Source organism: Microcaecilia unicolor, chromosome 11 (assembly GCF_901765095.1).
Source record: "Microcaecilia unicolor chromosome 11, aMicUni1.1, whole genome shotgun sequence".
In the NCBI taxonomy this organism is placed as follows: domain Eukaryota; kingdom Metazoa; phylum Chordata; class Amphibia; order Gymnophiona; family Siphonopidae; genus Microcaecilia; species Microcaecilia unicolor.
The window spans coordinates 116,347,763-116,467,144 of record NC_044041.1 but is presented as its reverse complement, the minus strand read 5'-3'; the positions used below and the strand labels follow the sequence as shown (position 1 = coordinate 116,467,144).

The following is a 119,382-nucleotide window of genomic DNA, read 5'->3' as shown; positions in this document are numbered from 1 at the left end:
GCTGAGCTTGATTTCATTGGAGATGTCAGATCATGTTTGTAGGGGATGTATAGTGTAACGTCATCAGCGTAGATAAATGGGTTAAGGCCTTGGCTAGTGGGACCATCATGAGGTTGAAAAGGAGCGGTGACAGTGGTGATCCTTGTGGTACTCCGCAATCTGGTTTCCAGGGTGACTATATGTTTGTGCTTGATTTCACTTGGTATGTTCTGGTGGTTAAAAAAAAAAAAAAAAACCTTGATCCAATTGAGAGTGTTACCACCGATTCCAAGGTAATCCATCATTAATGGAAGGGAGAAAGGGATCAGGATTAGGGATCCTACTCTAGGTTTTCCACTCTTTCCCTCTTCCCCTTTCTCAGAGCATGGCAGTACAGTTTGTTTAGTTAGTCAGGCTTAGGGCTGTTGACTCCATGTTTCTGTGAGAAATGTTACATTTTGAGGCTAGTGCAGGCCTCTCAGGTTTCTCTCGGTTTCCATGCTAATCCTGCACCCTCTGTGCTGCCCTGGTGACATTTGCTCTGTGTGTACTGTTTACATCAAACTAGTTTTATTCAGGAAGGTGGCTGGCCTTTCAGCCTGAAGGTTCAGGTTCAAGGCTGGTTTTATCCATCCTATTAGAAACTGTGGGCTCAGCTAGGTTTCCAATGGGGCATATTTTATTTCATTCTCTCTTACTGCTTGCCTGGAACAGTTATCAGAACTCTACTGGACTAAAGATTTCCGTTCTCTCTCTCTTTGCACACTAGCCTCAGCTACCCCGGTATCTGCAGCGTACCCAGTACCTCTGATTGCTCCTATGGTATTTTTGGCATCTTTTCATGGTATGGGGTACCTACATTTCATGAGGCGTGGTCCAGGAGCTACTTCAGTGTAGAGGTAGCTTAATAGTTGTTGCAATCAGCTGAGAGTAAGCACAGAGTGTGCTAGGGTGCTATCTGTAGTGCACAATGGTGCAACAGCCATATTCTGCTACGCCATCTGTCTCTGGTTCTCATCTGCACTTGTTAGCTCCAATGCGCAGCAGTTATAGTGCAGAGTCACACCAGCCAATTCTTGTCCCTATCTGCAAGAAGTTAGCATTGGCTTAGACATCAGACCACTGATGTGGCTTCCAAGTCACATTTGGCAACCTGCCTTTTGGAAGTAATCTTGGGACTGGAGAAGATCTAGGGCAGTTGGGTAAAGACCTGAGAGACTTCCATGCAGGGGCGTATCTGCATGGGGCCACAGGGGCCTGGCCCCCCTCCCGCCGCCAACCCTCCCCCGCTGACGTTGTTTACCTTTGCTGGCGGGGGACCCACGTGGTGCGACGTCAGACTCTGCATCAACAGCATACAGCATGGCCACGGACGGAGGATGACGATGAACAAGAACTTTGAAGACCTCGGCGGCTGGCGGGGGTTGGGGTCCCCCGCCAGCTGAAGAATTATTTTTAAAAGCAGGCGGAAGCGGACCTCTGCTGGCCGGGGTTGGGGTCCCCTGCCAGCAAAGGTAAACAACGTCAGCGGGGGGGGGGGACTCGGTGGCAGGGGGGGGGTCGGTGGGGGGGGGGCTAAAATGTGCCCCCCCCCGGCCCCCCCTACTGCCAGAGTCCAGATACGCCCCTGCTTCCAAGTCTCGGAGATTGTCAGGGGATGAGTTTGATTTTTTTTTTTTAAATATTTATTTTTATTAACACAGTACAGCAGTGCTTGCATAGACTTATCCAAAACTTCCAGTTGTGTATACAGTAACTCATAAAGATCACATTTTGAAGCTTACAAAGCATCTAACCATAAATCACCGGCCTGGCTTGAACTACACACTGCATTTTCTGTTTTATTCCCCTTTCCCAGTCGTACTTCACGCTCACCACTTTAACCCACACCATAACTCAACATCTATCCCAAACGCTCCCCTCATACCCTCCAATTCCCTTCCCCCCCTCCCTCATTGCCCTGTAAAGGTAACACTTTTAAACAGGCTGTCCACAGACCATGACAGTGCCTGGTGGTAAGCTTTACAGAGGTGGCATAGATACGGCACTCATTCTCACCCACCATTCTCATTTTATTTTACCACACTTCTACCGGGGGATGTTCTGGGTGTATCCAAAATTGTAAAATGGTCTTTTTGATCAATAAGAGGGATGTATATATAAATCTCCTATGTGACTTAGGAAGGCCCTGGGCAATCAGAAGGTCTTGGTCTCCCAACAGTAAGGTTGCATAATCCCACTCTATCTGCCTGTTTGTGACTTCTTTAATCACCTGAAATGCTTGGTTCCACAGTGAAAGTCGGGCATTCTAAAAAAGAGTGAAAGTCCCCCACCCTTTCTGGCATTTGGTGCATTGACCCTCTCCCCAGAGGCCCATGACTGCCCCCTTAGCCTTTGTAATGTATGCTCGGTGCAATATCCTGTATTGAGTTTCTTGCAGGTCTGCTACTTTAACCATGTCATAGATATTGGAGAAAAGCTTACTAAATTCTTTAATAGTGTAGTTTCTATTCAACTCTATTCCACTAGTCCATCAATCTTTCCATCCTTCCCAGAGGCCTATGCATCTACAAGATTTTATACCATGTGGAGAGGCTGTTCGCCTTGTACGGTGTACGCAATAGAATCTTGTCCATTGGCCCCCACAGCCATCGATCGCCATGTGCCCGTTGTAAAGAAAAATAATAATGCTGTACTTGAAGATATTGTAATAAAATGCTTATTGGGGAAGTCCCACCTCTCCTTCAGCTGATCAAATGATTCTAACTGCTCCTGCCCTTGTGCCATAAGATGGACCACCATCACACATCCCTTCTCCTTCCACTTGTCAAATATAGAGTATCCTAGGCCTGCCGGGAAATCTGCGTTGCTCACCATCCCTAGGAAGGGGGATGCCTCTGGTGCTCAATTCTGATGCCCTCTCCACCAAGCCCACGCCCTTCGCAGAGGCTGCAGAAAGGCCAGTCTTCCTGCTATATCATATATATTACTAGGCCTCGTGTATTAGATTTATGAATGACCATGGGGCACTCCAGTCCTCCGCTCGGCAAAAACCGGTAAGTACCCGTCATTCCCTCAAAAATAAGTCGCATAAGTGCAGCCACATTATATAGGCGTAGTTCAGGCAGTGCCAGGCCTCCCATGGTCTTACTCAGAGAGCTTCTGGTGCCCTATCCGTGCTCCCCTGCCAGATGAAGGAACGTATGATAGATCGGTATAAACGTTCGTCTCTCCGTAACAGCCATATGGGGGCCGCTTGTAAGGGGTATAAGATCTTTGGCAGTAAAACCATTTTAACTAAGGCTATTCTGCCCATCAGCGAAAGCGGCAAGTGCTTCCATCTGTCACACAGCTTCATGATGTTTTCCAATATATCAACTACATTTTTTTTGTATAATATCAATGTATTCACATTAAGAAAGATTCCCAGATATCTCATGGCTCCTCGCGCTAGCGGTATTGGCAACCCTGACCAGCCTGGGTCCGCAAAGCTTCCCGATAACGGGAGGACCTCTGATTTTGAACAGTTGACCCGCAGCCCCGACATTTCCCCGAAATTACCTACTATTGCCAGCACCCGGGGGGAGGTCTCTAGGCCCATTAGCCAGTTATATTAAAATGTCATCTGCAAATAGATTTACTCTAAAGTCCCTTTTGCCCACCCTGATCCCCCGTATGGCCCTAGTTCCCCTAATTTTTATAGCTAACGGTTCTATAGCTAGCAAGAAGAGGAGCGGTGACAAGGGGCATCCTTGCCGGGTTCCCCTTTGTAGGGGGAAGCTCTCTGTAAGTGTGCCATTGAGCAGCAATCTGGCCACAGGGAGGGTATAAAGTGCTTTAATCCAAGATATGTATGCCCCTGTTATGCCATAATGGTTCAGGACCCAGAACAAATACTGCCACGAAATGCTGTCAAACGCTTTTTCCATATCAAGCCCCGCAATAACTTCCAAGCCCCCTCTGCCCCTACATTCCTGTATAGCCAGGAGGGCGCTCATGATATTCATCGAAGCATGCCTTCCCGGGACAAATCCCACTTGGTCCTCATGAACTAAAGAAGAAACCACCCCGTTCATTTGCCGAGCCATTATAGAGGCCAGGATTTTAATATCCTGATTTAGCAGTGAAATGGGGCGGTAAGAGCCCACCTGAGTTAAGTCTTTGCCCGGCTTCGGTATTAGTACTATATGGGCCATATTGTTTTGTATAGGTAATTTGTTATCCACTATCCCATTGAACCAAGCTCCCAGGGGGCCCGCCACCAAGTCCGCCATTTTTCGGTAATATTCTGGGCCATAGCCATCTGGTCCTGGCGCCTTGGTCAGCTTTAAAGACTTGATGGCTTGTCTGATCTCTTGTTCCACTATAGGACCATTAAGAGTTTGTAGTTGATCAGGTGTAAGTGTAGGTATACAAATATCTTGAAAGAAACCCTCGCACCCCGTATAAGGAGCTGTAGTAGGTGACGAATTGCTGTGTAATATGTTTATCTGTGGTGTGTTCTCTCCCTGCCGCATCCCTGATAGCTGTAATGGTTTGCCGTTTATGGTATGGCCTAACCAGTGCTGGCAGTAGTTTCCCAGCTTTATTCCCCCATTTAAATAGTTTAAATCGTTGGAAGTATATATCCCGTTGCGCCCTCTGATTCAAGATTTCGTCTATTTGGTGTCTAACCTCTAATATGCGTGAGCGATCCCTTGCATTCATAGTACCTATATGTGTTCTTCTCAATTGATGGTATTCATTAGACAGTCTCAGCAAGTCTGCCTCTCTTTCCTTCTTTTTCCCCGCAGTGTAGGCTATTATGTGACCCCTCATCACTGCTTTCGATGCTTCCCAGTACATGTCCACATCTACATCCGCTGTTTGGTTATGTGTTTGATAATCTATCCACTTAGTTCGTAGGTATTCCCTGAATTCTTTGTCATGGTACAGTGAAGGATGAAACTTCCACACCCTCTCTCCCCTTCCCCCCGCAAAGGATATCGTCATAGTAACTTCTGAGTGATCGCTAAGGACACAATCCACTATGTGAACATGAGAGGACCTAGAAAGCAAAGATAGTGTTGTGAGCAGATAATCAATCCGGGAGTAGGTGTTATGCGGGTGGGAGTAGAAGGTAAATTCGCTGTCATGTGGGTGCAAAAGCCTCCAAATATCCACAAGCCCTAGCTGGGATGATAAAAAGTTGACTCCTCTGCTCCCCCAGTTCCCTCCCCTTAGCTTCCTGGGTTTACAATCCACCGTCTGGTCAGCTACACAGTTAAAATCTCCCCCCATCACTATGTGACAGTCTGGGAAGGGCACCACTTTGAGAAGAATTTGTGGGAATAAATGTTGGGTCCATAAATGTTACACAGTAGAATACTCTGTCCCCAGAGGTCTCCCAGTACAAGCACATATCTTCCTTCCTTATCGGAGATCACTTTCTGTGTTTTAAAAGGCAGCTGCTTATGATTAAAATAGCCACCCCCCCCCCCCTTTGCCTAGAGTTGTATGAAGCATATTCTACCTCTCCTACCCAGCTCCTCCGGAGTTTTTGGTGTTCTGTTATATTTAAGTGTGTCTCCTGGAGGAAAGCTATGTCAGATCTCTCCCTTTTCAGCCAGCAGAGCACATTGGTTCTCTTAACCGGGGAATGAAGCTCATCTACATTAAGAGTGACCACTTTCAAATTAGCCATTGGCACCAGAGTGGAGAGTACTTGTTATCATTATGTTAGTAATCCATTCACTGGCCTCCCAGCTGAGCCAGTGAATTCCCTCTCGCTGTCCCTTCAGAGACCTTCCAATTCTCTCCCACACTCCTCTCCTTCCCCCTCCCCCTTGGATCCCAGCCTGAGTCTTAATTCCATTTTGTGTTCCCTTTACTCCCCCCCTACCCACCCCCATTCCACTCACTTCCACACACCAATCACACACACACTCATTCCCCTCCCCACCCTCACCCCTCCCTCGCTCCCCCCTGCCCCCCATCTCCTGTCTTCCCCCTCTCCCTCCCAAAGTACCTCCCCACATCCTTCACCTACCCACAATAGCTTAAAGAGAGAACATCCAACCCCCCCCCCCCCCACCCTAACAAGTTTAATCTATAACAGTACAAAACTATGCTTTTTTTTTTTTTTTTTTTTTTTTTTCCTTTTTAACTGTGATTATCTCATAACTGTCCAGCAAACCCCAAAAAGGAAAAACAGAAACATATTCACATAGATGATCTGGTAAACATCTTCTCTCAGGTACTGCATATGGCCCCACTCCGTTTCTCCCAGGGTCTTGAGTATAGGTTGTGCTCTGGCTTCCTGCTATATCAGTAGTCATTGTTCACTTCTTAGCCTCTCGGAGCCAGGCAAAATGTCCACAGTCCCCTTGCCAATATGGAGATAACACTCTCTGCAGCAGGCCTCACCATCCCTGTCCACAGCTCTCTGCTATTCTGGTTCTGGGTGTCCTGCAGCCTTCTCCTGGTTGCATTTCTCCAAAAAAGCCTTCGCTCCAGCCACATCGTTTATCAGCTGAGTCTTTCCATGCACCCAGACCCGCAGCTTGGCCGGATACAGCTGCGCGAATCTGACCCCCTTTTTGTAAAGGGCAGTGCAGATAGGCGCCATTGCCTTCCTCATTAGGGCCACGCGCGTGGAGTAGTCATTAAATAGCATCAAGCGATGCCCCTCGTAGAGGAGCGCCTCCTTAATTCTTGCCGCTTTTAAAATCCTCTCCTGCCAGTTTATGAAGTGGGCTATTGCTGTCCGGGGTCTTGTATTCCCCTCGCCTCGTGCTCCAATGCGGTGTGCTCTATCGCAGCAGAAATAGCCCTCCTGTTCCGCCAGGCCTAGGTGGTTTGGTAGCCATTTTACAAAGAATTCATACAGGCCTTTGTCGGACACGTTCTCAGGCAGTCCAATCACCCGCAAGTTATTTCGTCGAGCCCGATTTTCTTGCTCTTCTACCTTCTCTTGCAACTCCGTGATGTTTTTTTGGAGAGTGGCGACTTGCGCTGCGACGGCCTGCGCCTCCTCTTCTCTGGCGGAGATCCGGTGTTCCACCTCCGCGAGGCGAGTTGTATGCGAGTCAAACTTCTCATTTATCTCGTCTACAGCAGACTGCAATTTGTTTAATTTGTCCTCCAGTGCTGCTGAAACAGAGCGGGAGATTTCCTGCGCCCAGTCTATTGTTGGAATCACCAGGGTTGTCTGTTTGGATGATTCCCCCGCCATTTTGTCCATGCGGCTGTTCGTTGGTTTAGACGATTTTTTCGGGGCTCTGGCAGGGGCATACCTCGCAAGGGACTCCCTCGATCGGCTGCCAAGTTGAGTCCACTTCCCCAACCGCGAATCTCCCCCGAGCCACAACCTGTTAGTCTGGTACTGTTAGCAGATATAGGCAGGTGGATTGCGGAGCCTCTCTTCTTTGCTGCCTTCTAGGTAGCAGGCATCACGTGACCCCGATGATTTTTAATCCACTTGGTTTTGTCGTAGGTTTTGTGGGGCCAGGAAAACCACTTTCAGGGTTTCCACTTCCACAAGCCACCTGACTGCTGGTAGAATGAGCTCTGTTTCAACTCCAGGTCAACCTATGCCTGCTGCATCTTCCAATGATGGAGTCTCAGTTCACTCCTCAGGCAGGACTCCTGTACTGGTTTCAGGAGTGAACCAAGATTACCTCAGCTCAAATGTCTTAGTTTTTCTATTGCACAGTTACAACCTGGACTTCACTACAGATTTTTCTTGGCGTCTACATGCAAGCTCAAACACTGTCAGGCAGTTCTTGCCAACATTTCTTCCTTTAGGCACAGTTGAGTCTGTCCCCAGTTGCAATTGGGGAATGGGAAGTTGTTCCCTTTGCTTTGTAGTTCCAACCAGGGAGCTTCCTTCCAGCTGAGTTTGGACATCATAAGAGTCTAGGGTGTTTACAGTTCAACTTTTCACAATGGGAACCTTGCAGTTTGTAATAGTTCTGTCTGGTGGGGAGAGTTTCTAGCCTCCCTGGACCTCGAGGAAACTTACTTTCATATTCCCAGTGCTCCTTGCTGCAGAGGGATCTTAGCAATTTATGACCATGTCATTCAGCCTTTCCATGTGGCCGAGGACATTTTTGCAAGGTCATGGTGGTAGTGGCAGCTTTCCTAAGTGAGGATGGATTGCAGGTTCATCCATACCTCATGGCTGGCTGATTTGCAGCTCTATCAAGAGACACTGCAAACTTCATCCAAGATACCTACTTGTCTTCAGTCCTTAGGATTGGAAATCAGTGTCACCAAGAGTCAGTTGTTTCCCTTACAAATCTTGGCTTTTCAGGGAGTGCTGTTCCATATAGGCTTGGGAAATCCTCTCTTTTGCTCCTCAGCAACAGATGCCAACCCAAGTCAAGTTTTACTTTTCCTACCAGGTCCAGGATATGGGAATAGGCTCAAGTTATGGGCACAAGGTTCTCTTCCTTCGACATTCCCCCATGGGCCTGAGTCCGTATTAGACCACTTCAGGGGTTCCTTCTCTGCTTTGGTCCCCATCGCTATGGTTCCCTTCAAGCCAACTTAGTCTCAATGCATGATTTCTGCTGGAGTGGAGGAGTGGCCTAGTGGTTAGGGTGGTGGACTTTGGTCCTGGGGAACTGAGGGTTCAATTCCCACTTCAGGCACAGCTCCTTGTGACTCTGGGCAAGTCACTTAACCCTCCATTGCCCCATGTAAGCTGCATTGAGCCTGCCATGAGTGGGAAAGCGCGGCGTACAAATGTAACAAAAATAAAAAATATTTCAGTTCTCTCTCCATGGAGGTGGCTATCTGCAGCTTGTAGGCTGCTAGGATGTGTCATAGCTGGCGGCAACAGATTTCAGATCCCTTCCAGAAGGCAGATGTAGAGTCGAGGCCGGCTTCATTGCCAGTTTTCTTCTATGATTTGTTTCGGGCGTCAAACATATGTTCTGTCATTTGATGTGGTTGCGCTGCTGGGTGGTGAATGCAGCTTCTAACAATGGCTGGTTCAGCTCAATTTTCAGGGCAACTATTGTTTGAGGACTCCATGAACTTGGTGGAAGACCTGGGTGACTTATAGACTGTGTCTTACTGAGTATGTCTACAAGTTCTTTTCAGTCAGGTCAGGCTTGGCCTTATCTTTACGACACCAGGGCTATTGTCCTGGGCAGCCTAGTTTTCTTTAGCAATCCAGTCCAGGCAGGTTCTCAGAACTCCCAAGTTCTTCCGTTTGAGGTCCTCTGGATTTCTACTGGTGACGAGTGCACAATCCTGTCTTTTCTGCATATGGTGGTTTCTGCCTTCCATACCATTCCACCTTTTTCTCTTCCCTATACTATTTGGAAGTGACCAGCGAGTTCCGTTGGTCAACTTTTTGCTTTGCTCAGGACCATAGGAAGGCTCGCCATTTTCAGATTGGAAATGTGGGCATAGCGGTTTTGATGTCAGGAGGAGCAGACCTTTTGTAGAATAGCCGTCATTGTGATACTGAAGAGCTGTTCCACATAAGTGCCATTTTATTCAAAGTCCTTTTAGGGGAGCAGCTACTCCCCTTGCACCCCACCTAGCTACGCCTCTGCATAGTGGGGCAGTGCCTGGGATGACCCACTGAGCAGAAGTGACTTCCTACATAGCCTTATGCACTGCTAAAGACTGTAGCGGTCTTCTAGTGCTCATCATTTTAAGATTAGCAGATGTAGCTGTGGCAGGATCAGAAGCAGACATATTCAGAACCTGGAGAGCCCTAGGTGTATAGGAAGGTGGCGACTCCTTACAAAACGCCCACACTGCGGTAGGATAATCAGATTCCTGACCTGCTGAGCAGAAATGCCTCCCGGCATACCCTCATGTTGTCCTCTGGCTTGTCACAAGAAAGGAGATCTGGTTTCAAGAGCCGCAGTGGCCGTTGGCTGAGAGAGGTAATATCTTCAGCTGGCCTCTGTATGGGACAGTCTCGTTGCGGGTGGCAGCGCTTTCGTCCAGAGCACAGTTGACTTCCTTTTCAGTGTCCCGTCTGGCTTCTGTGGCTGCCCTTTGCAGTTCGGCCACTTGGTCCTCTGTCCTGCCGTGGATGGCTTTTTTGCAGATCACCCACTTGATCTGCTGTCCTTCCCTTGCCAGGCTTGGCATGGCAGCACTAGGCATTCCAGCTTTGACGTGGAAGCGCATGTAACTGCGGCCTGTGGATCATTGCTCCAGTCTGCTGAGGTTATAGTACCCCGCCCTACTTGAGGACTGCTTTGGTACATCCCACAAGTCTCTGGGTTGATCTGTGGGACGCTATGGAAGGTAAAATTAGTTCTTCCCTGATAATTTTCTTTCCATTAGTCCCAACAGATCAATCCAGAGGCCCACCCTTTGTTGTTCTGGGTTGAGTGTTTTCTTCTAGTTGCCTCAGTTTCATCCATGTATAAAAGGGAAAAAAACGGTGATAGGAGTATACTACCGTCCGCCTCGCCAGGATGAGCAGGTAGACACAGAAATGATAAAAGAAATCAGAGACGTGAACAAAATGGGCAATGTGATAATAATGGGTGACTTCAATTATCCAAATATAGACTGGGTAAATGTAACATCGGGACACGCTACAGAGATACAATTCCTTGATGAAATCAAGGACAGCTTTATGGAGCAACTGGAGCAGGAGCCGACGAGAGAAGGAAAAATTCTAGACTTGGTCCTTAGTGGAGCGCATGATCTGGTGAGGGACGTTATGGTACTGGGGCCGCTTGATAACAGTGACCATAATATGATCAGTTTTGATATCGACCTTGAAGTAACTGTACACTGAAAGTCAAATACGTTAGCGTTTAACTTTAAAAAAGGAGACTATGATAAAATGAGAAGAACGGTAAAAAAAAAACTTAGGGGGGCAACTGAGAGAGTAAAAACTGTACAACAGGCGTGGACGCTGTTCAAAAATACCATCCTGGAGGCCCAGGCCATACATATTCCGCGAATTAGAAAAGAAAGACGGAAGTCCAAAAGACAGCCGGCCTGGTTGAAAAGTGAGGTGAAGGAAGCTATTAGGGCTAAAAGAAACGCCTTCAGAAAATGGAAGAAGGAACCGTCTGAAAATAACAAGAAGCAGCATAAGGAGTGTCAAAGCAAATGCAAGGCGCAGATAAAGAAGGCCAAGAGGGATTACGAAAAAAAGATAGCATTAGAGGCAAAAAAACATAGTAAAAACTTTTTTCGGTATATTAAAAGCAGGAAGCCGGCAAAAGAATCGGTTGGGCCGCTGGATGACCGAGGGGTAAAAGGGGCGATCAAGGAAGACAAAGACGTAGCGGAGAGACTGAATGAATTCTTTGCTTCGGTCTTCACCGAGGAAGATTTGGGTGGGATACCAGTGTCGGAAATGGTATTTCAAGCGGACGAGTCGGAGAAACTTACTGACTTCACGGTAAACCTGGAGGACGTAATGGGGCAGTTCGGCAAACTGAAGAGTAGCAAATCTCCTGGACCGGATGGTATTCGTCCTAGAGTACTGATAGAACTGAAAAATGAGCTTGCGGAGCTACTGCTAATGATATGCAACTTATCCTTAAAATCGAGCGTGGTACCGGAAGATTGGAGGGTGGCCAATGTAACGCCCATTTTTAAAAAAGGCTCCAGGGGAGATCCGGGAAATTATAGACTGGTGAGTCTGACGTCGGTGCCGGGGAAAATGGTAGAGGCTATTATTAAAAACAAAATTACAGAGCACATCCGAGGACATGGATTACTGAGACCGAGTCAGCACGGCTTTTGTGTGGGGAAATCTTGCCTGACCAATTTACTTCAATTCTTTGAAGGAGTAAACAAACATGTGGACAAAGGGGAGTCGGTTGATATTGTGTATCTGGATTTTCAAAAGGCGTTTGACAAGGTACCTCATGAAAGGCTACAGAGGAAATTGGAGGGTCATGGGATAGGAGGAAATGTCCTATTGTGGATTAAAAACTGGTTGAAGGATAGGAAACAGAGAGTGGGGTTAAATGGGCAGTATTCACAATGGAGAAGGGTAGTTAGTGGGGTTCCTCAGGGGTCTGTGCTAGGACCGCTGCTTTTTAATATATTTATAAATGATTTAGAGATGGGAGTAACTAGCGACGAGGTAATTAAATTTGCTGATGACACAAAGTTATGCAAAGTCGTTAACTCGCGACAGGATTGTGAAAAATTACAAGAGGACCTTACGAGACTGGGAGACTGGGCGGCTAAATGACAGATGACGTTTAATGTGAGCAAGTGCAAGGTGATGCATGTGGGAAAAAAGAACCCGAATTATAGCTACGTCATGCAAGGTTCCACGTTAGGAGTTACGGACCACGAAAGGGATCTGGGTGTCGTCGTCGATAACACACTGAAACCTTCTGCTCAGTGTGCTGCTGCGGCTAGGAAAGCGAATAGAATGTTGGGTATTATTAGGAAAGGTATGGAAAACAGGTGTGAGGATGTTATAATGTCGTCGTATCGCTCCATGGTGCGACCGCACCTTGAGTATTGTGTTCAATTCTGGTCGCCGCATCTCAAGAAAGATATAGTAGAATTGGAAAATGTGCAGCGAAGGGCGACTAAAATGATAGCGGGGATGGGACGACTTCCCTATGAAGAAAGACTAAGGAGGCTAGGGCTATTCAGCTTGGAGAAGAGACGGCTGAGGGGAGACATGATAGAGGTATATAAAATAATGAGTGGAGTGGAACAGGTGGATGTGAAGCGTCTGTTCACGCTTTCCAAAAATACTAGGACTAGGGGGCATGCGATTAAACTACAGTGTAGTAAATTTAAAACAAATCGGAGAAATTTTTCTTCACTCAACGTGTAATTAAACTCTGGAATTCATTGCCGGAAAATGTGGTGAAGGCAGTTAGCTTAGCAGAGTTTAAAAAGGGGTTGGATGGTTTCCTAAAGGACAAGTCCATAAACCGCTACTAAACGGACTTGGAAAATTCCAAAATCTCAGGAATAACATGTATAGAACGTTTGTACGTTTGGGAAGCTTGCCAGGTGCCCTTGGCCTGGATTGGCCGCTGTTGTGGACAAGATGCTGGGCTCGATGGACCCTTGGTCTTTTCCCAGTATGGCATTACTTATGTACTTATCAGATTCCTTCATTTGATTTTTGGCTAAAAAAAAAAAAAATGCAAAACAAATCAAAACATAAAGGAAACCACCTGTTACCCTCCCGCAGGAGCAGTTGAGGAGGTTACATGGGCTTTATGCAGGCAGGAGAGGACTTCCTCTTTCATCTTCCACTGCTTTGGTATCGACAATACTGAAGTTAAGGTGACTGCACATGACCACATGTAGTAAACCTCTGAAGTTCTCTCTATCTCTACGGGAGAGGGACATAACCCACAAGTCTCTGGATTGATCTGTTGGGACTAATGGAAAGAAAATTATCAGGTAAGAACTAATTTTACCTTATGCAGTAACATTTTCTATAAATCAAGTTGTGCTTTTTTTGTTCTAGAATAACAAGATGCTGTAGGACAGTATGTCAGATTTGCTCTATTCTTATTTTAGAAAGCCCAAAGGGTGGCACCTATTTTCCTTGCACCTGTGGTGCCCAAAAGTCCTGCTTCAATAAAATACAACCAGCCTTTGTGTTCTGTATTGATAGTGTTCTCCCAGCTCAAGTCCAGATAAACCAAAAATAATAATAACTATTAATAAACATCAGGCATAATTCTGAAGAAAGCAATCCACTGGCCATAGTACTACCACCAGTTGTGCAGTTTAAGACATGAATACTGTGCTAATAAATGTCACCACATTAAATATTCCAATATATAGCCACAAGCTAAACACGGAAAAATCAAGACTGTAGTCGGGAATAAAGTCAAAATCAAGGAAATCAGCATATTAATAACAGTACCAAAGGTATAACATATTGCATTAAACAAGTCTGCCTAATTTAGGACCAAGCAATTCAAAAGGAAAAGAAGATTGAACTTTTCCAAGGATGCCAGCCTGACTTGTTAAGTTACTAACTCCAGTTATGTGGTTCAATTCACCAACGTTAGAGCAAACAATTGTTACAAACTTTAGGATACCTCCACTGAATGCAGTAGCTGAAAGTTGAACAAAAAAACATATCTGCAAAAAAGTGGTAATTCATCAAGCTTATATCAGTTGCAAAAACATATTTTCAATCAGGTAGCCAAGGATCTGCCTTCCTCTTGTATTTTTCAGCAGCTCAGACTAGAAGTTCTCTGGTCTTCTTCCACTGGTTAGTGAGAGATCAGCTGTGGTCTCTGCACATACTTCTGAACGCTGCTGTACCTGCCACTAAGGCACTCTGGGATGCCACCCGAACACAATTTGGAATGAAGACTAGCCGGAGGCTTCACTTACATGATTGTAGCTGAATTCTGACCAGGGTAATAGTTGAGACCAGTCACTTGGTTGGCAGATACACAGCTGCACAGAAAGGTCTTTAGGATCTGATTGACTTGTTCAGTAAAGCCATTGGATTGAGGGTGATAACCTGACAAGAAGTCTAAATTAATTTGTAAGGTCCTGCATAAAATCTGCCAGAACATAGAAGTGAACTGAACTCCCTGGTCTGAGACAATGGTTTTGGGTAATCCATGCAGGTGGAAAATTTCTTTGAAAAAAAAGTGTTGGGCCAGGGCAGGTGCAGATGGTAGACCGGGTAAATAAACAAACTAAGCTATCTTGGAAAATTGATTTACAATCACCCTTATGGTGGTGAATCCTTCAGAAGCATAGAGATCTGTCACGAAGTCCAGGGCTATGTGGGCCCACAGGGCCTCTGGTACCAGGAGAGATTGAAGGATCCCCCACAGGTGCGAATGGGTAGGCTTGCGACAGGCGCAGACAAGGCAAGAGGCAACCAAGTCACGCATATCCTTTTTCATCTGCAGCCATCAGCATGTTTGGGATATGACTTCCAGTGTTCTGTGACCTAAAGGATGACCAGCAAGCCTGGAGTCATACCCCCATCTCAGTACAGCATCCTGGAGTCGCTTGGGCAGTACTGCCTGGCCGAGAGGTACAGGAATCAAAGCGGCAACAAAGATCTTGACTGTCCAGAATAGTCTGAAGGTCATAGTTTATCAGTAGTTTCAACCGTGGATGGCAGATAACTTAAGGTCCATTTTAAGGCCCTGATCCGAAATGATATAGTCCATAAAGAGCAATTTGTTCTGTTCAAAGGTGCATTTCTTAAGTTTGGCATAGAGGTGGTTCTTGCAGAGACATTAAAGAACCTGTTTTACTTGGTCCCGGTTTTAGGCAAGCATTTTGGAATAAATCAGGATGTTATCAAGGTATACCAAAACGCAGCTTTGTAGTAGGTACTGGAAGACAGCTGGGGCATTCAAGAGCCTGAAAAGCATAACCAGATGTTTCGTAATGTCCATCTCTCATGTTAAAGCCATCTTGCCTTCATCTTCCTCGCAGATGCAAACCAAGTTATAAGCTCCAGTAGTCCAACTTGGTGAAGATGCGGGCTCCTTTGAGGGGGTGTAGGGTGCCATCTTCCCCAAAAAGAAGCCAGCCCCTGCCAGCGAGGTAGAAGGATGGATGAAGCCTCACTGTAGACTTTCTGCGATGTAGTTTGATATAGCCTTTCAGATACCGAAAGCAGGTAAATTCTTCCCCTAGGTGGTATCTTACTCAGCATGAGATTAATGGGGCAGGAAATGTCGCTGCTTGCCTCTTGGAGACTACATCGACAAAAGCTGCATATTCCCAAATCAAGCCATCAGGCATAATCGTGTCTGCAGTAGCTAGGGCAACGACTGGTGTTAACGGAATCTTAACACAATCGGTGACAAGGGTTACTCTAGGTGGTGATTTTGCCATGACCCCAGTTTATTACCAGATTACGCTGCTGTAGCAATGGTAAACCCAAAATAATTGGGTTTGTGGACATCTGGAGGGACTCCCTGTGGAGGGCCCCTATTCTAAGGCATAGGGATACTGTACTAGTCTTAAGATGCCCTTGAATGTTTCTATACACCAAGGAGACTGGAATGGTTTCAGTGTCGATGATGGCCTTGGTAAACTTCATTTCAGGATCAAGTTAAAGCAAAGTTGTAATTAAAAGTTGGGTGCGGAGAATCCTGGAGGATGGTCCTAGCACTGTTTCTTCAGCCAGGGCTAGACCCGAAAGTTTCCCCGATTTGTTCAGGCACTTGCAGGCATAATATCCTTTCTCACTACAGTCAAGACACAAGTTCTCAGTCTTATGTCTTTGCTTTCCCAACTCAGAAATAGAAGAATGGTCCACCTGCATGGGTTCCTTGGTGTTTGGTGACGAGGAATCCTTGTTGGAAGTATGGCTCGCTGGAAGCTGGGTGCCATATGGACAGCCTTGCAAAGAGATTATTGCTCCCGGAACTGATTATCAACCCAGTTACAGAGGCAGATAAGGTCATCCAGCGCACTGGGGAGGGCCTGACCTGCCAGTTGTAGTGCCAACCCCTCCCAAACTGCCACTAGACTTTCATTATGCCAGTTGAGTTCTGATGCAAGGGTTTATGACCCCTGTGTCAAACTAAGGAATTCAGGCACTGTGGAGGTGGCCTTACCAGGCTCCTTGAAGACCCTCCAAAACTGCCTGAGGAATCAGTCTAGGTTGGTAAGCACTAGGTCATTCTACTCCCAAAGTGGGGAGGCCCAAGCAAGGGCTTGGCCAGACAGTAGGGAAATGATGTAAGCCACACGAGCTGTATCAAAAGAAAAGTCCCTTGCTTGAAGTTAGATAATTATTTAACATTGATTGATTAACCCTCTACAGGCTTTGGTGTTCCCATTGTATCTAGGAGCAGCTAGGCGGATGACTGATAATGCGGAGGCAGCTACTGTGACCGGGTCTGGTGCTGGAGAAGTTGAGACCAAACGTGCTGCTAACATCTGAAGGTGGTTAGGTCCTGAACAGAACCAGAAAGTTTCTGGAGCAGCTGCAAAGTGGTTGACTAGCCCAAGCTCATGGCCTTTGCAATCTGTCACGAACAGGGGAGGGTGAGCCCTTGGTCCGCAGCAGAGTTTATGCTGCCTAACTAACCTGGAGGCTAGGTAGGTCCTGACTGGTGGCAGGCGAGTCACACAGACTAGGGACAGGGTTGGCCAAGACTAGATATTTACCAGGAGGATAAGGAGAATCAGCAGAATGTAAGGGAGGCTAGGAGTAGGAAGTACTGTAATGGAGGACTAGATACCAACAATGGTATTGAAGAGGCCCAAAAAAATCCACTGCCAGGGGAGAGGGCCGGGACTCGCTGCAATCAGGCACAGTCAGGGCAGGCGGTGGCCCAGAGGAGTGAAGGAGATGAGCTGGGAGTCAAAGCCAAGAAGTCAATTCGATGTATGGAGCAGAAACCAGGGTAGGCTGGCTGGAGAGACGGGCTGGAACCAGGGCAGGCTAGTTGGAGACACGGACTGCAACCAGGGCAGGTACAGGATCAGGAAACAATGTACTAGCTCTCACCAAGTGGAAGCTAGGAGACCAGTTGCAAAGGCAGTGCAGAAGAGTCCCGAGATCCTTATAAGGGCTCCTCTCTTGTCATCATCGAGTGTCATAGTTGGTTTCCTGCTGCTGGCCCTTTAAATCCTGACTCTCAGCACGCACGCCTAAGAGAGCCCCTGTTGGCCCACAACTGCGGCACCCATGAGGGAGGGACTCACATGACCAGCAGGGTATTCCGGAGCACCAGAGACAGTGCGGGTGGCCCACCATGCCAGGAAGGCAACCCAGAGCCCCAGGAAGTCATGGAGCCTGGCCCTGACGCTCCCAGATGTCAAAAGGTGAGCCTGAGCGTGGCCACGACAAAAGTATATACTGTGATTAAAGAACTTAGCACTGCCTCATTAGAGTCTTCCACATCCGATTGAAGATCAACCTCCACATATCATTGCAGACGCTATCCTTCCCAACTGTAACCTCCGTATTGTAAATGAAGATCTCAACCTTCCAAATTCTTCCCAGCCTTCTTACCAGAGGCAAAGCCCAAGGAGCAGAAATCACAGTCATTTACCCCTTTCTCCAATACAAAAAACATCCCTAGTTTTTGACAATTAGCCAGTTCCACTTCTCTTATAAATCCCTTCCTCAAACTTCTCCTTGCTTACCCAGGGACCATCCAACTTCTCTGACACCCCAGTCCTTCAAGAAGAAATTCAATCCCTACTCCACATGGATGCAATTCAAGTATCCCCTCATCAGCAGCATCAGGGATTCTATTTCTATTGATTCCAAAAAGATCAGAAGGTCTCCCACCTATTCTAGATTATTATTAGGATTTATTTACCACCCTTTTGAAGGAATTCACTCAAGGTGGTGTACAGTAAGAATTAACCTTTTTGTAAAGAAAGAAAAGCTCAGGGTATACTTACCACAAACTATCCTTCCACTCATATGCTGACACTATTGGGTAGTATCACTGGATCTAAAAGATGCCTATACTCATACTTAGTGGCTCAGCTGTTTGAGGAGGCTAAAGTGAGTGGGACAGGCAGGATCTGAATCCTTAATTGTCTGACATTCAGAAAGGTTCACAGAAGAGTTGCAAACAATAACTTTTATTAAATTTAGAAATTAAGATATGTATCAAATGGCAAAGAAAACGAAATAGTGCAAACTTCGGTAGATACATATAGGTCACTTAGGCGCTTTAAAAAAGTGGCAGTAGATGATGCCTACATCTCTATAGAGGCCTGCAGCTATTCTGCCGCCTCTTATCTCACTTCCACTTGCCAGCAGCCCATGTGTCTCTCTCATATTCCACTTGGTTGTAGCCCATCTGCCCCTCTCTCGCACACATATCTTTTCCTCCCACCCTCACAGAACTTGTTAATTTTGCTGTATCATGAGATTGGGAGCTGCAAGGTCGACAGGTTGAACCTCAAGTTGCTCAAACTATCTGAGAACTCTGTGGCTGCACAGTACAATTGGAAGGCATGGGTGGGGAGGGAGTAAGGAAACTGCTGGGCGTTGGGGGTAGTGGAGGGAAGAAATATGCAGAACCAGAGTGCAGAGATGCCAATGGTGGCCAATCCAAAAAAGCTAAATATACCTGTGTATTACACAATGATGGCTATAGTCACTATGGGCTAGATTGTATAGATAGTGTCTGAAAACTGTGCGGTAAAAAAAAATATGTGTAGGTGTATTCTCTAAAGTGTACCTACATTGTATATTATAAGCTTAAATTTCTGCACAGTATATAGAATGTGCCGCGCGCCTTTCTAAGTAACCAAATTTGGTTGCGCCCATGTAGGTCACGTTTTACTTGGCGTAAATCCTGATGCTTAAATTATGTGAAGAGCAAGTGTAATCTCTAAATCACATAGATTTTAGAAATGCCACGCCCCACCCATGGCCACACCCCCTTTTCAACTATGGAACTTAGAATTTAGGCACACCACGTTACAGAATATGCTTAGCGAGTTGGGTGCATAAATCTTAATGCCAATTAGTGCTAATTGCTTGTTAACATCCAATTAACAGTCCTGACTAAACAAGTTATGCGCATTGTAATAGAATATTCTCCAATTTCTGCACAGAAATTAAGGCATGATATATAGAATTTGGGAATATATTCAAATAAAATACCATCATATCTCTGTTTTAAATAATTAATAGATGGATCCTCAGACAGCCCATGAGTATATAAACTTCAACACTGGCCAAATTCCTCAATCATGTATTTAAATTTTTCAATTTTTACATTCTCCAAAGTGATTTCACAAATTTTTTATCTTATATACTCGATTCAGTTATTATTATTATTTATTGCATTTGTACCCCACATTATCCCACCTTTTTGCAGGCTCAATGTGGCTTACAGAGTGTTGTTATGTTCCAGTGTACGGCCACCTCTCCCACCATGAATTCATGTTTTGATAATCTGCATCAGGGTCGAGGCCCAAAAATTTGGTTAAACTCCTTCAGTGGCAGTCCATCTGTAAATCCAGAAAAAAGTGACATGTACCACCCCGATGAGTAACGTGGTTTTTGCAGTACGTTTAATGTATACATTTGGCATGGTGGTGAAAGGACAATCCTTATTGACAAGTAATGCCTTTACGTGCACATAAAAATGAATTTCTTTCATGGATGACATATTACATATGTTAAACTCATTTCAAGCACTTAACACTAAACCGCACATACATCTGTGGAAACAATTCAATTGTATTTAAAGATCCCTCCAGAGGCAATATCTTACAAAGACAACCACCTCAACACACAACAGGTTCTGCAAATTTTTCTAAAACCCTATCTTGATGTTAAGACAAACTAAAATTTGATTAAAAAGTTTTGATGTCATCTCATTAAGGCTAACACACAATCCATCCACTGCAAAACACTAAGCACAAACTTGTGCAGAAACACACTTGGAACCTTCCCATACCATAGTAGCACTAACGCCCAAGATTCGAGAAATAACCTTATGCATTGAAAGGCAGCACTGTAAATATTACACCATGCCCTAAAACACCAATACACCACCTAGTGTGGAAAAAAAAACCCAAAACAAACATGACTAACAAGATCCCTACATAGGCACTACATGCTAGCAGAATATTACACCTTAGTCACACATGCAAAACACAGACAGACCCTCAACAAATATGAAACAAGGGATCACGCATCAGTAATAAAGATATGACGGCAAAAAACTGTACTGGAAACTTTACAAAGTCAGATTCTGTACACAACAATAATAGAAAAATAGAAACTGAAATGCAAAATAGCAGATATGTGCATTTCCAAAAGCTGACAAATTCCAATTAATAAATTCAGAATAAAATACTTTTTTCTACCTTTGTTGTCCGAACATTTTATTTTTCTATTCACTTTTGTCCCAGAGTTGCTTTTCTTCGAGTTACTTCCAGGGTTTCCTATCCATTTGACATTTCTTGTCTGGCCATGTCCACCATCCCTCTGTCCCTCCCTCCATATTCAGCATCTGCCCTCTCGGTGTCCTTATCCTCCTCTATATTCAGCATTTCTTCTGTGTCATCTTGACCTGCCCTACATTTCTACCCTGTGTTCATATCATTTCTCCTGTGAATAGCACTGCCCCTCACCCCCATGTCCAACACTGTGTCCCTGTTCCTATGCGCCCTCCATCTCTTCTCTGTCTCCTTGCCCCTCCCTTTTCTCTTCCCTTCCTCCCCCACTCCTTACCCTGGGGCCAGTAGCTCGCCTTCTCTCTTCCTTACCCACCCAGGTCCAGTTATCTTTACGTCTTGTCTTTCTTTTCTCCAGTCCAATCTCAATCTCTCCCCCCCCCCCCCTTCCTTCCACTACTCCTCCCCTGCTGGTCCTACTACTACTAATAATAATTTCCATAGCGCTACTAGACGTATGCAGCACTGTACTGTTCCTAGGGGGCTCACAATCTTAAGTTTTTTGTACCTGGGGCAATGGAGGGAAGTGACTTGCCCAAGGCTGCAGTGGGAATCAAACCCAGGTTGCTAGGATCAAAGCCCGCTGCACTAACCATTAGGCTACTCCTCCACTCCATTGTCCTGCATTTATCCATCTTCTGGGGGCAGGCACCTCTTCCTGTCTATCCCTCCCAGGTCCAGCAGGGCTGCACCTCCTGCATTTCTTTCTCCCAGTTCCAGCATCTCTCCCCTTTCTCCCTTGGTGGTCTCTCTAGCCTGAATGGGTCACTGCTAATAGTGACACTGCAACAACTAAAGTACCCTGCCTCAGGGCTTCAGCCTCCCCTGTAACATCCCGCTTCCTCTGATGTAACTTCCTGCTTTCGTAAGGGTGAAACACATCAGAGAAGGCTGAAGCCCCAAGGCAGGCTGCTTTAGTTGTCGTGGTGCTGCTACCGGCAGCAATCCAATCAAGTCAGGTTAGAGAGACCACTGGGAGGGAGAAAAAGGGAAGATGCTAAAACCTGGGGGGGGGGGGGGGGGGAGAAAAGGAGAGGTGCCGGAACTGAGAAAGATGCAGGTACTTGGAATAGCCCTCATGCAGGCACCTTTGCTGGACCCAGAGAGAAATGTAGTCACTTGGAGTGGCCCTCCTGCAGACAACTTGGGGTCTGGAGTAAGAGTAGGGGGCTTGCGGCTGGCGAAGCTTAGCGTCCCCAAGCCTCTTACACTGGGCACCTATGCCTATACTTACATCCCAATCATTGGAAATCTCTCCGATTCCAATTTGGACAGACCTATTATCAATGCAAGGTTCTACCCTTCGGTTTATCATCCACATCCAGGGTTTTCACCAAGTGCCTTGCGGTAGTAGCCGCTCATCTCAGGAAACCTAGAATATTTGTGTTTCTGTACTTGAATGACTGGCTAGTCTCTGCAGTCAAAACAGGTCTTGAAAGAATCCCTTCAAACAATAGTTACAACATTGACTTCTCTTTGCTTTATTATCGACAGAGACAAGTCCAAGCTGAATCCCACTCAGATAATGCAGTCCATTGGTGCACATATAAATACTGCTCAAGGGAGAGCTTTTCTCCCTCACAATCATTTACAAGCCATTCAGCTCCTCTTTCATCAATTCATGTCTGCCCAAAAATGTGTTGCACGGGCATTCCTCAGGCTACTGACATTTCTCAGGTTGGTAGGGCACATGGCAGCTTCAACAGTAGTAGAACCAACAGCAAAACTCCATATGCAACCCATTTAGTGGGAATGAAAGTTCTAATAGAACCAATGGACTCAACCCCTTTCTCAGAAGGTATGGGTCACTCCATCCATAAAACAAGCTCTAATATGGTTGGTGGCAACACCCACATCATCTTCTAACAGGAGCACCATTCCAACCATTCAGTCCAGACCCCATGTTGACAATAGATGCTTCATTAACAGCATATGAAAATGAGAGCCATTGGTCGTCCACAGAAGCCAAATTCCACATAAATCTCTTGGAACATCATGCAATTTGTTATGCAATAACGTTCAAACAGAATATAACAAAACTATTTTGCTCTGAAAAGCCAACACACTAACTGTTGATAATGTAAATAAGAGAAAAGTCCAAAAAAACTGATTTCTTTGAATACATTCTCATGATGTAATTCTTGACCCAAACTAATACAGTACTGTGTGGCTGTATGTTCCCTGGTACAACACAGGGTGGCCCCATCTATACTTCTCTTCAAATAGCTGGATAAAGGAAACAATGTCCCCTACAGGATCTGTAACTTGACCGTGAGGATCAGGATGGCGAAAATGGAGTGCAAACTGAAAGATATTGAGTAGTGTGTAATACATGATGCAGTGGACTTAATGCTAGTAGTCCCTAACTGGCCTCATCAGCCTCAGTACCTGTTTATTTTATTTATTTAGACTTTGCTCACACCTTTTTCAGTAGTAGCTCAAGGTCAGTTACATTCAGGTACACTGGATATTTCTCTGTCCCAGTGGGGGGCTCACAATCTAAGTTTGTACCTGAGGCAATGGAGGGTTAAGTGACTTGCTCAAGATCACAAGCAGCAGCAGTGGGATTTGAACCGGCCACCTCGGGATTGCAAGACCGGTGCTCAAACCACAAGGCCACTCCTGTGGCTTCTTTTTATTGCAATCGATCAACCTATTCATCTAGGAACCCATCCAATTCTTCTCACACAACAGGAAGGTTACCTCCTATATCCCTGCACTAACAGCCTGGAGGATCAAGGGATAAGCATATACCATTTACCTCTTCCATTCAACACATCATCGAAATGTCTAGAAAGTTATCTACGCAGAAGCCTTACCAACTAAAGTAGAAAAAATGGGCAATTGTAAATCTGAGCACACAGACCTATTCCCATGCTCAGTTCCTATAGTTCTTCAATACCTCATGCAACTTTCAGATTTGGGTCTATAAAGTTCCTCAGAGTTCACTTAATAGGGATTTTGGCATCCCACAATTTGGAAAACAATAAACCTATTTCATGTCACCTTCTTGTAGTCCATTTCTTGAAATACCTATGGAATTCTAGACCTTCGATTCAGCCACCGACCCTTTAGTGGAATCTTAACACAATCCTCTCACAACTGATATCCCCACCTTTTGAGCTGTTGGATACTACTTCTCTACAGTTTTTAACCCGGAAAACTCTTTTTCTAGTAGGCATGACAGCCAGATGAAAGAGTGAGCTCCAAGCCCTGGTTCATTATCATCCATTCCTAACATTTTTCCCTACAGTAGTCCTCTGAACCCATCCAAACTTTTTCTCCAAAGTCATACTACCCTTTCATGTCAATCAGTACATCATTCTTCCGGGTTATTTCCCCAAAGCCTCACAACCATCTTTCAGAAGAATCCCTACATATTTTGGACTGCTGTTGCACTCTACTGTATTACCTGCACTGCACAAAAGACTTTTGTCATTCCTCACAACTTTTTCTCTTGTATCGATCACAGTCCCTTGGACCCTCACAGGTCAATATTCAAAGCGATTTAACTGGCCAGAAATTGTTCCTGTCTAGTTAAATCACCTGCCCGGGGCTAACTGCTAATTTTCAGTGGCACTTAACCGGTTAGTGCTGCTGAAGGTAACTGGTTAGCACCATTCATTGTGGGGACATTCGAGAGGTGAAGTAGGCACTTGGCCATATTCAGCACTGCATAAATAGGACCGTATAAAAGTCAGTCGTGTCTTTATGTAGTAATACATAGCTGGTTAAGTGCTGAATATCGCACTTAACTGGCTATGCGTTAGCCTGCTCTACAAACCCAGAAATTCAATGCTAATGCCTGGACATGGCCCAGCATTGAATTTCCATTTTAACGCCAGTGGCAGTCAGTAAAATGCTGATCGGCGCCAGCCGAATATCAGGCCCTCAGGATCTAAGGGAACAATATCTACTACTTATTTTTTTTTTTTTATTGTGTTTATTAACATTTTCATATCAGATAAACAACATTAACATCACATCCTTAGAAACCCCATCAGAGCTATGCAATAGCCCCTTACCCTCCCTCCCCACAGAGTATCTCAAAAGAAATAAACAGTGTCTCAAAACATGGAATCCCCATGAACCATAGATCACACTGATAGCCCCCGCCACCCCATATATGTCGACCAGGTTTTAACAAACCGTACCATACCACCCCTCCTTAAAGCAGTAAGTTTATCCATTAAGCAGCAGTAGTCCACCTTGGCCAGGACCTGATTAACGGTCGGAACCGCTGTTTGTTTCCACAGTCTTGCAATTAAGGTCCTGGCAGCTGTAACAATATGGGCCAAAAGAGAGTGTTGTGAGCCACGGCACACCTGTGATGGGATATTTAGCAGGCATAAGCCCGGGTTAAGCGTGATCGTGGCCCCCAAGCCTCCCTGCAAACGGGCCTGTAGACTCCTCCAAAACTGTTGAATCACAGGACAGTCCCACCATATATGCCAGAAATCACCTGTTGCCCCACATTTACGCCAACATTGCGTCTCACAAGATTTAAAAATTCGTGCTAACCTGCTCGGGGTCATATACCACTGATATAACATCTTATATCCATTTTCCACCAGTGGAGTGGCCACCGAGAAGGACAGCAAACTTTTATAGATCTTTCCCCATCGGGCCTGGTTGTAATTAACTACTAGTATGGCCTCCCACTTATGAACGCAGTGATCTAAAGGACGGGACTTAAGCAATAGTGCTCGATAGATCCTTGAGATCCCCCCTTTCCCTTCTCCATTCCTCATTGCCAATTCTAATTCTGTTACAGATAAGGAAAGTTCCTTTTTTGCTTTCCTATACTCAAAGTCCCTGATCTGCATATAATGAAATCTATCCGTGTCTGATAAGCCAAACTCGTCCTGTAGAGTTTTAAATGAGTGGCACTTCCCCTCTTCCCATATCTGCCCCAACCAACGCAGGGATGCAGCTGACCATCGCCCATATACTCCTTTTACCCTGCCAGGAGTGAAATCCGTCGCATACACAATGGGCGTGGTCACTACTACTTATTTCAAAAAGCTACTAGACCATATGCAGCGCTGTACACTTGAACATGGACAGTCCCTGCTCGACAGAACTTACAATCTAACAGGACAAACAAGAGAAAAGGGAATATTAAAGTGAGGATGATTAAGGGTTATGAACAAGTGAATAAGGGTTAGGAGTTAAAAGCAGCATCAAAAAGGTGGGCTTTTAGCGTAGATTTGAAGACGGCCAGAGATGTAGCTTGACGTACCGGCTCAGGAAGTCTATTCCAGGCATATGTTGCAGCAAGATAAAAGGAACGGAGTCTGGAGTTAGCAGTGGAGGAGAAGGGTGCAGATAAGAGAGATTAACCCAGTGAACAGAGTTCCCGGGGAGGAATGTAGGGAGAGATGAGAGTGGAGAGGTACTGAGGAGCTGCAGAGTGAATGCATTTATAGGTCAATAAGAGGAGTTCGAACTGTATGCGGAAACGGATAGGAAGCCAGTGAAGTGACTTGAGGAGAGGGCTAATATGAGCATAACGACACTGGCGGAATATCAGTCGTGCAGCAGAATTTTGAACACATTGAAGAGGAGAGAGATGGCTAAGTGGGAGACCTGTGAGAAGCAAGTTGCAATAGTCTAAGTGAGAGGTGATAAGAGTGTGAATGAGGGTTCTGGTAGTGTGCTCAGAAAGGAAAGGGCAAATTTTGGTGATATTATAGAGAAAGAAACGACAGGTTTTAGCAGTCTGCTGAATATGTGCAGAGAAGGAGGAGTCGAAGATGACCCCAAGGTTACGAACTGATGAGACAGGAAGGATGAGAGTGTTATCCACAGAAATAGAGAATGGGGAAGGAGGAGAGGTTGGTTTAGGGGGAAAGACAAGAAGCTCAGTCTTGGTCATGTTTAGTTTCAGATGGCGCTGAGACATCCAGGTAGCAATGTCAGACAGGCAGGCTGATACTTTGGCCTGGATTTTGTGGATACATAACTATATGCTGAATGAAATATTAAGTATTTCGGCTGAGATTTCTGGTGTGGAGAGGTAGATCTGGGAGTCATCAGCATAAAGCTGATACTTAAAACCATGGGATGAGATCAGAGTACCAAGGGAAGAAGTATAGATGAAGAAAAGAGGTCCCAGGACAGATCCCTGAGGTACACCAACTGACAGTGGGATAGAAGTAGAGGAGGATCCACTAGAGTATACATTAAAGGTACACTGGGAGAGATAATAAGAAAACCAGGAAAGAACAGAGAGCCCTGAAATCCAAGCAAGGACAGCGTATCAAGGAGTAGGCTGTGATCACGTGTCAAAAGCAGCAGATAGATCAAGAAGGATGAGGATAGAATAGAGACCTTTGGATCTGGCCAGGGACAGATCATTGGACACTTTAGCACGCGCTGTTTCAGTTGAATGAAGGGGACAAAAGCCAGATTGAAGCAGATCAAGAATAGCTTGAGATGAAAGAAAGTCAAGGCAACGGCGGTGAACAGCACGTTCAAGTATCTTGGATAGGAAAGAGAGGAGGGAGATGGGGCAATAGTTGGAAGGACAGGTAGGGTCCAATGAAGGTTTCTTAAGGAGTGGTGTGACTATTGCATGTTTGAAGGCATCAGGAACAGTCGCAGTGGAAAGTGAAAGATTGAGGATATGACAGATAAAAGGGATGACAGTAGGAGAGATAGTGTTAAATAGATGGGTGGGAATAGGATCAGAGGAGCAGGTAGTTAGTTTAGAGGAGAAAAGAAGATGTGTAGTTTCCTCTTCAGTGATTTCAGAAAAAGAAGAAAAGGAGGCAGGGGTTGGAGGGTTGAGAGAATGGACTAAGGGAAGGAGAGGTGGAAGTCACCTGGTTTAGAATTCAAGTTTAATCTTGTGAACCTTATCATGAAAGTACTCAGCCAGAGTCTTGAGGGAAAGTGAAGGGGGAGTTGGAGGTGAAGGCACTTTGAGGAGAGAGTTCAGTGTGGCAAAGAGACGTCAAGGGTTTGAGCCAAGAGAATTTGTTAACTGGATGTAACAGTCCTGTTTGGCAAGTAAAAGAGCAGACTGGAAGGAGGTCAGCAAGAATTTGAAATGTATGAAGTCAGCAAGGGCACGGGATTTCAGCCAAAGGCGTTCGGCAGAGCGAGCACAGGAACATAGGTAGCAGATTCTAGAGGTCAGCCAAGGCTGAGGTTTGGAATGTTTTACAGAACGGGGAATGGGACGAGCGAGAGTATCCAGAACAGAGGAGAGAATAGTATTATAGGAAGAGGCAGCCTCATTGACAGACTTGGATAACATAGTGGTAGAGAAGAGATTTGAAACACTGGAGGACAGAGTAGAAGGGTCAATAGCCTGAAGATTCCTAAATGTATTGGTTAAGATTGGATGGGACTGGGGAGGAGGGTGTTTAAGTGTGAAAGTTATCAGATGATGGTCAGAGAGGGGAAGAGTTGAGGCACAGAAACTGGAGAGTGAGCAGTTTGAGAAGAGGATAAGATCAAGACAGTGGCGATTCTGGTGAGTCGGGGCAGTGAAGCACAGTTGAAGACTGAAAGAGGATGTTAAAGCAAGAAACTGAGAAGCTTAAGAGTCAGGGGGATCATTTGCATGAATGTTAAAATCCCCAAGAATGAGGGAAGGAGATGAAGTTTCAAGAAAGAAGGAAAGCCAGGCATCAAAGTCAGTGAGAAATGAAGAAAGGGACTTATCAGGGGGGTCGATAAATGAGTGCTACTCGGAGAGGCAGAGGAGCAAATAGATGGATAGAGTGAACTTCGAAGGATGAAAAACAGCCAGACTGAGGTGGAAGAAGAGGTTGAAATCTACAAGAGAGTGAAAGTAGTAGCCACACACCACCTCCACGGCCAACCAGGTTTGAAAAGTTTACTTTAATCCAAAAACCAGCATTTTCCCCTCCAGTAACAACTGTTATCATTGTTATGTATCAGCTTTGTCCCCCCCTCCCGCTCTTCCATTTTCTGTATTTCTCAACTTGTCTTACACTTAACCTTCCTTCAGCAACCCCTCCCCCCCACCCCAATGCAGAATCTCTTGCCTCATCTCCCTTAATTTCACAGATATCTCTCGTTTCCCATCACCCCTTAATTAGCCGCATTTCTCTAAACTTCCTTATCCCCTTAACAGTTCGACGTGGATCTATGTATTCCACCCCACACCAGATTTCCGGTATTCCTCCTTCCTTTCGCACACCCTCTCTCATAAATTCAAAATTATGATTCACTCTCCGTGTCCACTTATGTTGGGGGGAGGGGGGAATGGGCACCGAGGTCTAACAGAGCATACATGCACAAAATCTGTATTCAGCAAGAGACAAATCCTAACATTCCGAGTGAAGGAAAGGCCTAGTGGTTACCGTGGTGGACTTTGGTCCTGAGGAACTGAGTTCAATTCCCACTTCAGGCAGAGGCAGCACCTTGTGACTCTGGGCAAGTCACTTAACTCTCCATTGCTCCAGGTACAAATAAGTACCTGTATACAATATGTAAGCTGCATTGAGCCTGCCATGAGTGGGAAAGCGCAGGGTACAAATGTAACAAAAATAAACCAAGAGTGCAGCTACATTTTTTCAAAGGAAAACAGAAATTGGGCTGCTTAATTTTCGGGAGCGCTAATCCGAGTGCACTTCAAGAAAAGGAAGGAAAAATCGGTCTGTTTGGATTACGGGAGCGCTAAGTAGCTGCCCACAGCGCTAACGGCAGACTCACATTCCTGGCCCCCGGGTCACGCTCCAACTCAGACGTTAAGTAATTTTATTTGGAGAAAGTGGTCGCAGGAGCTGCCGTCACAACAAAAGACCGTTCCCGCTACTTAAGGCCGCGAGGATTCGATCCACGTTTTACCCGAACCCCATATAAAGTAGTAGTAGTTGGCTTGGCTTAAATTATTTCAAAGCAGCTTAATTTCATGCTCTATAACCTATGATGGTCCCCACTCTGCCCTTAACTACGCACATTCAAGTCTATGCATACGTTTTATGCATAAAATTGTAGAACCGGCCCCAATTTAAAAAAAAAAAAAATATATATATATATATATATTTTTTTTAAATTGGGGCCGGTTCTATATATATATTTATACAAGTCCTACCAATCCTCGCTTCAATAATTCAGCCCACTCCCACTTGCTTTCTCAGTCTCTACCCAAACTGATAACATGGACCAAAGACGTCAGAAATTATCACCACCTGACCTACCGGTGAGTGGGTGTGGCAACCTCCACGTGTAGCGAACAGGCTGCAAATGGAGATCGCCACACGCATGCGCCAGTAGATCAGGTGACCTCCGATGCCTACAGTGGCACGTTGATGTATATCTTTTTGGTTGCATTAGTCCGGGCGGGGCAGAAAGCTAGTGCCGCTGCGCTAAATTCTTGAAGTGAGGAGGTGGTGGCGGTATCCACTTACCTACCTCCAACCATCGATGCGGGCGTCCCGCTCTCTTCTGACGTAACTTCCTGTTTCCGGGAAGGCGGCCTGCCTGATGATGTCTCAGAGGAGGGTTGTGGACGGGGTACCGGAGAAGAAAGGCTCTGAGATTGTTAGTGGGCGACCACAGGTATGGGTTTGAGGGAGAGGATCCAGATTGCGGACAAGGTGGAGAGTGGAAAATAGAGGAACAGATGACATCATGGTGAGGGATGCTTGGTCCCCCGATCGCGTGTGAGGAGGGGTGCGAGGGCAACCGAATGCGTGTAATTTGGTATCTTTGATGCCATACAAGGACAGATCAAACTTAGTATCCTGTTTCCAACAGTGGTCAGTCCAAACCACAAAGTACCTGGCAAGGTCCCAAAACTGTAAAACAGATTTTAGGCATCTTATCTTACAAATAAGCAATGGATTTTCCCAAGTCATTTTATTATATTTACTGGATGAAATTGGGATTAAGGGTTTGGTTTCGAAACGGTTTAGAAATTATCACACTATGAGAACGTACAGGATGAAAATCATTTTTACCTGCTGGTTATGGGGTGCCTCAGGGTTCCCCTTTATCTCCTGTTATATTCAGGGCTTTTTTTGAGGGGGTACTGAGTACCTGCACCTTTTCTACTGTCTGCTAAACTTGACCCATGGTTCTCATATTTTAATGAAAGAGCTCAGGTTCTACTTACAAATTCTGCCTTGTCATAGATTCAATGACTGGTTGCAGAGGTCCTGGCTATTGTAGGGTGGGTCCCTCAATGATCTCTCCACCTTGAAGGGTGGCCTGGCATTTGAGTACGGGCACCTTTTTTGCTAGACAAAATGCACTGGTTATACTTAACATGGTTATTGTCATCACCACAGGACTGCTTATAAACACAGCTGGGCCCAGGGCAGGACCAACCCCAACACACTCGGGCAGCTGCCCCACCTTACCTTCCTGTGTTTGCGCCTCCCTCGGTCTATCGTCTCCTGTGGGCCAGGACCCAGATTATCACGTTAACGCAGTTATCCAGGTCCTGGCACACAGAAGCAGGTAGGCAGGAAGAAGCTCCTGCTCCCCTGAAACCTTGCTGGTCCTGAGCCCTGGAATATTGCCCCCCCCCCCCCCCCCCCCCCGCATCCCTGAAGAAAATTTTAGGTAAGCTCCCAATTTAAAATGTTATATATATATACACAAGGGATGGGCACCGATTTAAAAAAATATATCAATTATTATTATTAGCATTTGTATAGCGCTACCAGACGCACGCAGCGCTGAACACCTGATACAAAGAGACAGTCCCTGCTCAAAAGAGCTTACAATCTAAATAATACAGACAGACAAGACAGTTACAGGTGAGGGAAGTAATGGGAGCTAAAAAGCAGCTGTGTGATTAAAAATTTTGATTGCAATTACCCATGCAATTAAAAATTTTAATTGCGCGCTTATTTCTGCTTGCATTTTGGACATTTCACCCTTTCCTTCTGGCCATCTCCTTTTGAATGCAGTCATCTCTTTATCTCACTCACCCTCTTTGATTCTTTCTCTCATGCCCCCTTCACCCAGATTCTCTCATGCCCCCTCACCAGCCTTCACCCAGATTCTCTTATGCCCCCTGATTTTTTTTTTTAACACAGACCCATCTCCATTTAATCGCGTTTACTTCAACAGCAGGGCTCAGGCTCCAGATTTTTTCTTCTTCCTCACTGTCTCAAAGTCCTTGGGAAAGTTTCACGGGACTTGAAACACTCCCCCCCCCCCCCCCCAAAGGAATAATCTCAACAGCTGAGGCTCCAGATTTTCTCCTCTTCCTTGCTGTCTCAAAGTTGACTTTCTCCTTTGTAGTTGTTAAAATATGGAATGAATTGGGGAAGGAAGTGACATCACGGTGCTGAATGGCCGCTTGAGCTGAGTGCTCCTGTACCCACCTCCTTTAATCGCTCTTTTCTCCCTCAATAGCGAGCCGTTTGGTCCCGTTGGTTGATCAGCACTGAAGGAAAGTGTACGCTGTTCCCAGCATGAGTAAAATAAAAACTCGATGCAACTGCGTAAGGAACCGGAGCGTCCAGCTTCTAGGCACTCTAGTAGAGGCCCTCCGCGCCATGTGTCTCCAGCAACTTGCTCGCACTCGGAGTCAGATTTGGCGGATTCACATTCGGAAGAGTGTCCTGTGTCGCTATCGAGTGAGATGCCGAAGGAGCTGGTGAAGTCTCTCCAAGTGATACGGGAGGAGATCAGATCTTCAAAGAATGAAATTATTGAATGCATAGAGATAATGGGAGCAGATCTGCGTGAGCTGGGTGGCCGTGTAGAGGATTTGGAGGGAAGAGTGGATGAGCAGGCCAACCAGCTCACGGATATGGTTGCTAAAATAAAAACAATCCTCCTCTCCCTACACTGATCTCCAGTTCAAAGTAGACGACTTGGAGAACCGGGGGAGATGGAGCTACCTTTGATTTCAGGGTGTCCCAGAGAACGGGGACGCTGAAGATGTACTAACAGTTGTCCACACCATTTGTGAAAAACTTTTGGATTCGGATACTGCTACAGAGACAGTGGTGATCGAAAGGGCTCACAGAGCATTTGGGAAGCCTACGGACAATAGACAGAGATATTATTGCAAGATTTGCCTCCTCCATTGTCAGAGAACGTTTGCTGAAAAGTTCTCGTCAGATCCCATTTGTTAATTATAACGAAGCCAGAGTCCAGATTTATCAGGACCTTTCTGCCTTTACACTGACTCAGAGGCGTCTTATGAAACCAGCATTGGAAAGCCTAGATAAGGGAAAAATTTCATACAGGTGGGCCTTTCCTTTTGCTCTGCACTTCATGTTAAATGGGAAAATGCAGCGGGTCCGCCATCTTCACAAAGCGTGGAAGGTGTTGCACGAGGTGGGGATGTCTTCAACGGCTACTCCACCACTAGAGAGAGCACCCGCTACAAAAGAGCGTTTTCAAAAATGGAAGAAGGTCGCGCCTAAGTCAAGAGCTGTGTCTGCTGTTGCTTGACTTTTCATACTGACTGAGAATGGTTTTGGAAGTTTCCCCTTTTTTTTCTAGGAAGGGGGCCATGGGCTCATTTTGTGTAGATAATTGATGTATATCTGGGGGTGCTGGGTGTATTAGGTAGAGGTGGAGGGTAGGTCCAGGTGAGTCTGTTGGGCACTGTGGTATCTTTTCTCTTGATTACACATGGGGTGCTTTTTCTGGTGTAGTGTGGTGTGGTCTGCCGAATGATTTTTATAAGGTGTTTTGAGGGGAGCTTGACCCCATATTAGTTGAGATTCTTAATGACGTTCAAAGTGGTCAGGATTTACCCCCTTCTATGATGGAAGCCTGGATTGCAGTGATCCCAAAACCGGGAAAGGACAAGACAGAGTGTTCTTCTTATCGACCCATATCTATTCTTAATTCAGATGTTAAAATCATAGCCAAGATATTAACCAATCGTTTAGCAAAAGTTTTACTTGATTTAATTCACCCTGACCAGGTAGGCTTCGTTCCTCACAGGCCAAGGATAATATTCGTCGTATGGTTAATTTATTGCATGAAGCCAAAAAGCGTGAAATTCCCATGTGCGTTCACTGGCCTTTTATGATTAGTGTTATGAAGCGCTTTGGTCTTGGGCCGGGATTTCGATGCTGGACTCAAGCTCTTTATAACTCTCCCCAAGCCTGTGTACGTATTAATAGTGGTAATTCTCCTACTTTCCTTTTATCTAGGGGTACAAGTCAAGGATGCCCCTTATCGCCAATGTTATTTGCTTTGGTTATGGAACCTCTTGCTATTGCTATTCGTTCTAATCCTAATGTCTCAGGTATTAAGATAGGTGGCTGCGAATACAAATTAGCTATGTTTGCCGATGATATACTTCTTTCCTTAACCAAGCCATTAATCTCCTTCCCTAATCTAACCCAGCTCTTAGTCGAATATTCTTCTGTTTCGGGGTTTAAACTCAACATGACTAAATCAGAAGCTATGGTTCTTGGAATTCCTCAACCGGTTTTAGATTCCCTACAGGAAGCCTTTCCTTTTCGCTGGGTTACTCAAAGCATTAAGTACCTAGGGATTCATTTAACAAAAAATTTGTCTCATTTATTTTCGGCTAATTACCCTCTCCTGCTGTGGGAATTAGGTAAAGACTTGGAGGCCTGGGATACTTTAGACATATGGTTTGGCAGAATAGCAATGTTGAAAATGAATGTGCTGCCACGTTTGATGTATCTCTTTCAGGTCCTCCCTCTTCGTTTTTCACGCAATTTTCTTTCAGGTGTATAGAATCGCCTTCTCCGTTTTATATGGCCTAATAAAAGGCCTCGACTCCCTAGATCGTTACTTTATAGGGACCAAAAAAAGGAGGTATGGGCATTCCCAATATTTATTGGTATTACAAGGCGGCACAAGCTCGCGCTGCTCTCGAATGGTTTCATGCTACCCCTCAAAAGTTGTGGATAGCTTTAGAGCAGGCTTCGGTTGGTTCTTGGCTCATTAATGTGGCTTCCGTGTCGTTATCGTGCTATGAGCAGGGACGTGTGCCCATCGATTATGGTGACCTTTTACTATTGGGACGGTCTCTTTGCCAAGCCTGATTCAGTTTTTCTAGACTTACACCAATAATATATAACCCACTTTTTCCTCCTGGCCTAGAATTAGGGCATTTTTTTAGATGGTTTACCCGGGGACTTGAGGTCAACGTTTTGATGGTGAAGTCTTCATTCCTTTTGATGCCTTGGCTGAGAAATTTGCAATTTTAACAACTGAATTTTTTGCTTAGGCTCAATTGAAACATTTTCTTTCTGCTGTTGAAATAAAGGCTAAGGTGTTTTGAGAATATCAACGTAGGCAATTGCAGCCCCATGTGCAGCATTGGTTGCGTTGGCTTCAGGAATTAGGGATGATGCTGGGGGAAGATGTTTGGAATTTGCTTGAAAATACTTTGCATAGGATTTCTATCTCTGTTTCTCTTAAAGAAAATGTGGTAAAAGTTATATATAGGTGGTACCTTACTCCAGCTCGCCTTCATCACATGTTCCCTGTGGTTTCACCATTGTGTTGGAGGGCGTGTGGTCAGATAGGAACCATGGGACGTCTGTGGTGGTCATGTACAAAGGTGCGGGTTTACTGGAAGGCAATTCAATATTTATTTATTTATTTTATTTGCTGCATTTGTATCCTACATTTTCCCACCTATTTGCAGGCTCAATGTGGCTTACATTATATAGCAATGGCATCACCATTAACAGAGTAAGAGGTTCAGCATATTGTTACAATTAATGTACAAGAATAACAGGTAGGTAGGGCAAATAAAGTGATAATACATAACATACAAGTGAGAGTAGGAAAAAATGAAATGTTCAATAATGATAATATGATAAAATAAATCAGAAGGTATCAATATTGGTTGGATTTGGTATAGATTAGGAAACAAGTCATTAAGGAGGATTCTTTTTTTAAGTCTCTTTGAACAGGTATGTCTTCAGTAACTTTCGAAGGTTAAAGTCGTGCGTAGTTTTTATAGTATTCGGTAGTTTATTAATTGTGTGCACAGGTAGGCGAAGCTAGATGCATGAATTGATTTGTATTTAAGACCTCTGCAATTGGGGTAGTGGAGGTTTAGGAAAGTACGTGATGAACTTTTGGTGTTTCATGTTGGTAAGTCAGTTAGGTCTGACCTATATGATGGGGCCTCTCCATGAATGATTTTATGAGTTAAGGTGCAGATTTTGAATGCAATTCGATCTTTTAATGGGAGCCAATGTAATTTTTCTCTAAGAGGTTTGGCGCTTTCATATTTCGTCTTTCCGAATATGAGTCTGGCTGCGGTGTTCTGGGCAGTCTGGAGTTTCTTAATGGTTTGCACTTTGCATCCTGCGTAATTGGAATTGCAGTAATCCAGATGGCTCAGTACCAATGATTGCACTAGCTTGTGGAATATCTCCCTTGGGAAAAAAGGTTTCACTCTTTTAAGCTTGCACATTGTATAAAACATTTTCTTTGTAACATTTTTCACATGGCAATCAAAGGTACGAATTCAGTCAATAGTAACACCCAGGAGTTTCAGAGTATCCCCAACAGGAAGAGTGTGGCTTGCTGTATTTATATTGGTGTAATTGGTCTTGTTATACTGGATAAGACATTGCGTCTTTTCTGCATTAAGCTTAAGCTGGAATGCATCCGCCTATGAGTTCATTATTTGGAAGCTGTTATTAATTTTGTCTGCAATTTCTGATACGTTCTTAAACAAAATATATATTGTAATGTCAGCGTAAATATATGGGTTTAGGGTTGATTGATCTGGCCAATGGTAGCGTCATTAAGTTAAAGAGAATCGGTGAAAGCGGCGATCCCTGAGGCACTCCACATCCAGGTCTCCGTGGTGATGATATGATCAACTTAGCTATCACCTGATATGTTCTTGCGGTTAGGAAGCTATGAAACAAATTCAATACATTTCCGCCAATTCCAAAGTATTCTAGGATGTTTAAAAGAACACCATGGTTAACCATGTCAAACGTGCTGGACATATCGAACTGGAGGAGGAGAACATTATTGTAACAAACTCCCCTATATCCAGGACCTCTTTATCTCATGTCACCTCCACTGCTCGCCATAACAGAAACCTGGCTCTGCCCTGATGACTGTGCTTCAGTCGCAGCCCTCTGCCATGGCGGTTATCTTTTTTCACATACTCCTCGCCCTGCTGGTCGCGGGGGCGGTGTTGGACTACTTCTCTCGTCCTCCTCCAGATTTCAACCCCTTCTTCTGATGCAGGAATTACCACTATTGTTAGCAGAATCTATGGTACTTCAGGAGTCAAATACCACACACCAGAATGAGAGAAAAGTCTTCTTTATTTGCCAGCAAACAAAGTAGGACATCAGCGCTAACTCTCTCCTTCTCTTAGCTCTCTCGTCTCTCGGCTCCTTCTCTAACGTAAGCTGCTTCTGTTATCATTTATATATAGTCCTAAACCCCTCTAGCCCCCCTTTCTCACCAGATGGTAAGGAATAGATTGATTACCCTGTCTTGAACTAATTATCTCAACACATTACTTAAAATATCAGTTACATAGGTTTCAGATATTTCCTAAACTGACCTATGACCTAGGGCCTCTCAAACTAGACAATGCGGCACCTATCTCCTGCATTTTATTATTATTAAATTCTCAGATTCTATTATTTTACCAATACTTAAAATGCTAGCTGTGTTCATTAAGGGGCTAGTCTTACACTTAGCTATAATCAATCAAGGAAAATAGTTGACTTTTCCTGACCTCTTTCACCTTTTGCTTCATACACAGAACTAGCTAGGACTGTGGATAATTCAAACCAGATGATGACCTCTTAAACTGTAGAAATCTCACTTGAAAAGTCAAAGATGTAACACTGAATTGAAAAGATATTTTTCAGGAAGAAATAGAACTTGTTAAGTAAACAGAATAAAACATATTTTAAAATAAGCAGAAATCAGAATTCCTTATAAGACAGAATCTAAATTATCAAGAAATTATTTAAATCTAAACTATCTCCTTCTCTCTAAACAGCATTCAGCCTAATCTTCTAAAACTGCCTGCTTGCTGATCCCCTCGAGACTGTCCAGTATGCCTTACTTAGAACGGCATCCAGATGTGGTTTATTATTATGCCTATGAACTAGCCTTAACAATCCATCACTCAAAAAGGGACAAAGAAAGTTTTATTTCTCACTGACCTTTCTAACCTCTAGTCTAGCAAAATCTAGACATTTGAGTAATTAAAACCAGATGGCATTCTACCACTTAAAGGACTGAACCAAAGTTAAACAGAATTAGCAAATTAATATGATTTCTCTGTCCAGGCTGCCTCACTTCCACCTCAATCTCACTGTTTTTCCTCCTTTGAAGTCCACTCTATCCGCCTTTTCTCTCCTCTGCCTCTTCGAATAGTGGTCATTTATTGTCCCCCTGATAAGTCCCTTTCATCCTTTCTCAGTGACTTTGATGCCTGGCTTGCCTTCTTCCATGATCCTTCCTCCCCCTCTCTCATCCTTGGTGACTTTAATATTCCTGCTAATGATCCTTCTAACTCTTATATTTCCAAGTTACTTGCTTTAACATCCTCCTTTAATCTCCAACTATGCTCCTCCTCCCCCACTCATCAAAATGGTCACTGTCTTGATCTTATCTTCTCCTCCAACTGTTCACCCTCTAGTTTCCTTGCCTCTGATCTTCCCCTCTCTGATCACCATCTTATAACTTTCACACTTAAATCTCCTCTCTCCCAGTCCCGTCCTATCTTATCTAATTTATCTAGGAATCTTCATGGTATTGACCCTTCATCTCTATCCTCCCATGTTTCAAACCTCCTCTCGACTGTGGCACCATCCACGTCTGTCAACGAGGCTGTTTCTTCTTACAACAATATTCTATCATCTGCCTTAGACACTCTTGCACCTTTGATGACCTACCCTGTAAGGCGTACAAAACCACAACCTTGGCTGACTTCTAATATCTGCTACCTACATTCCTGTACCCGCTCCACTGAACGCCTCTGGCGGAAATCTCGGGCCCTTGCTGATTTCTTACACTTTAAGTTCATGCTGACCTTCCAATCTGCTCTTTTACGCGCCAAACAGGATTATTATATCCAACTGACCAACTCTCTTGGCTCTAACTCTCGACTTCTCTTCACCACATTGAACTCTCTCCTCAAGGTGCCCCCTCCCCCAACTCCCCCTTCATTATCTCCTCAGACCCTTGCTGAATTCTTTCACGACAAGGTTCAAAAGATAAACCTTGAATTCTGTACCTCGCCACCTCTCCCGCCACTAGTCCGTTCCCCTCTCTCTCCTTCCCCTCATTCCTTTTCCTCCTTTCCTGAAGTTACTATAGAGGAAACTACACTTCTCCTTTCTTCCTCAAAATGTTCCACCTGTTCCTCTGATCCCATTCCCACCCGCCTTCTTAATGCCATCTCACCTGCTCTTATTCCTTTTATCTGTCACATTCTCAACCTCTCACTTTCCACTGCAACTGTCCCTACTGCCTTTAAACATGCTGTGGTCACACCTCTCCTTAAGAAGCCTTCACTCGACCCTACTTGTCCCTCTAATTACTGACCCATCTCCCCCCTCCCTTTTCTCTCCAAATTACTTGAGCGTGCTGTTCACCACCGTTGCCTTGATTTTCTCTCCTCACATGCTATTCTTGACCCACTACAATCTGGTTTTCGCCCTCTCCACTCAACCGAAACTGCGCTTACTAAAGTCTCCAGTGACCTATTACTGGCTAAATCCAGAGGTCTATATTCCATCCTCATTCTTCTTGATCTTTCCGCTGCTTTTGACACTGTTGATCACAGCATACTTCTCGATACCCTGTCCTCACTTGGATTCCAGGGCCTTCTTTTCTGGTTCTCTTCCTACCTCTCCCTCCGCACCTTCAGTGTTCACTCTGGTGGATCCTCTTCTACTTCTATCCCTCTGCCTGTCGGTGTACCTCAGGGTTCTGATCTTGGTCCCCTCCTCTTTTCTATCTACACTTCTTCCCTTGGTTCATTAATCTCATCCCATGGCTTTTCCTACCATCTCTATGCTGATGACTCCCAAATCTACCTTTCTACCCCTGATATCTCACCTTGCATCCAAACCAAAGTTTCAGCGTGCTTGTCTGACATTGCTGTCTGGATGTCTCAATGCCATCTGAAATTAAACATGACCAAAACCGAGCTTCTCATATCCAGCAGATCGCCCTGTCGTTTCTTTCTTTACAACATCCGTAAAATCCGCCCCTTTCTTTCCAAGCACTCTACCAAAACCCTCATCCACACCCTTGTCACCTCTAGTTTAGACTACTGCAATCTGCTTCTTGCTGGCCTCCCACTTAGTTACCTCTCCCCTCTCCAATCGGTTCAAAACTGTGCTGCCCGTCTCGTCTTCTGCCAGGGTCGCTTTACTCATACTACCCCTCTCCTCAAGTCGCTTCATTGGCTCCCTATCCGTTTTCGCATCCTGTTCAAACTTCTTCTACTAACCTATAAATGTACTCACTCTGCTGTTCCCCAGTATCTCTCCACATTCGTCCTTCCCTATACCCCTTCCCGTGCACTCCGCTCCATGGATAAATCCTTCTTATCTGTTCCCTTCTCCACTACTGCCAACTCCAGACTTTGCGCCTTCTGTCTCGCTGCACCCTACGCCTGGAATAAACTTCCTGAGCCCCTACGTCTTTGCCCCATCCTTGGCCACCTTTAAATCTAGACTGAAAGCCCACCTCTTTAATGTTGCTCATGACTCGTAACCACTTGTAACTACTCGCCTCCACCTACCCTCCTCTCCTTCCTGTACACATTAATTGATTTGATTTGCTTACTTTATTTTTTGTCTATTAGATTGTAAGCTCTTTGAGCACAGACTGTCTTTCTTCTATGTTTGTGCAGCGCTGTGTACGCCTTGTAGCGTTATAGAAATACTAAATAGTAGTAGTAGTGTTTCAGTACTATGATTAGCATGGAATCCAGATTGGGATGCATGTAATATAGACTACAGAGTTTATTTATTTTTCCTTGTCATCAAGCAGATGAAGCCATTACGTATGGGTTGTGTCCATGAACCAGCAGGGGGAGATAGAGAGCACTCAACTTTTCACAGTGCCTCATGGCCAGCCAGCTCCACTGCCTCTTCAGTATTCTCTATCTCCCCAAGCAGGGTGGCTGCAGCTTCTTCGAGCTCCAACAAACATCTGCCTGGGGGTTGCTCCTGGCTTGCCAGTTGTTAGCCGGGGTGTTAGAGGCTTTAGCAGCTTCACTTTGAAGGCACATAGCCCTTTCCCTGCCTTACCCATGCCCCCGTGGATGTGGACATATTAGCTTGCTTTTCCCTGTCCTTTCCCACTCAGTGGATGCAGGCACATTGGTTCGCCTTTCCCTGCCTTTCCCACTCATCTGAGCCTCCGGAGTTCTTATTACCTCTGCTTTCCTCACAGCATTAAAAAAAAAAAAAATGGAACAGAGGTTTTCCTTTGATTCTTCTATGGGACTGGAGCTTTGATACTCGGTCCAGTGAGGTAAGAGTGTTTTCTAACACCTCCGGGGTGGGCCCGCGATCGGGGCGTTTTTGGCGCGAAACTGCCATTTTGAATTTTCCCGCCGTTTTCGGCGATGGCTGCAGAGAATGTAAAGCGCTGTTCCCGGTGTGGCAAGCGCAAATCAGCAGCGGGGCTCTGTAAATCATGCTGTACAGGTGTAAGAGCCGGCCCGAGCATGGCGAGCGATGATTCTTCCCGCTCAGAGCTGGCAGCGGACGCCATTTTGAATTCTCCGCATGGCACGGCCTCCGTAGAGACGGAGAGCCCTGAGCCCGGGGCGGGGGACCTCGAATTGAGGCTATTCAGGGAGTGGCTAGCCCGGACGGGATCTGGGTGCCCAGGGCGAGTTTTTCTCCCCTGATTTTGTGTTGTTATTGCATAAAGCATACATGCTGAAAAGAGCTCTCCCTCAAGGGTCGTCTGAGGCCCCTTCTATTGTCTCCCCCCCCCCCCGGTATATTCTGGCCTGGGACTGCCCGCTGAGGCTATTTCCCCTGATAATTGGCATAAAGAAAAGCGTAGAAGGGCTAATTCCCCTTCAGATTGTGGTGCACCTCCTTTTTCCCCCCCCCCCCCCGTGGTCGGGCTGTGAGGATTCGGGGAGTTCTGGCAGGCCTTCGTGGTCTGAGGAGCCAGAGTCAGGTGCAGAATTACCACAGGATCTGGATGATCCCTCCGCGGTAAGGATTTTCCGCCGTGATGAGCTGCCAGCGCTTATTTCAGATGCCCTACAGGTCCTTTCTATTGAAGAGCCTGACAGTGGCACGGCCTCCTCTGTGAATCCTAGGATGGCTAGTACCAAAAAGCCTGCTTGAGCCTTTCCTTTGCGTGACTCCATCCAAGAGCTTATTTCCGCTCAGTGGGCTGACCCCGAGGGACCTTTGAAAGTTTCCAGGGCTATGGGGCAATTATACCCTCTGCGTGAGGAGCATTTGGCTCGCTTTGCAATGCCTAAAGTAGATGCCCTAGTCACTGCGGTGACCAAGAGAACTACCCTCCCTGTGGAAGGAGGAGTTGCCCTGAAGGATATACAAGACCGTAGGCTGGAAGCAGCACTTAAACGGTCCTTTGAAATTGCAGGTCTTACTGTTCGGGCGTCTGCATGCAGTTGTTATGCTGCTAGAGCCTGCCAGGTGTGGTTGCAACAGGCAGTGGAACAGCCCGGAGATGGAGCGGAGCCCTTCTCGGATGAGGCTCCGCGGCTGGAGTCGGCCTTGTCCTTTTTGGCTGATGCCCTTTATGATATTGTCAGAGCTTCGGCTAAACAAATGGCAGTAGCAGTGGCAGCTCGCCGTCTTATTTGACTACGACATTGGGCAGCGGACATGGCCTCTAAGCAAAGGTTTGTGAAGTCGCCCTTTCAAGGCCTTCTCCTATTTGGTAAGGAGTTGGAAAAAAAAATTGTTAAAGGCCTGGGAGATCCTAAACCCCAGCGCTTGCCCGAAGATAGGCCGAGGCCTTCCTCCAAGGGCCAGGCGGTTTTTACTATCAGGTCCTCGCAGAGGGTCTCCAGCGTCTAAAGCCACTATTGCCCGCTGGCTCAAAGAAACTATCTTTTCAGCTTATCTGCTTGCCGGCTGGTCTCCGCCTGTAGCCTTTAAGGCGCATTCTACCAGAGCGATTTCTTCCTCTTGGGCTGAAACTGGAGCACTCTCTCGTCAAGAGTATGCAGTGCAGCAACATGGGCTTCTAAGCTCTCTTTTGCCCGACATTACAGGCTGGATGTGGCTGCTAGGAGGGATGCGCGTTTTGGAGCACAAGTGCTAGCGCGTGGTGTGACCTGTTCCCACCCTATATAGGGATTGCTTTGTTACATCCCATACGTAATGGCTTCATCTGCTTGATGACAAGGAAGGGAAAATTAGGTTCTTACCTTGGTAATTTTCTTTCCTTTAGTCATAGCAGATGAAGCCATGAGCCCTCCCTGTATGATTGTATGCTGTGAATCTGTTTCAGGTTCTGTTCTTGTTTCCTGATGTTCCTTCCTTGGGAGAAAGTTGGAAAACAGTCTTCAGGATTCATGTTCACTTATAGGAGGATGAGTCCATTCCCTCCAGTTTATGTTTTGGAGGACGAGTTTATTCCCTCCAGGAGGATGTGTTCATTCCCTCCTTTTGAGTTCATGCCCTTGTTAAGGAGCCATCGTTCGCTGTGAGGAAAGTTCATGTTATTCCCATTGCGGTTTGCCATACTGCTTTGGAAGCTTCAAATACTGAAGAGGCAGTGGAGCTGGCTGGCCATGAGGCACTGTGAAAAGTTGAGTGCTCTCTATCTCCCCCAGCTGGTTGATGGACACAACCCATACGTAATGGCTTCATCTGCTATGACTAAAGGAAAGAAAATTTCCAGGGTAAGAACCTGATTTCCCTTAATAGCTTCATTGCGTTGCCCACTAGTCTTAGTATTTTTGGAAAGAGTAAACAAGTGATTCAGATGTTCTGTTCCACTCCACTCAGTATCTTAAAGACTTCTATCATATCTCCCCTCAGCCGTCTCTGCTTTAGCCTTTCTCCAATCCCCTTTTGTCCTATTCCCTTTATCATTTTTGTCACCCTTCTCTGTACCCTTTCTAATTGTGCTATAACTTTTTTGAGATGTGGCGAACAGAACTGCACACAACATTCGAGGTGTTATAACGTTCTCATTTTTGTGTTCTATTCCTTTCCTAATAATTCCTAACATTCTGTTTGCTTTCTTAGCCACCACTGCACACTGAGCAGAGGTTTTCAAAGTATCATCAACGATGACACCTAGATCCTTTTCCTGGGTGGTGATTCCAAATGTAAAACGTTGCATCACTTAGCTATAGTTCAGGTTCCTCTTTCCCACATGCATCACTTTGCACTTGCTCACATTAAATGTCAACTGCCATTTGGATGCTCAGTCTTGTAAGGTCCTCTAGCAATTTTTCACAATGATTTTGCGATTTAACAACTTCAAATAACTTTTTGTGCCATTAGCAAATTTACCTCACTAGTTATTCCCATCCTTCTCTAGATCATTTATAAATATGTTTTTAAAAAACAGTGGTCCCAGCACAGACACCTGGAGAAACCCACTCGCTATTCTTCTCCATCGGGAAGACAATATGGCCTATCAAGTCTGCTCATCTATTTGCTTAACTATCCCTTCCTCTCCCTTCATGATCCCACATGCTTGTCCCATGCTTTCTTGAATTCAGATAGTCTGTTCCACCACCTCAATTGAAGGAGACTCACCTCTGTGCACTTATGCCACGGAGGTATTTAAATGTCTGTCATATCTCCCTTCTCCCATCTTTCTTCCAAAGTACACATATTGAGATCTTTAAGTCTCTCCTCATACACTCTATGATAATCATTTGAGTAGCCACCCTCTGAATGGACTCATCCTGTTTATATGTCTTTGAAGGTGTAGTCTCCAGAATTGTATGCAATACTCCAAATTTTAATAGACATATGCAGAGGCACTCTCAGCTTCTGTTTTCCTGCTGGCTGTTCTTCTCCCTATGCAGCCAAGTATCCTTCTGACTTTCTATCATCAATTTTTCTATCTGTTTGATAGATATGATCATGCCCAAGTCCTGCTCCTCTTTCATGCATAGAAGTGCTTCACCCACTGTAGTGTACCTTAGCCTAAGGTTTTTGCAGCTAAAATGCATGACTGCATTTTTTAGAAACAGTCCATCACAGGAGGGACACAGGGAACCTGCAGCTGTTCTGAGCTGCTGCCATGTGGCTGGCACCCTGAGACCTGCCAGTCTGCATAGGCTGACTACAGCTCAGGACTTTGGTGTTCCCATCCGTCCCCCTGCTTGCTCCACCAGGTATGCTGTCTCTAAGGCTTAAAAGGCAGCTTCTGTGATTTTGTTTTTTTACAGCTTCCCTATCAGGGTGGCACAAAACAGCTAGCCACCCACCTGGGATTACCCTGCGGCCACTTAGAGGGTCTATCCCCAGCACAGCTGAGCTCCGCCTGCACCTGCTTCTTTTGCTCTACACTAGCACCCTCCTCCCACCAACTGTTCACAACCGCTTCTGGGCGAGCCTCCCAATCTCAAATTATCCCCAGTGATTTCTAGGTTACTGAGGCCACACTCCCAGTGGTCGCACAGTTCCCAGAAAGCACTCACAGACCCACACACAAACCACCAGGATTCTTTATCAGTCCAGGCAGAGGTGCAATAAACTAAATATTGTTTGTTGTCTTTTTAAAAAAATTGAAAGAGTGGAACAAAATAGTGCAAACAGTAACAGGTACCTGAAATATGGATCAATTATAACACTAACTAAACATTTGTTTATTTGCTAGAAAGTATCTGGGGAGATCAGGGCATATAGCTGTTCACCAGTTATCAAATATAACTTTTTTTTTACAGGGCTTCAGCAAAGAGCTCTCTCTCTCTCTTTTCTCCCGGGCTGAAACCAAAGCAATAGCTAGCAACTGTTGGGTAATTTCAAGCTTCAGGCCAATCGGAGCCCAAAACAACAGCATTTGAAAAAATAAAAACTGGTTACATCACTGTAGTCCTTTATCTGTGATAACTAAGGAAAGAAAGGTTAGTGCTCTGTGACAGCTTTAAGCGTATACACTAACCAGCTACTGTGCAAACCAGAAAAATGCACCTCAAGATTCAATAAAAGCAGTTTACAGGATTAAAACACACTGTTCTGTCACACCTCCCTCCTCAGGAGAGAGACCCCAGACTGCTGGCTCTACAGACTGCTGCTCAGGTCTCGATAGTCCATTGTTAGGGTGGTTTTGGCTCTTCTTTTCTGGAGAGGCTATGTTCACTGCCTTTCCGGTGCTGTATGATGAAGTTGTACACTTGCAGGAATAGGCTCCACCGGAGTAGCTTTCCTATTCTCTCCTGAGACCCTCTTCAGTCAGACAGATTGTGATCTGTGATGAAGGTAAAGTCTCACCCATACAGATATGGTTGACGGCCCACACTAAGGCCAGACACTCCTTTTCAATAGTGGCATAGGCTACCTCTCTGTCAAGGAGCTTGCGACTCTGATACACAATAGGGTACTCCTCCCCTCTGCTATTCACTTGACTGAGTACTGCCCCAGTGCCATATGCCAAGGCACCAGTCTATACCACAAATCTTTGCTGATAATCAGGTGCAGCTAGTACTGGATCGGTAGCTAATGCTGTCTTTAACTTTTGGAAGGCTGCTTCACATTCTGATGACCAGGTAACGATTCGGGGTAGTCTTTCTTTTTAATCAGGTCGGTCAGGGGCTTGGCTGTAGTTCTGTAGTGAGGCACAAACTTCCTGTAATACCCCGCTGTTCCAAGGAAGGCCAATACTTGCTTTTTAGTTTGGGGAGTGGGCCGGTCTTGTATAGCTTCCACCTTAGCTGGTTCAGGCTTCAGCTGTCCACCTCCCACTCTGTGCTCTAAATATTGCACTTCTGCCATCCCTATCTGGCATTTGCTGGGTTTTATAGTTAGGCGGGCCTCCCTGATCCAGTCCAGTACTCCACTCAGATGGATCACGTGGTTATCCCAAGTCTGACTGTATACAGCCATGTCATCAAGATAAGCCTTAGCATGCTCCTGGAGTCCATCTAGCAGACGATTCACCAAGGATTGAAATGTACCAGGGGCAGCTTTCATTCCAAAAGGCATCACAGTAAATTCATACAGACCACTGATAATGGGTAAATGTTAAAGGGGAGCTCGGGGGTGATATTGAGTCTTACCCACCCTTTAGCACGCATCACAAGTTTGACAGTAGTCAGCTATGGCTTGAGATACTCCTGGTCAATAGAAGTTCTCGGTCAATCTAGTGCATGTACATGTCACCCCCTGATGTCCTGCTAGTGGAATGTACTGTGCAATCTGTAGAAATTCTCTGTATGCCCTGGGCACTATAAGCTACTTGCCTGCTGCCCAGGGCCTATTAGGATTAGCAGGATCAGTCTCTCTGTACAACAAGCCCCCTTTCCATAGGCTACAATCTTTACCAGTCTCGTTGGTTGACCAGCCCTCTGCCTCAGGGCTTCCAGGTCAGGGTCTGAGCACTGTGCTTCCTGAAAAGCATGTCTGTCCTATATCAGTATCCATATTTGGAAGGGTCTCTGTGGGTGATTCTGAATAATCAAGGTCATCAGTCTGATCAATAGGTGTGACAGTTAAGTCAGGCTGTTCCATACGGCCTCGGGCACCTCTGGAACTGATGATGCTGGAAGCACTGGAGCGCCTCCTGTCGCTTGGTCAGCTGGTTCCACCTGGACTAGCTCAGGATCTGGAACTAGAGAAGTGATCTCTGCTGCTTCTGCTTGTTGGTCCGCCCTGGCCTTACTACTGGGAGGAACTGAGTTCAATTCCCAGCACAGGCAGCTCCTTGTGACTCTGGGCAAGTCACTTTAACCCTCCATTACCCGCCGCATTGAGCCTGCCATGAGTGGGAAAGCGCGGGGTACAAATGTAACAAAAATAAAAATAGCGGAAATGCTAACTCTGCTATCAAGGGTATATGTTCATTGGACCCATGTTGGTTCCACACAGCATTGGTACCAGAATGTTTTGCATTATGCCTACTTCTCTGTATCCAGGCTTGGTACCCCAATCCAGGAATGCTTGAGCAATGGGTACAGTCTCTCTGGATCCATTGGCTAGCACTATCTCTGCAGTGCGCCCTGGTAGAATAGCATCTTCCTGCACTAGCTCTGGTCGTAACAAAGTCATGCCAGAACCTGTGTCCACAAGCCTAGCTATCTGGGTCTGATTCACAGTTACTGGATTACTGTAGTGTTGAGGAAACCCATGTGCTTCCTTGCTTGATGAATGACCAGTAACTTGTTGTGCTGCGGCAATTATGTGGGTCTCTGTGGGACTGGAGCCACCCACGAAAGCCACCAGCCTTTGTGCAGGAACTGGAATGCTCTTTAGTGCAGGCTTGGGATTATGTGGGCAATCCACTTCAAAATGTCCTGTGTGCCCACACCGGTAACAAGGACGTTCATGCCTAAAGTCTTTAGGTTTTTGGGGAGCACTGGAGGGTTTGATGACAGTCTCTGAGATTTCAGGAATATTTGGCTTTTGGCCCTGGCTGCTCTTAGATCCCGGCTGCTGCAGATAAGGACGGCTTCCCTTTGCCAACCAGGGACAGTTAGTCATAAAGATGTCAGCCAACTCAACCACTTTCTCTGGAGTACGGGGCTGGTGATCTTGAACATGTTCCCTCACTTCTGGATGACAATGCTGAAGAAACTACTCCAGGAACATCGGCTTTTGGCAGTCCTTCGGGGTTTTAACTTCAGTTCCACTGAGCCACCACTGATGCTAGTATCTTAGCTGAATCACAAACTTCCTGTGAGTATCATCTGCCTCCTTTTGCAAAGTCTGGAAATTTAGTCTATAGGTCTTGGCAGTAATGGCATAACTGTTCAACAGAACTTTACGTACCTCTTCAAACTGGGAATATGTCTCAAGTGCTCTACCAGTGAGCTTTCCTCCCAGATAGTGCACCCAATGAATCTCATTGAGGCGGCAAATTTTTTCAAAGGCAGTTAGATATCCATCTATGTCACATCTGGTATCATCAGGCTGCGATAACAAGTTGGGCCCGATCCAAACCTTGAATTCTGCCTCGGGCCTTGGCACAGGGATTGGGCTGGAGCCATTTCCATCTCCAACTTCATTTTCTGCAGCTGGAATTCACATTCTAGTTCCCAATCTTTCTGGTCCCATTCCTCTCGCTGCAGCTGGTCTATCCGTTGTTGCTCTTCCCGTTCACTCCGAAGCTGATCTAGCTGCTGTTGCTCTATCATGTAGATCTGCCGGATCTCAGCTGGTGTGACTTCTGACCCTGCCAATTCACGAGCTATTATCCACAAGGAGACTGGTCTCCCCTCAGGGGAACTCTGCGCAGGCTGGTCCTGTGTCTCCTCCTCGCTGAGATCATCTGGTTGCTCTTGTGTTAGGTCAGGCATCTCCGATGTCTGCTGGCCGCTGCCAGTTGCCATCAGCATACTGCTAATCTCCTAACGTTACTATAATTCACTGTCATTTATGCCAGTCCAAATTGGATATGTTAATGCCAGATCTACAATAAACAAAACACAGAAATCAGAGAATGGCTAGGAGAACAATTAGACCTCCTATTGATTACTGAAACCTGGTTACATGTGCAAGACAATCCAATATTAAATGACCTATGTCCCCCAAGTTACAAAATTCTTCACCAAGCTAGAAAAGGGAAAAAAGAAGGAGGCATTGCAATAATATACAAATCCTTTTTTCAAAGTAGAATTGATATCTCATATTAACTCCCCTGCTCTCGAAACAGTTGCTTGCAAAATCAACAGTGACACTCTTATCTGATCCTATCTGCATCATCCTTTTTTACTGCCCACCAGGGAGGTGGCAATCAACAGAAAATATCTTCACTGAATTTGTATCTAATATATGCACTAAATTTGATAATGTCCTACTAATAGGGGACATCAATTTACACTTAGATAATCAGAATGACAGTAATACAAAAAAATTGCTTGATTTTTTTTTAAAGTTTCTTCAACTCTCACAACCGTTCATCTATACCTCTTACAATAAAGGTCACTTACTTGACCTTTTAGCCTATAAATTTGCAAACAACAACAACTTTCATCTAAATAACCATACTTGGATTCAAACTCCCTGGTCAGATCACAGTAAACTTGAGTTCTCCCTCTATTGGAGGAAAATACAAAATCAATGAAAAATAAAAATACTATGACTCCTCACAAAACTAGAGTAAAAATAAATACCACAACCTTCTGGTCTAATATTTTGAACAATCCTGTTCTTCCTCCAGCAGACAATAACAACTTAATGATTAAATGGGATGACCTATGCGAAAATGTCTTAAATAACATAGCTCCATCAAGTCTACATCCAAACCAACCCAGAAAATGTCACCTTGGTTTAATCTATCTATCCTTCTTTTGAAAAGGAAGTATAGAAAAATGGACCGAAAATGGGCTAAACACAAATCAAACAAAAACAAATTAACTTGGAAAATTGCCATCAAAACATATAAAAATTAGATCAAAATTGCAAAAACGCAATACTATAAACAAATAATCGGTGGTAATTTCCTAAATACCAGTAAATTTCTCAATCTGATAAAAAGCCTATTATCCACAAAAGAAATAGCCTCAACCACAGAGTCCCCAGCAAACAGCAGAGCAACTAGCTACTTTTTTTCAAACAAAAAAAATAGTTAAAATCAGAGAAATACTCAAATTAAAAATCAACCATCAAGATATTTTTGAAAATAGACCCACATACAGGAATAGCCACCAACAGAATCTGGTCTTCCTTCCAGCTACCAACCCATGACTCAGTAAAACATTATCTCCTAAAATACTCAACCTCACAATGCATACTAGATCCTTGTCGTAGTTACATTATGAAGTAAGCTCCTACTATATTCATTAATCTGTTTCAGCAGCATATCTCCTTCCTACTATTCCACGGCACTTTCCCTGATAAATAAAGGTTCTATTATCCTGACACCAATACCAAAAAAACAATTCTATCACCATAACTGATGTAACAGACTACAGACAGGTAGCCTCCATTCCTTTGATAATAAAGGCAATGGAAGGAATAGTAGCAGCACAAACTATAGACTACCTTTCACATTTCTCCCTACTACACAAATCGCAATCTGGTTTCAGACCATGCTATAGCAGCGAGACTGTCCTTATTACCCTAGTGTCAAATCTCAGAAAATAAATTAGCATAGAGTCTAAGATCTTAATAATGCAGTTCGATATGCCTAGCACAGGGGTAGGCAACTCCAGTCCTCGAGAGCCGCAGGCAGGTCAGGTTTTCAGGATATCCACAATGAATATGCAGGAGATAGATTTGCAAGCACTCCTCCATGGTATGCAAATCTATCTCATGCATATTCATTGTGGATATCCTGAAAACCTGACCTGCCTGCGGCTCTTGAGGACTGGAGTTGCCTACCCCTGGCCTAGCACATTCGATGTAGTAGATCATAATATGCTACTAAACATACTAGACAACTGGCATATGTGGTACAGTCCACAAATGGTTTCAAGGATCTCTGAAATCAAGATCTTACAAAATGAAAATGAAAGGAACCTTATCCTCTCCTTGGTCACCAGACTGTGGCATCCCTCAAGGCTCTCCACTATCGCCCATTCTGTTTAATGTAATGATGTCACCACTAGGTAACAGACTAGAAACAGCAGGATTCAAAACATTCATATATGCTGATGTGGAGCTGCCATGGCTGCGGTGCAATGTATTTTTTTCTATTTACTCCTCCCGTCTTTGATGCTTTGTGTGCAGCGGGAGGCCCATTTGTTTCAGGAGGGTGTCGGAGAGTTCCTTTGAATGTAGATTTGCTGCTGTTGTGCAGCGATGTGTGGACTGGCAGCTCAGATAACTGCCTTTGGGACCAGCAAGGAAGTCCTTCTGGAAGCTGATGCTGTACATTGAGGAGAGCTGGGAGTTGTGGCTGGCATGCAGAAGGATCAAGCTAGGGGCATGGTGATCCCAAGCAACAGGAACTGTTGTTTGTTGGACTGGCATAGTTCTCTTGGAGTCCTTGTTGTTTTGCATGTTCTCAGTCTATGATGCTGGCCGGGGAAGGACTGTGATCATTTATTATGGTGAAAGGAGGGGGGCTTCACAATAGGAGTGAGAGGGGGCTATTTGGTGATGGGATTAAATGTGGTACATTGGATGGGTTAGAGGGTTGGAGATGAGCGGGAGAAGGGAGAGGGAGGCTGGGTTTGGGGGCGAGTTGTATATGTGTCTGGATGGGGATGTTTGTAGTTTGCTGTGGAGGAATACTTATGGGAGTGCTCTTGTTTGTGCATTGGAGGGAGGAGATACATGATGGATCCTCTTTTGCTATGTTGAGTCTAGCTGGGGGGGGGGGGGGGGTGCTGACATTCAATGGTGGTTTATTGACATAGGACTGTATACTATTTCTGATAATGACTGACTTGACTAGGGTGCTTTCAAATCTGAAGACGTTGACAGCGGATATTGCATATCTACAGAACACTCATCTTACTAGTGGGGAGCACCTCAAGCTAAAGATAAATTGGGTGGAGGAGCTCTATTTTTCAGCATTTAGTGGGCAGTAGCAGGGGGTGGTCATATTGGTGAATAAACAACTGCCTTTTCATTTGCTTAAGCAGATTCAAGATAGAGAAGGTCGTTTTGTCATTGTTCTGGGAGAGGTTTGGCGTATGAAGGTATTGCTCTGCAGCATATATGCCCCTTATATATATATAATCACAGATTTTTCTCTGCTTTAGTAACACTCTTGGCAGGGTACCCAGAGTACAAGTTGATTCTTGGAGGAGACTTTAATATTACTGCGGACCCTACTATTGATTACAATCCGCCCGAGAGTCCTCTGCTTGACCATAACACTAAGGGGGTTAATTTTCTCACACAGACCTTGGAGTTGTTAGATATTGTACTGCTATGGATTTACAACCTGTCTCACTGACACAGACTACTCAATAATTACTGTGAATTCTTTTGGATTCGTATTAGGTAAATGAGACCTTTATTAGAGGTGCTAAAATCTACAATGATTAAGATATATACAATGTTTAGCTATATACACACAATGATTAGCTATATAAACAATCATTACATCACTGGTTCCTACATCTAAGCAATGCTAAGAGTTCTTAGACCAGGAAAAGAAGCAATTAATACACTATACATACAACATCACTGGTCCTTACATCATCTAGGCTCTTATCAGCTGGGGGCCCCAGTTCACAGCGAGAGCCAGGAGCTTCTTTGACCAGGAACAAGTCCTCTGCGCGTTACGTCTACCCACAGATGAGCTCCCAAACTCTGCTGAAAGAAACTCCCCTTTTTATTAGGCTCAGAACTCATATTCAGAGCTAAGGAAATTTACAGAATGCTTCTCTGTTTAGGTACTGTGGGAACGTGGTCACATGTTTTCCAGGTGGCCAGGCTGAACTCCGAAAACAAGCACCATCCCCCTCTTCACATACCAAATTAATTAGAATTGTGTCTTTATCTTCTGCATTCCAACTTGTTCTCAAACAATCAAACAAGACAGAGTTGAAAAACAATCTTTAAAATTCACTTTTATTACAGATGTCTAGCAGATTCTACATCCGTACAACAGTGATTACACATTTTATTCTAAGGCCCATAATGTCTATGCAAGACTGGATTATATTTTAATTCATAACAGTCTTTTTCCATGGTGCAGGGGAGTGAGATCACCCCTCTGAGGTCTCAGATCGTGCTCCAGTTGAGTGTTATTGTTGAATCTTACCCCTCCTAGAACTGAGTTTTCCTGGCGATTGGCGCCTCACCTCTATAATGATAGAGAGCTCTCAATATTTTTGAGGACCAAATGTATCCACAAGTGGATACATACCTGACATGAAAATCTTTTTTGGGAAGTTCGAACTCCGCCTCAAATCACAAGTCAGGAACCTTGGAATACAGTTAGATTCAACACTACTTGATTCCACAAATCCAAGCAACCTTCCAGAGCTGCTGCTACTATTTGCGGTAGCTACGGTGCCTCTCTCCTTACATCGAGAAGGTAAATGTTATCCCAGCTGTGCATGCCATGATAACTCTAATGCACTCTACAACAGTCTGACTACAAAGGGTCTGCACCATCTTCAATTGATTCAGAATGCTTGCAGCAAGACTAATGAAGGTTGCAAATGACATGACAACATCACACTATTTTTGCAAAAACTTTACTGGCTACCAGTATAATATAGTGCTAAATTTAAAACTCTGACTGATCTTCAAGACCCTTAAAGGAAATGGCCTCGAGTACTTGAAGAACAGGATGATCCTCTGTACATCTCCAAGGACACTAAGGTCCTCTCAAGGACTATCACTGACCACATCCTTTCCAAAAGACATTACACGATGTGACACCCACAAGTGAGCCTTATCCAGAGTAGCCACCACACTCTGGAATGCACTGCCAGAAAGGCTGCGCTTAACACAAGACTATCTGTACTTCAGGAAGCAGGTGAAAGCTTGGCTTTTCAACCAGACCTTTAATGGAAGAAGTAACTAACTTGTTAGTCTCACTCACACACATAAGGAGGGCTGCACATATTGCAGCAAGACATGTTTATCCACTCTTACCCTAGGTCAGATAATATTTAATCATCTCTCTGACCCCTTATATGCACCTTTCTTTAAATTAACCAAGTAAACAAGGCTCTACTTTTAAAGAAATACTGGATTTGTGTAGCAAACACATTCAGGATTTCTGTTACTCTTCACAGACATCCATGAAATCCAGTAAGACAGCACAAATAGATGTGCTGGTTAATGAACCTCAGCAGTAACGCGCTGTATTTATTCTGCTCATACACAGTGTCTTACATACCAGTGAATAGGAAGCTGGAGTTAGAAGCTGACCGTTGGAAGCAGGAGCTGAAGCTGGAAGCAGTTTGCTGAGAGCTGGATGCTGGACACCAAAGCTATACACTGGAACTGGAAGCAGATTGATTGAAGTTCAAGTTGCAAAGCAAGGAATATGTGACAGCAGTTCTAAGATAGCACCCTGTGCGTCTGATGTCATCATGGATGTCTCCCAGAAGTACCACCAGCAATAAGCACAAGAGCAGCCCCGTGCACACGCACAAAAGAAGCAGGCAGAGAACCTCTAGACCCTGTGACCAGCTCCAGGATGCCAAGGACACCCACATTGGCAAGACGAGATGCAGCAGAGACAGGAGGAAGCCCCGGGGAATGCCATAAAATCAGACTCCAGTGCCCAGTGACAGAAGCAGGTGGGTTGCGACACAGAAGGGCACGGCGGAGCCGTGACAGTACCTACTTCCCAACCCCCTCCCTCCTTGGTTTGGGCTTCAGGGGAAACACAGTGAAATCACCAGACAAGCAGAGGAGTGTGGACATAGTTCACTGGTTCCCAACAGTTCTCAGGCAATACTTCTTCCAGGCAATAAGGTACTGGAGCTTATCCCACAGTCATCTGGAGTTTAAAATACACTGGACTTCATACTCATGGTCTGGATCTACTGTCACAGAGAGAGGCATGGGTGAGTTCTTGCCAAACAGGACTATTACACCCAATTGACTAATTCTCTCAGCTCTAACCCTCGTCGTCTCTTCGCCACCCTTAACTCCCTCCTCAAAGTGCCCTCCGCTCCCACCCCCCCGTCACTCTCTCCTCAATCACTGGCTGACTACTTCCGCGACAAGGTGCAAAAGATCAACCTTGAGTTCACTACCAAGCCACCTCCTCCTCTTCACCCTTCAACCCTCTCCCTCAACCAACCAACCCAGACCTCTTTCTCCTCCTTTCCTGATATCTCCGAGGAGGAAACCGCCCGCCTTCTTTCCTCCTCAAAATGCACCACTTGTTCCTCTGATCCCATCCCCACCAACTTACTTAACACCATCTCTCCTACTATCACCCCCTCCATCTGTCATATCCTCAACCTCTCTCTCTCCACTGCAACTGTCCCCGACACCTTCAAGCATGCTGTAGTCACGCCACTCCTCAAAAAACCATCACTAGACCCTACCTGTCCCTCCAACTACCGCCCCATCTCCCTCCTACCCTTCCTCTCCAAGACACTTGAGCGCGCAGTCCACAGCCGCTGCCTTGATTTTCTCTCCTCTCATGCCATCCTTGATCCGCTTCAATCCGGTTTTCGCCCTCTTCACTCGACAGAAACAGCACTTTCTAAAGTCTGTAATGACCTGTTCCTTGCCAAATCCAGAGGCCACTACTCCATCCTCATCCTCCTGGATCTATCCGCTGCTTTTGACACTGTCAATCATGACTTACTTCTTGCCACACTGTCCTCATTTGGGTTCCAGGGCTCTGTCCTCTCCTGGTTCTCCTCCTATCTCTCCCACCGCACCTTCAAAGTTCACTCTCATGGATCTTCCTCCACCCCCATCCCCTTATCTGTTGGTGTTCCCCAGGGATCGGTCCTTGGACCCCTTCTCTTCTCAATCTACACCTCTTCCCTGGGCTCCCTGATCTCATCTCATGGTTTCCAGTATCATCTCTATGCTGATGACACCCAACTGTATCTCTCCACACCAGACATCACCGCGGAGACCCAGGCAAAGGTATCGGCCTGCTTGTCCGACATTGCTGCCTGGATGTCCAACCGCCACCTGAAACTGAACATATCCAAGACCGAGCTTATCGTCTTTCCACCAAAACCCACTTCTCCTCTTCCTCCACTTTCTATCTCAGTTGATAACACCCTCATCCTCCCCGTCTCATCTGCCCGCAACCTCGGAGTCATCTTTGACTCCTCTCTTTCCTTCTCTGCGCATATCCAGCAGATAGCCAAGACCTGTCGCTTCTTCCTCTTTAACATCAGCAAAATTCGCCCTTTCCTCTCTGAACACACCACCCGAACTCTCGTCCACGCTCTCATTACCTCTCGCCTGGACTACTGCAACTTACTCCTCACCGGCCTCCCACTTAGCCATCTATCCCCCCTTCAGTCTGTTCAGAACTCTGCTGCACGTCTCATATTCCGCCAGAACCGATATACTCATATCACCCCTCTCCTCAGGTCACTTCACTGGCTTCCGATCAGATACCGCATTCAATTCAAGCTTCTCCTTCTTACCTACAAATGCACTCAGTCTGCTGCCCCTCACTACCTCTCTACCCTCATCTCCCCTTACGTTCCCGCCCGTAACCTCCGTTCACAGGATAAATCCCTCCTCTCAGTACCCTTCTCCACCACCGCCAACTCCAGGCTCCGCTCATTCTGCCTCGCCTCACCCTATGCTTGGAACAACCTTCCTGAACCCTTACGCCAAGCCCCCTCCCTGCCCATCTTCAAGTCTTTGCTTAAAGCCCACCTCTTCAATGCTGCGTTCGGCACCTAACTCTTACCGTTCAGTAAATCCAGACTGCCCCAATTTGACTGCCCCGATCGGACCGACTGTTCACTTGTCCTTTAGATTGTAAGCTCTTTGAGCAGGGACTGTCTCTCTTTGTTAAATTGTACAGCGCTGCGTAACCCTAGTAGCGCTCTAGAAATGTTAAGTAGTAGTAGTAGTAGTAGTAGTTCTTCCATCTCCCATTCAGGATCAGAGGTTTGAGGAGGGAGACATGAAACGTATTATGGATCTGTAAGGTGGAAGGCAATCTCAGCTGGTAAGCTACAGGTCCCACTCGGCAAGTAAGGGGATATGGCCCGATTGAACCTTGGAGCAAGCGTAATAGATGGTGTCTTGAGGCAAAGGTTCTGGGTAGATAACCAGACCAAATCCCTGGGTCAGAACTGAGGCACAGGCTGTTTGTTCTTATCTGTCTTTTGTATCTCGCAGCATTTTCCATTGCTGATCAAGGGTCATAGCCATAACTGTGACAGCAGGTATGGTGGCAGTTGGGGCTATAGGTAGGGGAACCCGAGGATGCCACCTGAAGAAAATATGGTTCAGAAGGTATTTTTAAAACTCATTGAGATTAAAAGATGTATTGTCTCAATCTATTATTTTTAGAACTATTGTCCAAAGTTTTACTACCCCATTACTAGACTATTGAAACTCATTATAGTTGGGTTTACCAGCTTGTAAATATGTGCCCTGCAGATTGCCCAGAATGCCGCGGCACGTCTCTTGGTGAGAGCCTCCCAATTTGCCCATGTTACTCCTACTTTAAAAGACCTACACCGGTTACCTATTCAATGGAGAGAAAAGTTTAAAATCTTAACATTGATTCACAAAGCCTTTGGCGATTGCCAGTCCTTTTAAGGATTTATAGACCAGCCCACGCATTACACTCAGCTGACAAATTTTTGCTTAATGTTCCCTTCTTCTACCAGATACGATTGAATGAATATCATTTCTCTATATTTTATATTGAAGATGCTAAACCATGGAATGCTCTCCTGATAGGGTTATGTAAGACGACCTCAATTATTCAGTCTAGAAACAGTTAAAAGCACACTTGTTTGCCCAGGCCTTTTCTGCAGTTTAATCTTCTCTGATGTACTGGATTTTGTTCCGCTGCGCATATTTTGCTGCTCTAAATTTCATGTAATTTAGACTTTTTTTTTTTACTTTGTTTCTCTGTTGCATTTGTATATTTTATTGTTAACCACCTAGAATTGTCAGATAGTGCGGTCTGCAAATGTTTTAATTAAATATATAAAAATAAATGAGGAATACATGTTTATTTTTAGGTCCACCTTAGTCCTGCCCAAAACACAGGCAGACTATGCCCCTCTTGTCATATGTACATTTTAGAGTTTTAAACATATATATCCCATCTTTATAAGTGTGGCTTTATACATGCCAAAAACATAGCGAGTGCTTCTAAAATAAGTGCTTGTGCTTAAAAATGTTCTTCCATATCATCATGCTGATCAATCCATAGACTGGTGGGTTGTGTCCATCTACCAGCAGGTGGAGATAGAGAGCAATCCTTTTGCCTCCCTGTATGGTCATGTGCTGCCGGAAACTCCTCAGTATGTTCTCTATCTCAGCAGGTGGTGGTCACACACAGCAGCAGCTCTGGCTAGGTCTCCAAGCCTAATTTTTAGGTTTTGTTGAGTACCTGGGGTTGAGGGCTCTTCTTGAGCAAGTGCAAACCTGGTGGTGCCAGGTCCCTCCTTTTCTCCCCCCTCCCGCTGGCTCTGTTGAAAAAAAAAAAAATTTGGACGTCCTTAAGGGCGTTTATTTCAACGTTTATTGCAGCTGCTCACTCGGACACCAGTTCGTTACAGCTCGGAGCGAGAAGCAGGTAATTTTACCTTTTTATAGCGGGCAGGGGGTTCCCCGTTCGGTCTCCACGTGGCTTATGGCGTCGGAGGGCAAGAGCGCGAGGATTCGCTCCCCGGACCGCGTGGGTGCGTCTAGTGGGGATGCGGGGATTTCAAAGCCTGAATCGCCTTTGTTAAGCATCAGTTTGGAGTCCGGTCAGTGTTCCGGTTCTTCCTCTGGTGCGGCGGTTTTTCCCGCCATAAGCGCCCATCCCCCGCTGCTCCCCCCCCCCCCCCCCCCCCCCCCCCCCCCCCCCCCATTTTGGCCGGCCACTCTACTCGGACGGCTTCTTCTTGGGCCGCCCTCGAGCTGGGAGACGTTAATACTATGGTCGCCCTTGATTCGGGCGACGGTAAGAAAGCGGCCAAAGTTAAGCGCCATTCTTCCCGCGCGGTTCCTTCTCGGAGTTTCGCACCAGACGCCATTTTGGATGCGCAGCACGTTTCTCCCCCGCTCGTGCGTCTAGGGCCGTGGCCCAAGCTGCAGAAGTGCACAGTTCGGGGGGCTTCTCCCCTGAGTTCATTTTGCTGCTGCATTAGGCTTTTCTTATGCAAAACGCTGCCCCTGCCTCCCTGTCTGATAAAGGGGTTGAGGCCTCCGGAAGCAAACGCCCTCGGGTGGATTTCCAGGCCCTAGAGGACTCTGTCTCCTCTGATGTAGATGAGGGCAGCGTATCTGAGTTCTCCCAACGGTCCTTTGGGGATTCCTTGGAGGAGACGGATTCCCGCTCGCATGGAGCGGATGACCCCTCTGCAGCGCGGATCTTTCGCTCAGAGGATTTGCCCAACATGTTAGTGCAGGCCATGAGCATTTTGAAGATTTCCTCTCTGGAGGACGTCTCTCCCTCAGCCTCTGTTGGCTCCGCCATTATGCTGGGGACGAAGCGCCCGCCTAGAACCTTCCACGTGCATGATGCCATGCACACCTTGATTTCGGCTCAATGGGATGTCCCGGAAGTGAGCCTCAAAGTGGCTAGGGCTATGTCCTGCCTCTATCCTCTGCCTGAAAGTGAACGGGAGGCCTTTCTTTGGCCTACCGTGGATTCTTTAATCACTGCGGTGACTAAGAAAACGGCGTTGCCAGTGGAAGGTGGCACGGCCCTAAAGGACGCCCAAGATAGAAGATTGGAGGCGGCTTTAAGGTCGTCCTTCGAGGCGGCTGCTTTAAGTTTGCAGGCCTCAGTTTGCGGCTCCTATGTGGCCAGGGCGTGTCTGACGATTGTACAGCGGGCTTCCCCCTCGAATCGTTCCTTGAGGGCTGATTGGCCGGCCCTGGAATCGGGCTTGGCTTATTTGGCAGACTTGCTGTATGATGTCTTGAGAGCCTCGGCTAAAGGTGTATGGCTCAGACAGTCTCTGCACGGCGTTGGCTTTGGCTGAAGCATTGGTCTGCTGACCACGCCTCTAAGTCTCGCCTGGCTAAGTTGCCTTTTAAAGGCAAGCTGCTCTTTGGAGTCGAGCTGGACAAAATTGTGACCGATCTCGGCACGTCTAAGGGCCAGTGGTGCTCGCCCCGGTTCCTCCAAGGGACGGTTTCAGGAAGCCCGTCGGTATCGCCCGGGCAAGTCGGGCTCCTCTGCCCCCTCTTCCTTCAAGAGGAACTTCTCCCCCAAGCAGCATTCCTTTCGCAGAGACCGCCGTCCCGGAGGTGCACCCTCCGGTCCTCCCACAGGGTCTCGTACCCAATGACGGGGCCCTGGTCCATGGCCCAGTGCAGATTGGAGGACGCCTGTCCTTGTTTCTGGGCGAGTGGACCAGGGTAACTTCAGACGCTTGGTTGCTGGAAGTCATCAGAGACGGCTACAAGCTAGAGTTCTGCCGACCCTTAAGAGACGGGTTTGTGCACTCTCCCTGCAAGTCTCCGGTCAAAGCTGTGGCAGTGCAGCAGACTTTGGACAATCTGATCTGCCTGGATGCGGTCGTTCCGGTGCCTGAAGATCAGCTTGGCAAGGGACGTTACTCCATTTACTTTGTGGTACCAAAGAAAGGAGGTTCTGTACGGCCTATCCTCGACCTCCAAGGGGTCAATCGGGCCTTGAAAGTTTGGCACTTCCAAATGGAGACTCTCCGCTCTGTTATAGCGGCAGTGAAGGCAGGGGAGTTCCTGGCATCCTTGGACATCAAGGAAGCGTACTTGCATATTCCCATCTGGCCTCCTCATCAACGCTTTCTGCGTTTTGCAGTCCTGGGCCGACACTTCCAGTTCAGAGCCCTCCCGTTCGGGTTGGCTACTGCTCCGCGGACCTTCTCCAAAGTAATGGTGGTCATCGCGGCCTTCCTACGAAAGGAAGGAGTACATCCTTATCTGGACGACTGGTTGATCCGAGCCCCCTCTTATGCAGAGTGCGGCAAAGCTGTAGACCGGGTGATTGCTCTTTTGAGCTCCCTGGGGTGGATCATCAACTGGGAGAAAAGCCAGCTGCGCCCGACTCAGTCCCTGGAGTATCTGGGAGTTCGTTTCGACACCCAAGTGGGCAGAGTGTTCCTGCCGGACAATCGGATTGTCAAGCTTCAGGCTCAGGTGGACCAGTTCCTAGTAGCCTCTCCTCTTCGGGCTTGGGACTATGTGCAGCTGTTGGGCTCTATGACGGCCACGATGGAAGTAGTGCCCTGGGCCAGGGCTCATATGAGACCACTACAACACTCTCCTGCAGCGCTGGACTCCAGTGTCGGAGGATTACACTGTGCGCCTTCCCTTGGACCCAGCGGTGCACAAGATGCTGAGCTGGTGGCTGAGGACAGACAAGTTGTCCGCAGGAATGCCTCTTTTGACCCCGGAGTGGATTGTCGTCACGACGGACGCCTCTTTGACGGGCTGGGGAGCCCACTGCTTGGGAAGGACAGCGCAGGGGCTCTGGTCTCCTGCAGAGGCAAAGTGGTCTATCAACCTCCTGGAACTCAGAGCCATTCGGTTGGCGCTTTTGGAGTTTCTCCCGGTACTGGCGTTGAAGCCAGTACGGGTCCTGTCGGACAATGCCACAGCTGTGGCCTATGTCAATCGCCAGGGAGGTACCAAGAGCGCCCCTCTAGCCAAGGAGGCCATGAATCTATGCCAGTGGGCGGAAGTGAACCTGGAACAGCTGTCGGCGGCCCACATTGCCGGAGTCATGAATGTCAAGGCGGACTTTCTCAGTCGCCATACCTTGGATCCCGGAGAGTGGCAGTTATCGGCTCAGGCGTTCTTGGACATCACGAAGCGCTGGGGCCAGCCGAGCCTAGATCTGATGGCGTCATCGGCCAATTGCCAAGTGCCGCGCTTTTTCAGCAGAGGACGGGACCCTCGATCTCTGGGAGTAGATGCTCTTCTCCAACAGTGGCCGACACAGGAGCTTCTCTATGTGTTCCCGCCCTGGCCCATGTTGGGCAGGGTGCTAGACCGGGTGGCAAAGCATCCGGGCCGGGTAATCCTGGTGGGTCCGGACTGGCCCAGACGTCCCTGGTATGCGGACTTGATCAGACTCTCAGTGGACGGCCCTCTGCGGCTGCCAGCGGAGCAGGGCCTGTTGCATCAGGGTCCCTTGGTGATGGAGAATCCCTCCCCCTTTGGTCTTACGGCCTGGCTATTGAGTGGCAGCGTCTGAGGAAGAAGGGCTTCTCAGACAAGGTCATAGCCACTATGCTGAGAGCGAGGAAGCGCTCTACTTCTACTGCTTACGCCAGGGTTTGGCGTACCTTTGCATCGTGGTGTGAGGCAGGCTCCCTTTCTCCCTTCACTGCTCCAATTTCTTCAGTGTTGGCGTTCCTGCAAGAAGGCCTGGAGAAAGGCCTGTCGCTCAGTTCCCTTAAAGTCCAGGTAGCGGCCCTGGCTTGCTTCAGGGGCCGCCTGAAGGGTGCTTCCCTGGCTTCGCAGCCAGATGTGGTGTGCTTTCTCAAGGGAGTTAATCACCTGCGCCCTCCTCTGCACTCAGTGGTACCTGCGTGGAATCTCAATCTGGTGTTAAGAGCCTTGCAGAACCCGCCTTTTGAACCCTTGTCGAGGGCATCTCTGAAAGACCTGACGTTGAAAGCAGTCTTTTTGGTGGCTATCACTTCAGCCAGAAGAGTTTCCGAGCTCCAGGCGCTATCATGTCGAGAGCCCTTTCTGCAGTTCACTGAGGCAGGAGTGTCTATTCGCACAGTGCCTTCCTTCCTGCCCAAGATTGTTTCTCGCTTCCATGTGAATCAGCAGCTCTGTCTCCCATCCTTTCGTAGGGAGGACTACCCAGAGGAGTACTCTGCTCTCAAATATCTAGATGTGAGACGAGTCATCATCAGATACTTAGAAGTGACCAATGATTTCCGGAAGTCGGATCATCTGTTTGTCCTGTTTGCAGGTCCTCGTAAGGGTCTGCAGGCTGCTAAGCCTACAGTGGCAAGGTGGGTCAAGGAAGCCATTGCAGCGGCTTATGTGGCCGCAGGGAAGGTGCCGTCTATCCGGCTGAAGGCTCACTCCACTAGAGCTCAGGCGGCCTCGATGGCGGAGACCGGGTCCGTCTCCTTGGAAGAGATTTGCAAGGCGGCAACTTGGGCATCAGCTCATACCTTCTCTAGGCATTACCGCTTGACTGTGGCTGCTCGGGCGGAGGCCCGGTTTGGAGCTTCAGTGTTGCGGTCAGGGATTTCTATGTCCCGCCCTAGATGAGTACTGCGTCGGTACATCCCACCAGTCTATGGATTGATCAGCATGATGATATGGAAGGTAAATTTATGTATCATACCTGATAATTTTCTTTCCATTAATCATAGCTGATCAATCCATAGCCCCTCCCAGATATCTGTACTGTTTTTATTCTGGTTGCATTTCAGGTTCAAGTTTAGTCTTCAGTTCCTGTTCAGGAGGACTTCGTGTTCAAGTTTTTTCAATTGGATTCTTCAGGAGTTGAGACGATTTTGTGTTACAGTGAGCTGCTGCATTCCTCTCCCCTCCGTTTTACGGGGCTGGATTGAGACCTAAATTCTGCCGGCGCTCCCTCCCGCTTCGTGCGGCTGTAGGGCAGCTTTGTACCCCTCCCGCTTCGGCGGTGTTAGGGTCAGTCAGCTCCTCCCGCGGTTGCGGTTGCAGGATAAGCCAGATCCCCCCGCATCGGCGGGGTGGTGTCCCTCCCCCGCTCCGCGGGGATGAGCTGGACGGATTCCCCTCCCCCACTTGTGTGGGGATGAGCTGGGTTGATTCCCCTCCCCCGTTTCGGCGGTGGTGAGTTGGGCAGAGTGTCCCTTTGTGGGTGTAATTCTCTAAGTGCTGAGTCCTGCGAATGGAGCCTTGATCTCGACATACTGAGGAGTTTCCGGCAGCACATGACCACATATAGGGAGGCAAAAGGATTGCTCTCTATCTCCACCTGCTGGTAGATGGACACAACCCACCAGTCTATGGATTGATCAGCTATGATTAATGGAAAGAAAATTATCAGGTATGATACATAATTTTACCTTTTCTGCAATCTTTTAAGGTTAAACAGCTTTTATTCCGGATGAAAAGAACCAGACAAAGCAACGGTCCAGTACATAATAATAACAAAACAATAAAAAGCATTATACAGTATAAATCAGAAGAAACATGTGATCCCAATTTGTTGTAAACTTCCCATTGCCACCCAACCCCAGAACCCTTACCCTTGGAAAAAATATAACTAAGATGGCCCGATGTCTGGACTCTTATGACTTCAGGCAGTCTGTTGAGATGTGCATGTCTAGTATTTCCTTACCCACGCCTTGCCTCCCCACCCCAACCTAGAAGACCCCGGGACAACCTATCATTCATTGAACAATAACCAAATCATGAGATTCTCTGAAATTTATTCAAAACTGCACTTCTGGCCTTGAGTGAGATATTATGTAAATAACAGTTCCAGACAGTCAAAAAAGCCTTTGTTCTTCTGTGGGAAACCTGGGCAGCTCGTGCCTTCTTTTCTGCAGTCTTTTATAAGTTGAGTTCAAATTTGTGCATTACAAGCCAAGTGCACCTCAGCAAGTATAATGCAAATAACATAGGATTATGTAATTGTTTTAATGAAAGTAATTCTATATTATAAGCAGACCATTTGTTTTTAAATAATTAGAAAACATCAAAGAGTTCAGTTTGTGCTGCTTTATAACACCTAATTAAAATTTGTCATACTATATTTTCTTGTGCGTACTATGTTTTGCCATGGGCACAGGGTTCCTGATCTGTGTGCCACGTACAGCTTAGAGGGAACATACTGCTATAGGGTCATACTTTTTAAACTTGGCCTCTCTGCAGCTCAGCTGTGGTTTTACGCCCGTGATGGATGTTAAAGTGGAGCTGATGCCAGACTGGGTAGCAGTTAGTCTGAAGCATGAAGAAGAAGAGGTCCCCATTGAAACCTGCAGCCGTCCACTGCACCTTTGCTCCACACAATCCATCAAGCAGGAGGAAGCAAATGAGATCACCAAGGAGGCAGGTAGGCCAAACTCAAGGTTTCCTTCTCGCTGCCCTACTGGCAGCAGAGTTTTGAAAAGCAGACATCTTTCTCAAAATGTTGGCCTCTTACGTGCTGCAGCAGAACATAAGGCATGCAGTGTTGCTTTGGTCCATCAAGCCTAAGATCCTGTTTCTGATTAGTGGCCAGTCTGGATCACTTGGAAATATTGTCAGATCCCAAATAGGAAAGGCTATTTTATGCTTCTCGCTCCCAGAAGTGGGAGGTGGAGACACCTAAAAATGTTCGCAGAATAATGGCTGATAGACTTACCTTCTGGAATCTGACTGCTAATTTTCAATTTAATTATGTGTTGATTGAAAACCCTTAAGCCTGTTTTAAATCTGCTACCTGTGTGGTAATCACCTTGTTTGAATTCCACTTGGAAAATGTGGGCTGTTGGTATGTAGCTAAATTCAATTTGTTCCACACCAATAATTTTGTAAGTCTGTGCCCCAGAAATCAGAAGTTCCAGACTAATCAGTGAAAAGTGAGATTGCTCTTTTGACATTGAAAACCTGTTTGCTACTCTCCATCTCACCTTCACCAGTGTTCAATTGACAGCTTAATGAGGCACTGTTTGAAACACTTTCCATTGCTAATAAGCTATTTTACCAGTTTGTCTTCCTGTGGGAATGAAATTCCTGAGCTGACCCAATGTAATTTGTGACTCAGTCTTTTAAACCCTCATTCAGAGATGGCGGAACGTTCCTTGTAGCAACAAAGAACACAACGAAAAGGTCACAGAAAAGAAGGTCTTAGACGATGTGTAAAAAAGTCCACTTTATTGAGCGAGTCCAGAACAATGTGGGAACTCGAGGTGACTCGACATGGCCGTGTTTCGGCCAACCGGTCTGCCTCAGGAGTCTTAATGTTCTTATGGAATAGTCTGTAGAAACAAATTGTGTATCAATCTGCTTCCCAACAGAAACTTCTTGTATGATGCTAAATGCTCCAAGGATAAGTTGTACAGGGTCTGTAGTGATACGTCACGTGTTCAAAATTTGTTCTGGACTCACTCAGTAAAGTGGACTTTTTACACATCGTCTAAGACCTTTTCTGTGTCATCTTCGCTGTGTTCCTTGTTGCTCCTTTGAGTTAGCGAAGATTGTGTTTTTCTATGTTCACATCGGAATGTTCCTTGTGCCAGACTCGCTGAATGTTGGTAATGAATGTTGTCCTATCTCCATCGATTGCCATGCAGTTCTCATGAACTTCTGGCACCTACTCTCCCACTGCCCATCTAAGCACCACTTCTCTTCTTTTATCACCTCTAGTAGGAGAAGCAGCTTGTCCTAAGGCTCCAGAAATCTTAAAGGCAGAAGCTACCTGGGAAGCGTCAGAGCAGAAGCTGGAACAGATAGGCCCTGATACACTGATCCCAACGGGTCCCTGGCTCTGGAAGCAGCAGAATGGGAGCCAGGAGCTCATGTGCAGGATGTGTGGGCAAATGGTGGCAGCTTGCACTCTCGCAGATGTCAGGGAGCACGTGCTGCAGTGTCGCTCACGTGCTTTGTGCTGCAGTGTGGCACAGAAGGGCTGCTATATGGATGCTTCGAAGGAGAGCCTGGTGTTGACAGAAGGGACTGTGGACAAGCCACTGCTTTGCACCCCTACCTCAAGTGGCATTTCCTGCAATGCAGGTACTACTGCAGCTTTTGAACTGGGCATCTGTAGGAAGGGCTAGAACACGGGCGAGGATGGTTTAAACTTTTCACACATGTAGGAACCGTTTTCATGCTTTGATGCTTCTTGAACAGAGACATGCTAGATAAGAAATAGTTGTTGGGTTCTGGGATTTGTTTCTTGTTTTTTTTGTAAGACGTGGGATGTTTACACACAATGCCTCACAGAGCCTAGAGTTTAATTCTTAATGCATTTGATATATGTCAGTTTCCCGGTGCTGTTGGGGGTCTTTCATGCTACTTGGGGGAGGGAGGGTCCTTGTCTGGTGCGCGTTGTAGGCAACCACACAATATTTTGATTTTTTTTTTTTTTTTTTTGCATCTCTCTTTGTTTCCCCTTTTTCCCACGTAGTTCTGGGGTATTATGAGAATCCAGGCACTTCAGCATTTCATGTTTCTTCGTGAGTTGCTGTTGGGGTATGGTTTTACTCTTGTTTTTTATTCTTGGGTTTATTTTTTCTCTCTATTAATATTCTTGGTTTAATATCTGGAATTTTGAGATTCTATATTAGGAAGTGGGTGGGTTTTGGGCACAGGTAGGGGGGGAGGAATAAATTCAGACACCATTCCTTTGTGTTTTCCTCAATCATAACTGTTAAACCATTGTTTGGAGGAAGGAATGGGGGCAGTTGGGTACTTCGCCTTGAAAATAGTATGGTGATTTTCTCATGTTTTGGTGTTGTACTCCTCTCGCAGTTTTCCTGTGCAAATATGTGTATTTGTATTATTCCTTGTCATCAGCAGCAGATGAATCCATTAACTGATGGGTTATGTCCGCCTACCAGCAGGTGGAGATAGAGAACACTGAAAAACCATAGTGCTCTAAGGACGGCTAGCTCCATCTGACTTCAGTATTGCTCTATCTCCCAGCAGGTGTGGACGTAGCTTGATCAGCTCCTGGAAAATTTCTGCCTGGGGTGGCTCCTGTGCTTTTGCCAGTTGAAGCAGGGGTGTTGTGGCTGATGGTGCCCACTTTGAAGGCATATAGGTTCGCCCTTTCTCTGCCTTACCCGTCCCCCTGCCTACCGGAGTACCTCTGTTGCTGCCTGCCTCCAACTTTCCTCACAGCGTTAAAAAAAAAAGAAAAGACGCATTGGTTCTGCGTGGCTATTCTGAGGCTATTTTCCATGTGCAGCTTGACCGGAGCTCATTTGACTTGGTCTTTTGAGGTGAGAGTGGTGCCCAGCTCCTCCGGGGAGGTCCCGCGGACGCTATTCCGATCGGGGTAAGTTTTTGCGCGAAGCCACCATTTTACTTATATAACTCCATCCGGTCAGACGATGGCTGCTGAAGCAGTTAAACGCTGCTCCCATTGTGGTAAACGTAGATCAGCAGCGGGGCTTTGTAAGATGTGCTCTTTAGACGCTAGAGCTGGTATGAGCATGGTGAGTGATGATTCTTCCCGCTCAATGGAACTGGCAGCGGGCGCCATTTTGGAAGCGCCGCACGCCTCGACCCTCGGTGTTCCAGAGGAGTCTGAGTGCAGGGGGATGCCTCGGTTAGAGGCTACCAGAGGAGCTCCCATTCCCATTTCTCCTGATTCGGCGACGGAGGGTCAGGGTGAGTGTTTCTCCCCAGAGTTTGTGCTTTTAATGCATAAAGCTTTCATACTGAAAAGAGCTCTGCCACACGTGTCTGACAGTGTGCTGCTACCAGGTTTCCCCCCGGGTGTTGATGGCCCGGGGCTGGCTGATTCCCCTGAGCGTTGTAAGGACGCAAAACATAGATGGGTAAATTCTCCGTCGGAGAGTGGCACACTTCCCCTTTCCCCCCCCCCGTGGTCGGGCGGTGTGGATTCTGAGGGTTCTGGCAGGGTCTCTTGGTCTGAAGAGCCAGAGGAAAGTGCTGGTTTGCCACTGGATCTGGATGATCCCAGTGCGGTGAGGATTTTCCACCGCAATGAGCTGCCAGCGCTCATTTCGGATGCCTTGCAGGCCCTCTCGATTGATGATCCTGCCAAGGGCGAGGCCTCCTCTGGTAATCCGAGGACGGCGAGTACTAAGAAGCCTGCTCGAGCCTTTCCTGTGCATGACTCCATCCAAGAGCTTATTTTAAATAGTCTGAACCCGAAGGGCCTTTGAAAGTGGCCAGGGCTATGGGTCAGCTTTACCCTCTAAGTGAGGAGCACTTGGCCCCTTTGGGGATGCCTAAAGTGGATGCGTTGGTCACGGCGGTGACTAAAAAGACCACTCTTCCAGTAGAGGGAGGGGTCGCTTTGAAAGACATGCAGGACCCACCGGTTGGAATCCATGCTGAAGCAGTCCTTTGAAATTGCGGACCTTGCCTTAAGGGCGTCTATTTGCCGTTCCTATGCAGCCCGGGCATGTCTTTCCTGGTTACAACAGGCGGTGGAACAGCCCGCGGATGGTGTAGGGCCCCTCTCTGAGGTTGCCCCGCGGATGGAGTCGGCCCTGTCATTTTTGGCTGACTCCCTTTATGATCTGGTCAGAGCTTCGGCTAAACAGATGTCTGTGGCGTTTTCTGCCCGCCGCCTTCTTTGGCTGCGGCATTGGGCGACTGACATGGCCTCTAAGCAAAGGCTGGTGAGGTTACCCTTTCAGGGCCTCCTGTTATTTGGAGAGGAATTGGAGAAGATTGTGAAAGACCTGGGGGACCCTAAGCCCCAGCGCTTACCCGAGGATTGGCCGAGGCCTTCTTCCAAGGGTTCTGTGTGGCCCTACTCTTCCAGACTTCGCTTCCGTGAAGCTCGCAGGTATCGCCCGGGGCGCTCTGCTGGGGTTTCTCAACGTGCCCGTTTTCAACAGAAGAACTCGTTTCGCTCGGACAAGCATTCCGCTGCGGCCAGTTCAAGGCCTGGAGTTCAGGGGCGGCCCCCTCAATGACTGGGCGCCGGTCCTACGATTCGTTCAGTAGGAGGACGTCTATCCCTCTTTCTCGAGGAATGGACCAAGATTACTTCCGATCAGTGGGTCCTGCACCTGAGCAGAGAAGGTTACCGATTGGAATTCAGCGCCCTGGTGAGAGACGTGTTTGTGGAGTCCCGATGTGGTACTGCCGTCAAAGGAGCAGCGGTAGAGGAGACCTTACAAGTCTTGTTGCACCTTGGAGCGGTGATCCCTGTGCCTCCCGCCGAACGCAGTTGCGGTCGCAACTCCATTTACTTTGTGGTGCCTCGAAAAGGGGGTTTTTTCTGACCGATCCTCGACTTAAGGTCAGTAAACGAGGCTCTAAGAGTGCGACATTTTTGCATGGAAACCCTGCACTCCGTCATTGCGGCGGTACAGCCAGGAGAATTTCTCACGTCTCTGGACCTAAAAGAAGCTTACTTGCACATTCCTATTTGGCCCCCGCATCAACGGTTTCTCCGGTTTGTGGTGTTGGGAAAACATTTCCAGTTTCAGGCCTTGCCTTTTGGCCTCGCCACAGCTCCCCGCACCTTTTCCAAGGTTATGGTGGTAGTAGCTGCTTTTCTCAGGTGACAGGGTATCCGGGTTCACCCGTACCTTGACGACTGGCTCATCACAGCGGATTCGGCAGAAGAAAGTCGTCTGGCCACAGCCAGAGTGGTCTCAGTACTGCAATCTCTGGGCTGGGTCGTCAATATACCCAAAAGTCACCTGACCCCCTCTCAATCTCTCGAATATTTGGGGGTCCGGTTCAACACGGCCTCGGGGTTTGTCTTTCTACCCAACCAAAGGCGGTGCAAGCTTCAGAATCAGGTCCGTCTGCTCCTGCGGATGCCTCGCCCGCGAGCTTGGGACTTTGTCCAGCTGCTGGGGTTGATGACAGCCACTTTAGAGGTAGTACCGTGGGCGAGAGTGCACTTGAGACCTCTGCAGATTGCCCTGCTTCAACGATGGTCTCCAATGTCCCAGGATTATCAACGCAGACTCACGTGGTTCCCTGCGGCCCGGTTCAGTATGGAGTGGTGGCTCTCGACAGCATGCTGCGGCGAGGAATGCCACTGGCGCTTCCCTCTTGGTGCCTGGTGATAACCGATGCCAGCCTGGTCGGCTGGGGAGCACATTTCAAGGGAAGCTATGCCCAGGGCCTGTGGACACCGGCGGAATCGGGGTGGTCCATCAATCGCTTGGAACTGAGAGCGATATTCCAGGCTTTTCTGGCCTTTCACAAGACTCTGGAGGGGCTGGCTGTCAGAGTTCGTTCGGACAATATGACAGGGCGGCACTCAGTGCAGAGCACTGGCTGCGGAGGCCGCTCAGATTTGCCACTGGGCCGAGCTACCTCTGCAGCTTCTGTCAGCAGCTCACATAGGTCAGAGCAACGTGCAAGCCGATTTTCTAAGGCATCAAATCGACCCAGCGGAGTGGGAACTGGCAGACGAAGTGTTTCTTCAGATCTGTGCCAAATGGGGAACGCCCATAACGGATCTAATGGCGTCAAGCGCAAATGCCAAAGTCCCGTGCTTTTTCAGCAGACGGAGAGATCCTCGCTCGGCGGGGTTGGATGCCTTGGCTCAACCCTGGCCTCCGGGCCTCCTGTATGTGTTCCCTCCTTGGCCCTTGATAGGGCAAGTCCTCCTGCGAATTCGGCTACATCAAGGAGTGGTGATTCACATTGCCCCGGATTGGCCTAGGCGGCCGTGGTACGCGGACCTCCGGCAGATGCTGGTGGAGGCCCCTCTTCCTTTGCCTGTGGTACCAAGCCTGTTGTTGCAGGGCCCGGTGACCATGGAGAATCCCTGCCGCTTTGGTCTTACGGCATGGCTCTTGAGAGGGTGCAATTGAGAGACAAAGGCTGTTCTAACAAAGTCATCTCCACTCTCTTGCAGGCCCGCAAGCGGTCCACTTCCGTTGCTTATGCTTGGATCTGGCGCCAGTTTGAGGTGTGGTGTGTTTCAAAGGCGATCACACCCACGAGGGCTACAGTCTCACCAATACTGGAGTTTTTGCAGGCTGGTTTACAAAGAGACTTGGCCACAATTCCCTGCGACTGCAAGTGGCAGCATTGGCATGCTTTCAAGGGAAGGTCGCTGGCCATTCCCCGGCCGCTCATCAGGACGTTGCCCGATTTCTAAGAGGGGCGCTCTGGCTTCGCCCACCAGTGCGACTGCCGTGTCCGGCTTGGAACCTGGGGCTGGTGTTGAAGGCGTTTCAATGTTCGCCCTTCGAGCCGTTGAGGCAAGCTTCAGAGAAGGATGTTACTCTAAAGTAGAGAGCTGCACGGCTTCCGTCCCCGCAGGAATCCCGCGGAACCCGCGGGATTCCCGCGGGGACAGAGGCAGTTCCTGCGGGGTTCCCGCGGGGATGGAAGCAGTTCTGCGGGGTTCCCGCGGGGACGGAGGCAGTTCCTGCGGGGTTCCCGCGGGGATGGAACCAGTTCTGTGGGCTTCCCGTGGAAGTGTAAGCTGCACCTGCACCAGCCTCTCATCTACCGAATACCAATTTATTTGAGTGCTGTCTCTTCCTCCTCTTCTTCCTTGCTTTAACAGCATAAATGTGGAAAGTCTTCCATTAAGGAGGTGGTAGAGTCACAAATGATGACGGAATTCAAAAAGGCGTGGGATGAACACAGAGGATCTCTAATTAGAAAATGGAAGTTATATAAAAGCTAACCTTAAATGGCTGCATGTGTGTGGATATGTCAAGTGACACTTATATGGCGACTCTGGCTGTGATGAACTAGAGCTGATACCTGGCAGACTTGTATGGTCTGTGTCTCATACATGGCAATCTGGTGTAGGATGGGCTGGAAAGGGCTTAGACAGCAACTTCAGTGGCTGGAACATAAGGACAGTGTTGGACAGACTTTTACGGTCTGTGTCCCACAAATGAGAACATGAATAGGCTGGAGTGGGCTTCGATGGCAACTCCAGCAGTTGGAACATAAGGATGGGGCCAGATAGACTCCTGTGGTCTTTGTTCCAGAAACACGAAAGAAAGACCATAATCAAGTATATAATATCACACTCGTTGATTTAATGATGAATTGATCATGAGTGTGACTATTGGGCAGAGTGGATGGACCGTTCAGGTTTATTTGCTGTCACTTACTATGTTACTGTTAATCCTCTTTGCTCCCAGGCTGGTGCACAGACCTCAGCTCTGACACAGGCACGAGAATCAGATGTCACTTGACCTACTGGCGCGTGCATGTGGCGTGAATGGACTCATCCTCAGAACACACTGCCAGTGAATCAGAGACAAATCTTACATGTGCGCACCAGAGTGTTCCAAGTTCCAGCTTCTATTCCTTCCTTGCCTACAGTGCTGTGGCTCAAATCCAGAAAGGGAGCTGACTGGAACTTTCTTTTATGTACTATTAAATTCTTACGGGGATGGGTGGGGATGGGTTAAATTCTTGCGGGGACGGGTGGGGACGGGTTGGAATGGTTTTAATTTTTGCGGGGATGGGTGGGGACGGGTAAGATTCCAGCGGGGATGGGTGGGGACGGGTAAGATTCCAGCAGGGACGGGTGGGGATGGGTAGGATTTCTGTCCCCGTGCAACTCTCTACTCTAAAGACAGTCTTTTTGGTGGCCATAACTTCGGCGAGACGTGTGTCTGAACTACAGGCTCTGTCCTGTAGAGATCCCTTTCTGCAATTCTCAGAGTCCAGAGTTACGGTGCGTACTGTGCCTTCCTTCCTGTCTAAGGTGGTTTCAGTGTTTCACCTAAACCAGCCCATTTATCTGCCCTCCTTTTTACTAGGGAGGAGTTTCCGGAATCTTTTGGGCAGTTACATCTTCTGGATGTTCGCAGGGTTCTCTTGCAGTATCTGCAAATGTCAGATGACTTCAGGACCTCTGATCATCTTTTTGTCTTGTTGTCAGGTCCTCGAAGAGGGTCTCCGGCGTCTAAGACCACTATGGCCCGTTGGCTCAAGAAAGTCATTTTTTCTGCATATTTGCTGTCAGGGCGGTCTCCGCCTGACGCATTTAAAGCGCATTCCACGAGAGCGATTTCCTCTTCGTGGAGATCTGTAGTGCGGCTACTTGGGCTTCTAAGCTCTCCTTCGTCCGGCATTACAGGCTGGATATTGCAGCAAAGCGGGACGCGCAGTTTGGAGCAAGTGCTTGCTCGGGGAGTGACAGATTCCCGCCCTAACTAGGGAGTGCTTTTGTACATCCCATCAGTTAATGGATTCATCTGCTGCTGATGACAAGGAAGGGAAAATTAGGTTCTTACCTTGGTAATTTTCTTTCCTTTAGTCACAGCAGAAATCCATGATCCCTCCCTGTCTGTCTATTTGTTCAGTTGTTTCCTGCAGACATGTTCCCTCATTGAGAGAAGTTGGAAAACAGTCTTCAGATTTCTGTTCTGTTACAGGAGGTTGAGATCGTCCCTCCTTTGTGTGATTATTGCTCCGGTTCTGGGGCATTCGTTCGCTGTGAAGAAAGTTCATGTTATTCAAGAAAGTTCATGTTATTCTACTTTGAGGATACACTCTGGTTTGGAAGTTTCGAATACTGAAGGCAGATGGAGCTAGCCGTCCTTAGAGCACTATGGTTTTTCAGTGTTCTCTATCTCCACCTGCTGGTAGGCGGACATAACCCATCAGTTAATGGATTCATCTGCTGTGACTAAAGGAAAGAAAATTACCAAGGTAATTTTATCACCAATAAAAAAAAAACATTTAACCTTAAAACTTTTCACACATATACATGCGCGCGCGCTCTCAGTCCCAGCGCAGGCAACAATGCAGGCTTTCCTCATGGGTATTTGAATCTGTTTCTTGTCATACGGTGGTTTAGCTCTCCCTTCTTTCATTTGGTTTGTCTTATTTTGAGCAGTACATTTAGGGCTAGATTTATATATAGTGCCTAAAAAAATAGGCATTAAAAAATACCCATTTAAATGGTATTCTGTAAGCTACACTGGTTTATAGAAAACATGCTCAAGTGGAGAGCAGTGGCGTAGCTACTTGGGGCCATGGGGATATTGGGGCCCCGTAGATTTGGCCCTGGACCCCCCTGCCGAGGATCCTCTCGACCCCGCTGCCAACCCTCCCCCGCCATCGCCTACCTTTGCTGGCGGGGGAACCCAACCCCCGCCAGGCGAGGTCCTTTTCTTCCTTCATTCTGTTTGTGAGTCTGACGTCCTGCTCGTACAGCGGGCAGGACGTCAGACTCGCAGAAACAGACTGAAGCCTTGCAGATCAGCTGATCTGCAAGGCTTCGTTCTGTTTCTGTGAGTCTGACGTCCTGCATTATATAACGTGCAGGATGTCAGACTCACAAACAGAACGAAGGAAGAAGAGGACCTCAGATGGCGGAGGTTGGGGTCCCCCGCCAGCAAAGGTAGGCGACGGCGGGGGAGGGTTGGTGGCGGGAGGGGGGGTCAAAGTTGGTGCCGGCAGGGGGGGAGGCTAAAATGTGCCCCCTCACCTCAGGCTCTGGACCCCCCTCCCGCCGAAGTCTGGCTCCGCCCCGGTGGAGAGTCGTGCTTAAATTTAGGTGCGGCTATTTTCGCCAACAAAAACATGGTTCGAATGCCTGTGCCTACGCGCGGAGCACCATTATTCTATAATTACGCCCCTAACTCAAAGCCAAACCCGTGTTCTGCCCTAAAATACCCGTGACCCTCCCATTTCCGTGTCCCCTTTTTTTGGACCGTGCGTAAATTTTAGGCACATTGGTCCCAATGAAATCTTACTAGTGCCAGTAATTGCTTGTTAAAAGCCAATAATTTGCACTGATTGCTTTGTCCAATTAAATTGCGCATGCAAATTGGGAACGCACCTAAGATTGCACATGCAATTTTTGGCGACCTTTATAGAATCAAGGGATTAATAACTGATGTCGCATTCTACCCCCATTGCTCTCTCCCAGCTGATAGCTATGAACTCCTTGGTTGGTTCTGATTGATAGATCTGTTTTCCCTGTCTCTTTCCTTTACCATTCCCTCCAAATCCTGTAATGTGGGAAAACAAGGTATTAGTGGTAATTTCTAACATTCCTTCACTAGGCAACTCTGCACCTGCTGAAATTGAGGTATCCATTGACCCAGAGGAGCAGCCAACAAACAGCAAGCACATGCAAGCCAGAGGGAAAGTGCCAAAGCGCTCGGGTGAGTGCTGCCTCCTTACCTGCTCCCGAACCAGCTGAGGGCTCTTCCCAGTAGTAGCTCAAGATGAGTTATGTTCAGGTTTAGTAGGCATTTCCCCGACCCCAGAGGGCTTGCAGTCAAAGCTTGTACCTGAAACAATGGAGGGTTAAGTGATGTCCAGGGTGACCAGGAGCAGCCGTGGGATTTGAACCCTGGCTTCCTTGGCTCTCAGCCTGCAGCTCTAACCACTGAGCTGTACGCTGTCTCGCTGGCCTTATTTATCACTTTCAGGTCTCATACAACAAACCCATTCCCAGCTTCTCATGTTACAGTGATGATTTTGCTGTATAGTTGTCTGTAAGTCGCAGGACCTGGGAAGTTTCATACGTGTGGATGTCTTGAATTTCGTAAGCGTAATAGCGCAGGTGTCTGTTGCAATAAGCCAATGCTTATACTATACATTTATTTTTTGTCCTTTGGTCACACCCTGTCCGACACCTCTGACTCCACACGTGCCCCCGAGTATAATATGCTTCTGAGTACCCGCTGTTTGTTCCCATTGGAGACAGGATGCTGGGTGAAAGGGACCCGTGGTCTGATGTAGTTTGGCAGTTCACTGTCAGATCAGGTCCCTGACCTGTCTACTTGGAAGCTTTTATTTGTTCTGCTTGTTCGTAGCTTGCACTCGACTAGCCAGCTGAAGAATAGCTGTGCATTTTCATTGCAGGACCAAAAAAAAGCAAGGGGACAGCAGCAAAGAGGCCAAGACAGCCTAAAGAGAAGGGGAAGAAGAATCCACGGCCAAGCACAGTCCAGACATACCCCTGTTATCAGGGCCAAGGTAGACAGAATTGCCTCATGCTCCCCCCTGGACACATGAAACAGGTTCTTGGGCCTCTGAAAGCCTGTCACCAGGAGAGGAGGGCCACATTTAGCTACCAACAGGGTGAATGCAGAGGTAGTTAGTCATCCCTGTCTCTTTTCCTTGCGTGTATCCAGTGATTTTAGAGTTAAGAATCAAGATACTGATTCTGTGTTTTCAAATTAGAGGTGGTGGTGACAAGAAGTCTGCATGCATCAGAAATGACTTGGGGTAGAGAGGTGGCGCACACACCCTCACATTACTCCCTTTCACCCCACAGGTATAAAGTATGCCCCCATAAACCTGGCACCTGCTGAGATTCGAGTATTCACAGATGGCAGCTTCCCCAAGGGATTCATCCTTCGACTGTACTCCAGAGGCAAGGCAGGTGTGTGTAGCGGGTAAGGAGGAGGTTTAGTGCAGTAAAGGCCCAAAGTTTATATCTTATGTAGCTCTCTTTGAGCCATACAACACCCCCACATCACCTCTTTGCTTAAGTTTCTTGTGTCAGTTTCATACCATCGGTGGCAAAGACTTTCTCATTTCAGAGCCGAGCAAGAACCAGAAGAAGAGAGGGCTGTCAGTTTGCGTCAAGCATCCACCAGAGAAAATGCAGGAACTAGGTAAGTTACAGCTACCGAGTGTTGGTCACCGTGTTTGTGTGTCAAGTTCATACCATCTGTGGCAAAGATTTTCTCATTACAGAGCCAAGCAAGAACCAGAAGAAGAGGGGGCTGTCAGTTCGCGTTAAGCATCCAGCAGAGAAAATGAGGAGACTAGGTAAGTTACAGCTACAGAGTGTCGGTCACTGTGTGTGTGTCAAACTGATACCATCAGTGGCAAAGACTTTCTCATTACAGAGCCGAGCAAGAACCAGAAGAGGGGGCTGTCAGTTCACGTTAAGCATCCATCAGAGAAAATGGGGAAACAAGGTAAGTTACAGCTACCGAGTGTCGGTCACCATGTGTGTATGTGTGTGTGTGTAAGTTACAGCTACAGAGTGTCGGTCACTGTGTGGGTGTCAAACTCATACCATCAGTGGCAAAGACTTTTTCATTACAGAGCCGAGCAAGAACCAGAAGAGGGGGCTGTCAGTTCACGTTAAGCATCCATCAGAGAAAATGGGGAAACAAGGTAAGTTACAGCTACCGAGTGTCGGTCACCATGTGTGTGTGTGTGAGCACAGCTGCCAGTGACTGCAAGTGGGACTTTGCTGTGGACAGATGACATCGCCAGCCATTTAGAAGAGAACCACCTCCAGTCTGTGTCCCTGACCACTCTAATTCTACAGCTGCAGATGCTGCTTTAAAAAGTGTTTGCAGTTCAAAAGCCAGTGTGAGTGTAAAAAAAAAAAGGACCCAAATTCCTGATACCTCAGTTTTCTCTGGTTAATAACATGTTCCCCAGAAAGTGTAAAGCTCACAGGTCTGAGGGAGAAGTATAGACCTGGGGAGGAGGGGTGAGAATAATCTGGGTGAATAGGCTACTTCCCACCTTTCCTACTGCATAAATCACCTCCTCTTTCTTTGAGTTTGAGTTTTGGGACCCATAGTCTTGCTTTGGCACCACCATACCCACCCCCAAAAGAAATGCTGCCCTAGGAGAATGCCTAATATTTCTTATGATTGGGCTGGCTGTGTCTGTACCAACCTGGATTGAGAACAGGGAATGATAGTGTCTGATCTCCAGGATAATGAAAAGGTGCTGGTAATTTTGAAATTCAGAGGTATAGCTAGTAGAAAAAGAGGTGATAATGCTTCTGTCCACATCACGTACAATGAAGCAATCAGTTTTGAGTGCTGTACTTCAGAAAGGATATAGATAGGCTTGGTGATTTAGAGAGTGACATGCACCAAAAGCTGTATGAAGAACCTAAAAATAGATGTCTCTAGAGGAGAGGGGAGGTAGAAAGTGATTAAGGATACCTAGAATACTGAGCAGTACTAATAATGCACAATTAATAAACCTTTTACAGTGAGAAGTGGGCTGATGAACTATGGGGTCATGAGATGAAACTACAGGGGCGTAGACTCGGAAAATTAGTTTCTCTCCCTCTTTTGTGAAAACCTGGAATGCTTTCTCATGATGGGCAATGACTTCAAAAGTTTTGGGATAAACTGAGTGGAAGGGATTACAGAAGTGGAACCTACTGGTACCACAGGCCATGGGGGCAACCAAGGGGTAACTGCACAAGTGAGTGGTTTTAATGCTAACAGCAGTAGCAAGAATGTGCCAGATATTTAAGAAGGCAGTTGGTGTAGGGGCAGCCTAATGATTATAGCATCGTTCTTTGAATCTGGGGATCCAAGATCAGTTCCTACTGTGGCTTATTGTGATGTAGAAGTACAAACAAACCACAAGTGGGGAAAGAACACCTGAATCCCACGGGAAAGCGCAAAGCAGGGAAAAGGAGTAAGAAACGGATCCAGGCACTTAAAACAGAAACCAAAGGACACCAAATATGAAATTCAAACTTTAATTGATGACTCGACATGGTACTGTTTCAGGAGTCTCTTAAAGATATTGTGAAAATGACAGTCACAAATAAATATGTCTTCTGTTGTAAAAATAGCAGTAACGTAGAGCTGATCTTTGAGACTTATCTACTTTCTTCATGAACAGTGTTTTTCAAGACCTCTATCAGCAACTGAGTCTTTAAAGATAAGCTCATTTTTGACTGCTATTTTTACAACAGAAGACTTATTTATTTGTGACTGTCATTTTCACAGTACCTTCAAGAGACTCCTGAAACGTGGTACCATGTCAAGTCATCATCTAAAGTCATCAATTAAAGTTTGAATTTCATATTCGGTGTCCCCTAGTTTTTGTTTGAAGCGCCTGGATTCGTTTCCCACTCCTGTTCTCTGCTTCATTGTGACTTAGCACATGTCATTGACTCTCCTGGGCCCAATGTAGCCAGACGATTGTGAAAGCATTCCTTGTCACTTGCAGCAGATGAATCCAGAAACTAGTGGGTTAAGTCCACCTACCAGCAGGTGGAGATAGAGATAAACAAACTAAAGGCAAGTGATGCCAGATGGCCAGCTCCTTCCTCAGTTAGTATCTATCTCAGCAGTTGGTGGATGGCTTTTTCTCCAGCTCCTGGGCCCAAGGCCTCTGAGGGTGCTCCTGGGCCGGTAGCCAGTTTGAGCCGGGGGGTGGCAGACTGGTGTTGTCCCCTTTGGCAGCATATGCAGTTGCTGGGTCCCTGCTGCACCTCAAATTCCCTCTGAACAGGCTTTTGCTGTTCCTTTCCTTCCCTGTTTGTTTCTGCCTCCTCACTAAAAAAAAAAAAAAAAAAAGAGAACCATAGAATTCATTTAAAAGAGAAACAGAAGCACAGGGAAGTGTGTTTTTGCTGAGAGCAGGTTTGTGTTACTGCTGTCCGAGTCCTGTTTTCTGTTGCCTGCTTGTCTGAGCCTGCCTTGAAGTGGAATCGGAGAGTTTTTTTTTCTTCGGCTCAGCTGTCAGTTCCCACGCTTTCCCGGTCCGGAGTAAGTCCTGCTGGGTTCCTGTTTGGATATGTGTGATGGCAGCGGAGGCGGTAAAACGCTATTCCCGATGCGGGAAACAGCGTTCGGCGGGGGGGGGGGGGGGGCCTTTGCAGCGCAGGGTGCGCTGATTTGGTGGGACTCGACGGAGCGGTGGCCCCCTTCCCGCCCAAAGCCTGGTGATTCTTTGGGGTCTGAGGAGGGATCCTGTGGCCTGCAGCTTCCTCTGTGGTGGCTCTCTCGGAGCAGATGGGGGAAGAGGACGTGGAGGACGGTGTCCTCACTGACCAACCGGAAGACTCTTCCACTGTGAGAATTTTCCATAAGGAGGTTGTCCTCCTTTATCTCTCAGGCGCTGGAAGCCCTGAATGTAGAGGACCCTGAGGTTGCGGCTTCTCAGGCGGTCAACTCCGAGATGGCTAGTACCAGACGACCTTCTAAGGCCTTTCCGGTACATGAAGCTATTGAAGAGTTGATTTCGGCCCAGTGGGCAGATCCGGATGGGGGGCTGAAAGTAGCCAGGGCTATGGCCAGGCTGTATCCGGTTTCAGCGGACCTTTTAGAGCAGTTTGCTCTACCTAGGGTGGATGCCCTGGTAACGGCAGTCACTAAGAAGACTACTCTTCCAGTGGAAGATGGTGTGGCACTTAAGGATATGCAAGACAGACGGCTAGAGGCCTCTTTAAAACGTGCCTTTGAAGTGGCCGCTTTGACACTTCAAGCATCTGTTTGTAGTTTTTATGCAGCTAGATCTTGTCTCAGTTGGCTACATTCTGTCATGGATTCAATTTCGGAGTCTGATATTCCGGGAACTCCTCAGATGTCACTGATGGATATTGGGCTGGCGTACTTGGCGGATGCCTTGTATGATTTGGTCCGTGCTTCGGCCAAACTCATGGCCTTGACCGTTTCCTCTCGGCGTCTTCTGTGGCTCCGTCATTGGGCCGCAGATATGGCCTCTAAGCAACGGCTCATTAAATTGCCTTTCCGAGGGAAATTGCTTTTTGAGGAAGACCTAGAAAAGATTGTTAAAGATTTGGGGGATTCCAAATCTCAGCATCTTCCGGAGGATAGACCCAAGTCTACTTCCAGGCAGGGAGCCTCGAGGTCACTCTTCAGAGAGACACAACGGTATCGCCCGGGGCAGTCCAACGCAGCCTTTCAGCGTGCTCGTTTTGGGCAGCGTTCTTCCTTTTGCAATGAGAAGCGTCCGGCTGGATCCCCCTCTCGTCAGGGGGCTCCTTCTCGGGCCTCCCAATGATGGGGCACAGGGCCACTCGGGATGAGAGCAGATCGGTGGTCGGCTTTCTCTGTTTCTTCCAGAGTGGGCCAGAATTACTTCAGACCAGTGGGTCCTCGATGTGGTGCGAGAAGGTTACAAGCTAGAATTCTTCTCTCCCGTCACAGATTTTTTTCTGGAGTCCCGCAGTGTATCGCAGGCCAAGAGGACAGCGGTTCTGCAGCGTTAGCCTCTATCCTTAGCAGGTCTCACAATCGTGCCTGTTCCTCCTCTCGAAAGGCGCACAGGTTCGTACTCCATCTTCTTTGTGGTTCCAAAGAAGGGAGGGGCTTTTCAGCCTATTCTTGATCTCAGAAAAGTAAACCAGTTTTTGCGGGTTCGTCACTTCCGCATGGAGACATTAAGGGCAGTTATTGCGGCTGTTCAACCAGGCGAGTTTTTGACGGCTCTCGATTTGAGGGAAGCTTATCTGCACATTCCCATTTGGCAGCCCCATCAGAGATTTCTCAGATTTGCGGTGCTGGGTCAGCACTTCCAGTTTCTGGCCCTTCCTTTCGGAACGGCCACTACCCCATGCACTTTTTCCAAGGTCATGGTGGTGGTGGCGGCAGCGTTCCTGCGGAAGGAGGGGATATGAGTGCATCCATATCTCGACGACTGGCTGATTCGGGCGGTGACAGCAGAGGAGAGTTGAATGGTCACCGACCGAGTGATTGCGGTGTTGCAATCCTTAGGTTGGGTGGTCAATATGGACAAGAGTCATCTGGTTCCTACTCAAGAGTCTGGAGTATCTTGGAGTGCAATTCGATACGAAGCGGGGGAAGATGTTTCTCCCCGAGGGGTGAAGGATCAAATTGCTTTCTCAGGTACGGACCTTATTGAGTCATCGCGCTTCCCGAGTGTGGGACTATGTTCAGCTCCTCTGTTCCATGACAGCAACCTTGGAGGTCATTCCATGGGCAAAGGCTCACATGCGGCCTCTTCAGAATTTCCTTTTGAGCAAATGGTCGCTGACGTCGCTGGATTATCAACGATGCCTTCATTGGTCGAGCCGGGCCAGGGACAGTCTCACGTGGTGGCTCCGGTCAGCCAATTGAAGCAATGGTGACAAGCCAGGTTGATGTATCGTCTAACCTGGCGTGTCACCATTGCTTCAATGTTCCGTGGTATGGTTCCCTGAGGAAGGATTGCGAAACGGGACCGTCGGAATCTACACGCAGGAACAGGCTGTGTCCCAGGCCATAAAGATAAAGATAAGTAACGCTGTGGCTGTGGACACTAGATATGAGTGATTTACACGCAATTTGAAAGGACAGTCATGCACAGGTTCTATTTTTGAACTAGCACAATAAAATTTTCAAAAAATTTGTTTTTTCAACGGGGGTTTTTTAGTCTATGATGACTTGTTGTGCGTGCAAATATATTTGAATGCAAATGAACTTCTTAATTGCCGCACTAGTTGAGATTTTTCCCCCTTTTTTGATTTTTGAAATTTTGATATAGACAGTATCACTCTGCTATTGTGGTTTTTTGTCTTGAGAAGACACCTTATGGAAGTTTTAAAATTCACACCAGAGAATATACTGCCTGTAAATAGAATTTACTTTTTACCTTCCAAGACTCCAGAAAAGAATGAACAAGGCAAGAAACTCGGAATAAAAACTATGCACAATTAAATATATCTGAGATATTGGGTTCATCTTTATCTGATGATATCGGTAGAGCTATGTTAATAATTTCATTTGTATTTGGGCAGGATTTAAATGCAGTAATGAAACTTTTTTTTTTTCGTAACTCCAAAGTGCTGTTTTATGTTTGTAAAATATGTATGTACCCTGATGTTGCTACACAACTCAGGTTTGTTGAAAAATGTTCTTAGCTATGAAACACAAAGTTCTATTATTGGGAACTGCGCTTGCAGTTGATTAAATATCTAGGGATACATATGTGTTCTGTGTTCCTGATCAGTTAAGAGCCTTCCTTGATTTAAAGAAAATAACTAAATAATAGCATTATTAAGTATGATTTGTTGATCCCCTCCAAAGTTCCTGAAGCTCAAAGATTAAAAGGCTTTCTATTTTGGACTGCTGTTAGGAAGACTTGGATTTCTTCATGTTATAAATTATACCTTTTGGCATTATTTCCTTTGGTGGAGCTCCTTATCCTTATTTAGGTCACTCCCCCATAGTTGTGGTCCGAGGAGGATTTGTGGTTTTTCATCTTCTGTTTTGCTTGTTTAAGAGTTATGCTTGTAAAATGTTCATGAAAGTTATAAAAAAAATTTTTTTCAAAAAATCAAACAATTCAGTACCATCATGCAAAATATTTTAAATAATTGTTGATCAGATCCTCAGATGGCCCATGAGTATATAATTTCTTTGAACTCAACACTGGCCAAATTCCTCATTGATCCAATCTTATCTGTTTTTTATATTTTCTTATATTCACTTTCCCAGTTGAAATATTCCACAAAACTTATTTCCACTTACAAGATTTCAACTGGGAAAGTGAATATAAGAAAATATAAAAAATTGATAAGATTGGATCAATGAGGAATTTGGCCAGTGTTGAGTTCAAAGAAATTATATACTCATGGGCCATCTGAGGATCTGATCAACAATTATTTAAAATATTTTGTATGATTTTCTTAATTGTTTGGTACATATATTGAGATAGACTTGGAGAAAGGCACTGCTTGTCCCTGGGCTAACTTGCATGGGTGACCATGATTAAAACCCAAACTTCAGTGAGCATGGGGAGACCAGATCAATTGGTAATGGTGTAGATTATTAAAAAATAATAATAATTAGACATGAAAGGGTGGCTGGATGTTACCTTGTATAAAATCATAGAGGAAGATGGAGAAGCTTGAAATGGACATCCATCAGCAGTGGCAGAGGCCAGTACTTAAGCAGACTTCAGGGATACTTGGGACTGATATGGAGGGCATTTGGAAAAAAGGATTGAAAATTCAGGTAAAGAAACATAGTGGTGGTGAGAACCTATACATTTATCTCCCAAACTGAAATAATTACAATTACAACTGGTCAGGCTAAATGGAGCAATGTTGTCATCTTCTGCTGTTATATGTATATGTGGGTGGCTTTTTTTTTGGGGGGGGGGGGGGATTTGGGGCTCTGTTTATTACCTGCAGTTCTTATTTGACTTTTGGTTTGTTTGTTTTTTGTTAACATCAACAGATAGTCTGATGGTGTCGTGAGCAGGGAGAGAGAGAGAGACAAAATACAGCTTGCAAAGTTATTCCCTCTCTGCTGTGATGCAGAGCGTTCTTTGTTGGGGGAGGGAAATAAAGGTGCTATTTAACTAGCAAGAGTCAGGCTCTAGGACTTGGAAAACCACGCAGAAGCAGCAGCATCTAATGAAAATCCCACAAGTCTAGACATCTAGAGACCTTTTGTGGCGATGATGAGACTTTTTAGAGTTCCAGCTACTAATTTTGTGACTGCCTTCACTCCTCCTCCCCCTGCAGGTATGAGGACAGCATACTCCTGTCAAGTTAATTTGGGTTTCCGAGTGGTTTGTCTGCACATGAAGGGATATTCTTGTTACAGCATCGCGCAGGCACTGCGCCAAAATACATTTACCATCCAGTACATCCTCAGATACTGGAAGAGTCACGGCATCGTTCCCAATCACCAGCGTGGCAAGAACCTGTGCCCACCTCCACCCCTTGCCCACAACCAGGCTTTGCATAAAAACACACAACCAAAAGGAAGACAGAAGGCACCGCATGGTGACCTAAAACCTCTACACAGAGGAGCAGGAGAAAAGATGATGAGATATAGTGATACAAAGTCTCCAGCTCTGGCAGAAAAGAGAACAAGAAGTTTATCACCTAGTGATACAGATATTCCAACAAGGAAACCAGAAGAAGCATTAATTAGTCATGTAGGGCCTCTGATGGTCAAAACAAGGGCTTCATCCCATGGCAACACAGGAACTTCTGCGCATCAAGGGGGAGGAGGTGGTAAACGGACATTTCATAACACCTCAGTAGCTCCGAGACAACAACGGAAAAGGCAGAGAAATAAGATCCAGAGGAACTGTGTGCCTTGCAGGAAGTTCTACTCTGGCTGGCGGAAAGAGTACCTGATGGACTACGATACTAGCACAAGCCAGATGGTGTGCATGGTGTGTGAGAAGATGCTGGCCACGGTGCGTCTGGCCACCATAACGCGCCACATCCAGGATTGTCATTCTAATACCCTCAATTTGCCCCACCAGGTGCGCCAGACAATCTTGAAGAGCTGGGAGCTGCGGAGGCCCCAGTTGCTGACAGAGCCCATGGACAAGAATGCCCTGCCTGAGAAAACAGGTACAGTAACAAGGAGGGTGCCCTCATACTGTTCTACAGTTTCCTTTAATTTGACCCTCAACATAGAGATGATGCTGGACTGTTACCCTCTATCTTCCTTACCCCTCCGCCTAGTAGTCCAACATTTCTCCCTCTTTCGAATATCCTCTTCATGCCACTGTATTGCACCAGGCCTGCAGCAGCAATGTTTGGGGGGGGGGGGGGGGGGAACACACACACACACACACACACACCCTGGAGCCTATCCTGCACTCTGCCACATCTCATCCAGTTCCCCACCCATACCATAAACAAGAGGTTGAGTCAGAGGAGATGGAATGTAGTAGAGCGCAAAGAAGGTTCCAGAGCTGTACGCATATCGTAAGAGTTTCTTTAACTGCTGCAGTGGGCCGGGATGGGGGGAGAGAGGTAAAATTTGAACACGCTAGGGTAAATGTGCAATGGAAGATCGAGTGGTGATTTATATGGTATAGCTAGTTGCAGGGGATGATTGGAGGGATGCAGTGAGGTGAGAGGAAAGAGAGGTTGATGAAGGCCTGATAGCCACATCTGAAGTATATGGGGATGGGTCTATGCCACTGTATAATTCCACACCCATATTTATCCCATGCTACAGGGAAGAAGCCATGCCAACTTGATAAAACTTTGGAAAAGGAAAGCCTTCCTGAACTGAAGCATGTGAGCCTTGAGCCAAGCATCTCACCAGTGCTTCACCGGCGCTACTTTCAGGACCACTGGCGCACCCGCTACCTGGTGGAGTATGACTGGCATAGTGACAAGATGGTGTGTTTGGTCTGCGGCATGTCCATGGGCTCCATGAGGATTTGTACCATCAAGCGCCATGCCCAGAGGCGCCACCCCAGCTCCCTAACCTTCAGCACAGAGAAGAGGCAGCAGCTGCTGAAGAGCTGGCTGAGGGGAGACACCCGCCACATTGGACAGGAGAAAGAGCGTAACACTGCAAAGCAAAGAACTAGCATGTAGTGGCAAAGAACAAGAGCCTGAGAGCACTGTACAGATTCCTACTGGGGGCTTCTGCTCCCTGCGGTGACTGGATTCTGAAGAGCCAGGCAGAGGCCCTAGGTCCTTAGGCAGGTTAGGTTTGGCAGTTTTCTTGTTTTATTACATTTTGTTAAAATTCTCCTATCAAAAGAATTCCTGGTGCGTCTATATGGATGCCATCTGGGTAAAATGTGGTGGGTGAGAGGGATGACAGCAGAGTTGGATTAAATCCACGTCACTACCCAGTCTCTGAAAATCAGCTGTATCCCGTGCTCTTGTGATTCCTTTTTTCAATTCCCTCCCTTTTTTGACTGATGAAATGTGACTGAGCCCTTTCAATTCTTTGCAAAGGGAATCCATGAAGGATAGCATAACTTACAAAAAAAAAAAGTGAACAGCTTTACCAGAATAAGCTTCTATGTCCCTTGGAATGGGCAGCACTACTAGCCCTGGCTTTCACACTGTTCCATGCACAGATAGCTGCTTTTCAGGAGAAGCAGCAAGACCATTGCAGTAAGCAGCAAGGCCTGGTTTATGCCTGCTGGTAGTCTCCAACCCCCTGAATAATGCAACCAGCACATTATTGAACTCATCAGTATTTTGTCCTAAAATATAACAGGATTTCTGCTTGCTTCCCATTTGTGTGGGACCTGGCCTTTCCTCTCAGCACCATCCCAAAACTGGTGTGCCTTTCTCCCCCTTCCCCCCCCCCCCCCCCCCCCCCAAGTCAGTCTGCCTCTCCTGGGCACAATTCTCAAGCAAGTTCTTTGAGGAAATTTCTTTCTTTTCTGGAAAGTCTGGATCCTAGGATCTGCCACTAGGTAATGTGTTTCATGTTTGGGGGGAGGGGGGTTAGAAAGAAACTTTATAGCCTTTACTCAATGTTGTTCACAAGTTGGATGGTGTACAAGCTGCAGGTCATGACTGAGAAGCAGAGTTGGTCTTCTCTTCCGCATCCCACCCCACCATAACAGCTGTGTACTTGCAGGTCAGTTCTAAGGAAAGGCAGCAAAATGTCATTCCCCCCCCCCCCCCCCCCCAAACATGCAGGGATGAAAAGGAGAAAATAAAACAGTGCCTTTGCTCAACTTGCTTCCAAAAATGTGCTTGCTGGCAACCTTCAGTTCCTTGGCTTTTAGGAATAACTAGTTTTTACATGGAGGGACTATATAGTTGGTGCTATCTTTTTACTTCTCCGAGTGGCATCTTCTCATTGGAAATTAGTTTTCAGAGCTGTTGTTGGCTCAGGGTTTCGTGTCAAAGATTAACAGTTATGTTGCTAGTGTTAGGCTTCTTCTGTCCCCACTCAACCACTACCAAAGATTGGAAACCTCAGCCAGGGATCCTGAGCCCCTTTCCCTTCTCTGCTGTTATACAGTGCTATAACTTCTGTGTGCTAGACACCCATCCCACTATTGACACCTTTTCCAGTTCAGGACTCTGCTGCTAAAAGTTTCTGCAAAGGGACATGGAGTCCTTTATGGTTCTCAAGAAAATCAGAAAAACAATGTAGCATTGGTGGGGTAGGGCTGTGAGAGGATTTGCGCACTTCCAATGTATGACAGCTTCCTGTGAGAGTGGATCAAGTAGTGTTCATGTTACCGTTAATACCAAAAGAGATTTGCTGCAAACAAATTTATATCTACTTTTGCCACCTTAAATTTAAAATCAAGGAGGGAAAGACCTCAGACACCCCACTAACATTCAGCATGTAATCGTTGCTACCATTCCCTGCCTCTACCTCTTTCAGTATGGAGGGGTTAGTATGAATACATCTCTGAAGCATAACATAAACAAAGCTTGCTGGAGGAGAGAGGCCTATGCACAGGAAGCGTACAAGGCCACAGCTCCTAACTAGAGTTGGATTGCATGTCTGGTTTGTTGCAATAAATTGTTTTCCTAACCAGTTTAATGTACAAGAATGGAGTGGCTTCCTTAATCGGATTTGCTGTTAGAGGGTGCCTGACTGCTTTCCATCTCTATGGAAAGCAACTCGGCCACCTGCTGAGTGATTCTTACTGCTTGTCCCCCTCTACTCATCACCACACACTCTCATCTTCATGGCTGAGATTCCTTTTAAGGGTCTAGCACTGGAACTAATCAGAGAAGTGGCTGTGCCTAGACTTTTCCCCCAAGAGGGGCATTCCCCCCCCCCCCCCCCAGAAAAAAAAAAAAAAAGATTTCATAGCCACTCTTTAATGCTGCTATTCCCTCCACTTAAGCATTCGGTTGGGTAATGCAAAAAATTATTCCCCCTTTGAAGAAATTCCTCCCTACCTACTTCAACCTCCTGCTCTGCCATCCAGCCAGATAAGTATAAAACAAGGCCTGCACACAGTGTTTAAAAAAAAATACTTTATTATTCCAATACAGGACTCAGTTTGCTGGAAGTTTGTTCAATAAATAACAGATGGTTTTTCAAACAAAAATTTTAAAACCCAAACCAGAGAAAATATTGGGTCCTTGGATGTCTAAGGCTCTACTCGCTTTACCAAAGGGAGAGGGCACAGTCATGGCCTGCTTCCTGTGATGTAGACTGGTGCAGTATTGCCTACTTACCCCCTCTGCTTTTCTCCATTTTCTAAAGGATCAGTTTTAGCACCAGCTATTCCCTCTATTGCTCTGGTTGGGAAGGAGGAGCTCTGCCAATCCTTGACGTAGAGGGCATGGGTTAAGATTACAGCAATAGCATTACTATTTTATCCCTGTAGTTTCAGGCCTCTGAGGCTAGATTAGACTCCAGAGCTTGGCTCCCACCTATTCCTTTCCCATCTCTAAGCCTGGAAGACACTTCCTCACACATTATTAAGAATTATTGCAGGGTCTGTACAGTCTGCTACCTGGACCTGGAAAAAAAAATAAATAACAGAAATCCCTTGGTCTTTAAGATTCTAGTCGCCAGACACCACAAGGCAAGAAGATAATCATAGGCTGACCCTGCTCACAATAGTTTCAGTGCATGGAAGCATCAAAAGGTCATTGGGGTTATGCTCAGCCTGGTCCTATTGGCATGTTCCCCCATCTTAGCATTTGCTCCACACAGTGTTATCCCGAGAAGAAGTTCTAATCCTGAGATACAGTGCATTCTCCAGTGTTCAGAGTAGGTTTCAGGGCCTGGGCAAGACACAGCGGCAACAGTAGTAACCTTAGAGGCTTTTGACTCCAGTGCAAAGAAACAGAAGATAATCCAGAAGTTTGTAAAAGTCTATTCCACCCCAGCCAGTGCTCTGTGGAAGGCTTAAAGGAAGCTTTTTAAGTTTGTTGAAAACTTATAGTTGGAGGTGGCATCTCCAATGCTCCAAACATCAGACTCCAGCAAATTGCAGAGGGCTGAAACTAGGAGGTTTTTAATGATGACCAAATTGGTTCATGGCAAGATGTGTTTCCTCTTCTCTGGAGTCCCAGTTGCAGAGCAGCATCTCAGATCTCGGTTGGGGATAGCTGACCTTTAAACCTCCACCCTTTTCATGTGATTCTGGTAAGAGCTGTCAGATGGCTCCGTTTTCTTCTTCTGTTGCATGTTGTCCTCTGCTGTTAGGCCCGGTCCAGTCCTGGTGCTCTCTGTTACCTGAGATCAACCGTGTTTGCAACTGCTGCTGTTCTTTCTCCTTACACTTCTGTTTCCAGTCCAGTGAGTTTGGGTGTGAGGATGCGGGGGGTGACGCCCGAGTTGAGGTCTGTTTCAAACTCCAGCAGCTGACCCATAAAGTTGAGGTTGGGAGAGATGATGGGCCGCTTGCCCTTCACATATTTGTAAGCATCAGCCATGGTCATCAGCGTATGCTTCATCAGGTATGCAATGACGATGGTGGCGGAGCGTGACACACCCGCCTGGCAGTGGATCAGTACTCCCTTTCCACACTGGTGTGCCTCTTCTATAACCAAAGTGTTAACAGGTTAGTACCATTGGTCTGGGATGAGCTCATCTGTGGCTAAAACCAAAGACCAGCCCAAAGGCTGGGGTAAAAATGCTGAAGTAACATACTTCGGGCTTAAAGGAGAAGGAGGGCTATTAAGTTTAATTGAAAAAAATAATTGGAATGTCATACTGGCTTCTCGGTATGTTTCTTAAATGGCTTTGGATGGGATGTGGCCTGTTTCCTTCCCCTTATCATATACCAAGGGTGAGCAACATCGGTCCTCGAGGGCCACAACCTAGTCAGGTTTTCAAGATTTCCCCAACGAATATGCTTGACATCTATTTGTATACGATGGCAGCAGTGCATGCAAACAGATGTTATACATATTCATTGGGGAAAACCTGAGTTGCAGCCCTTGAGGACCAAGGCTGCTCACCCTTATCCACTATAGCACCCTCAAGGCTAATGTGAGACCAAAGTTGGAACACACTGTACATCAGGGGTTCCCAAACCTGTCCTGGGGAAATCCCAGCCAGTCAGCTTTTCAGGATATGCATTAGATTTACATACCAAAGAGGCAGTGTATGCAAATCGATCTCATGAATCTTCATTGTCTTTTTAATCCTGAAAACCTAACGTTGGGGTTCCTCAAGGCCAGATTTGGGAGTCACTTCTGTCTATGATGGCCAGTGCAAAGGTAGAAGACACGGGTTCCCAGCCCAGTCCTTGGGACATACCTAGCCAGTCAGGTTTTCAGGATACCTGTAATGAATATGCATGAGATAAATGTCCATTTACAAATTTATCTCATGCATATTAATTGTGAGTATCTTCAAAACCTGACTGGCTAGGTGTGTCTTGAGGACTGGGTTGAAAACCCCTGGTCTAAGATGATGGAACCCTGATGAGAGCCACGTGGAAAGAAATGTGAGAAGAGAAGCAATGCATGATGACTCCCCTACAAGCAACTGCTGTTAAATATTCCACAGCCACTTCACCTTCAAGCAGATATAGTGATTCCCCTTCCTCTGCCTGCCCCAACACTCACCAATGAATTCAAAGGCCTCCTCGAAGTACTGGCGCAGGTTCTGTTTGCCACTGTCTGTGGCAGGCAGCCTCTTGTAACACAGAGTGCCAGCATGGTAGAGAGGCAGATGTGTGGTTACATTGATGACGTGGCTGATATTCAGGCTGGCCATGTGCTCCAGGTCCTGGGCATCCTTCTCGTTGCCTAAGAAAAGGAAGGGCAGGATAGAGCTGAGTTCTGCATTCTCCAGGTCGGGGGTTCCAGCTGTACCATTGCCTCCCTCCTGCTGCTGCTCCACAGATTCACTGCCCAACCCTGCAAAGACAAGAAAACAATCAGATGTTTTATTTTCTATGCTTATTCCTTCTGCTTTTTGCAGTAGTCACTACATTTCCCCATTTCCTCCCCACTTGAAGCAAGTCCCAGGGTATTAAATGCCTCCCCCTACTATTGTCCAGGTTCTTAATCTCTGCTAAAAGGCCAAGAAGTGATCGTAGATCAATCCGGCAGCTATAAGAGATGTACCCAGACAGTAAGGTACTACTTTAAGCTAAATCCAAATCAATAAAATTTGTAGCCCAATATCTATGTTATATGGGGAAAGGGGGTGTTATTTATTTACTGCCGTTATGGAGAAATTTACGCAAGATGCTGTACAGAAAGAATTAGCCAAACATAGGTAACAGACAATTACAGCAGTAAAACTATTCAAATGTCAGTACATAGTATGGCATAGTATACTACTAACAAGGTCAACACAATATACATTCAAACATCAGACATAGGCTGTATTGCTACAGTCCTAGGCTGCTGTTTTGTTTACAGGAGAGTTAATCCCACTTTCTCTTATGAATCCACCAAATGTGAAGCTCAGAAGGGAGAGAGCAGAGACATATCTGAAGCCAAACAAAGCTTGTGCAAACCCATCTGCTGCAGTTTCTGAATTGCCAGAAGCTAAGTTGGCCAGTGGCCTAGCAACATGCCCCATGAAGTATTGTCACACACATTTTGCTGGAATCTCTGGCCTCGCATTCTCTATATATTACCGGGGTGTCTTCCTTCCCTGTTCTTTTTAAATGCTTCCAGAATGTCCGCTGGTATTTTTTAGTCCTGATTCTGCATTTTTCTGGAATTCTGCTAGTATTTCCAGCCCCTGGTGGTCAACAAACCTGTCGAAAGTCACCAGCAAGTTCTGTACCAAATGTCACGGTGGGGGTGAGGGTTGCTTTTCATTCAGATCCAGCCAAAAAGCAAGCTTTTTATTCTGGCTAGAACTTCTAATACTTATTGATAAACGTGAGGCACAAAAGGACAATGTACTATATGACCCTAGAACTAGGCAGGTTGCTGAGGATCTGCTGATGCCATGGGGTGAGAGAAGAGCTGTTATCAGCTTGTGAGATAATACACTATTCTCTCTGGCATTTCCCAACCCCCACCCCAGGCAGGAAGGGTGATGTAATGGTGACCATGCTGGGGTAATTCTAACTCAATAGAAGTGACACACACATACCACTCCCACCTCCCAACTCACCATCTGCTTTCTATGGAGTTTTCCTTGCCCCTCTGCTGCTCATCTTTTGTGTTAAGAGCAGCTGTTGCTCTGCCCCTGGCAGATGGGGTGCATTTGTCCTAAGCATGTATTTTGGAGGCAGAATAGTGCAGCTGCACCAGATCTTCCATCTGGGCTAGCACTAGAACTTTCCTTTCTTCCCAGCTGCTCTCCTCTCACAATAAAGCATAGCAGAAGAGAGCAAAATCTGAACAGTACCGGATAGTGAGAGGGGCTGTTTACTTAAGGAGTTCTAAAATGCTTGCCTCATCCTTCAAGGGCAGAGGAAGCTGCTGAGCACTAGAGTTACTGAAGCAGGGAAAGCTGCACTGGGTGATATGGGGTTGTAGTTCTGTCGAGTAAAGTTTAGAATTTTGTTACTCTACCTGCTCTTCAATTGTAGGTGGATAAAAGTGAACAGCTAAAAAAAATGGCTGAGTCTAGAATCATACAGAGAGAGTTAGAGGCAGGGTTAAGAACTGAGACGGCCAGGGGGGATAACGTGACATAAACTTCCTTAGAAGGTCCATGACTTAGCTGGGGACTAGAAATGAGGAAGGAAAGAGAAATAAAGGGGCTCATTTTTAAACACTTAGACTTACAAAGTTCTATAGGTTACTATGTAACTTTGTATGTCTGAGTGCTTTGAAAATACTCCTTAAAGTAACTTACCCAGGGTCACAGAGAATCAGTGACAGGGTCAGGATTAGAACTCTCTAGACATATGCTTGTTGAACACAGAATACCTACATATGATCTGGCAGGTAGAGAAATGTGTTTGGCCTCTTGCCCTGATTTAACTGGCATTTGGAATCCCAGTATGGAGAAGCAGAAAGCACTGTGGACAGAGAGCATTCTCCAGTTCTGGGCTTCTCACAGCTGGCCCTAGTCCAAAGGAGTGGCCCCTTTCATTTTGGTAATCCTGGAAAGTGTCATCAGCGCTCACAAATAACTCAAGGGACTCAGTAATGATTCAGGAAGTGAAAGGGCACCTTATTTGGAAATACAGCCTGAAAAATGATTTGGTATGCTAATTCAGCGGTGTGAATGCTATGTTGTGTGTGTGCCCACGCTGCCAGTGGTGGGGCAGACAGCAAGCGAACGTACCTGTTCTATGTTTTTAAAAGCATAAAACTTGCAATGTTACCTTTTCTTAGAAGTGGTTCCCCTGAATCCATTTTCAAAGGACTCAGTATGAGGTGTAGGTTTTGGTTTGTGAGGGCTCTCTGGGGTTCACTGCTCATGCCAGCAGTATCACTGCAGTCCGTCTGCTCTTTGGGACAGAACCTTTTCAGGGAGTCCTTGCTCTCGTGGGATGTGATAAAGTCCAGGACTGCCAGCTTGCTCTGCTGGAGGCCCCGCCTGCCCTTACCGTCAGAGTAGGTGAAGTGCATGGCACCCTGGAGCTGACTTTTGGTGAACTCCATTAGGTTCCGGCAGTCCAGAGTCAATGGGACCTGCTGGTGGATCTTTGACTTGGTCATCTTCCTTGCAAGCTCCTCTGGCCAGATGGTGCGGACGCTATAGTCGTCCTCATAATTGCAACTGAATGAAGATCCTTGTGGGTCATAGGTCACAATGGGATCACTACTGCAGAAGCTGCAGGAAGAACTGAGAGACTTGGTGGAAGGATTGCAAGCAATACAGGCCAGCGATTTCAGGGCAGAAGTGCATGGCAAGCACCCCAGTTTCTTCCCAGTGGCAGGGCTACAGCTGGAACAGCTTAGGGACCTGAGGCTGGACTTGAATGAAAAGCAGCTCAAGGACCTAAGGCTGGGCTTGAATGAAAAACAGCTAGCTGGGCTGGCGTCATCACACCGCACGAACCTCCAGCATCCCCTGCAGCCGCACTTCAGTGGATGCATGGTGCCCTTGAAGTAACCAGTTTCTGGGTTGGAGAGCTGGGAGGAATCAAAGGCGGGCACTTTGGCTTCTGGAGGCTTTGTGTTCTCCTTTGAAGAGCTTTTCTTTCCCTTGGGTTGAGTTGGGGCAGTCTTGAGCTGTTGGTAGACGAGCTCCTTCTGCTTCACCCCCCTTTGCTGGTTTAGATCTAAGCACTGAGGGCGCTCATGCTCATGACACATCCCCTGCACATTGTGTAGCGTCAGTCTGTCTTGTGTATGTGAACATGTGGATGAAGCAGAAGCTTTGTGCTCTCCAGGGTCAGAGTTCTTCTGCTCTGGCACGCTACAACCAGTGCTCTCTTCCCAAGGGAGTTGGTGGTGGTCCTTCCTGGGTCTTGGGGTCAGATGGTGTTCTCTGGCAAAGGTAGGAGTGAGGTTTAGGGCCAAAGTCTTGGGTCGCTGGAGCACCACGATGCGATCTTCCAAGGGTGAGGGCGGCATCGGGAGGCAAGAGCTACCAAAAGGGGGGAAAAAAAGGTTATGATAACCAGAAGTACTTCAGAAACTATCTAATTAGCATTAGGCACTTCCAGACCCTGCCAATTTGTCCAGCACTAGAAAGGGCTTTCTCCAGCAGTGATTCCCAAACTAGGTTCTGTAAGAAATTAGATTATAGAATCTGTTTGTTTGAACATATATATATTTACATAAACTGAGGGTTCCTCGGTGTATGACAACAAATATTTTAGTGGGGTTCTGTCATAGTAAAAAGTTTGGGAATCACTGCTCTAGAAATTCATCTTTCTCCCTCTGCTACCAGAGAAATACCTGCTTTACACACACACAAAATACTAGAAGCCAAGCCCGAGACTCCCACAGTGAGAGATGGGAACAAGTGAATGACAGGCCACACATAGGTGATACCTGGCGAGAGCCAGATCTGAAGCAGTAGAGCGAACCAGATAGGGCAATAAAATAGAACAAAGGCAGAAATACTGACTAGATTTGTACCATGTTCCCCATTTGATTACAACAGATACTCTGTAATTCTCTTCCTGTTACTAATTCATTACACCATCTTTGGAAAGTCTTGTAATAAAATAGAACAAAGGCAGAAATGCTGACTAGATTTGTGCCATATTCCCCATTTGATTACAACAGATACTCTGTAATTCTCTTCCTGTTACTAATTCATTACACCATCTTTGGAAAGTCTTGTTTCCCCTAGTAAGCTCCTGAGGGAAGGCACCTAGGCTGCAACAAGGAGGACAGCTGCCCTGGGCTCTAGGCCAGGGGAATGCCATGCTACTCTTCTGAGTCAGTTTGCAAAGTGAGCATGTCAGCCCAACACGGGAAAAGGGAACTGAAGTTGGGCCATGCTGCAAAGCAACTTCTCTGGTAAGCATCTAGTGAAAGTGTGAATCTTGCACCATGAGCTATAGCTGAAAAGTAATGCTCTCCACATTGTACGAAAGGTATTATAGTGGTCGGATCATTTTATCCCTTCTACAATACGTGCTCAATAATGACAGAAGTGGCAAAATGCCCAATCGTTTCTACTTAGAGACCTTTGTTTTCAGTTTTTATTTTATTTTTCCCAGGATGTATCGGGATTTATTACAACAAAAATGGGAGAAAATCAGTGGAAAATAATTACTTATTTTTGTGAGGGTTTTTTTTTTTTTGGTGGACAGAAGCCAGGACTGTGAGAGAGTGGCTGAGGAAAGATTCAGAGCCCTGGGAGGAAAGGGGAGGGCCTATCGTTGAGGCCCCGATGCAAAGGTAAATGCGGGTGCTAGAGGCCACTAGCACCCGCATTTACCAGCACAGAATGATCAGAAGGGTCTGGCGTAGGAAACAATGAGCACACCAGGGAATACAGCTTTGCGGTATTCTGCACATATGATCAGAGCACTGTGCTCTGATTGTATGGGCAGAATACCGCCTTAACCTGGAGTTCAAGTTAATGCTCCTGTCTTCCTTCCCTGCCCCCTCCAAGCCAGGCAGCCCAGGCTGTCACTCAGTCCTGGGGCCCCCCCACCCTGGTGGCCTAGTGCCCCCCCCCCAACCAACCCCAGGCTTCTGGACACCGACACAAGGGGACTGGAGGTCCGGTGGACCTCTAGCCCCCCCTCATACCAAAAACAATACCTGGTGCTCCAGCGGGATGCTAGTTGTAGCCCCCCCCCCCCCCCACCCAACCCTCCTGTACCTTAAGGCAGTAGAAGGGAGTAGCAGTCCCTCCTCCTGCTAGTGCTGCCTTCAAAATGGTGCTGCCCTGCCCAGTGTATCATGGGATGTGCTGGGCTTCCCTACCATATAAGGAGAAACTTCCTTATATGGTAGTGATGTCCTGCCCAGCGCATCCCAGGATGCACCAGGCAGGGGAGTGCTACTTCCTCTTCCTGCCTTAAGGTATGGGGTTTGGGGGAGTTACAACTGGGGTCCCATTGGACCACCAGGTATTTTTTTTATATTGGGGTCTGAAGGTCCACTGGACCTCCAGCCCCCCTGTGTTGGTATCCGGGGGCATGTGGGGGCCTGGAGTTGGGCTTGGGGGGGGGGGCACTAGGCTACCAGGGCAGGAGGGGAACAGCTAGGGTCCAGCTGGCCCTCCAGCCCCCTGTGTTTGAAGGGTGTGTAGTGTATGGGGTGTCTGGAGGTCCATTGGACCTCCAGCCCCATGTCTGGTTAAGTTTGACAGCTCCAGCTTTTTTTTTTTTTTGTGACAGTCCAGACCTGTCAAACAACATCTGTGAATCAACAAACGGGACATTTACAACTGTTTAGAGATCTGAAGGCTGGGGCAGCAGAACACCTTTTTGGTTGGAGGGACCAAACAAACTATTCCCAGGCTCTCTAGTTGCTAATGCTTTGTTATAAAAATTACTGGTGAGGCTGTGGCCCCAGCAGCCCAACATTTTCCACTGCCTAGGTTTGAAAGGATTTTTGAACAATTCATTTATACATTTTTGTCCTGCTAAGAGTCCTTACTTTTTACGATTCATTTTGTGACTGTTTGGCCAATGGCTGCATCTAGCATGGAACAGGAATGTGTGCCATGAAGCACTACCATGCACACCTATCATTCCAGAGTGGGCTTTGGGTCCAGTTAAGGAGACCCTGCCCTTTCCCAAGTAAGATTTAAACAATTAAGAAAAGATGTGATCATGCGAGTGTAGGAAATGAGCTGGACTCATGCTCGCACTGTCAAAGCCCATCACTCTTGAGTCATGATGAGTAATATCCAACCAAGGTCACAGCCTTTTCCCTATTCTACCACTCCCCAGGGCACCAGCCAGCAGGAGGCCAACAGGCTGCATAGCAAGGTAGGAAGCCACCCCTGCAGTTTCAGTTTATTCAGACTCCAAATCATCAATATATTAGTTTCTTCTGTTCTCACAGCAAATTTTCTGTGCTCACACCAACTAAGGCAGTTAGATCCCAAGTTCATGTCCAGGTTTTAAACGGAATTGATTACAGCAATTTTTTATACCAGGACCTTTCACTTAAGTCTTTTCTGATGCTCCGAGCCAGAACATGGCAGTTCAATTGTGGACGGGTGCCAAATTGTGAGATCATATCTACTGGCTGCCAGTTCCTTGGCGGATTACATTCAAAATCCTATTCATTGTGTTTAAATGCTTTAACCTGACAGGCCTCACTAGAAAAAAAAAACAGTTATAAGGGCTGTAAGTCTGCATGAGGCATGGAGCCTTTAAGAACACCATAGTGGAAACCCAGATTAAATACATCCCACAAATTAAAAGAGGTCGAAAGAAGAACAAACTGGCAACAAGGCTATACTGTGCTGGGAAAAGGGCTATTAAAGCCAAAAAGGTATCCTTTAAAGCGGAGAGAGGTGAAGAAAGGTTGAAGACTGAGACTTTTATTAGGATTCTCATATCATTAATAGTAATAAATAATTCTGGCCCATCTGTTGTTTTTTTTTTGTGATTTATATTTTACTTGGAGGGCAAATGGAGATGGAGTAAAATAAGAATGAGCGTAAGTACTGTCAAATTAGATGTAAAACAATAAGGGAGATTAGTTTAACAGCACAGTAAAACAAAAAAAAAAGGAGCATGAGAGAATTTGAAGAGCGTTAACTAAGAGACAGGAATTAATAATAAAAACATTTTACAAGTATATTAAGAAGAAAAAAAAATCATGAATGAGTCTGTCAGACCACTAGATGATCAAGAATAAGGCCATAGCCACAACGATTAATTCTTTGCTCCAGTCTTTACTCATATTTGTTATATCCAAGCCAGTCTCTGTACGGAAATGGGACTTGATATACCACCTTTCTGTGGCTTTTACAACTACATTCAAAGCAGTGTACATAGTATAAACAGGTACTTATTTGTACCTGGAGCAATAAGTGATTGCCCAGGGTCACGCAGTGCTGCAGTGAGAATTGAACCCAGTTCCCCAAAGCCAGAGTCTGCTGCACTAACCACTAGGCTACTCCATCAGTCTAAGGAACTGAAGCTAAATGGGTCTGAACTTGGAAGAAATGCTAAAGCACACAGAGACTCAAACCCAAAATCTGTCTACCTACCCAAGGATGGTCAGTGTAATGCCAGTTTTTAAAAAGGATTCCAGGAGTGATCCAGAAAAGCAGAAAATACTGAGTCTGGGACAGTGCTTTGCAAAAATAGTGACAACTATTGTTAAGATCAGAATTACTGGGACTGTGGGACAAACCTCGCTTAATAAGAAACAGCCAGAAATATGGATTTAGCAAAGTCATAGATAAGAGGCAGTGTCCTATTGTGAATTGGGAACTGATTAGAAATAGGATTAAATGGTCAATTTTCTCAGTGGCAAGAGGTAAATAGTGGCAAGCCTCAGAAATCTATGCTGGGATCTATGCTTTTTAGATGTATTTTTCAAATAAAAAAGTGTGCCTATCGTCAAAGTTCAGCAAGTCCTCTTTGCACAGCTGCATACCGAGTTAACAGAAATGACTGGGAAGGAGCAGTGAGCTATGGGGTGATGGAAGGACTGGTCCTACCACTCAAAGGTGAGCTGAGCACCGCAGCTAAACAATAACAGATCCTCCCCTCCTGGGCACCAGAATAGGAGAAGACAGGTGCTATGCTGAAATCCTCAGGTTTGGTAGGGAGGAGGACATGCTACAAGGAAAGAAAATGGGAAACAATGAGGGGGAACAGAACTTGGATTAGACTGAGGGAGAAAGTCTGCAGTACAGGCATCTATTACAGAGACACACACAAGATCCCCTATGCAACTGTACCCCTGGCCATTAACTACATTGCACATACCCCTACACCCCCACATCTACTCAATGTATATTTACCACCCAAACTCAGGCATCTACCTATTTTCTGTCTCCCAAACAATCACACACCCACCCCACCCAAACAACCGTGTGTATTTGTCCCACATGGAACCCATTATGCAATAGCACTCTTACCATGGGTGTGCACTACACACACACCAACACATACCCAAACAGCCATGCCCATTGGAGCCAGCTCTGTGGGTGCTTGAACACCCACAATAATTAGACAATTGCTCGTATGTGTCCAGGGAGAGGTTATTTGCACTGAACTTAACACCCCCAATCATTTTGAAAAGTTGGCTCCTATGCCCATGCCTATTCACGCCCCATCCCCCACATGCACATCCCTGCACTCCCATATCTACCCAAACACTTGTGCCTATTTATTCCCCATGACACATAACACCCCGGTGTATATTCACCACCCCAATACACACAACTTCCTCTCCTATTTCCCACACTTCCCCAGAACCCTCTATTTCCCCACACACACATCTCCCCCCCCCCCCCCACCCTGGACATGTCTACATAGTGTACATCCCCATGATCCACATACATATACCCCCCCCCCCAACACGTCCGACCTTACACACTGAACTACAGTTATAAACTTCCTAGACCCTTTGCACACCTACCCCCTCCTCTACAACTACTTTATACACAGCACAATGTGAGTCTGCAGCTATAGAGAGGGGAAAACATGCTAATGTGTCATGTTGTAAGTGTGACCTTTACTAGTTGATGCACTGATGTGGCTTTTGTTGTCCACTTTGGGCTCCAGTGACATCATACAATATCAAACTTAAATACATAAAAACAAAGACAATATGAGCTTCAACTGAGCTGGGATGCCCCATCTTCCCCTAAGGCAGAGCTTCCTGAACAGTTTGGGGGGGGGGGGGGGGTCACAACCTAAGTGGCCTCTCCATAGGAACATTATTATTCTGCAGCTCCAGGGGGGTCATTCAATTTTATTCTGCCATAATCATGGGGTCCCAGGTACAAAACGATTGGGAAGTACTGCCCTAAGGACACTTGCAAGGCCACCATCTCTCTCTTCTGACCCTTATAGTTTATGTTTATTAAGTGATTGACACACACCTTTATGACAAGGCAATCAATGCTGTTTATAATAGACTCAAATAGAACAGGAATACAAAACTACAAATTATTGATGGGCAAGTGAAGAGATAGAAAATATGTGCAAAGAGAGAACTGAAAGAAAGCAGAGGAAAGCCTACCCACTGGCATTCATTACAGGACGTTTTATGTCTGGGCTGAAGATGGTCACTTTTTGGCCTCTGGGTAGAGATTTCCAGCCTGGACAATTTGGGGATGGAGGGTTAACACCCTGCCGCTTAATCCCACTGGGGATACAATAAGCTCAAGACCAAGGCCAAAAAAGGAGGATTAAATCTGATCCTTTAAATCCCTTCTTATATAAAGCTGCACACACAAGCTATAGACACAATCTAATGCATACAAGTCACAGTGTGATGCACACAGAATCACACATTAACATAGTCACTTATCCGATGCACATGTAGGCTCACAGCGTGATGTACACACATAGAATCACAATGTAATGCACACAGAATCACTGGTACGTCATTGTCACAATCTGATGGGCACTCGGCGCCAGAACCTGATGTTTACACAGAATCTCATATACACACACACACACACGTCACAGTTACTTATTCAATGCACACATAGGGTAACAGCGTGATGTGCACACATGGACTCATTCATAGTATGACACACACACACTCCCTACACATGGCAGCACACGTGCAGTATGCACTGATGTCATCGCTAAACCTGTTCTTGGGAGGACGCCTGGCTGTCAGCTCTCAGGCACTTCCTGAGGAGAATGTCCTGCTGCGAACACATGCGTGACCCCCCCCCCCCCCCCGATAATGTCCGGAGGGCAGTAACAGGCTCCCTGATGTCACTGCAGTCCGGCTCACTGATCACCCTGCCGTTTTTCCGGAGGGGGGGTGGTGATCTAAATTTCGGCAGGAGTCTGTTTCAGCTATGACGTCGGGAATTAACCCCTCTGCTCCTGCATAGAGTGTCGCCTGTATCTGATGTTCTTTCCTTCCCCAATTCTTTCTGCTCTGCATCTGCTCTTGCGTCGCTCCTCTACCCTCCCCGGATAGCAGTACAAATCCCCATCAACCCCCTCCCCCCCCCACTAAAGCACTATGGAAATAAAGCAATCATCAGGGTAGCTGCAGTGCAGTGTCAGCCACAGCTCTGTCAAATCCCTGCCACCAGAAACCAAGGAGGAAAGAGGCATCCTAGGGGCATCGCTGTAGCAGTAGGACACGGCCGACCACCCCTCCGCCCCCCCCCCCCCCCGAAACATTCAAAAATGTCCCTTATATACTAAATCGGTGGGGGAAAAATGCATTGCATTTCATAGTCATAGCAGAAAGAAAAGAGAGAGGGCAAGAAATCAGATAACGACATGATGGAGGAGAGAGAAGAGACTCTTGCCCCTATCCCTCCTGCCAAATGTTTACCTTTGACGACATGCAGGGAAAATAGGGAATAAAAAGGGAGGGAGTTCCATTCCAATCCCAAGAAAAGCGAAGGGATAGAAGATCAGGCAGAACCTTTGCCTTGCGGCAGTACCCTACCTACATCAAAGCCGATGCCACATTTGGAGACAGCCGAGGGGTTGGCACAAGATGATTCTGGGTTCTCTCAGTACCCAGGGCCGCGTACCCTCCTTAGATCTTGTCCTTCTGCTTTCTCTGTTGGGATCTTTCTTTTTATTTTGTTTCCTATATGCAGAGTTTGGATGGGAGGAGAAAAGGGGAGGGGGGGTGGCTTGGCAGGGGATGACATCATCGCCAGCCAATGGGACGCCACCTTTCAAAAAATTAAAATAAGGGTCTTTAGAGGGAGGGTCACGGGTGCTTGTAAGCAGCTGGAGTCAGGGTGACAGGTGGGGGGAGGGGACAGATGAGATCCAACCCGCAAAGCTAGCCCGATCTGACTGTAGTAACTTCCGTCTCACCTTTCTGGGATTACTTCTTCTTCTGCATTCTGTGTCAACATGCAGATTTGATCAGAAGGTGGGACTGGTTACCTAAGAAGACGGGCAGCTAACAACCATGCCCTGTCTTTCTGGTAGTAGCCAGCCCAGTGCACTTCAATGTGTGGGCAGGGCAGGAGCTAGAGCACCTCGATCCTGCCGAGCAGTGGCCCCTTTACTGAGACGACCTACCTACACACAGCTCTGACAGCGCACCTCAATCCTGCCAAGCAGCAACTCTTAAACTGAGACCATATACAGATAGTCAAACACACCTCGATCCTGCCAGACGACAACGCTTTTACTAAGACCTAACATTCAACTCTATCAGCACACGTCTATCCTACTAGGGGCCCTGCAGCCCCTGTATTGAGGACCCCCCCCCCCCCCCAAAAAAAAAAAAAAAAAAAAAAACTCATTGTTAAGCAATCCAGCTGCTGCCCGGCTGGATAGAGATCCAGCCGGGCAGCAGCAACGACCTGTATGCTGAAATGAGACTCATACCAGATTGGCCAGCAGCTGCCAAAGAAATCCAACCTAAATTTTCATTAGAACTGGGTAATTTTAACTAATTAAAACAAAAATCTTAACAAAATACTAAATCCACATTTGCTACGGTCTTCTTCCCTTGTTTGCTCTGGTTTCTGCACCGGATTCAGTCCTCCCTTGTCTTGACTGTAAGGTACATGCAAAGTGTCTATGTTCTGAAGCATATTTAAAAAAAAAAACAGGAAGTCTTTGTCTTTTTATGGAATCTGTTTAAAGAGAGACACAATGTACCCCAGACAGGAGGACTATGAAGTGGCCTCTTTCCCCCTTTTTACAATTCCACATAGTTACATTTTGCTAAATTCCTTGTTAGTCCAAAGTGGACTATAAAAGAGGAAAACTAGGCAAAAACCTAGTAAATTACAAAAAATGAAAACAAGTTACAATTTCTAATCTCAAAATTAAAAATTCTGTTAGGAAGCTAGGCTGCAGCTAATCTAGAATTGTACAGCCAGCCAGCAGTATTCCATGGATGAATATAACACCCAGGATAGTTGCTGGACAAAACAGCACTGGCACCCTCTTTCTTTTTGAACTTGCTTCCTTGCAAGCAAAAGACTGCAAAAGGCAACAAAGCAGAACTCCCTTCCCCCTCCCCCTCCCCCTCCCAAGCTTGACACCTCTGGGATGGTCACCCTGGACAGCCCTGCTAATTCTTTACCCCAGAAATAAACCTAACTTGTGGAGGAGTAGCCTAATGGTTAGTGCTGTTGGCTGAGAACCTGGTGAACTGGTTTGATTCCCACTACAGCTCCTTGTGACTCTGGACAAGTCACTTAACCCTCTGTTGCTCCAGGTACAAAACTTAGATTATGAACCCCCTAGGGAAGAGGAAGTACCTGCATATAATAATTGAAAACCACTCTGGTTGTACCACAGAAAGGCAGTATATCCAATCCATGATCCTTGTCTCAGTTCAGCTCTTTATGATATGTCTTTCTGCCCTACAGTCTTCCACTTATGCTGTTGCTTCAGTCCTTCCTATTGTCTCAGACAAAGCACATTTCAGGGAAATTCACAGGCATATCTATGGATAAAGCCAGGTATTATATGCAGCTCTGATGTTTACTCTCAGGCTGCTGACAGGTGAAGTTTTCCGGATATACCTAATGAACATGCATCAAGTTTTGCATGTCTGCTACCTCCATTGCATGCAAATCACTTTCAAGCATATTCATTTGGGATATCTTGAAAACCTGGCCCAAGGACTAGGAGTGAAGACCAGGGATATACAGAAATGGCCTGTTACCAAATTGTCCAACTGATATATAGTTAAGCATAGCCATGTATAGCCTGTTTACCAAGACTGGCATTAGGGGAAACCAACCAGTTCAATTGCCCTGGGCCCATGTACCAACAGAGGACCCCAAGCCTGGCACAAGCTGAAGGAGGCACCGCCTGCAGGCAGGCTTTGGGGCTCCTTCCTCAGTTTCTGCCTTGGGTCCTCGCATGTCTAACACTGGCCTGGCTGGATACAGGTAAGTGTGCCCTCTGTTTGAGGGGAATATGTTGGAGGGTGGGCTTTGCAATTGCATACACTTTTAAAATGTGTGAACACCTGCTTATACTTTCACCCAGAAAATTTGTGACTCTCAAACAGCAGGTGTAAATGTAAATGCAGATTTTTTTTTTTTTCTGCAATAATTTTCAAAGTGGAAGTAGGTGTGCACTTTTGCTTTGAAACTAAAGTCCAGAAAAGTACACACAGACAAAAGTTTAGCTGTACTTTTTGCCTGGCAAATAAGGGGCTGATGCAGTCCTTGCATTAGAAACATGCACTGGGCATGCAGTTTTGTAATGCAAAGCTTAGGCAGAAATGTTGCTTCCCAACGCAATAAGCAAACAACATGCAAATAGACCCAGTGGAAAAAATATGCACTTCCATGGCTCTGCACTGCCAACTGGAGGTCTCACACAAACACAGAACCAGAAGCGGAGCCAGGTTGACGGCGTGGGGGGAGCGAAAGCGGCATGAGAGTGGACTTCTGCCGGCGCCGGCACACATTTTCAATGCAACACGTTGAGAAAAAAATAGGCGCTGGTACCAGCAGAACTCCATTTGGGGGAGCAGCCGCTCCCCTGGCACCCCCCCTAGCTACACCACTGCCCAGAACGTAACACTCCTCACTGTTCCCACAAATATTGCCAGGCACTCTGACCCCACAAATTGGTAATGGTACCTGCCACCCTACAAATTTTGTTGGGCCCCCTTCCCACACTTTCCCCCACCCAAAGCACTTTTCAAGCTGCCACAATTCTTGGGATCAGGGATGCCCACTCCTGCCTCTGCACCATTATTTTCCAAAATGGTGCTGCCTGATCCCACATGATGCATCCCCAGACACACTGCACAGGGTCAGGTACAGAGAGACTGGGTATTGCTCTTGCTTTCCAACTTGACAGGTGCATGAAGGGGAGGAGGGGAGTGGGATGTGGGCCACTTGCCCAGTCGAGGGTGCTACCACCATGTAGGTGTGGAGGTCAGGGGTGCTGCCACCATTCAGGGGGTTGGGAGGGATAGGGAAGTCTCACTTGAGACACTTTGCTGATCTTCACCTCAAATCAGCCTGTGCTCCTGGGTCACATCTTGGTTGATGTAAAGATTCAGCACCTGAAAAAGCATTAAAAAAAACTATGCAGTGTCTAGTCACATTCCTTTTTTTAAACAGAACATCTGGTGAAAAAAGAAGGACAAATTCTGGGCAGAGCCTTTCCCCCTTTGCTGCATTCTGCCTCTCCAACCCTGTGGAGGGGAACTTTTTGCCTGGGCCCCCATTGGTCAAAGTATAGGAGGCCTCTCAGTGTGCTCCTTTGCTGGAGATAATAACATCAGTTCCTTCCAAAGCAGAGTCTCCTCCGGACCCAGGCCCCCCACTGACACCATCCTACTGGCACCACCGCTTCCCGTGAGCTACCTGGCACCACTGCTGCATGACAACAATTCTCTTGGCACTTGTAGTGCATCCAATCACCACGCCTCTTTACGTGTCTGACATAGCTCCAACACAGGAGCAGTTGCTTCCAGCCTATCCTGCCAAATCTGGGCTCTTTTCAATACTTTCTAGGCCCACCTGGCTTAAACTTACCCCCAAATGATCACAAGTGCCACTGTACTGGGCTCAGTTCTGATACAGCACTGCTACTATTGTCTTCAGTCTGGTATTCTCCTGTTCTTTCTTTTTAAAATTTTACTGGCATCAGCTATAACCTAGCTCCCTTACCCCCCCCCCCCCCCGCCTCTTAAGAATAGGAGGAACAGGTGCCTCCATCAATTGCCCCAAGCTCAGGCCTGAAGAGGACAAAGGGAGGACCTGAATCAGTCAGGTTTTGCACTCTTAGAGCATCACAGACATTCACTAGTCAGTTCAGGCCCTCTGATTGGCCTAACTATACCACAAAGAGTGCAAGAAGCACTGCTCCTGAAATTACTCCGACACCAAGCAGACCTGCTGCAGACTGTATTGGATGCTAGCCTACCATCTGCAGGAGACAGAGAAGTACTGGCTGCTGGAGGGCTGCACAGATCTCTGTATAGATATCTTCAAACTACTACTACTACTACTACTATTTAGCATTTCTATAGCGCTACAAGGCATACGCAGCGCTGCACAAACATAGAAGAAAGACAGTCCCTGCTCAAAGAGCTTACAAACTGATTGTTCTCTGTCTCCATCTGCTGGTAGGAAAACATAACCCCATGTGCATGGACTGGTCTGGAGGGAAAACGAGGAAATAATTGTTTACAAACAATGGTGGAGCATTTTACATCTGACCTTCAGAAAGCTTTCAAAGGGGTAACCATGTTAGTCTGGTGTAACAAGAATGAGAGAGGCAAATAGCACCTTCTAGAGTGACTAAGGGGCCCATGCAGAAAACCTGATGGTAGAGCCCGCACTTTACTGCAAAATAAGCACTAGGAAAATACCATGCTATGTGCAATAAGCATGCAAATTACTGCCTCCTTAAAATCACTGCAGCAATCAGCAGCTCCTTGCTAAATGTTACCTTTCCTGTCAGTGTCTGAGCGCTGACACGAAGGGTGACATTTTTTAAAACACACACATACAATGAAACTGCAAACAAGCATGTCATGGCATTTTGCATTGGTCCCCCTTTGCTTCTCCCTTGATAAACCTGCCCCCAACCCGACACCTCTTTTCACCTTTCCTGTCCAAAAAACATCCCTGGTGTCTAGTGGCATCCCTCCCTTCCACTCCCCCAACCCAACTAAAAAAAAGTCCCTGGTGTCTAGTGGAACCCCCATGGACTCCTTCCCAGGCCACCCTCAGACATCCTACCTTAAAATGCTTTCAAAATGGTGGTACCTTAGCCCCACATGGGATCAGCCTACTATATAAAGGAGTTTTTGTGCAGAATTCCTCCATCATAAGGCTTGACATCCCCCCTCACTCTCTCTTTTGTTCCAACTGAGGTTCTCTCCCCATCCCCCAGTTCTCTCTCCATTTAATTTCCATCAAGACCCCCAAGGTCATCCCCCCAATGCACATATCTATCTTTCCTCACCAACCCCAGGCATATACCCCACATCTACATCTTACTCCTCTTCTCCCTGCACATACTCCTCCTCATACATTTACCCCAACATCTCTTTTCTAAACCTTCCCCAAACTTCTCATTATTCCCTCACCACAAATCTAGCTTGCTTCAGAGATCCCCATCTCCATAGCACACACATCCTGTTTGCTCCAGTGACCCTCACTACAACATGTCCAAGTGACCCCCTATCCCCATGACACCCCCACCTTTCTCCAGCAATCACAACCCCCCATGGCATTCCCACCTTGCTCCAATGACCTCTACCCTTGGCACATTTCCTCCTCTTACTCCAGCTGCCACCCCTTGCACTCCCTACTTCACTCCAGTGACCCCTATCCCATGACACAACCCCCACTGTTTGCTACTACTACTTAACATTTCTAGAGCGCTACTAGGGTTACACAGCGCTGTACAAATTAACAAATAAGGACGGTCCCTGCTCAGAAGAGCTTACAATCTAAAGGACGAAATGTCAAGTTAGGGGTAGATGAGATTGCTCCAGCTGCTCCTCCCCCGTGCTTCCAACCTAGGATGAATCTCTTCATAAAAGCAGTTAATAAATCCCAATAAATAGTAAATAAATAAAAAATAAACCTCAATTTGCTATTTCCTTCCTAACCTAATCCCACCCCATGGCACCACTCCACCTTGCTCCAGTGACCTCAGTCTCTCCCCCCACCCCCGTACATCTCCTCCTCTTACTCCAGCTGCCCTCCCTTGCACTCCCTACCTCACTCCAGTGACCCCTATCCCATGGCACAATGCTCCACTGCTTGCTCCAGCTGCTCCCTTTCCCCCATGCTCCCTACCTCAATTTGCTGTTTCCTTGTTACCCCAATCGCAGCAGTAATAGGAGATGAATAGCTGTGCATCAGGCTACATTCTCCTCCTCTGCCATCCTAGACCCAACTTTAATTTGAACTGTTAGGCTGTACAAAGTCCACACAATTCAAATGAACACTTGGGCCTAAGGAAGTAGAGAAGGAGAACGCAGCCCAATGTGCAGTGTACCTCCTCCTCTTGCCACTGCAATTTCTGTGGGGGGATAGGGTTACCATACGTTCTCTTTTAAGAGGACATGTCCTTCTTTTGGACTTCTTCAGATATGTCCTCCAGGTTTTGTAATTTTTAGGAATATATCCTCTTTCTTTTATGTGCTATGGCCAACACACCAACCCACATAATGAGAGAAACCATCTCTGGCCTATTAATCAGCCTGGACACATGGGGGTGCTAAAGAGAGAGAAAGGCATTGCTGATCTCCTCTCTGTTTCCCTGCTGGTTGAATCTGTCAAAGGACTTTTCTTTGTTGCAGCACAAATTTAAACATATGTCATACAGACTTTCACATGTATCTCAGACGCCAGCCAAAGTTGTTGAGAGATATTCACTCTTCTCATAAGTAGCTCAGACTAAGACCCAGATGCACAAAACTTAATGATCCAGCAACATGCTTTTTATACTGGTTCTAGCCAGTTTAATGAGCATGGTGTTCAGCGAGACATGCACAAAAGGGTTTTGTGGGCTCTTTTCCTGTCAGGGTAGCAGCTAACGAAAATTGCATGCAAGTTTATTTTAATTAGCTAATTACTATTCAAATGTGCATTCCGAGTAATGCACAGCTGTTTTCCTAGCTTTGAACAGAAAAGACCTCATACATTTACGATTAAATTTTTTACGGGTGGTCAGGAGCTGCCGGTTTCCTTTCCATTACCACTGAAATAACAGCAGCCAGATGGCTGAGGAGAGCTATGGCATCTCTAGAGCCTGCTCCCCCCTCCTCCCCACTCACCAAGCATGCACCGCCCTTCATTCTTTCCTTTGCTTCCCTCCCTGCCTGTACTGCTGCCGAAGGTCTGGCAGCGATTTAAAAAAAAAAAAAAAGGTTGAAAAAAAACCCCTACACACTGCTTTCATACATGCAGCTTGTACGTGTGTATGAAAGACATCTGCCGCATGCGCATAGCAGCGATAAAAATAAGTATGAAAACAAAAAAAGCTACACACTGCTTTTATGCACGCAGCTTATATGCATGTATGAAATTAAAGATATATGTAGCATGTATGAAAGATGTGTGTAGCATGCACAGAGCAGCCATGCTTAGCGACTGACTTTCTGCGTATTCTCGGGTGACCGATTGGCTTCCCCCCTACTGAGCTGCTTGCCATTTTTGTGAGCAGCTCATTTGCATACCGATTCTTTTGAGCATCCCTTGCTATTTGCAACTTGGTCATTTTTACCGAGGTGGAAATAGTGATCAGTGCTTTGCCAGGACTTTGGTGCATCTGCCTCTCAGTCAGTGGTGCACCAAGGGTGGGGCGGTGGGGGCGGTCAGCCCTAGGTGCATGCTGCAAGGGGGTGTAGAGAGCAGCCATGCGTCTGTTGGCTTCACCGGTTCCCTGCTCCCTCTGATGTTACTTCCTGTTCCGGGGCACGGAACCAGCGGAGTCAACAATAGCACGACTGCTCCCTGCACTCCCAGGAGGTGATGCACTGCCGGGGGGCTGGAGGTGATGCACCAGGGGACGGGATGATGCACCCATAGGGGTGCACAGTGGCAATCCGCCCCGGGTGGCAGCCGACATAGAAACGCCACTGCCCTCAATCAAACTCAAATCCAAAAGTTTTTGAAAAGTAGATTATTGTCTACTGCTTTACTGTAGGTCAATCAATGTTTGATGTGTGTTCATTAACTAAAAGCCATATACACATTTGCTACAAGTAGATATTTCTTTTGCAAAGGTAGCAGCCATTTTTATTTTTGTGTTCTCTTTTTTGTCTCTGCAAATATGGTAACCCTTAGTGGGGGAGGGATGAGGAACATCCCCGATACTGTTACCTGTGCAGAATTCTTCACAGAAGTGTACAGTTTTGCACAGGCAAATTCTGCCTTATACACTTCCACAGAATTACCCCAGCAGTAATATTTGTTTGACTGTGTTGATCTCCTTTCTCATTCATTGGATCATTCAAATCCCACTGCAGCATCAGGGGCGTAGCCATACCTCGATAGGAGGGGGGGCTAGAGCCCAAGGTGGGGGGGGCACATTGTGGCCTGCCCTCCCGCTGCCACTTCTGCCCTCCACGGCCGCTGCTGCCTCCCCACCGCCGCCCTCCTGCTGATGCTTCCGCCCCCCTGCTGCCGCTCCCCCCCCCCCCACCGCAACTGCAAAGGTACCTTGGCTGGCAGGGGTCCCCAACCCCCCCACCAGCTAAAGCGTTTCTCCCGCGCCGGTCTCACATTGCCTGGCGCCCTGGACTGTTTTCAGTTGCTGTGCACGCTCATTTTAATTAAACTGAGCATGCACCGCACGTGATGGGAGCAATAGATTGCACACACGTGGCCCTCATACCACCCAGTGAAAGGGAAGCGATATATAGGAACTGTAAGCGCTTTCATTCTCTAAATGTGCAGGTAGTGTATGATGCAAATATACTAATCCTGAATGCAGTAGCCAGGTTCCCAGGGTCCACCCACGATTCCCATATCCTGTGTCACTCGGCCGTGTTCCAGCAGTTTGAGCACGGCAGGTACGGCCACGATTGACTAATTGGTAAGTGGAATGATGTTTTTCAAACAAGTAGTCCTGATAGGATTTATGTACGCAATGTGTCATGCCTGTCATATATTCCTCAACATTATAGTGTTAGTGAAAGTGGGGGAACTCTCAGTCTATGTCAACGATTGGAATGCTGAGCTGACAAGTTGCCCATTCCAGGGGGGGGAGGCTTATTGGCCGGTCCTGATTTTAAACGTACATCTCAAAGCACTATGGTACTTGTAGTCCATGATTCTATTCATTGAAATCAGCACTGTAGGTCCCATAATGCACCATGATGAGGCTGGCAGAAATCAAGTTGGGCCAAAATTTCTCACTCTTGGAACGGGTAACTTGGCACTTCTGGGAATGCTGAGATCATATCACAACCCAGTGCTGTGTTTCAGAAACAAGGTCCCCCGAGCCACCCTAGCCAGTCAGGTTTTACAGGATATGCATAATTAATACTCATGTGAGAGATTTACACCCACTGCATCCACTCATGCAAATCTCTCTCATGAATGTTCACTGTGTATATCTTGAAAACCGGACCAGCTGGAACATCCAGGACTAGGTTGGCAACCACTGATGTAATTGTCTGTCATATCAGTAGAGAATCCACAAAGAAGTCCCACAGATAGTTACACCAGGAATCCCAGAGACTGGATCTTAGTAAAGATGAACTAAATTTTATTATACAGTATATTGACTCGACACAACGTGGAGTGGAAAACAATGACGATGATCCAGAGTAAGCAATTCTGGAGAATTGCAGTCTGTATTTGCAATGGTCTTGAAAACGACCTTTGTTTTAGAGAGTTAGCCGGATCACTCGCGTAAAACAAAGGTCTTTTTCAAGACCATTGCAAATACAGACTGCAATTCTCCAGCATTGCTTACTCTGGATCATCGTCATTGTTTTCCACTCCAGTATTTAGACTCCTGATGTAGGCCTTCTGGCCGAAACACAACGTTGTGTCGTCAATATACTGTATAATAAAATTTAGTTCATCTTTACTAAGATCCAGTCTTTGGGATTCCTGGTTTTTTACCCACTCCTCTGCTGTATTGTCTGTCATATGCCTCATGCCGCCATATGGCTTATGTGTGACTTCTGCTGCTCTCCAAATGTTGTTACTTCACATTTCCTCAGAGCTGCTGATAACACTTAGCTGTTGTATGGGGTAGGAATAGCGACCAGGGTGCCATAAGTCCCCAGCCTCTCTGGGAGTGGCCGGTTGTTGTAGAATTCAGGAATGCCAGCTGATCAAGATGCAGGCCACACTGGCGATCCCCTTCTGGGAAGATCCCACTGTATGCTGGGACCTGTAGTCTACTGTTTGCTAGAGGATGCAATGTGGAAATGTGAACTCTCAGTCAGTGTGTCCCAAACCTAGTCCTGGAGCCTCCACAGCCGCTCATGTGTTCAGGATATGTGCAATAAATGCTCATGTAAGAGAATTGCAGCCACTGCATCCATTCCATGCAAATCTTTCTCATGAATGTTCACTGTGTATATTCTGAAACCCTGACCAGCTGGGGAGCCTCAAGGACCAGGTTTGGGACGCACCACTCTAAGTCTCCGCACACAAGCTGTGAGATCTAGGACTGCATCCTCCCTATTGTGTGAATCTTGATGCCACTTGCCAAGCCTAATCTTGGTACACGTCTTCAACTTAGCCTATTTTGCAACGGATCCGGGTTTTTGCACGTTTGCTGGTAGCTATCATCATCCAGCAGACAGAATTGCTGTTTACAGCATTAGGGATAGTGCATGATATAGATCAGACACCATTAACCCAGTATATGTGCCACAACTAGCTCCTCAGCTGTGTCAGGATATCTCCATTGATTTTAATGGGGAGATTCCGGCAACTGTGACTGGCTAGGTTTCCCGCCAGAAGCAGGTGTCCCAACCTCTGATATACACCCATAAAGTGGAACAATAGCTTTGGATGTCAATCACTATCACATGTTCCACCAAGCTCTCCTACCTTTGGAACATTACCCTATTAGCTGCCTAGCCCTCATTGTGGAGATGGCAGCTCGGGGCTTGACATCATCTTATCCTAAGCTATCTATGTGCAGCTATTGTGGCAGCGCATATCAGCTATGGGTGGGGAACACCCTCAAGTCCTCTATAGGACACTAACAGCGATGTATGTTTTGGGTGGTGGTGTGGGAAAGCAGTGTACAATACCGTTCACGTTGTCTGTTCTCAGCATATAGAGTATTGGCCATAGGTTCTCGCTTCATTGTAGACCTCACCACTGTAGAATGTGTTAGGACGGTGTGATGGCTTCATTCTTCAATTTTCTCCACTTACTTCCACATAAATGCAAAGCAGAGCCACAAAGCCACCTCTTATAGGAGGTATGCTTATTGCCTGGACATGAATGCTTACATATCTCATCCTGGTGCCTTGTGCCATCTTCAGGACTGATTTCCATTGATGAAATCAGGGAATCCCAATACCACATGGCTTTGGTATATAATGGCAAAAGCAGGAAGAGCTTTATGGTCACCTACCTGAAAAGGGGAACTGCAGTGTGTGTCAACCTCTTTTTGAAACTCTGGAATAGATCAGAGGATCACCAATAATCTGGGCAGCTATGCAAGCCCTGAACATTTAAGGGCCTGTCAAGATTGTCCAAGCATGTGTGTCTGTTTGCTGATAACTTGTACAGTGGTCATTGGGTATACATGTCTTTCTGGATCTTCCCTGTAACCTCATGTTTGTATGGGTGCCTTGATAGTAAGGTGTTGTAAGGTCAATGCTGCCACCCATCAGTTCTCCTGTTGCTCACTTTGTTCTCCACAGGTGTCCTGTTATATCCTTTTTTTATTGTCAGAAGGGTTCTCATGACCCCAGGGCCCCAGTCAGCAAAATAAGAATGTGCAATGTGACCTTCGTGCGTAACATAAGTAGGAGTTAAGCATGGCCAAATAGTTTAGGCTCCAACTGATGTTGGCCAATGTGATCATAATGTGCACGTGGAGGCATAGGCTCTCTGTGTGGGATGAATTGTCTAGGAGGTGACACCATTGAAGAGGTCCTAATAATAGCTTGTTTGGGATATGTGTGTGTGTGTGTTGGGGGAGGTATCTCACACATGATGTGAAACTAATATTCACCCCTCTATCACCACAGGTGATGCGAGATACGGTTGTCGCAGCTGGCTTCTCACTCCACTGCGTGAACCTGTGACACCTGCAAAGGTGGCATATAATGAGGCCCATAGAGAGCCACTCAAGGGGTCATTGAGCGTACCTTTGGCGTGTTAAAAAGTCACTTCAGATGTCTGGATAGGACAGGTGGCGCCTTATAGTATGGCCCCAAGACTGTCGCTGAGATCGTGCTGGCCTGTTGCATGCTGCACAATATAACGTCATGACATCATGACAACACTCTGTAAGCCACATTGAGCCTGCAAAAAGGTGGGATAATGTGGGGTACAAATGCAATAAATAATAATAATAATAATAACAGTCAGGCATCAGATCCCAGTGGAAATTAATCTGGATTTCCCACCAGATCCTCCATGTTGCCCTGCAGGTGTCTGGGCAGGCACAGCAAGTGGAAGAGGGGTGCGACAACAGGTCATCAAGGAATACGTTACATGTAAGTTTGAACAAGCAGTGTACGATATGTTCAGGTGTGGAGAATTTGGAAAAACATTGTGTTCAGAACTGTGTATTTAGGCCTCTTCGTGTGTTCTGCTGCAGAATGCACTGTTCCTGTTGTACCCTCTGCACTCTTGCCACAGATCCTTCTGACACCAGCAGGTGAGCTATAGGAGAAATCCTTCACAGTTTTTATCTCATTGAGATCCGCACTGTATGACTGTTAGCTACTGGGATGAGTGGAAGAGTAGCCTAGTGGTTAATGCAGCAGATTTTTATCCTGTGGAACTGGGTTTGATTCTCACTGTGGCTCTGGGCAAGTCACTTAACTCTCTTGCCCCAGGTACAAAAATAAGTACCTGTATATATAATGTAAACTGTTTTGAATGTAGTTGCAGAAAGCCAGTATATCAAGTTCCAACCCCCTCCCCCTCCCCTGCCTATACAGCATTTTAGCATTACACCTATTCAGATGCCTGGGTTTGCAAAGATGCCTGGGTTTGGGTGGATCATGGGTCCCATACTTGTCTGGACCTAGCTTTTGTTGAGTGGTGCAGCTATCACTTGCAAGTCAAACAGATCACAATTGTCTATGTATATGTTATTTTTTCACCCCTATCACTGGATCAGCTTCTGCCAAATGCCACTGTTTGCTAAACTAGATCATGGATTCAGCTCAGGCAGTGTGGGTATCAGGATAGCCACAAAAATGAATCATGACAGCAAAGTGCAGGCATTGAAGGTAGCACATGGAAATTATTCAGTTTGTGAGCTGTTGTCTGTGTCTCCAACACCTCAGGTGGGACACATAGTCAACTTGTATGGGGCACTAGGCGTGAGTATCTGATTGTGTCATAGGTGGAGTGTGTATCCTAACCTCTAAATGCCAAACAGATCAGTCTATCAGGCTTATTTTCAAAAGAGAAGGGCGCCCATCTTTCGATACAAATTGCAAGATGGGCGTCCTTCTCACAGGGTCGCCCAAATCAGCATAATCGAAAGCCGATTTTGGGCGTCCTCAACTGCTTTCCGTCGCGGGGATGACCAAAGTTCACGGGGGGGGGGGGGTGTTGGAGGCGTAGCGAAGGCGGGACTGGGGTGTGCCTAACACATGGGCGTCCTCGACCGATAATGGAAAAAAGAAGGGCATACCTGACGAACACTTGGATGACTTTACCTGGTCCTTTTTTTCTTACGACCAAGCCACAAAAATGTGCCCTAAATGACCAGATGACCACCGGAGGGAATCGGGGATGACCTCCCCTTACTCCCCCAGTGGTCACTAACCCCCTTCCACCCTCAAAACAAAATTTTAAAATAATTTTTCCAGCCTCTATGCCAGCCTCAAATATCATACACAGCTCCATGACAGCAGTATGCAGGTTCCTGGAGCAGTTTTAGTGGGTGCAGTGCACTTCAGGTAGGCAGACCCAGGCCCATCCCCCCTACCTGTTACACTTGTGGTGGTAAATGTGAGCCCTTCAAAACCCACCACAAACCCACTGTACCCACATGTAGGTGCCTCCCTTCACCCATAAGGGCTATGGTAGTGGTGTACAGTTGTGGGGAGTGGGTTTTGGGGGGCTCAGCACACAAGGTAAGGGAGCTATGCATCTGGGAGCTTTTTCTGAAGTCCACTGCAGTGCCCCCTAGGGTGCCCGGTTGGTGACTTGGCATGTCAGGGGGACCAGTGCACTATGAATGCTGGCTCCTCCCATGACCAAAGGGGTTGGATTTGGTCGTTTCTGAGATGGGCATCCTCGGTTTCCATTTTCGCCGAAAATCAGGGACGACCATCTCTAAGGTCAACCTAAATTTTGCGATTTGGGCGTCCCCGACTGTATTATTGAAACGAAAGATGGACGCCCATCTTGTTTTGATAATACGGGTTTCCCCGCCCCTTCACCGGGATGTCCTGCAAGAACGTCCTCAGGAAATCTTGGGCGCCCCTTTCGATTATGCCCCTCCACAGCACCTTGCATTACTATTATGTGACAGTTAATTAAGCATAGGTGTACATGTCTCCAACGCCCTGTGGAGAGCTATCACGTGCAAAACTACATAGTCTATGTGGGGGTTTGTGGATATAGTTATGTGTACCTAGGATGATGGTAAATACGTTATCCGGCTCTCTGATTCTGTACCGGTGTCTCTATAATGGATCTCATTGACCAAATGAACATTTGCGAGATTGTTTGTCAGCTCATGATGTGTTTGTTCACATGAGGTGGTGTAAGCCCATGACAAGCCTAGGGCTTCCAGTTTGCCAAACCATTCCAAGACATATATTGTTTCAATGTGTCTGCATATATGGTGGTTCACAGATTGCTGATCAATCAACTGGCGCTTGTTGTCCCTGACATGATGGAAGTCTATCCATGTGCAAGGATGAGATCTCATACACCACAGATTGTGATTGTGGAGCTGATGGAGTTCTGAGCATGTGGTTATCTCTTATTTATTTATTACATTTGTATCCCGCACTTTCCCATTCAAAGTTTTGTCATTAATCACAAGCAAATGCTTGATGTTTAGTCTGACATGCCATCAGCTGCACCCCAAAGTCGTGAATTATACTATACCAAACTGTCCATAATCTACTAGATGTTACACCGGTCACTTTAGTCAACTCTGAAAGCCCATCAGTGAATGATCTAGCCACTTACTTCAATCAAAAAATCATCAAATTAAGATCTACCCTACCAACCAACTCCTCTAATTACGAAACTTTCATGAATTACTTAGACCCAACTACCGACGAATATCCTGCTGACCGAATATGAATAAACTTCAACTCCCTTACTGAGGATACAGTCACCCAAACAATCTACAGATTTACTAAATCACATTGTAAATTGGATATTTGCCCTTGCCATCTTATAAAATTTGCTCCTCGACGTTTCTTCACCGATCTTACCACCTATTTAAACCACATGTTCCAACATGGTTACTTTCCTGATGATAAAGGTAATATATTACTTACTCCAATCCCCAAAGATCAAAAGAAAAAACTAAATGACATAACTAACTATCGTCCAGTTGCATCCATCCCTCTCGTAGTCAAATTGATGGAAAGCCTAGTTACTAAGCAACTTAATGATTACTTGAGTAAATTATCAATATTACATGTATCCCAATCCGGATTTCGTGCCAATCACAGCACTGAAACAGTTCTTAGTACACTTGTAACTAAATTCAAACAAATTATCGCCGCTGGCAATAACGTTCTACTCCTCCAATTTGACATGTCTAGTGCGTTTGACATGGTTAACCATAGTGTTCTATTAAACATCCTCGAATACTTTGGACTAGGTGGAAACGTATTGAATTGGTTCCACAAATTCCTAACTGTAAGATCTTATCAAGTAATATCCAAGTTGACTATATCTTCACCATGGAGACCTGGAGGTGGAGTACCTCAAGGCTCACCGCTTTC

General features: G+C 46.5%; 2 protein-coding genes across 8 annotated transcripts; one reads left to right on the top strand and one right to left on the bottom strand.

Annotated features, from left to right (window-relative positions):
* Positions 1–30,211: 30,211 nt before the first annotated feature.
* LOC115480439 lies at positions 30,212–88,069 on the top strand. 7 transcript variants are annotated; one of them, XM_030219111.1, is made up of 12 exons: positions 30,212–30,363; positions 65,253–65,433; positions 66,732–67,094; positions 76,025–76,126; positions 76,833–77,063; positions 77,248–77,355; positions 77,516–77,590; positions 77,673–77,747; positions 77,828–77,899; positions 78,030–78,101; positions 85,189–86,034; positions 86,651–88,069. In XM_030219111.1, the coding sequence occupies exons 1-12, from the start codon at positions 30,289–30,291 to the stop codon at positions 87,016–87,018; spliced, it is 2,568 nt and encodes an 855-aa protein (XP_030074971.1). In that variant the 5' UTR covers positions 30,212–30,288; the 3' UTR covers positions 87,019–88,069. The 7 variants fall into 7 exon arrangements, with proteins under 7 accessions (XP_030074971.1, XP_030074970.1, XP_030074976.1 ...); XM_030219110.1 differs by having other exon boundaries at positions 66,729–67,094; XM_030219114.1 differs by having other exon boundaries at positions 30,213–30,363; positions 66,729–67,094; positions 76,833–76,946.
* Positions 88,070–89,380: 1,311 nt separating this feature from the next.
* Positions 89,381–103,368, bottom strand: LOC115479873 (dual specificity protein phosphatase 10-like; the record flags this gene model as incomplete). The annotated part of the gene is made up of 4 exons (XM_030218167.1): positions 89,381–90,911; positions 91,945–92,238; positions 94,623–95,833; positions 103,280–103,368. Coding segments are annotated over 4 exons (1,860 nt in total), but the record flags the coding sequence as incomplete, so codon positions are not given.
* Positions 103,369–119,382: the final 16,014 nt, after the last annotated feature.

Excerpts from the sequence above, each read along its gene's own strand:
- LOC115480439 (XM_030219110.1), top strand. The coding sequence starts at position 30,289 with ATGATGTCTCAGAGGAGGGTTGTGGACGGGGTACCGGAGAAGAAAGGC. Across the intron at positions 77,064-77,247 it reads CCAACAGGGTGAATGCAGAG|GTATAAAGTATGCCCCCATA; the intron begins GTAGTTAGTCAT and ends TTCACCCCACAG. Across the intron at positions 77,591-77,672 it reads AGAGAAAATGCAGGAACTAG|AGCCAAGCAAGAACCAGAAG; the intron begins GTAAGTTACAGC and ends TTCTCATTACAG.